General features: G+C 38.4%; 1 protein-coding gene across 1 annotated transcript; it reads left to right on the forward strand.

Annotated features, from left to right (window-relative positions):
- The first annotated feature begins 60227 nt into the window (after positions 1-60227).
- Positions 60228-118988, forward strand: OPRM1 (opioid receptor mu 1). Its single transcript, XM_061428384.1, has 4 exons — positions 60228-61310; positions 98954-99306; positions 100172-100692; positions 117082-118988. The coding sequence occupies exons 1-4, from the start codon at positions 61018-61020 to the stop codon at positions 117118-117120; spliced, it is 1206 nt and encodes a 401-aa protein (XP_061284368.1). The 5' UTR covers positions 60228-61017; the 3' UTR covers positions 117121-118988.
- Positions 118989-121896: the final 2908 nt, after the last annotated feature.

Genomic DNA, 121896 nt, shown 5'->3' on the forward strand with positions numbered 1-121896 from the left:
CATCAAGGCTGTATATTGTCACCCTGCTTATTTAACCTATATGCAGACTACATCATGGGAATCGCTGGGCTGAAAGAAGCACAAGCTGGAATCAAGATTGCCAGGAGAAATATCAACAACCTCAGATATGCAGATGACACCTCCCTTATGGCAGAAAGTGAAGAAGAACTAAAGAGGCTCTTGATGAAAGTGAAAGAGGAGAGTGAAAAGCTCAACATTCAGAAAACTAAGATCATGGCATCCAGTCCCTTCACTTCATGGGAAATAGATGGGGAAACAGTGGAAACAGTGGCAGACTTTATATTTGGGGGCTCCAAAATCACTGCAGATGGTGATTGCAGCCATGAAATTAAAAGACGCTTACTCCTTGGAAAGAAAGTTATGACCAACCTAGACAGCATGTTAAAAAGCAGAGACATTACTTTGCCAACAAAGGTCCATTTAGTCAAGGCTATGGTTTTTCCAGTAGTCATGTATGGATATGAGCTTTGGACTATAAAGAAAGCTGAGTACTGAAGAACTGATGCTTTTGAACTGTGGTGTTGGAGAAGATTCTTGAGAGTCACTTAGACTGCAAAGAGATCCAACCAGTCCATCCTAAAGGGGATCAGACCTGGGTGTTCATTGGAAGGACTGATTCTGAGTCTGAAATTCCAATCCTTTCACCACCTGAAGTAAAGAGCTGACTCATTGAAAAAGACCCTGATGCTGGGAAAGATTGAGGGCACTGGAGAAGGGGACGACAGAGGATGAGATGGCTGGATGGCATCACCAACTCGATGGACATGAGTTTGGGTAAACTCTGGGAGTTGGTGATGGACAGGTAAGCCTGGCATGCTGTGGTTCTTGGAGTCCCAAAGAGTCAGTCACACACGACTGAGTGACTGAAGTGAAATGAAGCGACTGAGCACTCACTTTCCTTTACACTGTTGTCAAGATTACAAAGTGTTCCACCACTTGTAATGTTGTTAGTTGCCAAGGCAAGAAAAAAGAAACAATCCTGAAAATCTCACACCAGAAGTGATAGGTATTATTTCTGCTCACATGACATTATTCAGTACTAGTCACCTGTTCCTACCTAAGCATGATGAGATGGGAGACACAGTCTCCCAAATTTCCAGGAATTCAAGAAGCATGCAATATTGGTGAGAACTAATAATTTATCTTGCCTGGACATTTTTCTTCTTAATAATATAAATCTACTCTCATGTTTCTAGTATTTGCTGTATATTCCAGCTTGCATTTACACTTTAATTAATTACTTCCCTAAATTATTTGCACAATGGCAGAAGAAAAATAATATTTCTATAGCAAAATGGGGTAAATACTGGGGTATTGGGTCATGTCAGTCACATTTATATGGTGTTTGGTGAAACAAATGTTTTACATTTTCTTCATATTATTTATTAGAAAAACAAAGTGTTCACTTATACTAAGAAAGATCAGTTTCTATAAAACTTTCAAATTATAGGTTTTCAAAAACGTAAATGAAAAATTTGAACTTGTTTCTAAAACATGCATTTTTAATATCAGATTTTGCTATAAGAGGCAGTTCCTGATGAAAGCTTTTACATGATAGTTCCAAGTTCTTGATGCAATCATCAATAAAACTTTGTCCACAATAAGTTTATGTGAAAAAATTATATTACACCACAGTAGAAATTATATTTTAAGATTTCAACTGCAATTCTATTTCTTTCTTGACAAATTAATGCTGAAATTGCTTATGGAAATATGAATGGAGTTTGAAAACCAATTCAACATTTTCAACTCGACTATTCCAAATATCTGATGAAGGTATTTGAAGTATTTGAAGTATTTGAAAAATACTCATGCATTGTTAGAGCAATACGCTACAGCTAGCATAAACATTGTAAAAGAGACACATCAGCCACAAAGGGATAAAATTAGCCAATATATGTAAAAACATAAATTCAGACATTAGGCCAGTGAGAGTCAATCCATAAAGAAGGCTGAGCACTGAAGGATTGATGTTTTTGAATTGTGGTGCTGGAGAAGACTCTTGAGAGTCACTTGGACTGTAAGGAGATCAAACCAGTCAAACCTAAAGGAAATCGATCCTGAATATTCATTGGAAGGACGGATGCTGAAATGGAAGCTCCAATCCTTTGGCCACCTGATGCGTAGAGCCAACACATTAGAAAAGACCCTGATGTTGGGAAAGATTGAAGACGGGAGAAGAAGGGGATGACAGAGGATGGTTGGATGGCATCACTGACTCAATTGACTTGAGTCTGAGCAAGCTCCAGGAGATGGTGAAGGACAGGGAAGCCTGTCTCAAAGAGCTGGACACAGCTTAATGACTACAAAACAACCAGAGCCCACAACCCACCAAGAGCCCCTGGCTAGCTCGATACAGCACACCAACAGCATGCATTAACACTTGGCTCCCAAGGCAACACTCTTGCTAGCAGTTCACAGACCCCTGGATCCTGATAGGCAGCAACATACTCTGCAGCTGGCCACTAATGAACCTGTCAAGGTGGTGGATGCTGGCAGTATGTGGTGGTGAAGTCATTAGTGCCAGATGTTGCTCATCAACTGCAGAGAACTTGAGTGTCTCACCTGCTTGCTGCAAGGAGCTCTGTGGGAGCTTCATGCAAAGGCAGAGGCCACTGGCAATAAGATATGTTTGGCTAAGCTCCATATGGTTGGACTCTATGACTCTTTTCAGCATGTCTTGGGCACCAATTAACTAGACTGAAACAGGAGGTCACAGTGACATTCACTCAGTTTAACAGACAAGAAATCTGAGGCACAGAAAGATCAAATGACTTATGCACAGTGACACAGATTGCTAAGTGAGGAGTTAGGATTTGAAACCAGGGCATCTGGCTCCATAATTGGCACTCCACATTCTAGAGATGTTCATTGATTTTTCTCAAGGCGAAACAAAAATGGCACAAATGAAAAGAATGAATATGTTCTGTTGATAATAATGATCCTGTAGTTGATCTGCAGATGGTAAACATCTGCAGGTTTGCATTAAAAAATTTTTAAATCTCCTTTTGTAACACATCATTATTCTGGATCTTCCTTGATGAACAAAATGAACTGAGGAGACTAGATGCCTACTAGTTTAATATCTCAGAATGACACAATGAAAATGGTGATGGTTAAAGTTGTAGTTTGGAGAAAACTTTTAAATTTTCAGTGTTTGAATATGGCATTAATTATAACAATAAAATTGTGTTGGATAGCTTTTTTTTTTCAGGGTGAGGCAAGTAGAATTTTAGTTGCCAGAATTGGTCATTCATTAAATTGGAACTTGACTAGATATGTTATTTTAGCAATGCTATTTCCCTATTCTCTTGTAACAATAAAAAAGCCACATCTATACTAAGGAAATCACAGATCACGTAAAGCAATGCCTTTCTGAGAACTATTATTCAAGCACATTCTCAAATGTCTTATCAAGCTGTGGCTGCTGCTGCTGCTGCTGCTAAGTCACTTCAGTCGTGTCCGACTCTGTTCGACCCCATAGACAGCAGTCCACCAGCCTTCCTCATCCCTGGGATTCTCCAGGCAAGAACACTGAAGTGGGTTGCCATTTCCTTCTCCAGTGCATGAAAGTGAAAAGTGAAAGTGAAGTCACTCGGTTGTGTCTGACTCTTAGCGACCTCCTGGACTGCAGCCTACCACGCTCCTCCATCCATGGGATTCTCCAGGCAAAAGTACTGGAGTGGGGTGCCATTGCCATCTCCCAAGATGTGGCTAGTTAATATGATTACTTAAACTCTATTGAAAGGAGTATTACTGTTGTTGTTGCTGTTCAGTCACAAAGTCATGTCCAACTCTTTGAACCCATGGATTGCATCATATCAGGCCCCTCTGTTCCTCACCATCACCCGAAGTTTGCCCAAGTTCATGTCCATTGTATCCGTGATGTCATCCAGCCATCTCATCTTCTGACGCCCTCTTCTACTTCTGCCCTCAATCTTTCGCAGCATCAGGGACTTTTCCAATGAGTCACCTATTTGCATCAAATGACCAAAATAATGGAACTTCAGCTTCAGCATCAGTACTTCCAATGAGTATTTGGGGTTGATTTCCATTAAGACTGACTGATTTGATCTCCTTGCTGTCCAAGGGACTCTCAGAAGTCTTCCCCAGCACAGTTCGAAGGCATTAATTCTTCAGTGCTATGCCTTCTTCGTGGTTCAGCTCTCACAACTGTATGTGACCACTGGGAAGACCATAGCCTTGACTATACGACCTTTGTCAGCAGAGTAATGTCTCTGCTTTCCAGCACACTGTCTAGGTTTGTCATGGCTTTCCTGCCAAAAAGCAAGCATCTGATTTCATGGGTAACTTTCAGATCAGATCAGTCACTTAGTCATGTCTGACTCTTTGCGACCCCATGAATCGCAGCACGCCAGGCCTCCCTGTCCATCACCAACTCCCAGAGTCCACTGAGACTCACATCCATCGAGTCAGTGATGCCATCCAGCCATCTCATCCTCTGTCATCCCTTTCTCTTCCTGCCCCCAATCCCTCCCAGCATCAGAGTCTTTTCCAATGAGTCAACTCTTCGTATCAGGTGGCCAAAGTACTGGAGTTTCAGCTTTAGCACCATTCCTTCCAAAGAAATCCCAGGGCTGATCTCCTTCAGGATGGACTGGTTGGATCTCCTTGCAGTCCAAGGGACTCTCAAAAGTCTTCTCCAACACCACAGTTCAAAAGCATCAATTCTTCGGCGCTCAGCCTTCTTCACAGTTCAACTCTCACGTCCATACATGACCACAGGAAAAACCATAGCCTTGACTAGACAAACCTATGTTGGCAAAGTAATGTCTCTGCTTTTGAATATGCTATCTAGGCTGGTCATAACTTTCCTTCCAAGGAGTAAGTGTCTTTTAATTTCATGGCTGCAGTCACCATCTGTAGTGATTTTGGAGCCCAGAAAAATAAAGTCTGACACTGTTTCCACTGTTTCCCCATATATTTCCCATGAAGTGGTGGGACCGGATGCCATGATCTTCGTTTTCTGAATGTTGAGCTTTAAGCCAACTTTTTCTCTCCTCTTTCACTTTCATCAAGAGGCTTTTTAGTTCCTCTTCACTTTATGCCATAAGGGTGGTATCATCTGCATAACTGATGACATAACTGGGTAACTGTAGATTTCCTTAAAATCCATAATTACTTTATTGGAACTATATACTAGCAAACTTAGATTAGTAAAAATATATCTAGTAAACTTTTCTGACACCTACTGTTGTTGTTCAGTCACTAAGTAATGTTTGACTCTTTGTGACCCCATGAACTGCAGCATGCCAGGCTTCCCTGTCCTCCACCATCTCCTGTAGTTTGCTCAAACTCATGTCCATCAAGTCAGTGATGCCTTCAAACCATCTCATCCTCTGTTGCCCCCTTCTCCTCCTGTCCTCAATCTTGCCCAACATCAGGATCTTTCCTAGTGAGTTGCCTCTTCTCAGGTGCCCATCAGCTTCAGCATCAGTCCTTCCAATGAATATTCATTTCCTTTAGGTACTTTAGAAATCAGAGAATCCGCATGGCATTATCTTTCTAACTGAAGCAGATGTAACATTTCAATTTCAGTCCAATACTCCAAAACTAAGAAAATATTACATAAGTTAAGCATAGATAGAGCTTCAACAAGATCCTGCAAGAAAATATGTTACAAGCAATATTATCCTGATATAATTCTTGCCTTGTCCAGTTTGTTCATTTTTGATATGATTTAGCTGCATAAATTGCAACTTAAAGGAAAGAGGAAATGGCTAGTTATTTTGTTGTGTTTTCTGGGAGGTTATTTTATTCTTTTGGACTTCAAGTGCATAGAATGTGGACAATCAGCTGTGGTTTATGGCACACTATCATACTTGCTTTTTTATTATTTTTATATTTATTTGCATCTGCCTTAATTTTCTTCACCATTATCCCCTAATATCATCTCTAGTAGCACCTCATCTTCATCCTAACCCACCTTATCACCATAAATTATGTAAATACAATTTACCAAATGGCTTGGGTTTATTCAACTATTTTTTTTTTAACTTTTTATTTTTTGGCTGTGTGACATGGCATGTGGGATCTTAGTTCCCTGACCAGGGATTGAACCCCTGCCCCCTTCAGTGAGAGGGTAGACTCTTAACCACTGGACCACCAGGGAAGTACCTATTCAACTCTTCATGTTACTTCAAAATTTTCATTCAAAACACTCTAGTGAGTCTCCATCCTGTGCTGCAGACACAGCAGTTCCCTTTTCACAGCAGCTTAGTATTCCACCATTGGCAATACCACAGTTTACCTATCCAATCCCTGAGAGTGGACATTCAGATTGTTTCCCACCCTTTGATTTTACCAGCAATGATGCAAATTCCTTTGTGTATGTGTAGAATAATTTTTCTCAAGATCACTTCTCAAGAAATAGAGTTGACGAGTTATGACATATGTCCATACACAAATGCACTGAATGCAAACTGCCCTGGTGAATAGTTGACCTAGAAGTGGGGAGAGATTCAGTTCTCCAAGCTGACACCCCATCATAATTTTGATGGTAACGATTGGCATTTCATTGTTTTGTTTTGTTTTTTAACTTTAAAAATTTTCCTCACTAGTGAGATCGTACAATCTTCACAATCTTTTAGCTTTTCATGTTTCTTTCTCCAAATGTAATTTATCTAGTACCTCCTTGTTTGGTTAATTAGCAGTTTTCCTGTTTTATTTTTTCTAAATTGAAGTAATTTCTTGTATACTTAAGATTTTAATCCTTTTTAGTGGTATATTGTGCCAAGATCATCTCCAAGTCTATGCATATCTGTTAAGTTTGTTCCCGATGCTATGTATGACAGAAATCTTTGTGTTGTATTCAAAAACTGCGAATTTTCCCTTTATATTTATTCTTTTTGCACATTTTATTTTTAAAGGTTTTATTGAGATCAACTTCCCTGGTGGCTCAGAAAGTAAAGAATCTGCCTTCAATGCAGGAGACTCAGGATAGATCCCTAGGTTGGGAAGATCCGCTGGAGAAGGAAATGGCAACCCCCTCCAGTATTCTTGCCTGGAGAATTTCATGGACAGACAATATACAACCCATGGGGTTGCAGAGTCTGATATGACTGAGTAACACAAACAAGCATTCAAATACCCTGAACTTTGCCTTTATATTTATTCATTTTGCACATTTTATTTTTTAAGGTTTTATTGAGATCAAATATACATAAAGAACACAAATTCTGAGTGTACAGTTTGATGATGTTTATGAATGCTTCAGTTCAGTTCAGTTCAGTTGCTCAGTCGTGTCTGACTCTTTGCAACCCATGAATCACAGCATGCCAAGGCCTACCAGTCCATCACCAACTCCCAGAGTTCACTCAGACTCATGTCCATCGAGTCAGTGATGCCATCCAGCCATCTCATCCTCTGTCATCCCCTTCTCCTGCCCCCAATCCCTCCCAGCATCAGAGTCTTTTCCAATGAGTCAACTCTTCGCATGAGGTGGCCAAAGTACTGGAGTTTCAGCTTTAGCATCATTCCTCCAATGAACACCCAGGACTGATCTCCTTCAGAATGGACTGGTTGGAACTCCTTGCAGTCCAAGGGACTCTCAAGAGTCCTCTCCAACACCACAGCTCAAAAGTGTCTTCAGCACTCAGCTTTCTTCACGGTCTCACATCCATACATGACCACTGGAAAAACCATAGCCTTGACTAGACGGACCTTTGTTGGCAAAGTAATGTCTCTACTTTTCAATATGATATCTAGATTGGTCATAACTTTTCTTCCAAGGAGTAAGTGTCTTTTAATTTCATGGCTGCAGTCACCATCTGCAGTGATTTTGGAGCCCAAAAAAATAAAGTCTAACACTGTTTCCACTGTTTCCCCATCTATTTGCCATGAAGTGATGCAACCAGATGCCGTGATCTTCGTTTTCTGAATGTTTAGCTTTAAACCAACTTTTTCACTCTCCTCTTTCACTTTCATCAAGAGACTTTTTAGTTCCTCTTCACTGTCTGCCATAAGGGTGGTGTCACCTGCATATCTGAGGTTACTGATATTTCTCTTGGCAATCTTGATTCCAGCTTGTGCTTCTTCCATCCCAGCATTTCTCATGATGTACTCTGCATATAAGTTAAATAAGCAGGGTGACAATATACAGCCTTGACGTACTCCTTTTCCTATTTGGAACCAGTCTGTTGTTCCATGTCCAGTCTGTTGCTTCCTGACCTGCATATAGGTTTCTCAAGAGGCAGGTCAGGTGGTCTGGTAATCCCATCTCTTTTAGAATTTTCCACAGTTTATTGTGGTCCACACAGTCAAAGGCTTTGACATAGTCAATAAAGCAGAAATAGATGTTTTTCTGGAACTCTCTTCCTTTTTTGATGATCCAGGGGATGTTGGCAATTTGATCTCTGGTTCCTCTGCCTTTTCTAAAACCAGCTTGAACAACTGGAAGTTCACAGTTCATGTATTGCTGAAGCCTGGCTTGGAGAATTTTGAGCATTACTTTACTAGCATGTGAGATGAATGCAATTGTGCAGTAGTTTGAGCATTCTTTGGCATTGTCTTTCTTTGGGATTGGAATGAAAACTGACTTTTACCAGTCTTGTGGCCACTGCTGAGTTTTCCAAATTTGCTGGCATACTGAGTGCAGCACTTTCACAGCATCGTCTTTCAGGATTTGAAATAGCTCAAGTGGAATTCCATCACTCCACTAGCTTTGTTTGTAGTGATGCTTTCCAAGGCTCACTTGACTTCACGTTCCAGGATCTCTGGCTCCAGGTCAGTGATCACACCATCGTGATTATCTGGGTCATGAAGATCTTTTTTGTATAGTTCTTCTGTGTATTCTTGGCACCTCTTCTTAATATTTTCTGCTTCTGTTAGGTCTATACCATTTCTGTCCTTTATTGAGCCCATCTTTGCATGAAATATTCCCTTGGTATCTCTAATTTTCTTGAAGAGATCTCTAGTCTTTTCCATTCTGTTGTTTTCCTCTATTTCTTTGCATTGATCACTGAGGAAGGCTTTCTTATCTCTTCTTGCTATTCTTTGGAACTCTGCATTCAGATGCCTACACCTTTCCTTTTCTGCTTTGCTTTTCTCTTCTCTTCTTTTCACAGCTATTTGTAAGACCTCCCCAGACAGCCATTTTGATTTTTTTGCATTTCTTTTCCATGGGGATGGTCTTGATCCCTGTCTCCTGTACAATGTCACAAACCTCCATCCATAGTTCATCAGGCACTCTGTCTATCAGATCTAGGCCCTTAAATCTATTTCTCACTTCCACTGTATAATCATAAGGGATATTATTTAGGTCATACCTGAATGGTCTAGTGGTTTTCCCTACTTTCTTCAATTTAAGTCTGAATTTGGCAATAAGGAGTTCATGGTCTGAGCCACAGTCAGCCCCTGGTCTTGTTTTGGTTGACTGTAAAGAGCTTCTCCATCTTTGGCTGCAAAGAATATAATCAATCTGATTTCAGTGTTGACCATCTGGTGACGTCCATGTGTAGAGTCTTCCCTTGTGTTGTTGGAAGAGGGTGTGTGCTATGACCAGTGCATTTTCTTGGAAAAACTCTATTAGTCTTTGCCCTGCTTCATTCTGTATTCCAAGGCCAAATTTTCCTGTTACTCCAGGTGTTTCTTGACTTCCTACTTTTGCATTCCAGTCCCCTATAATGAAAAGGACATCTTTTTTGGGTGTTAGTTCTAAAAGGTCTTGTAGGTCTTCATAGAACTGTTCAACTTTAGCTTCTTCAGTGTTACTGGTTGGGGCATAGACTTGGATTACTATGATATTGAATGGTTTGCCTTGGAAACGAACAGAGATCATTCTGTCGTTTTTGAGATTGCATCCAAGTACTGCATTTTGAACTCTTTTGTTGACCATGATGGCTACTCCATTTCTTCTGAGGGATTCCTGCCCACAGTAGTAGATATAATGGTCATCTGAGTTAAGGTCACCCATTCCAGTCCATTTCAGTTCGCTGATTCCTAGAATGTCGACATTCACTCTTGCCGTCTCTTGTTTGACCACTTCCAATTTGCCTTGATTCATGGACCTGATATTCCAGGTTCCTATGTAATATTGCTCTTTACAGCATCGGACCTTGCTTCTATCACCAGTCACATCCACAACTGGGTATTGTTTTTGCTTTGGCTCCATCCCTTCATTCTTTCTGGAGTTATTTCTCCACTGATCTCCAGTAGCATATTGGGCACCTACTGACCTGGGGAGTTCCTCTTTCAGTATCCTATCATTTTGTCTTTTCATACTGTTCATGAATGCTTATACATGTGTAAAACCATTGTTTCTTTCCCCAGACCAAACCTACTCCTCTACCTCATATACCATAAGAACCGTTCCATAACCAGATATTAGTTTTGTTTGCTCAACTTCATACAAATAGAATCATACATTTCATACTCGTTTTGTCTAGTTTTGTTCACTCATAATTATGACAGTGAGATTCATCCATGTTGTTGTGGGTAGCAGGAGTTATATTTAGTATCTATGTGGTTATACATAAATATATCTTAATGTGTTTATCCATTCTACTGCTAATAAGCATTTAGGTTGTGTCCAGTTCGGGACAATTTTCGATAAGCTATTGGTGGCTCAGAGATTAAAGCGTCTGCCTGGAATGAAGGAGACCCGGGTTCGATCCCTGGATCGGGAAGATCCCCTGGAGAAGGAAATGGCAACCCACTCCAGTACTCTTGCTTGGAGAATCCCATGGAGGGAGGAGCCTGGTGGGCTACAGTCCATGGCGTCGCAAAGAGTCGGACACAACTGAGCGACTTCACTATCACTATTACATATTATGCAAAGAATTTTGTACACATCTTCAAGTGGATATATAAACTTATTTTTCTTGAGTATCTTTATGCAACCTATATGTGTGTGTGCTTAGTTGCCTATATTACGTACATCCATAAGTATATGTAAAATTTGTGTCTCAAGGGTTGTGTATATATTTAGTATTAGCAGATATTGCAAGACCAATTTCCAAAGTGGTTGTCCCAGCTTACACTCCAAAGAGCAATATTCTTGTTGTTTAGTCATTAAGTCATGTCCAATTCTTTTGTGACCCATGGACTGTAGCCCACCATGCTCCTCTGTCCATGGGATTTCCCAGGCAAGAATACTGGAGTAGGTTACCATTTCTTTCTCCAAGGAATCTTCCCAAACTGGGGGTTAAATCTATGTCTCCTACATTGCAAGTGAATTGTTTTACCACTGAGCCACCAGGAAAGCTCACAGAGCAATATACGAGAGTTCTAATTCCACCACGTATCTACCCAGATTTTATATTGTTGGTTTGTTTAATTATAGCCAGTTTTATAAGTGAGGTACAATCACACTGTATTCATTTTTTTTTTTTTGCAATATTTGACTTAATTTATCTGACTTCTATATCAGTTCTTTTGAGGAGAACATTGCCTTGAGTATCACAACTAAGGTTATAACATATGGACTATTATTGCATACAGTATGGATAAATCAATTTCCTCATTGTTTAACAAGTAAAATGTCCAAAGATAATAATAATTACTTATATTACTTTCAGCATTTCTGGATATGTAAAATTACTAATTGATGTATTCATTGGTGAATTATATCACTAGATTTCCTAGGGCTGAACCTTTGTTATGTAACTAGAAAGCAAGGCAGTTTATTGCACCGTTAATGTGTTGTTCAATTCTGTTTGCTTAGAATCTGTTAACTTAAGACTATTTCTATCAGTCTACATATGTGAGCTTGAGTTACTTTTTTGTGCTATATTTTGTGGGGATTAAGACCAAGGTTGGGCTTCCCAGGTGGTTAAGTGGTAAAGAAACTGCCTACCAATGGAGAAAACACAGGAGACCTGGGTTCGATCCCTTGGCTCAGAAGATCCCCGGGAGAAGGAAATGACAACCCTCTTCTGTATTCTTGCCTGGGAAATCCCATACACAGAGGAACCTGAGAGGCTACAGTCCAAGAAGTCTCAAACAGTCAGACACAACTGAGCACACACACACAACACACAAGATCAAGATTATGTTTGTTTCATATAATAAATTGGAAATACTTTCTTGTTCTTCTTTAGAGCTGGTCAAATAATACTCATTAGATCATTCAAAGCAAAATAGAATTCTCTTTGCCTCTCTTTAGCCTGATGCTCTTTTCTGTAAGCAATATTTTGAAAGCAATTTCTATTTCCTCTGTGGCATTTGGATTGCTCATGTTTTCTTAGAAGAGATGTAGTGAACGCTGAAATCATGAACTCTGATGCCAGAAGCCCACAGTTAGAATACTGGTTTCATTACTTCCTACCTGTGTGTCCTTAGGCAAAGCATTTATCCTAATGTGCCTCTATTTCTTCATTGAAGAATAGGAATGATAAAAAAAAATAATGATAATTATTACCTCATATGGTTGTTGTGAAAATTAAAAGAATTAAGGTATGTAAAGCTCTCAGAACAGTGCTTGGCACAGGATAAACAACACTTAGTGCTATTATTTCCTCTCTTTGGGGGGCATTTGGTCAGTACACATTCTTGTAGAAAATGTATTTCATCAAATTAAACTGCATCATATTGGCATCTCTTTTGCATCTGTAAATTCCCTTTGTAATTTTCGTTATCTCCTCATCATTTTTTTTTATTCTTTACTGTCAAATTCTCCTCTCTTTTCCTTTATTGGTTTTGCTAACAATTATAGCAATCTTATGGTCTTGTTTCATTCCCTAAAAGCCAACAACAAAATCTACTCATTATTTTCAATGATTTTCATTTTCAATTCATTATATTTTACTTTCACTCATATTTGAGTCTTACTTGTTTTCTTTAGATTTATTTTATTTTTTCTACATTTTTATGTTCCATTCTTAATTTTTTTTCTTTTCACCTTTCTTGATTATCTACTTAAAGCTATTTTCTTCCATCTATATAACAGATATGTAGTCTTTTCATTTTTTTTTTTTTTTAGGTATGTAGGTTCAGGTATGTATTCTTTTCACTATATATATTTTTCAAATATAGACTTTCTCTTTTACCAAAACATTCTTTGAGAGATTTTATTTGTTGATTCTGTTTATCTATTGTTTCAATTTTCCTTTAATGAATATTGTCATATTCTTTAATTCTCTATGAGTAAATTAATTTTTATTGAATTTTAATCAGAAAATGTTCAAATGTCTTCTTTGTCTCTATAACTTGTTTTTTACTAGAAAGTGTCTTTTAATGAACAGAGTGCTTAAACTTAATTTGGGGAAATTTTTAAATTGTTTTGTTTATTAATATCATTTTTTTTAATTTTTGCTCAAAAGTCATACAGGTTCAGCCTTCATTTTCTCTATTTTTATTTTGCTTTTTACACTTAATGCTTTAATATACCTAAAATCAATTATTGTATGTGATATGAAGTCCAATTTGAATTTTTCCAATTTCTAATCTATTTTCACAACATAGTCAATTAAATTTTTCCTATTTTACAATTCCATTTCTCATATATCAGTTTATATGTTTATCAATTTGTCTTTCCTAACTCCGATGCTATACAAATCTAACTATCATATCCATATAAAGGTTGGTAGGGCAATTTTCTAACTATCATCTTAAATACCTTGCTAAATTTCACACACACAGACAAACACACACATACACATTTAATCCCTACTGAAATTTTTATTTCAATTATATTCAACTGGCTGATCAATTTGGGGAGAATCAACATGTTATAGATTAATAGTATAATACTTTCCTCCATTTATTTTCTTGACAGTGTGCCAGGAAATGTTTACTTTTTTAATATAAGGTTTGTATATCCTTGTTAGACTTAAATGTAGGTAAATTTTATGTTAGTTTTAAATGGCATACTAATTTACTTTCAAATGTATTTGCTGATGCCTAGAAATGCAGTGATGTTTGTTTTATATATTAGCAATACATTCAGCTATGTTAATGAACTCCTATTTCTTCTAATGGTTTCTAAGTATAACCTTTAAGTTTTACATGGAAATAATAGAATATCTACAAAGAAGTACATTTTTATTTCTTCCTTTTAAATCTTCATACCTTAATTTTGTAATATTCTCTTGCCTTACAGTAGTAACAGTAATTTTGTCTTATTCCTGAAATGAAACAAGTTTTAAAAATGTTACATCATTAAGAATGCTTGCTTTTGGTTCATGTTAGAGATCATTTATCAAGTAAAGGAAGTCTTATTTTCTATTTTGATAATTATAAGTAGGTGTTGAATATCATCAATTCCTTTTCTTCTGTGTATCAGTATGACCATACATCTTTTCCTTTTTAATATGTTAATATAAGTTCAGTTCAGTCATTCAATCATGTCCAACTCTTTGTGACCCCATGGACTGCACCATGCCAAGCTTCCCTGTCCATCACCAACTCCCAGAGTTTACTCAAACTCATCTCCATTGAGTCAGTGATGCCATCCAACCATCTCATCCTCTGTCGTCCCCTTCTCCTCCTCCCTTCAATCTTTCCCAGCATCAGGGTCTTTTCCATTGAGTCAGTTCTTCATATCAGGTGGCCAAAGTATTAGAGCTTCAGCATAGTCCTTCCAATGAATATTCAGGACTGATTTCCTTTAGGATGGACTGGTTGGATCTCCTTGCTGTCCAAGGGACTCTCAAGAGTCTTCTCCAATGCCACAGTTCAAAAGCATCAATTCTTTGGCGCTCAGCTTTCTCTATAGTCCAACTCTCACAACCATACATGACTACTGGAAAAACCATAGCCTTGACTAGATGGACGTTTGTTGGCAAAGTAATGTCTCTGTTTTTTAATATGCTGTCTAGGTTGGTCATAACTTTTCTTCCAAGGAGTAAGTGTCTTAATTTCAAGGCTGCAGTCACCATGTGCAGTGATTATGGAGCCACCAAAAATAAAGTCTGACACTGTTTCCACTGTTTCCCCATCTATTTACTATGGTATGGCTTAAGCCCTCTTGGAGGAGGTCACCATTAACCCCACCATAGAGCTGCCAGAACTTACACAGGCCTGGGAAAGAGACTCTTGGAGGGCACAAAAGAACCTTGTGAGCACCAGGACCCAGGAGAAAGGAGCAATGACTCCACAAAAGACTGACCCAGACTTGCCCAGGAGTGTCCAGGAATCTCCAGTGGAAGCATGGGTTGGTGGTAGCCTGCTGCAGGATTGGGGGCACTGAAGGTAGCACTGTTTGCATGGGATCTTTTGAAAGACGTTGCCATTATCTTCATTATCTCCACCATAGTTTGGTCCCAGGTAAATATGCAGATGACACCACCCTTATGGCAGAAAGTGAAGAAGAACTAAAGAGCCTCTCGATGAAAGTGAAAGAGGAGAGTGAAAAAGTTGGCTTAAAGCTCAACATTCAGAAAACCAAGATCGTGGCATCCAGTCCCATCACTTCATGGCAAGTAGATGAAGAAACAGTGGCAGACTTTAATTCTTTGGGATCCAAAATTATTGCACATGGTGACTACAGCCATGAAATAAAAAGACGTTTACTCCCTTGAAGAAAAGTTATGACCAACCTAGACAGCATATTAAAAAGCAGAGATATTACTTTGCCAACAAACGTCCACCTGGTTAAAGCTATGGTTTTTCCAATAGTCATGTATGGTTGTGAGAGTTGGACTATAGAGAAAGCTGAGCGCCAAAGAATTGATGCTTTTGAACTGTGGCATTGGAGAAGACTCTTGAGAGTCCCTTGGACAGCAAGGAGATCCAACCAGTCCATCCTAAAGGAAATCAGTCCTGAATATTCATTGGAAGGACTATGCTGAAGCTGAAACTCTAATACTTTGGCCACCTGATATGAAGAACTGACTCAATGGAAAAGACCCTGATGCTGGGAAAGATTGAAGGGAGGAGGAGAAGGGGACGACAGAGGATGAGATGGTTGGATGGCATCACCGACTCAATGGAGATGAGTTTGAGTAAACTCTGGGAGTTGGTGATGGACAGGGAAGCCTGGCTTGCTGCAGTCCATAGGACTGCAAAGAGTTGGACACAACTGAGCAACTGAACTGAACTGAACTGAACTGACTGAAATAGCAGGGAGGGACACAGCTCCACCTATTAACATAAAATTGGATTAAAGATTTACTGAGCATGGCCCCGCCCATCAGAACAAGACTCAGTTCCCACCCCCACCCACCCACCCCCCCACCCCACCCCCGGTCAGTCTCTCCCATCAGGAAGCTTCCATAAGCCTCTTATCCTTCTCCATCAGAGGGCAAACAGACTGAAAACCACAGTCACAGAAAACTAAACTACCTGATCACATGGACCACAGTCTTCTCTAACTCAATAAAAGTATGAGCCACGCTGTGTAGGGCCATCCAAGACAGAAGGGTCATGGTGGAGAGTTCTGACAAAACGTGGTCCACTGGAGAAGGGAATGGCAAACCATTTCAGTATTCTTGCTTTGAGAACCCCATGAATAGTATGAAAAGGTAAAAAGTTAAGACACTGAAAGATGAACTCCCCAAGTCGGTAGTTGCCCAAGCTACTGGAGATCAGTGGAGAAATAACTCCAGAAAGAATGAAGAGACAGAGGCAAAGCAAAAACAACACCCAGTTGTGTATGTGACTGGTGATGGAAGCAAGGTCTGATGCTGGAAAGAGCAATATTCCATAGGAACCTGGAATGTTAGGTCCATGAATCAAGGCCAACTGGAAGTGGTCAAATGAGATGGTAAGAGTGAATGTCGACATTTTAGGAATCAAAGAACTAAAATGGTCTGGAATGGGTGAATGTAATTCAGATGACCATTATATCTATTACTGTGGGCAAGAATCCCTTAGAAGAAATGGAGTAGCCATCACAGTCAACAGAAGATTCCAAAATGCAGTGCTTGGATGCAATCTCAAAAATGACAGAATGATCTCTGTTCGTTTCCAAGGCAAACCATTCAATATTCAAGTCTATGCCCCTACCAGTAATGCTGAAGAAGCTGAAGTTGAATGGTTCTATGAAGACCTACAAGACTTTTTAGAACTAACACCCAACAAAAGATGTCCTTTTCATTAGAGGGGTCTGGAATGCAAAAGTAGGAAGTCAAGAAACACCTGGAGTAACAGGCAAATTTGGCCTTGAGGTACAGAATGAAGCAGGGCAAAGGCTAATAGAGTTTTGCCAAGAGAATGCACTGGTCATAGCAAACACCCTCTTCCAACAGCACAAGAGAAGATTCTACATGTGGACATCACCAGATGGTCAATATTGAAATCAGATTGGTTATATTCTGTGTAGCCAAATATGGAGAAGCTCTATACAGTCAGCAAAAACAAGACTGGGAGCTGACTGTGGCTCAGATCATGTATTCCTTATTGCCAAATTCAGACTTAAATTGAAGAAAGTGGGGAAAACGACTAGACCATTCAGGTATGACCTAAATCAAAAGAAAGTGAAGTTGCTAAGTCATGTCCAATTCTTTGCAATCCCATGGACTGCAGCCTACCAGGCTCCTCCGTCCATGAATTTTCCAGGCAAGAGTACTGGAGTGGGTTGCCATTTCCTTCTCCAGGGGATCTTCATGACTCAGGGATTGAACCCAGGTCTCCCGCATTGCAGGTAGACACTTTACCATCTGAGCCACCAGGGAAACCCATCAATTAAATCCCTTACAATTATGTTAATATAATAAAAGATATTTCCAGAGACTTATGTCTTCCTAGGGTAAATTCAATTTATTTGTGGTTTTATTTGCTAACATCTTGCTGAGGAATTTGTATCTTGTTGAGTTAGATAGGTCTGTAATTTTGTCTGATGTGAAAATCAAGTTTCTATTGGATTCAAATAATGAGTTAGGAGATCATTTCTCTTATTCTGCTCTTTAGAATAGTTTTTATAAGATTATAATACTCTGTTCCTCAAGAATTTATTAGAGTCAGTAAGGCCATCTGGTGCAAGTGTTTACCTTGGGAGAAAATTTTTAACTATAACATCAATTTTATGAAGGTTGTAGAAGTATTCATGCTATTTCTTTTTAATAAATTGCAGTAAATTACATTTATGCCCGTTTTATCTCCAATATTTTACTCTATTTTGCCTAGCAGTTTTCTTGCTAAAACTCTACAAAGATGTTCTTTTTTTTCCAAAAGAGCCAACTTTAGGTATTGTTGAGACTGTATCATCTTTGGTTTCTAGTTTTATTAAGTTCCTACCATTACATTTTTATCCTACTTTCACTTTTTAAAATTTTCCTTCTGTTGTGTGTGTGTGTGTGTGTGTGTGTGTTTGTATGAAGTTCTACTCTGTTAACACATTTCATTTGTATAATACAGTGTCATCAACTATAGTCACTGTGTTATACATTAAATCTTCAGCCTTATTCATCACACAACTGAGAGTAGTTCTGTTCTTTTTCTAATTTCTTAGGTTGACTGCTTAGTTTGTTCATTTTCAATCTTTCTTTGCTTATACAAAGAATACAAAATTTTTTAAAACTGTCAGTTTCCCTTTAAATAGTGCTTTTCTTACATTTAACTATTTTGCTAGGTAGAATTTTGATTCTTTTTAAATTTCAGCTTTATTTTCCTTTTGTTCTTTCACTCCAGTTTATAAATATGTATATAGAGAGAACATACCTTGATAGCTGTTCTGTTGTTGTTTTGTCGCTAAGTCTTGTCAATTCTTCGCAATGCCATGGACTGTAGCCCACCAGGCTCCTCTGTCTGTGGGATTTCCCAGGCAGGACTACTGGAGTGGGTTGCTATTTCCTCCAGACGATTTTCCCAAACCAGGGATTAAATCCATGTTTAATGCAGGTGTCTCCTTCATAGGCAGGCAGATTCTTTACCACTAAGCTATGGAGAAAGACCCATAACATAACGTGTGTGTGTGTGTGTGTGTGTGTGTGTACATTTGATTGTGTTTTGTTGTTATTGTTCTTATTCTGTTTTAATATAATTACACTATAGTCAAGGAACATTGTGTGTTTCAAAGTCATTTACTGAGACAGACTTTAAGGTCTGTATAGGATCAATTTATGTAAAGGTCCTGTGTATATTTAGAAGACTGTGCATTCTCTAATAGCCAGGTCTAGTTTTATAACTGTACTTTTCAAATCTTAGACCTGTTTTCTAAATATTTCATTTTCTTAGCTTCTCAATAATTAAGAAAACTGCCAAAATCCAGTAGGATAGTAAATTTGTCAGTATCTCCCAATAGGTCTTCAAATTCTTGCTTTCAAGACTATTTTATGTGACACATTCTGTATTAGAATTATTCTGTCATTTTAGTGCACTGAGCTTCTTATCTTTAATTACTATCCCTTTTGTCTTTAATAATACGTTTTTTTCTTAATGTCTGTTTTTCTTTGATAGCAGCATAGCTATCTTAGCTTTCTTTTGGATAGTACTTGTACAAATTTTCTGTATCTTTAAACTCCACCCATGTCCTTCCTGGAGACAAAGTGGCAACCCACTCCAGTATTCTTGCCTGGAGAATCCCATGGACAGAGGAGCCTGGCAGGCTATAGTCCACAGCGTCGCAAAGAGTCAGACATGACTGAAGCGGCTTAGCACACACATGTCCTTAAGTTTTAGAGTGTCTCTTGATAAACCACATATAGCTAATTTTTTTAACTTATTGTGTTTCATTTTATTCAAATTCACATTATTTTTAATCAACAAGCTAATTCATGGATTATTAATATAATTACTAACTTACTTTAACTCACTACTGCCATAATATATTTAGCTATTTTTGTTATTTCTTCCTCTTCTTTTTCCTCTGTTTTATTGCATTTTCTTCTTTGTTTCTCATATACAATTTTACTCTCTCTTATATAGTGAGGACATATATTCTCTCTTATATATTGATTATTGTACCTACTAAGCTTAACAGAGTCCCTTGGACTGCAAGGAGTTCCAATCAGTCCATTCTAAAGATCAGTCCTGGTTGTTCTTTGGAAGGAATGATGCTAAAGCTGAAACTCCAGTACTTTGGCCACCTCATGCAAAGAGTTGACTCATTGCAAAAGACCCTGATGCTGGGAGGGATTGGGGGCAGAAGGAAAAGGGGATGACAGAGGATGAGATGTCTGGATGGCATCACTGACTCGATGGACCTGAGTTTGAGTGAACTCCGGGAGTTGGTGATGGACAGGGAGGCCTGGTGTGCTGCAATTCATGGGGTTGCAAAGAGTCGGACACGACTGAGCGACTGAACTGAACTGAACTGAACAGAAGCTTAACATTGTCTAAATTGTATTTTTTTTAACCCTCGAAAACACTACAGGAACTTGGACTTCTTAAGTGTAGATCAATCTCCCCCACCTTACATGTGACTGTTGTTCCACATTCTAGGGCTCTCATATTGGTCCTAATAAGTTAGATATCATCATTGTACTTTTTTTTTTAATGTATTTCTTTGCACACCATTCTTTCTTACATCAGAAGTTCCTTCTGAAATCATTTCTCTACTTCTGCATATACAGCCTTTCTAATTTAATTTAGTCTCTCTTGCTGGTAGATATTACTAATATTCAGCAATGTCATTCCTTTCTCTGATACCACAGGGTCCCTTTGCAATGTGGAGAGTCCTTTAACACTTCTTTGCTAAGGAAATGAAAAGCTCTTTCTATGCCCTCACACGTGCAAGTTCTGTGCCAACATGGAGTCAGAAGATGTAGTATATAAATTCCTAAGTAAAACATTTGGAAAGAACTACCCTGGAAAACCCATGAAACACAGCAAAATTTGTGTGATTAAGAAATAAATTTTTAATGCTTTCAGCCACAAAGATTTAAGATGAATTCGAACTGGATCCTAACCTAGAGTTACTCTAATCTAATGAAACGTATTTTGTGGTAAACCAAATTTTTGTTTATTTGAAAAAGCCTTTATTTCTTCTTTGCTATTTAAAATCAATTTTGTTCGATTCATAAAGCGAAGTTGTCAAATATTGTTTCTCTGAACTTCAATATACTACTGATCTCTAGCTTAATTTTGTTTTCTTGTTGAGAAATCTACTAACTGTCCAAACTTTATTATTTGTGGGTGATTTGCTTTTTCTCTGATGGCTTTTAAGATTTTTCTCTTTATCTTTTATCTTCTGCAGTTTCATCAAAAATTTATAAAAGTGTACATTTCATTGTGTTTTTCCATACTGATGGGAGTTTTGCTTTCTTGGAAATCTGTGGGTTTGTTTCTTTAATCTATCAAATCCTCAGATTATTTCATCAAGCAATTCTTTTCACACACTTTTTTCTATGCTCTTTTTCTGAAAGTCCACTTAAATAGGTTAAATTTTCCCATTTCTTTTAAATCCTTATGTCTTAAACTTTCTCACATTTTCCATCTACTTATCTCCCTGGGATGCATTCTAGTTAATTACCTCAGTAATACCTTTGAGTCAATGGGCATTAATTTGAGCAAACTCCAGGAGATGGTGAAGGACAGGGAAGCTTGGTGATCTGCAGTCCACGGGGTGGCCAAGTCAAACGTGACTGAGCGACTGAACAGCAACAACAAAAGCAATACCTTTGAGCACATTTATTCTGTGCTAATGTCTTTGAATTATTTAAGCATTTTCTATTTCTAGAAATTTTATTTGGTTCTTTTTTCATCTTTTTATTTTTCTGATGTTTTTTGCTTGTTCATTTGTATGTTGCTATTTATTTCTTTGACGATTCCCACCGCAATTGTATTTTCTCTTCCAAGGATTTTTACTCTAAGAGAGCTTATCTGAATTCTTCAATACTGACAGTTCTATAATTTCTGGAGTCACAATTCTTTTCTCTCAGAAGATGGTTTAAAACTGACTTAGTCCTTAGTGTTACAAATGAATAGTCAACTGTCAAACTATTTTTTTCCTTTGCAGAAAACTTTTTCTCTTTTGGCTTTTATAAGATTTTTCCGTATCCTTAGAGTTAATAAATATCAGAATATGTTTGGAACAGTTCATTTTTCATCTTCCAACCAGGAATTTGATAAACTCTTTTCAGTCTACAAATGCAACTTGATCTTCAGCTAAAGTTGCTTTTTTTTTTTTAAAGTAACGCGTATTTTCATCTATCTTTGTCTTTCCTTTCACAATTATTCCCATAATAGTTTCCTGGATCTATCAAGCAAATAGTTCATCTTTTCCCTCATAATTATTATCTCCTTTTCTTTATTTTGGCTTTGAGATAATTTATGCTCTCTGACCTCAAAGACTTTTAATTCTGGTCTCAACAGTGACAATATATTCTGTTAGTTCATCTACTGAATGGGTTTATTTAGATAAATGTTTCTAACTCCAGAAAAATCTTTTTAAATGCTAGGGCGGAGTGGGTGGGGGTGGTGGCTCCTAAAAATTTTTGTTGTTCAGTCACTAAGTCACGTTGGACTCTTTGCGATCCATGGACTGCAGCACACCAGGCTTCCCTGCCCTTCACTATCTCCCAGAGCTTGCTCAAACTCATGTCCATTGAGTCAGTGATGCCATCCAATCATCCCAACCTCCATAGCCCCTTTCTCCACCTGCACTCAATCTTCCCTAGCATCAGGGTCTTTTCTAATATACTCTCATATGCCAAATGTCCCATTTGTTTTCACTGATAGCCATTTTTCCAGTTGTTGGGTCCCCTTAGATGAGATGTATTATCTTTGCCCAATCATCACAGAAGCTGAACCGCATTGTGCCTGTAATACAGAATGAAGCATGCTTCCTGCCAATGCAGCTGGAAGAGGCCTTCCTTCTCCATAGGATCTTGAACTCTATGGCCAAGGACAGGAATGACTGAGTCCTCTTGCTGTTCCTCTGACCCTGATAGTCACGGAGAGACCAAGCTCTACAGTGGGAAGTTATGTCCATTCTGCTGCCTTCCAGGACTCATCCCAGAACTCCAGGCAAAGCATCAAAAGCTATGTACAATTCTCTCTACAGATAACCCCAAGAGAGCCCTATTGTTTGTACCTAATTGCCCATAGGCCCACTGTTTTTGTATTTTTGTTTGTTTTCTACTATTTGTCCTTCATTTAGCTATTTTTGGGGGAGAGAGGAATATTTTAATTGCCAGACTTATTCAACTATCTAAAAATGGTATTTTTTTCCCCTAGAAGCAGGTTTGCTGTTATTGCTGTTTTGTTTTCCCTTTAAAGATTTTTTTTTCCCCACGGCCCCCCAGATTGAAATTCTTTTAGTGTCCGAGTCCTCAGATATAGCTTCTCTAAGCACCTCAAGTGAGAGTTCTTACAATTGCCAGCATCACCATTTAGTACTTGTGGCCCTTATAAAGTGTTAGTCACTCAGTCATATCAGACTCTTTGCAACCCCATGAACTGTAGCCCACAGGGCTCCTCTGTCCATGGAATTCTCCAGGCAAGAACACTAAAGTGGGTTGCTGCCGGGAGCAGGAGCTCCGCCCCTGGCAGACATACGCAAAGGCAGGATCGAGCCTCAGGAGTCCCCCTGGAAATTCTCGAGCATCTACCCCCCAAAACCATAGTCTGCCTACTTTCTGCTTTGTGCTCTCACCTACACCTCTGACTTTACGGGGGGCTGTCCCCACTACCTCTCTCTGAAAAAAGAATTAACTTACAGCTCCAGTTAATAATTCCTGGGTGTGACAGTGTTTCAACCTACAAACTCCTTTGGAAGTCCTCTAGCCTGCCTGAATAGGTTTTTCCGGCCACATGTGATTGTTCAGAGCCTCCCAACTGTGAGAGGCATGAGATGTTCTAAACTGTCTGAATACAGATTCCTTTGAGCTGTTAAAAGATTGATTAGAAATTGTATTGGTGAAGGGTTTTTCACTTGTTGGGCCACTGTTTGCTGCTAAGTTTCCATATCCTTTACCTGCTGTGTCCCTGGCAGTGTATTGATTAATATAATTGGTGTAAGTAGTAGCTTTAATGTTTGTAATCTTGGACCCTTGAGTTAATTCTTTTTCTTGTTATAGCCCACCACACCTTTGCCCTATAGGAGTGCAACTTTATCTAATGCTTTTGGAAGGTGGCGCCTGACTTTAGAATAATCACCTTTAGAGAAAAATAAGTTTCTTAAAGTGTTAACAGGCCTCCAGGCCAGAAGATGATGCAAATCACCTAAACTTTTGCATATGATAAGTTTGCAGGAAGAAAGCTTGGCTTACTGCATGACTCCACCCCTTCCCCCATTATCCTCTATGCATAACTTAAGGTATAAAAACTACTTTGGAAAATAAAGTGCGGGCCTTGTTCACTGAAGCTTGGTTTCCCCATGTGCTTTCTCTCACCTTCTGGCTGAATTATTCAGCCTCTTTTCTCTACTGAATTTCCTCACTGAGCTATCCTTATTTAACCACTCTTTATATCCTTAATGTTTAATTAAGCGGTTGTTTCCTGATCCTCGCCGATGCCGTCCCCGCTTCGAATTCCCTGGATCCACCAGGGCTGGACCCCAGCAGGTTGCCATTTTCTACTGCAGGGGATCTTCCCCCAGGGATCAAACCTGGGTCTCCTGCATTCCAGACAGTTTCTTTACCATCTGAACCACCAGGGAAGCCCCTTATGGTTTTATGTATATTAGACTGCTTTACTTTTCCAAATCTTAGGAAATCTTTGTTTATGTCCTGTGGCAGACAAAATGGAATTACAGCCAGATGCCTCATGTCTTCTGAAGAGAAAGAAAAGAAATACTTTCTCCTTCATTACAAATCTCCTTTAACTCTGTATGAGGTTGTTCATTCTAAGTATCTTCTTCCTCTGTCTCCTGATCTCTAAACATCCTGGAAGAACTCTCCTCACAGTGAGAAGTCTATTGTTACTGTTATATGGTACCCGAGGTCCTCATCCATGTGAAACATCAATAGATCAGAAAAATACCCCAAAGTCCACCAATTCTATATTTCAGGAGAAAGGTAAAACATTCTAAGAAAATGGAAGGGCAAGTTAATATCATGTGGTTTTGTTTCACAGACAAGGAAATGCAAAGTAGGAGTCTTTACCATTGCTTAGTTCAGCTATAATTATAATTCCAATCCCCAGTATTTATATTGAGAACACAGGATATTCTTCTCCTATTCTATTTCATCTTAAAAAAGACAGGCATCCTCAGACACCCACTCAGGGCTTCCCTCTAGGGTAAGAATTTCTTTCAGCTATCCTCCCAATAACTGGCACCTGTCCAGGACCAGCCACACTGACTTATTCAGATCAGATCAGTCACTCAGTCATGTCCGACTCTTTGCGACCCCATGAATCGCAGCACGCCAGGCCTCCCTGTCCATCACCAACTCCCGGAGTTCACTCAGACTCACGTCCATCGAGTCAGTGATGCCATCCAGCCATCTCATCCTCTGTCGTCCCCTTCTCCTCCTGCCCCCAATCCCTCCCAGCATCAGAGTCTTTTCCAATGAGTCAACTCTTCGCATGAGGTGGCCAAATACCTGAATAACTTCTGGTCTGAGTTTAACCCCAGCCTGTGAACATCCACCAGTCCCATTTCCAAAAGTTCAATTAGTTGGACTAAGAAGTTTCTCTAGAAACACAGGGCTGAGAATATTCTGGGTGTTCTCACTGTTATGTCAAACGCTTCATCCACAGAATGAAATATTTATCCCCCAGGGGAACCCGAGAAGGAAAGAACATGTCAAAATCAATCTGCCCATTATCACTTCTGAATGCTTTGGCTGCTCATTCCATTAGACGAACCAGTAACTCAAAGCTAGATGTTTTTTTTTATCCCCAGGTGAAAAGTCCTACATTTGATCTAAAATTACAAATACATGGCAATGCAGAAAACAACAATTGGAAATAGGACAGAGGATTTATTTAACATCAGAGCACTTAGAGCATTTCTGAAGTAGCCCCAGAAATCTATCTTCTATAAATATATTCTTTGTATCAGTATGTGTTTCATGATGTATCAATACTTAACTATTCTGACTAATAGGACCATTTTCATACAGCTCTGGCATGACATAAAGGAAGTTATGGCTCAAAAATAAATTGTGACCTTTTTTTTTTTTTTTTTGGCTCTGGGGAGACAAATCACATTACCCTGCTACTTCTCCATGGCTTTCATCACCAGGTCTTTTTCTCCATTGGGTCTCAGGGTCCAAACTCTGTTTAGATTCTTCACTAATTGGGCACCTAAAAACTAAGTTTTGTTGTCTTCTCAATTCTTCAGAAAAAATCTTCCTTCTTTGCCTAAAGAGTATAAAAACTACCTTCTTTGGCCACTTCCTAGGTTTCATTTCTATGGAGCATCCATGTGCATGAATTAAAATCTGTTTCTCTCTTATTCACCTGGCTTGTGTCAGTGTTATTATTAGTCTAGCCACAAAAACTCAAGAAGGGTGGAGAAGGAGATCTCTCCCTGCCCAACATCTTCTCCATATGATCTCTTCAGTCTGGTAACCAAGCTAATTACATGGTAAGGAAAGCTCCCAAAGTAAGTGACAGGCCTCTTAAAACTATACCGGAAACTGAACAGCATGATTTCTGTACATTTTATTCAACACAAGTCAAAGACGGGGCCATATTCATTATGGTGGGAGAGGACTACACAAGAGTGAAAATTCTGAGAAATGTGGCCCATTTTGAGCCATCTTTGGAGACTACCGTCCACATTCTCCAAAGTGATCCTTTTAAAAGATAAATCATATCCTGTATCTCTGCTTTCAATGCTGCAAAAATTTTCCATGACTCTCATAATAGATTTCAAAGTCCTTCACATGGTCTACCTGATTCTCCATAACCTTGCTCCTGAGTACCTCTCTAATGTTGCTTACTACCACTTTCTGGAAATGCCAAACACAAGTGTACCGGTGTTTTAAATTATCTGCACAATTGCTTCCATGTTTTAATTCATCGTATATTTTTAGTCTCTGAAATACACATCCAGACAAAGTCACAGGTGAAAGACAAAGTGCAGAAGAATTTAGCATTTTTCCTACAGAACCAAGATTTTCAAAAAACATCATTTCTCTTACCTTCTAGGGTTTTGTTGCTTCTAAAGGCCATCACATTTAGCACATTTCCTGCACACTGCACTACCAGGCAAAGTGAGAATTCTTTTCCTCGTTTTCAATTTAAGAACCTGTAGTGACTTGTCTAATGTTAAAGACATAGTAAGTGGTAGGGCCAGAACACAAACTCAACTACTCTAATTACTTGCTCAGTATTCTGGTGACTTTCTCATAATAAAATTCAGTTAGGAGAAACTCTGAGATATCAGACTATCAGAAAAGAACCGGTAAACTGCATTAATTTATACTTACAGTGCTATCTTATCTCCTCAATTCAGTTAGTGGATAAAAATTGTACTGCAATGTTCTCCTTTGCATTTTATGTTCTTTATTACAGACATAACCAGAGACACATCGGCACAATTATAGTCTTCACTGAGCTACTCTTTTTACCATGTGCTAGAGTGAGTTGAGGGCTTCCTTGGTGGCTCAGATGGTAAAGAATCTGTCTGCAATGCGGGAGACCCAGGTTCGATCCCTGGGTGAGTTGGAGTTCTCCTGATTTGGGTGTTCATTAATTTATCCATACATTCACACCAGCTCTCTTTCTTTTGCACATTCAGCAATATCCTTAAGTGCTAGGCAACCCCTGTTTATACAATGCTTTTGTAACTGGTGCCAGCACAGTCAAATAAGCAAAAGATGAAAAGTGAAGGGAAAGTGTTAGTCGTTCAGTCCTGTCTGACTCTTTGCAACCCTATGGGACTGTAGCCCACCAGGTTCCTCTGTCCATGAGCTTCTCCAGGCAAGTATACTTGAGTGGGTTACCATTTCCTACTCCAGGGAATCATTCCCCAGGATCAGACCCAGGATCGAACCTGGGTCTCCTGCATTGCAAGCAGATTTTTTACCATCTGAGCTGCCAGAGAAGCCCCAAATTAAAGATGGACTCTCCAAAAAGAATTTGAAGTCCAGCTTAAAGAATGAGAAAAAATATATAGTAATGTAAGAACAAAGCAAGAAATGTAGCCATAATGCAAAATATCAAAAACAAAAGTGGGCGTGTGAAAGACTTTAAAAGTTCATTACCTCCTATAGGAATGTGTCAAATTATTACCAGTCCCAGGCATAGGCTGCTTCTCACACCACATCCAGGAACTGATGCTTCTCAGTTGTTATTGGGAAAGCTGTTCCCTATGAAGATTATAGGGACTTTGAATAAATGTGCCTTGAAGTATGTTTCAGAATATATACCTTTTGGATAATTTCTCAACAACTTACTTTATCTAAATATTTGTAATATGTTATCAATCTGGCTCACACTGGTGAAGTCTAGTTACAGGATAAACTTCAAACCTTGCCTCATTCTGCAAGATGACATCATGCTCATGGTGTTTAACATTGAAGGTGAGTGAGAACAGTCCGTGTATTTTTATCATTAGCTTCAGAAATCTAACAAGCCATGATGATTCACAGACAACCAGAGCAACTTCTCCCTAGAATTTCAACCTCAAAGCAGGTGGGGATAGGGATGTATCTAAATATAAATGGAAGTTACAAGAAGAGAGTGGAGCATATTTCCAAAGCAGTACACTCATAGATGTCTCAGTCCATGAAGAGTCATGTGAATTGTCTATCCATTTTATGAGAAACAGCAGGGAAAAGTAGCCCTGGTCTCAGTAGCAGGAAGAATTGTGCTTCTACAGAAGAACTAGTTATTGAACTTTGTGAAACTTATAGCAGCTTATGGTCCTTTTTTGCAAGTATATAACATTTCATGATTGTAATGATTAATTTTGTGTCATCTGGGTTGGGATACCATGCACAGTTTTGTGGTCAAACCCTATTCTGATTCTGATTATTCTGTGACGGTTATGATTCAGAGGACTCTGAGTAAAGCAGATTGTCCTCTATAATGTGGACGGGCCTCATTCAATCAGTTGAGGGACTAAATAGAAGGAAAATTAGACCTCCCCTGAGCAAGAACGAATTCTGCCTGCACATGGTCTTCAGACTTGAGCAAAAGCATTGCTTCTTCCTTGGTCTCCAGCTTGCTGAGACCCTACAACAGATTTTGGATTCACCAGCCTCCATAAGTATATTGGCCAATCTTTAAACTAAATGTTAATTGCTTATTATAAATATTTATTATATTTATTTACTGAGTACATACTACATGTCAGGCTCTGTACAAAGCAGTGAGCAAAATAGACAAGGTCCCATCATTCACAAAATGATAGTTCAGACCTGTTTTTGTATTTTGTAGCTAACTAATAATACAGTACTGCTATACACATATGGCTAGGGGCCACTTAAAATGAATCAATTCCAAACTGAAATGTGCTGTAACTACAAAATACTTCAGTTCAGTTCAGTTCAGTCGCTCAGTCATGTCTGACTCTTCGCAACCCCATGAACCACAGCACACCAGGCGTCTGTGTCCAACTCCCGGAGTCCATCCAAACCCATATCCATCAAGTCGATAATGCCATCCAACAATCTCATCTTCTGTCATCCCCTTCTCTTCCCACCTTCAATCTTTCCCAGCATCAGGGGCTTTCCATTGAGTAAATTCTTCACATCAGGTGGCCAAAGTATTGGAGTTTCAGCTTCAATATCAGTCCTTCACATCCATACATGACCACTGGAAAAACCACAGCCTTGACTAGACGGACCTTTGTTGACAAAGTAATGTCTCTGCTTTTTAATATGCTGTCTAGGTTGGTCATAACTTTTCTCCCAAAGAGCAAGTGTCTTTTAATTTCATGGCTGCACTGATTTAATTTCATCTGCACTGATTTTGGAGCCCAGAAAAATAAAAGTCTGCCACTATTTTCATTGTTTCCCCATTTATTTGCCATAGAGTGATGGGACCAGATGCCATAATCTTAGTTTTCTGAATGTTGAGCTTTACCAATTTTTTCACTTTCCTCTTTCACTTTCATCAAGAGACTCTTTAGTTCTTCACTTTCTGCCATAAGGGTGGTATCATCTGCATATCTGAGGTGATTGATATTTCTCCCGGAAATCTTGATTCCAGCTTGTGCTTCATCCAGCCCAGCGTTTCTCATGATGTACTCTGCATATAAGTTAAATAAGCAGGATGACAAAATACAGCCTTGATGTACTCCTTTTCCTATTTGGAAGCAGTCTTTTGTTCCATGTCCAGTCCTAACTGTTGCTTCCTGACCTGTATACAGGTTTCTCAAGAGGCAGGTCACGTGGTCTGGTATTCTTATCTCTTTCAGAATTTTCCACAGATTATTGTGATCTACACAGTCAAAGGCTTTGGCATAGTCAATAAAGCAGAAATAGATGTTTTTCTGGAACTCTTTTGCTTTTTTGATGATCCAGCGGATGTTGGCAATTTGATCTCTGGTTCCTCTGCCTTTTCTGAAACTAGCTTGAACATCTGGAAGTTCATAGTTCACATATTGTTGAAGCCTGGCTTGGAGAATTTTGAGCATTACTTTGCTAGCATGTGAGATGAGTGCAACTGTGTGGTAGTTTGAGCATTCTTTGGCATTGCCTTTCTTTGGGATTGGAAGGAAAGCTGACCTTTTCCAGTCCTGTGGCCACTGCTGAGTTTTCCAAATTCGCTGGCATATTGAATGCAGCATTTTCACAGCATCACCTTTTAGGATTTGAAATAGCTCAACTGGAGTTCCATCCCGTCCACTAGCTTTGTTTGTAGTGATGCTTCCTAAAGCCTACTTGCCTTCACATTCCAGGATGTCTGGCTCTAGGTGAGTGATCACACTGTCATGATTATTTGGGTCATGAAGCTCTTTTTTGCACAATTTTTCTGTGTATTCTTGCCACCTCTTCTCAATATCTTCTGGTTCTGTTAGGTCCCTACCATTTCTGTCCTTTATTGAGCCCATCTTTGCATGAAATGTTCCCTTGGTATCTCTAATTTTCTTGAAGACATCTCTAGTCTTTGCCATTCTATTGTTTTCTCTATTTCTTTGCAGTGATCGCTGAGGAAGGCTTTCTTATCTCTCCTTGCTATTCTTTGGAACTCTGCATTCAAATGGGTATATCTTACCCTTTCTCTTTTGCTTTTCACTTCTCTTCTTTTCTCAGCTATTTTGCTTTTTTGCATTTCTTTTTCTTGGAGATGGTTTTGATTCCTGTCTCCTGTATAATGTCACAAACCTCCAATCATAGTTCATCAGGCACTTTCTATCAAATCTAGTTTCTTAAATCTATTTCTTACTTCCACCCTATAATCATAAGGGATTTGATTTAGGTCATACATGAATGGTCTAGTGGTTTTCCCTACTTTCTTCAATTTAAGTCTGAATTTGGCAATAAGGAGTTCTTGATCTGAGCCACAGTCAGCTCCTGGTCTTGTTTTTGCTGATTGCATAGAGCTTCTCCATCTTTGGCTGCAAAGAATATAATCAATCTGATTTCAGTGTTGACCATCTGGTGATGTCCACGTGTAGTGTCTTCTCTTGTTTTGTTGGAAGAGGGTGTTTGCTATGACCAGTGTATTCTCTTGGCAAAACTCTATTAGCCTTTGCCCTGCTTCATTCTGTACTCCAAGGCCAAATTTGCCTGTTACTCTAGATGTTTCTTGACTTCCTACTTTTGCATTCCAGTCCTCTTCTTCTAAGGGATTCTTGACCACAGTATTAGAAATAATGATCATCCTTCCAGTCCATTTTAGTTCACTGATTCCTAAAATGTCGCCATTCATTCTTGCCATACTTGTTTGACCACTTCCAATTTGCCTTGATTCATGGACCTAACATTCCAGGTTCCTATGCAATATTGCTCTTTACAGCATCGAACCTTGCTTCCATCACCAGTCACATACACAACTGGATATTGTTTTTGCTTTGGCTCCATCTCTTCATTCTTTCTGGAATTATTTCTTCACTGATCTCCAGTAGCATTTTGGGCACTTACTGACCTGGGGAGTTCATCTTTCAGTGTCCTAACTTTTTGCCTTTTCATACTGTTCACGGGGTTCTCCAGAGACGGCAATGGTACCCCACTCCAGTACTCTTGCCTGGAAAACCCCATGGATGGAGGAGCCTGGTAGGCTGCAGTCCATGGGGTCGCTAAGAGTCGGGCACAACTGAGCGACTTCACTTTCACTTTTCACTTTCATGCATTGGAGAAGGAAATGGCAACCCACTCCAGTGTTCTTGCCTGGAGAATCCCAGGAACAGGGGAGCCTGGTGGGCTGCCGTCTCTGGGGTCACACAGAGTCGGACACAACTGAAGCGACTTAGCAGCAGCATGGGGTTCTCAAGGTAAGAATATAGAAGTGGTTTGCCATTCCCTTCTCCAGTGGACCCCATTTTGTCAGAACTCTCCACCAAGACCTAACTCAATAAAACTATGAGCCATGCCGTGTAGGGCCACTCAAGATGGACAGGTCATGGTGGAGGGTTCTGACAAAATACTTACTGAATTTCAAATACTTAGTATGAAAACAAAGTTAAATATCTCAAAATGTTACATTGATTGTATGTTGAAATGATAATAGTTTGGAGATATTGGAGGAAACAAAACATAGTTAGAATTTTAAATAAACCATCTGGTATAATCATTTATACACAGCTACACAGAGAAGGGCAACTCTGGCAGAAAGAGAGCAAGCAAAGGAAGAGACAAACTATCCTGAGATGTGGTCTCCACAAGTGAGACAGTAGATAAAAAAGAATCCTGGTACCAGTGCATGCTGGGAATTGTAGCTTTATATTCTATAATAATTGATAGCATTAAAAAAATTAGGAACCCAAGCACAAGAAAATTATGATGAGCATTAAACCAGCTAAAACAGAAGAACTTCTAAACAAAAGGAAATGCAAATATTAACTTCCCTATCCCTTGCACTCCTATACACTAACAATGAGAAAACAGAAAGAGAAATTAAGGAAACAATTCCATTCACCATTGCAACGGAAAGAATAAAATACTTAGGAATATATCTACCTAAAGAAACTAAAGACCTATATATAGAAAACTATAAAACACTGGTGAAAGAAATCAAAGAGGACACTAATAGATGGAGAAATATACCATGGTCATGGATTGGAAGAATCAATATAGTGAAAATGAGTATACTACCCAAAGCAATTTATAGATTCAACGCAATCCCTATCAAGCACCAACAGTATTCTTCACTGAGCTAGAACAAATAATTTCACAATTTGTATGGAAATACAAAAAACCTCGAATAGCCAAAGTGATCTTGAGAAAGAAGAATGGAACTGGAGGAATCAACCTACCTGACTTCAGGCTCTACTACAAACCCACAGTTATCAAGACAGTATGGTACTGGCACAAAGACAGAAATATTGATCAATGGAATAAAATAGAAAGCCCAGAGATAAATCCACGCACATATGGACACCTTATCTTTGACAAAGGAGGCAAGAATATACAATGGATTAAAGATAATCTCTTTAACAAGTGGTGCTGGGAAATCTGGTCAACCACTTGTAAAAGAATGAAACTAGACCACTTTCTAACACCATACACAAAAATAAACTCAAAATGGATTAAAGATCTAAACATAAGACCAGAAACTATAAAACTCCTAGAGGAGAACATAGGCAAAACACTCTCTGACATACATCACAGCAGGATCCTCTATGACCCGCCTCCCAGAATATTGGAAATAAAAGCAAAAATAAACAAATGGGACCTAATTAACCTTAAAAGCTTCTGCACATCAAAGGAAACTATTAGCAAGGTGAAAAGACAGCCTCCAGAATGGGAGAAAATAATAGCAAATGAAGCAACCGACAAACAACTAATCTCAAAAATATACAAGCAACTCCTACAGCTCAACTCCAGAAAAATAAACGACCCAATCAAAAAATGGGCCAAAGAACTAAAGAGACATTTCTCCAAAGAAGACATACAGATGGCTAACAAACACATGAAAAGATGCTCAACATCACTCATTATCAGAGAAATGCAAATCAAAACCACTATGAGGTACCATTTCACACCAGTCAGAATGGCTGCGATCCAAAAGTCTACAAATAATAAATGCTGGAGAGGGTGTGGAGAAAAGGGAACCCTCTTACACTGTTGGTGGGAATGCAAACTAGTACAGCCACTATGGAGAACAGTGTGGAGATTCCTTTAAAAACTGGAAATAGAACTGCCTTATGATCCAGCAATCCCACTGCTGGGCATACACACTGAGGAAACCAGAAGGGAAAGAGACACGTGTACCCCAATGTTCGTCGCAGCACTGTTTATAATAGCCAGGACATGGAAGCAACCTAGATGTCCATCAGCAGATGAATGGATAAGAAAGCTGTGGTACATATACACAATGGAGTATTACTCAGCCATTCAAAAGAATACATTTGAATCAGTTCTAATGAGGTGAATGAAACTGGAGCCTATTATACAGAGTGAAGTAAGCCAGAAGGAAAAACATAAATACAGTATACTAATGCATATATATGGAGTTTAGAAAGATGGTAACAATAACCTGGTGTACGAGACAGCAAAAGAGACACTGATGTATAGAACAGTCTTATGGACTCTGTCGGAGAGGGAGAGGGTGGGAAGATTTGGGAGAATGACATTGAAACATGTAAAATATCATGTAAGAAACGAGTTGCCAGTCCAGGTTCGATGCACGATACTGGATGCTTGGGGCTAGTGCACTGGGACGACCCAGAGGGATGGTATGGGGAGGGAGGAGGGAGGAGGGTTTAGGATGGGGAACACATGTATACCTGTGGTGGATTCATTTTGGTATTTGGCAAAACTAATACAATTATATAAAGTTTAAAAATAAAATAAAATTTAAAAAAATTTAAAAAAAAATTCAAATGGGATAAAAGGTTGGGTAATAAAAGATCTATTTTCTCCAAAAAAAAAAAAAATATATATATATATATACATTAACTTCCCTAAAGAGAATCTGTATTTGGGAAATATATAAATATATATATATATATATACACATACACCCTTCTATACACATCTTATTTGTTCTGTTTCTCTGGAGACCCCTAATACATACAACAGTGCACATTTTGCATACTGTGCATTCTTTTAGCTTTCTCAGACTTTCCTATCATTTTATGTTTCTTTGACTAATCAGTCTCATACCAAGTCTCAGTTTATCTAGAGACAGAGACACACAGTCCCTGCCAGCCAGAAGCCCATCTGGCATTCATAGCTAGGCCTTGGTGCTCTCTTTTTTGTTGTTGTTCAGTCACTAAGTCCTGTCCAACTCTATGACCCCATGGCCTGCAGCACACCAGACTTCCCTGTCCTTAACCCACCTGGAGTTTGCTCAAACTCATATCCATTGAGTCCGTGATGTTATCCAACCATGTCATCCTCTGTCGCCCCCTTTTCCTCTTGCCTTTAATCTTTCCCAGCATCAGAGTGTTTTCTAATGACACAGTCTTTGCATCAGGTGGCCAAACTATTGGAGCCTCAGCTTCAACATCAGTCCCTTTAAAGAATATTCAGGGTTGATTTCCTTTAGGATTGGCTGGTTTGATCTCCTTGCAGTCCAGGGACTCTCAAGAGTCTTCTCAAGCACCATAATTCAAAAAGATCAGTTCTTCAGAGTTCAGCCTTCTTTATGGTCAGACTGTTACATCTATACATGACTATTGGAAAAACCATAGCTTTGACTATATGGACCTTTGTCAGCAAAGTGATGCCTCCACTTTTCAATACACTGTCTAGGTTTGTTTGGTGCTCTTTTATGAGATGTCATTTTCAGAGAACGTCAGTGTCACACAAGGCCAACTGTGACTCTAATGGATCAAAACAAGGACAAGACCATAATCACGTCTGAATACAAACAAAGATATTAACATTATCCAAACCACAAAAATCTAAATATCCCCCTATCTTGGCTGATAAAAATGACTACAATTTAGTCTCAGTGTAGTCTTTCCTCTTTTTAGATAAGATTTATTAGGATAGAATTACTCCCACACTCTAACAGCATCCAGTTCAGAACAAAGTCTGCTTCCTCAGTCCTACTAAAACTGATAGACCTAAGCCCTTTAAAAAACTATTTCTAAAACTCTTCTCCTAAGATGACTCAGAGTTCTCAATGGTATGCATTTTCTTTTGCAGAAACAAACAATAAATCTAACTTTTTCAACCATATGTCCAGCCGTCTTTGAATAAAGAGCACTGACAACTTATTATAGATCATTCGTTGCCTTAAATGATTTCTGTATCAAATTTAGTTGGCTGCAATCTTTCAGTTCAGTTCAGTTCAGTCACTCAGTCGTGTCTGACTCTTTGCGACCCCATGAATCGCAGCATGCCAGGCCTCCCTGTCCATCACCAACTCCCGGAGTTCACTCAGACTCACATCCATCGAGCCAGTGATGTCATCCAGTCATCTCATCCTCTGTCGCCCCTTCTCCTCCTGCCCCCAATCCCTCCCAGCATCAGAGTCTTTCCAATGAGTCAACTCTTCGCATGAGGTGGCCAAAGTACTGGAGTTTCAGCTTTAGCATCATTCCTTCCAAAGAAATCCCAGGGCTGATCTCCTTCAGAATGGACTGGTTGGATCTCCTTGCAGTCCAAGGGACTCTCAAGAGTCTTCTCCAACACCACAGTTCAAAAGCATCAATTCTTCAGCACTCAGCTTTCTTCACAGTCCAACTCTCACATCCATATATGACCACTGGAAAAACCATAGCCTTGACAAGATGGACCTTTGTTGGCAAAGTAATGTCTCTGCTTTTGAATATGCTATCTAGGTTGGTCATAACTTTTCTTCCAAGAAGTAAGCGTCTTTTAATTTCATGGCTGCAGTCACCATCTGCAGTGATTTTGGAGCCCCAAAAATAAAGTCTGATACTGTTTCCCCATCTATTTCCCATGAAGTGATGGGACCAGATGCCATGATCTTCGTTTTCTGAACGTTGAGTTTTAAGCCAACTTCTTCACTCTCCTCTTTCACCTTCATCAAGGGGCTTTTTAGTTCCTCTTCACTTTCTGCCATAAGAAAGAATGAAGAGATGGAGCCAAAGAAAAAACAATATCCAGTTGTGGATGTGACTGGTGATAGAAGCAAGGTCCGATGCTGTAAAGAGCAATACTGCATAGGAACCTGGAATGTCAGGTCCATGAATCAAGGCAAATTGGAAGTGGTCAAACACGAGATGGCAAGAGTGAACGTCGACATTCTAGGAATCAGTGAACTAAAATGGACTGGAATGGGTGAATTTAACTCAGATGACCATTATATCTACTACTGCGGGCAGGAATCCCTCAGAAGAAATGGAGTAGCCATCATGGTCAACAAAAGAGTCCGAAATGCAGTACTTGGATACAATCTCAAAAACGACAGAGTGATCTCTGTTCGTTTCCAAGGCAAACCATTCAATATCATAGTAATCCAAGTCTATGCCCCAATCAGTAATGCTGAAGAAGCTGAAGTTGAATGGTTCTATGAAGACCTACATGACCTTTTAGAACTAACACCCAAAAAAGATGTCCTTTTCATTATAGGGATACAATCTTTAATCAACAGCAAATACAAATTGTGAGAATTTAAAAGACCAATAATATTCTTCTATTCTGAACACTCTCCCAATGCCACATTGGTTGATTTCAATGTTTTTTTTTTTTAGTATCTTCTAGTTATAATCTAATACTGAATATCTAAAGCACTCTATAAATTGTTGTCTCAGGGTATAAAATTAATTCCAAGTAACTATATTGTTTCCTCTTTCTGAAGAAAACTATGGATTTATAATGATTGTAATTCTAAGTCTTATGATTGTTCTGTTGCAAATACTTTTTTAACTGCCATTGTTAATGCAGTCACCAAAATTAAAAATGTAGGATTAAAAATTGCAACCCAATTTAGGAGATAGCGGAATGACAGTTAAAAATTCAAATGATAAAAAAAGACGAAACAAATTAGGGCACAGAAAAGAAGTACAAAGAGAAAGCAGTAAATAACATGACAAAAAAATCCGTGTGTGTGTGTGTGTATAAAGGTTCTTCTACTACCCAAAATGGAGTTATGTGCGTGCTCAGTCATGTCCGACTCTGGGACCCCAGGGATTGTAGTCACCAGGCTCCTCTGTCCATGGAATTTTTCAGGCAAGAATACTGGAATGGGTTGTCATTTCCTTCTCCAGAGGATCTTCCCAAGCCAGAAATCGAACCTGCAGCTTTTGCATCTTCTACATTGGCAAGTGGGTTCTTTACCAGCTGAGCCACAGGGGAAGCCGATAGAGACTTAACGCTACTACTGAAGCAATCAAAAACAGAATGAAATATGTTAAACAAAAGTCTTCAAGTCATTGAACAATGGCAAGAAAGGACAGTGATCTCTGAGAAATGCAAATGAGGTGAGCCCTAAAATTGCCCCAAAAAACTGCCCTAACAAGTTTCTAGGCCACTGACACAGGAAGGGGAACCTAGGCAGAGCATTTGAATCAAAAGAGATGGCGCTAAGAGGCCAGGTAAAGCAAGGCAACTAGAGTTTACTAAACAGAATCCTGAAGAACAGAGGGACACACAAAGAAAGAACTCTTAAATCTGCTAAAGACCCCTCTTGAGTATGCAATATAGCGCTGAACATCGCATATACGTGAGGAAAATATCAGACGTCAGGGAATAAAACTACCCAGAAGGATTACCTGACACACAGGGCTGAAAACAATGCCCATTCCTGCCAACCAAATGAGAAAGCATTGCATTTTATGGAGCATTGGGCAGAGTATCAAGAAGGTCCTTTATTCTAATATTCAAAAAACACACACAAAAGTACATGGATTAGAAAGGGAAACGATGTTCCTGCAATTTTATTTATTTTCTTAAAAATCGGTCTTTATTTTTATTAATTTTCTCTATTGATTTTCTGTTTTTCATTTCATTGATTTCTTCCCTGACCTGTATCAATTCCTTTCTTTTGCTTACTTTGGGATTACTCTTCTGTCTCTAATGTCTTAAAGTTAGGAAATGAGGTCATCAGTTTGAGACTTTTTTTTCTAATGCAGAACTGTAGTGTTATAAATTTCCCTCCAAGGACTGTTTTAGCTGCATCAGTCAAATTTTAATATGTTGTATTCTCATTTTCATTCACTTCAAAATACTTCCCAACTTCCTTTTTGAATTCTCTGTCCTATGGGTTATTTAGAAGACCTTTAAAATTCCAGTGGTTCTTTTTTCATTATTAAGGCTTCTAGTTTAATTCATTTTGCTCAGAGAACATGCATTCTATGAATTGAATCTTTGAAACTTTATTGAGATTCATTTTGTGTTCCAGAATATGATTCATCTTGTTTAATTTCAGTGTGCATTTTATTTTTTAATATAAATTTATTTATTTTAATTGGAGGTTGAGTACTTTACAATATTGTATTGGTTTTGCCACACATCAACATGAATCTGCCACAGGTATACACATGTTCCCCATCCCGAACCCGCCTCCCTCCACCCTCCCCGTACCATCCCTCTGGGTCGTCCCAGTGCACCAGCCCCAAGCATCTTGTATCATGCATTGAACCTGGACTGGTGATTCGTTTCTTATATGATAGTATACATGTTTCAATGCCATTCTCCCAAATCATCCCCCCCTCTCCACCTCCCACAGAGTCCATAAGACTGTTCTATACATCTGTGTCTCTTTTGTTGTCTCACATACAAGGTTATCATTACCATCTTTCTAAATTCCATATATATGCATTAGTATACTGTATTGGTGTTTTTCTTTCTGGCTTACTTCACTCTGTATAATAGGCTCCAGTTTCATCCATCTCCTTAGAACTGATTCAAATGTATTCTTTTTAATGGCTGAGTAATACTCCATTGTGTATATGTACCACAGCTTTCTTATCCATTCATCTGCTGATGGACATCTAGGTTGCTTCCATGTCCTGGCTATTATAAACAGTGCTGCGATGAACATTGGGGTACACGTGTCTCTCAATTCTGGTTTCCTCGGTGTGTATGCCCAGCAGTGGGATTGCTGGGTCGTATGGCAGTTCTATTTCCAGTTTTTTAAGGAATCTCCACACTGTTCTCCATAGTGGCTGTACTAGTTTGTATTCCCACCAACAGTGTAAGAGGGTTCCCTTTTCTCCACACCCTCTCCAGCACTTATTGCTTGTAGACTTTTGGATCGCAGTCATTCTGACTGGCGTGAAATGGTTTTGTTTTGCATTGTGGTTTTGATTTGCATTTCTCTGATAATGAGTGATGTTGAGCATCTTTTCATGTGTTTGTTAGCCATCTGTATGTCTTCTTTGGAGAAATATCTATTTAGTTCTTTGGCCCATTTTTTGATTGGATCGTTTATTTTTCTGGAATTGAGCTGCAGGAGTTGTTTGTATATTTTTGAGATTAGTTGTTTGTCAGTTGCTTCATTTGCTATTATTTTCTCCCAGTCGGAAGGCTGTCTTTTCACCTTGCTTATAGTTTCCTTTGTTGTGCAGAAGCTTTTAATTTTAATTAGATCCCATTTGTTTATTTTTGCTTTTATTTCCAATATTCTTGAAGGTGGGTCATAGAGGATCCTGCTATGATGTGTGTCAGAGAGTGTTTTGCCTATGTTCTCCTCTAAGAGTTTTATAGTTTCTGGTCTTATGTTTAGATCTTTAGTCCATTTTGAGTTTATTTTTGTGTATGGTGTTAGAAAGTGTTCCAGTTTCATTCTTTTACAAGTGGTTGACCAGTTTTCCCAGCACCACTTATTAAAGAGATTGTCTTTAGTCCATTGTATATTCTTGCCTCTTTTGTCAAAGATAAGGTGTCCATAGGTGCATGGATTTATCTCTGGGCTTTCTATTTTGTCCCATTGATCTATATTTCTGTCTTTGTGCCAGTACCGTACTGTCTTGATGACTGTGGCTTTGTAGTAGATTCTGAAGTCAGGCAGGTTGATTCCTCCAGTTCCATTCTTCTTTCTCAAGATTGCTTTGGCTATTTGAGGTTTTTTGTATTTCCATACAAATTGTGAAATTATTTGTTCTAGCTCTGTGAAAAATACTGTTGGTAGCTTTATAGGGATTGCATTGAATCTATAAATTGCTTTGGGTAGTATACTCATTTTCACTATATTGAGTCTTCCGATCCATGAACACGGTATATTTCTCCATCTATTAGGGTCCTCTTTGATTTCTTTCCCCAGTGTTTTATAGTTTTATATATATAGGTCTTTAGTTTCTTTAGGTAGATATATTCCTAAGTATTTTATTCTTTTCGTTGCAGTGGTGAATGGAATTGTTTCCTTAATTTCTCTTTCTATTTTCTCATTATTAGTGTATAGGAATGCAAGGGATTTCTGTGTGTTGATTTTATATCCTGCAACTTTACTATATTCATTGATTACCTCTAGTAATTCTCTGGTGTAGTCTTTAGTGTTTTCTATGTAGAGGATCATGTCATCTGCAAACAGTGAGAGTTTTACTTCTTTTCCAATTTGGATTCCTTTTATTTCTTTTTCTGCTCTGATTGCTGTGGCCAAAACTTCCAAAACTATGTTGAATAGTAATGGTGAAAGTGGGCACCCTTGTCTTGTTCCTGACTGACTTCAGTGTGCATTTTAAAAATTGTGCACTTTAGTCTTATTTGAGGAAATATTATATAAATGTAATCTAGTTCAAATTGATTGAGAGTGTTAAAATTCTCTATGACCTACTGGTTTTCCATCTACTTGTGCTATTAATATTGAGAGCAGATGTTGAAATATTCAAATGAAACTGTGGATTTATGGATTTCTTTATTTTTTCCTCTGCAGTTCTTTCAGATTTTACTTGATGTATGTTGAGGTCCTATTATTAAATGCATAAATAAGACTTCTAAGTCCTCTTAATAAATTTCTCCCCCTTATCATTATGATTCTATTGCTGATACTCTGAATACTGAATACAGATAGTTGAAATCTACTGTGATATCAATATAGCCACAGATTTATTTTGATTACTATTACCATGGCATATATTCCTTTTACTTTTAATCTATTTCTGTAATTTTAGAAATACTTCCTTATGCTATTTGTTTACTTCCTGCTCCTCTGGGGACTCCATTTTACATGCATTCAGCTGAAGTTTTCTCACAGCTCTCTGGTGTTTTTCATTTTATCATTCTTTTCATCTATTTCATTTGGAAAATTCTCATTACTCTATCTGTAATTCTCTGCTGTCTAATTTACTGTTAATCTCATCCAGTGTATTTATCATCTGGAAATCATAATAATTTTCACCTTAAGAAGTTTGATATGAAGATATATATTTGCTTCATGTCGCTACTTAATATGCTCAATCTTTCTCCAGCTTCTTGAACACATAGATTACAATCACAATAACTGTTTCAACATTCTCATTTACTAATTTTGCCATGTGTGTCATTTTAGGGTTGTTTTAGTTGATTTTTAAGTTTTCCTCAATATTGATCATATTTTCTGCTTCTGTGGCATGCCTGGTAATTTTTTACTGTATGCCAATATTATGAATTTTACTTCATAATATTGTTGGATATTTTTGCTTTCCACAAATACTTTTTACCTTTACTCTAGAACAGAGATAAGTTTCATTAAAACAATATGATTATTTTGGCTCTTCCTTTTAAACTTTGTCAGGAAGGACTAGAGCAGTATTCAATCCATGATGAATTTTCTCTACTACTGCTATGAAGGGGCTTCCCTCGTGGCTCAGATGGTAAAGAATCTGCCTTAAATGCAGGAGACCCACATTCAATCCCTGGGTCAGAGAGATTCTCTGGAGAAGGAAATGGCTACCCACTCCAGTATTCTTGCCTGGAGAATCCCATGGAGAGAGGAGCCTGGAGGGTACAGTCCATGGGGTCGCAGAGATGGACACGACTGAAGTGACTTAGCGTGATTAAGAATATGCATATGAAGGAACTACCTGAAACCAGAGGAAGAATAATCTTAAAGCATTAGAGAAAGCAATACTTTAACTAGGACTGAGAATCATTTCTATTTACATCAGCCAGAGTGGTAAACCTCTTAATTCATAGGACATCAAGAAAAGTACTCACAAGGCTTTCATCTCAGTGAAAGTGAAAGTGTTATTTGCTCAGTCAGACAGAGTCCTGTGTGACTCTTTGCGACCCCATGAATACTAGAGTAAGTTGCCATGCCCTCCTCCAGGGGATCTTCCTGACCCAGAGACTGAACCAACTTCTCTTCATTCTCCTGCGTAGGCAGGTGAATTCTTCACCACTAGCACCAGCTGGGAAGCCCATGTACTTAATGTATACCTAAAGGAAGATTTAGGAAGTTCTGCAGCTCTCTCTATGGGCAGCTCTCTCTCTTTTCTGCTGCTTTTCTGTGTCAACTCAAGCCCCACTGGCCTCCATGAACTCACAACCCTTTCTTCTCAGTTAAAAGAGACCACTGGATTCTGTCTGGGTTTTCTCTCTCTCAGTCTTAGAGCTTTCTCCAGGCAAAACACTGGGGCAATGCTCAAGCTCATTTTGTTTACAATCTCCCAGATTTCATTGTCCTTTATTGCCTGATGTCCAGTATCTTTAAAACTACTTTTGTGTATTTTTTAGTTATTTCAGAGGCTATTTCAAACCCCTGGTATTCATCCCCACTGGAAGTAGAACCCAGAATTGAGGCTTTAAATTTACAAAATACTGATATCAAATAGGAAAAGAATCCAAGTTTGACATAGTATACCATGATTCTGCTCAAGTATGTAAGTATTGGTCCAATATATGAATGATTACTAAGAATGATAGGGATTGATATTTCCTTAATATGTTTTATTTCACACACAATTAAGAGAATAAGGAAGATGTCTCCCATTAAAGGCATCTGAGTCTACCCTCTACTTTTATTTTCTCAAGTGTTATGGTTTATTAATCTTCCCATCAACTACATCAAAGGAGTGACTGGATAGCTCTCATTTGTTGTGGACATCTTTTTCTGCATTTAAAATAATACTGAGAATCATACTGGGAATCATTTGGGAAAGCAGAGACTATGAACAGTACTCATGGTGTTTCCTTTTTTACTGCTGCTTTATGGACTTCATATTGTACTTGGGCTGAAGTTCATAGAGGTTTCAATAAATGTAAACCCAGGGAGCTCATAAGCCATGTGCCAAACTCTACAACTGTAGTTATTCTTTATTTTGCTCTGCTATAAGAAATGCTTATTCATATCCATATCTCAAAGCAATTTTCCATTCCATTTAGCTTATATATTTATTTAGAAAATAGTTATCAAGTGCCTATCATGTCAAGGCACTCTTTGAGACCCCGAGTTTATAATATATGAAACAACGAATAATCTCTATACTAATGAAGTATATAATCTAGTGATGACATGGAGAATACAAGTAATCAAACAAATAGATATTTAAATATAAATTATATTCATTGCTATGGAATAAATTGATAAGTGGCTATGCTAGAGAATTTTAAAAAGTCAATTCTGATAATACAGGGAGGTCCTATCTAATACAGTAACATAAAAAGTGGCCCACTAAAGGAAAAGAACCAATCATAGCAATAGCACAAAAGAAAGCTGACAGAGAGACATGTTTGTACTGAGATATTTGGAAAAGAAAGACAATGCTGGTGTATTCAGAGATATGAAATAAAGCTACAGTGACTGAAGTACAGCAGGGAGAGAGCAGAACCAGACGAGGCTGGAAGATAAACAGATACCACACCACAGAGGATCCTAAGTGCAAGAGTCACTGAAGTGTTCAAACCATGGGATGTCAGAATCATCTTTATCTTCTTGAAATATTACTCAACCATAAAAAAGAACAAAATAATGCCATTTGCAGCAAATGGATGGACCTAGAGATTATCATAATAAGTAAAGTAAGTCAAACAAAGACAAATATCATATCAGTCAAATGTGAAATCTAATTTTTTTTTTTTGTAGATTCTTTACCACTGAGCTACCAGAGAAGCCTCGTTATTGTATTTTTGATATCTATTACATGTGTATTTTTATCCTCTTTTTTTTTAAAAAGTTACTCATATTGATTATTTGATTATGACCTTATTCTTCTGTCAGAGGTTTTCAGTTTTATTATTCTTTTCAAAGAATCAACTTTTTTTTTTTTTTTTAGCATGCAGGGAGAAGGAGACTTAATAAGTAACCAGTCTTACAGCTAGAACTCCAAAGACCTCACCCTGGGAATAAGAATGAGCCAGGGGTACTTGTTCTAATCAACTCAGTCTCCGTATGGAGCAAGGTGGTCTGTAAATGTTGTGCGCATGGTCTACACAGTCTAGGAAAAAAAAAAAAACTTTCTCTTTGGAGGAAGGCAATTTCATCTGTTGTGGATTGAACAGTTAACATTGTTTTGAGAACTGTAGACAATTTGAGGTTCTAGATGAAATCTAATTTGTAAAAATGATACAAATAAACTTATTTACAAAACAGAAGCAAATTTACAGATACAGAAAACAAACATGGATACCAAAGGGGAAATGTGGTGGGGGGAGGGATAAATCAGGAGCTTGGGATTAACAAATGCACACTATTTTATATAAGTTGATAACTCATATTATTATATTATATTTTATTATATATTATATATAACTATTATATATAAGGTTGATAACCAACAAGGGCCTACTGTACAACACAAGGAACTCTACTCAATATTCTGTGATAACCTATTTGAGAAAAGAATCTGAAACACAATGAATATATGTACATGTATAAGTGAATCACTTTGCTGTACACCTGAAAAAAACACAGCATTGTAGATCAGCTATACTCCAATAAAATTGTTTTAAAATTTTTAAAAAAATAATAATCTTTATATTCTTGAAAGATCACTCTAACTTGTATATGTATAATAGATTGGAGGAAGGCAAAATTAGAAGCAAAGATTCCAAGTAGGGAACTAATGCAAGAGTCCGGATGAGAAAGGGCAATATCTTGAGGATGAGAAAGGGCAATATCCACCACCACCACCTCCTCACTGAACTGAACTTAACTAATGTTTAGAATGTCCAGGTTTATCAAAATAGAGACATTAAGTAGCCAGTTGAAAAACTAATTCTGGGGAGGAGATTGAAATGAAGATATAAACTTGGTAGTTGTTAGAATTAGGTCATATGTAAAGGCATGAGATTGGATAAATTAGTTGAGGAGAAAATCAGATCAGATCAGATCAGTCACTCAGTCATGTCCGACTCTTTGCGACCCCATGAATAGCAGCACGCCAGGCCTCCCTGTCCATCACCAACTCCCGGAGTTCACTCAGACTCATGTCGATCAAGTCAGTGATGCCATCAAGCCATCTCATCCTCTGTCGTCCCCTTCTCCTCCTGCCCCCAATCCCTCCCGGCATCAGAGTCCTTTCCAATGAGTCAACTCTTCGCATGAGGTGGCCAAAGTACTGGAGTTTCAGCTTTAGCATCACTCCTTCCAAAGAAATCCCAGGGCTGATCTCCTTCAGAATGGACTGGTTGGATCTCCTTGCAGTCCAAGGGACTCTCAAGAGTCTTCTCCAACACCACAGTTCAAAAGCATCAATTCTTCGGTGCTCAGCCTTCTTCACAGTCCAACTCTCACATCCCTACATGACCACAGGAAAAACCATAGCCTTGACTAGACAACACTTTGTTGGCAAAGTAATGTCTCTGCTTTTGATTATGCTATCTAGGTTGGTCATAACTTTCCTTCCAAGGAGTAAGCGTCTTAATTTCATGGCTGCAGTCACCATCTGTAGTGATTTTGGAGCCCAGAAAAATAAAGTCTGACACTGTTTCCACTGTTTCCCCATCTATTTCCCATGAAGCAGTGGGACCAGATGCCATGATCTTCATTTTCTGAATGTTGAGCTTTAAGGCAACTTTTTCACTCTCCTTTTTCACTTTCATCAAGAGGCTTTTGAGTTCCTCTTCACTTTCTTCCATAAGGGTGGTGTCATCTGCATGTCTGAGGTGATTGATATTTCTCCCAGCAATCTTGATTCCAGCTTGTGTTTCTTCCAGTCCAGCGTTTCTCATGATTTACTCTGCATATAAGTTAAATAAACAGGGTGACAATATACAGCCTTGACGTACTCCTTTTCCTATTTGGAACCAGTCTGTTGTTCCATGTCCAGTTCTAACTGTTGCTTCCTGACCTGCATACAAATTTCTCAAGAGGCAGATCAGGTGTTCTGGTATTCCCGTCTCTTTCATAATTTTCCACAGTTTATTGTGATCCACACAGTCAAAGGCTTTGGCATAGTCAATAAAGCAGAAATAGATGTTTTTCTGGAACTCTCTTGCTTTTTCCATGATCCAGCGGATGTTGGCAATTTGATCTCTGGTTCCTCTGCCTTTTCTAAAACCAGCTTGAACATCAGGAAGTTCACGGTTCACATATTGCTGAAGCCTGGCTTGGAGAATTTTGAGCATTACTAATGTAATCAAGCAAATTAAGATTTATCTTCAAGTGTGATAGCTCATATTATAGATCAACATGGTGACTGAATCATGGGATGCTCAGATATCTGGTTAAACATTATTTCTGGGTGTGATTGTGAAGCAGTTTCCAGAAGAGATTAGCATTTGAATTGGTAGACTAAGTACATTGTCCTTCCCCATCCACTGAGGGCCTGAACAGAACAAAAAAAGAAGAAGAAGGGTGTATTTGCCTTCTCCCTCTGTCTGACTATTGAGCTGGAGCATCTCCTGCCATTAACTCTTCTGAGGCCTTCTGGCTCAGACTGGAATCTACACCACTGACTCTCTGGTTCTCAAGCCTTCAAACTATACCACTGGTCTTCTTGGGTCTCCAGATTGTAGATGATGAACCATGGGACTTTTCAATTTCTCCATAATCACTTGAACCAATAACCTTGTCTGTTTGTTTATTTTTTTAATGTGAAAAATGTTTTATCTCACTAGTAATGAAAGATAATTTTACAAAATTTTGCTAGATTTGTAAAGAATTTTAAAAATTGCAATAAAAAAATAATTACAAAAGATCTCAACAAAGGTTCAGAGATTGCACACTATAATGACCACACCTGGTCTGATGTGACTGTTACAACTTCCAATAACTTTTTGATAAATATATGATAGATGATAGATAGATACAGAGATAGATTCAGAAATATGTTCTGTTTCTCTGAAGAAGGGTAATTCACCAATGGACTCTAACATCTCTATTTCAGACAGAGGAAGAGAGTCATAGATGGGGAAGAAAAGAGAATGGAATGATATCATAAAAGCCAAGAGAGGAAAATGTTTTAAGGATGATAATGGGAGTAGATTGAGGAAAGGCATGTGTCAATTAGATGTAACTGTCAATAGCAATCTTGTGAAGAACACTTCTTTATGAAACACTAGAAATGACAGTGAGATGAAGTAGGTTAAAAAGAGAAAGTGTCAGAAATAACTTGAAAAATGTATTTCTGAAGGAAATCAATGAACTGGGAGGTAAATTAAGGTATGGTGTCAAGGAAGCAGTTTATAAACATCTAGATGATAGATAGATATCCTTTCTCACTTTTCTTACTGAAGTAGATCCTGAATATTTGACCTGATACAAATTTGAAGCACACAAATAATTTAGGGAAAGAAATCAAAGTTACCTACCATTATCAAGGGTGGTAGGGTTCATGGCAGTTCAGGTATGTGGAAAGTCACTCTATCAATATTTGTTCAAGCCAATGTATTTCAAAAACTTATTAGTATCAACACAGTTTTACAAAACAACTATCCAACCAAAAATATCTTTTCCGTCTAACAAGAAGAAACGGTTTTGACACAGATTCTTGTAAAATTGAAGCAATTTATATGATACATGTAGCTATGGAAAGCTTTCCTTCTCTGACTGTATAAACTAAGTACTACCAGACCAAAAACAGAGCATTTGTCCTTCAATGTAACTTCCAGATTTGCTGTTCCTGCAATTCTACTGCTAAATAGAACCAAACTCACAGAATATTTCCAGCAAATATGAGAATGCTTTAGGTCTTTCCCCACAAATGGATGAGTTATGGATAGGTGAAGAGTAGGTAAATAAGCATAGATATGAAATGAACAAAGCCCTGAGTTCCAAGAGAAATTTAGAGACAAGTCTATTTAATATAAAAAGATGTACAGTTTAAGGGAAGAGACTGTTTTTTAATTTATCAGTTTTTATCCAGCAATGTCAGGCATATTATATTCATTCTTACTGAACACAGTGAATTTGACCTTATAATTTAAATTTACAGATGAATAAATTCTATTTTATGGAAGTTAAACATCTTCCAAGCACATACAACCAGTAAGTATCAGAGCTAGGGTTTAAGTCCAGCTTTTCCAAGGCCAAAGCCAATGTTTCCAAAGATACAGCGTAATGATCAGCAGTAGAAGGACGTGGTTAGGAACGTAGGATAGGAATCAGACGGCCTGAGTCCAACACCTTGTTCCACTCCATATTAACCTGTGAATTTGGGCAAGTTATTTCTCCTGCTCTATCTCAGTTTTCTCATAGGATTGTTATGAGAATTAAATGAGTTTAAACAGTGTTTGGACCATATACCTCAGTAAGCAGCAAGCATTAGTACACTAATCTTAACAAGACCAGTTCTTCTCTATTTGGTAAGGTTACACTTTCATTGGGCTTCCCTTGTAGCTCAGACAGTAAAGAAGCTGCTTGCAGTGCAGGATTTCTGGGTTCGACCCCTGGGTTGGGAAGATCCCTTGGAGAAGGGAATGGCAACCCACTCCAGTATTCTTGCCTAGAGAATTCCATGGACATGAACAAAGGAGACCGATGGGATCATAAGGAATCGAACACAACTGAGCAAATAACACACTAACCCTTTTGTTCAAAGTATTCTTAGTAACTAGTGAGCAAAGATGCTACACAACCAAATCACCCTAAACTACTTTTAATCTTTTATCTGAACTCAGATAACCAGAATTTTTATTTCAAAATTCTGACAAAACCATCTTTGGTCCATCATTTCTTTACTTATTTGCTCTTTGTTCAAGCTTTCCCTATGCCATCCTCCAATAAGTCTTTGTTTACCTTTCTGTATGTAAAAAGAAAAACAGTGGCTAAATCCAGCAGCACCAAAGCTGGGAAAGCTTCCAGATTCATTTGGAGAGCACTCCACAGAGCGTGGAGAAGTGTAATCTTTCATGGTATTGTTAAGTCTGCACCAAGGCTGCATTCTAAAAACTCACTGGGAGAAGAGAACGCCAACAAGAGGAAGCAGCTGGGTCAGCACGCTTCTCCATTCATTGCACAGTAATAACTTTGCCCACACTAATTGCCCATTTCTCCTACAAATAAGAGAATTCAGATGAGTAGATGCGGCAGAACTGGTTGCTCTAAGATGATAGAAAAGGACTCCTTTCTTTTATATAATCATAACCCTTTGTCCTTGGGATTGTTACCTGCAATAAATGTCATTCTAGAAGGACTAGCGCTTACCTTCCATCAAAACCTTTCCCGGAAAGTTGGAGCACAGAACTCTCGTATTCTTTCATATTGTGGCAGAACAGCAGCAGAACAAGGCGCATTACTGAAAAAGCGTGGTCTTATGGAGGTAAAGCTGGTCTGTTTTGTTGTGAAAAGCTTTTCCATTGAATTTGCTGGAAAGGCAGGAGGAAGGGCTACTTAACACTCATCTTTTGACTATTATGCATTCTGCCTTGTTCCTATAATGGAAGAGTGAGGACTGCAAACACAAAAAAGTAATCAACAACATCAGGATAAAATGATGCTGGCATGCATGTGTGCATGTCCATGTTTTCCTGGAGTGACTAGGGAAAATAAATGAGATCTATGCCAAAGTTATCACTTTATAGAAATTATTTCAGAGTTCTTACAATTATTGTGGTTGTGGTTAAATTTTACACTATATTTGGAAGTTTGATAAATGGAGGAAAATCCAAATCTCCTAGCTATGGGAATTAAATATTTAGAAAAACGAAATTAAGGCAAAAGAGAAGAGAGAAAAACTTCAACAGATGAAAAGTTTCACAAAGTGCTGTTTCCAATATAATTACAAATTACCTCATAATGACCTGTGTGTGTGTGTGCATTCACACGTGGTCACACACACACAAAAATTAAGGCAAAGCAATTTGAATTAAAATAATATCCATGTTTCAATTATCTGCATGCTACAAGAAAAAGTAAAAATCATTGTGACCACAATAACTTTTACAATTGTTTTAGTTTCCATTTCAATCACGTGTAGACTATTTTAGAACAGTTTTTCTTTTTAAGAAAAATCGTTGACAACCATTGGAATGGAGAACAAAATAAGCCCATTTATTTATTTTTTCCACAGATGGGCTACTATTACAGATGGTGCTATTAAAATTATGTCAAAACAATATTCACGTAGAAATAGGATTTAATTTCAAATATTTTTAAGTTCATCAAGAAAGAAAAATAGTGATACTTTGAGAATGAAGATAAGACAAACTTCCAAATAATTTATGCAATACTTCAACTACTGACAAAACAATTTAACTTATTGAACTTGCTCTTCAAAATGGAAAAACTTAAATATCTCCTTCAATTCTTTTCATTAGGCCATGGAGTCTTCATCTCAAGAACACAGGTAAATGAGAGGAAAATTCTGTCTTTAGCACCTATGGGATGGGAGCTACTCAAAAATACCAATGGAACTGACTATTTATGATTATTGCTTCAGTAAATTGTTTAATATGGGATAAATCATAAAAATATAAGAAGTTAAGTTTTTAAAGATGAGCTTGAATATTTGACAAACTTCTGAAATAATCTCAAGCAAATAAAAGTCAACAGAAATAAACATTTGTCTTCTAATTGCTGTCATGATAAGAATTTTCCATAACTTATAAATTACCAAATTATACTACTCAAACGGAAGCAGTAGATAGATAACCAACCTTTGGTATAGTTCAGCAGTCCCAAAACTTTTTGGCATGCATTTTATTTCTATTACTAGCATTATTACATCAACTCCACCTCAGATCATCAGGTATTAAATCCTGGAGGTTGAGGACCCTTGGTTTAGGTACCACAGGCTACATTGCTTTCCTTGCTCTCAGTTTCTGGGTAGATTAAGACTGAAATAAAATTTACAGAATTTCCACTGTTGGCAGGATGGTATATATGATGACATCTGTTTTCAGAGCCCTTCTTGGATATCGTACTTCCAAACAGTTAAAGTGGCAAATAATGGCACATTCTAGTACCTACGAGCCAAGCTGGAAACTTATTAATACATTCAAAATCAGATTTTTAGTCAAAGTGGGTCTATGTTTTTAATTTCATTTCAATCAACTAATTTTTTTCCCCTTAAACTTACTCATCCTCAGCAATGTTTAAAAATAAAAATAGGCTCTTTGAAATATTTTCCAGAAATACCTGAAATCTGAGTAAATTTGTTTAGTAATATTTATTGCTCAATATCTTCAATCATTTAGACCTTCAAAAGAGGGGAGGAGAGTTTTCAAGTGGGCATTATCCTTGGACTCCTGAACATTTTGATTCCTGCTATTTAAAGGCAGTCAAAAGTCCAGAGAAAATAAGAATAATGAAGAAAGTTATGTAATGAGTAACAACCAGTCGCAGTCAGAATACTTTCAAAGAATAGTGTATGAAATTCTAGGGAGAACTGAGAGACAGCTATGTACATTTAATTTAAATCCCCAGTACAAGTATATGAGAGAAAATAACTAGTTTGAAAAATTCTATTAGCAATGCCATTCAAGTGCCTAAAACAATCAATGCATGTTGGTAAAACGTGAAAATAAGTTTTGTGAATTTATCCATATAACAAATGTTTATGGAGAACTTACTTTATGCCAGAAAAATTCATTTATGCCTTCTGGAAATTAATATTAAATAGTGAAGGACAGGGAAGCCTGGCGTGCTACAGTCCATGGGATTGCAAAGGGTCAGACGTGACTTAGTGACTGAACAACAACAAAGTCAAAAACACTACCTGCCCAAGTAAAATACATATATTAGTGTGGACGGTGAGAGGTGCTAAATAAAGCTCAATGCTGTGTAGTAAAAATGAAGTTGCAATGCTGTGTCTGTTAGTTAACTGCTGCTGCTGCTAAGTCGCTTCAGTCGTGTCCGACTCTGTGCGACCCCATAGATGGCAGCCCACCAGGCTCCCCCGTCCCTGGGATTCTCCAGGCAAGAACACTGGAGTGGGTTGCCATTTCCTTCTCCAAGGCATGAAAGTGAAAAGTGAAAGTGAAGTCACCCAGTCATGTCCTACTCTTCGCGACCTCATGGACTGCACCCCACCAGGCTCCTTCCTCCGTGGGATTTTCCAGGCGAGAGTACTGAAGTGGGGTGCCATCGCCTTCTCTGGTTGGTTAGTTAACTATTACCATAATATTGCCACATTCAACAATAGGTGTTAGTTGCACATGTGTCAACTATGCCGACCTCTGCTGGGGTTGGCTGGCTGCAGGATGATCAAGGTTGACCTCAGCTGAGATGATTGAGCCAACTCAGCTCTAACCCATGTGTTTCTCAAGCTACGCAGACCAGTCCTAGCAGGTTCTCAAGGTGTTGGAAGGCATGTGAGGAACAAGTGCAGACAGCCAAGGCTTCCTGAGACCTAGACTCAAAACTGGCACATTGTCACTTCTAATTCATTCTACTGGCTAAAGAGAGTCATATTACAGCGCCTGGACTCAAAGAACAGTGTAGGTGACCTCACCCACTGAGAGAGAGAGCTGGAGAGTCAAGAGTAATAGAAGCAGGGAGGGGTAAAAATGGGGCCAATGACGCATCAACAGGATGGAGGCTGCTTGAAAAGAGCGGTCAAGAATGGGGTTATTGATCACTCTGATCTAATTGATCAGATACCTTAAGGAGGTGAAGGGACGAGCCATTTATTAATAGAAGAAATATTTCAAGTGAAATGTCCATGAGGCAAGATGGAGAAAATGAGAGAAAGTGGTAGAATATGGGGTTACAGAGGTGGTGGAGGGAGATGATTGGGACACAGATCCTTTAGGGCTTTGTAGGCCCTTGAAAGAACTTTGATTTTGCTCTAAGTAAGATGAGAAGCCATTTAAAGATTATGAGAAAAGGCAAAACATAATTTAATATTTAAGGAGTTTATTACAACTAACAAAATGCTGGGCAGGCTAGTGAATGTCATGAAAATTGAAAGATTAATTGAGAGCCATATAAAAATATGTACTTACAGAAAATAAGATTTGATATATGCTACATGTGGGATCCTATATACAAAACTATGTGCATAATACTTTAAAGGAAATTTAATGGTTATTCAAGGTAAAGTGATTTACAACCTGCTTACGCTGAATTTAGAAAATAGCTCAGCTAAGCAGAGACTTCACTGTAAGGTATGACCTTGGATGTATTACTGCTAGGCTCATTGAGCATAAAGGTCCTTTATGTACTGTGCATTTCTGAAAAGTTTTCCGGAGTTTTGAATTTTGAATTGAAGTAATTTTCCTATTACTATAATTTAAAATATGTAACCACATGCAAAAATGAGTTGAAATTACCCCCCCCCAAAAAATTGCCATGAACAAGAAGGGAGTTTAACAAAGTAGCAGGTGAAAAACTTAACATATAAATAGCAATATCATTGTATATATAAATATAATCAAATAGAAGATTTAATGAAAAAAGATCACATTTATAGCACCCAAAATAATAATAACAATAATATCTAGCCTATTCCTTTCTCTGAGGAAATCTATAAAACACCCTTAAATGTTGCAAAAGTAAATGCAAACAAATGAAAAGATATAACCTGTAATTAAATAGGAAAAATCAACATCATAAGTAGATCAGTTTCCCCTGAGGTAATTTAAAAACTTAATACAATACCACCAATAAAAACCATCATGTTTTTCTTTTCTAGAACTTGACAAGTTAAGCTGTAAAGTTCATTTGAAAAGACAAACAAACATAGATACTGGGAAAAAATGGGGGACTGACTAGTTTTATCATTTATTAAAATACACTGTGAATTTCCATAACAGTGTTGCATAAAAAGACAGACAAATGGAATAGAATAAAACATTCAGGAAAAAATCCAATTATGTATATATACACATGTAAAATATAGAAAACAATAAAGGTGACATCTCAAGTCTGAGAAGAAAAATAAACTTTTTAGTAAGTGGAATTATAATAACTGGATAGCCATATGGAAAAAAAAGATTAAAATTATATCCTTTCCTTATACTATAAATGAGAATAAATTTAAGAAGTATATTATATAAATAAAACACATTATACTAGAATAAATATGGTTAAATTCCTCTGTACTCTGGGAATCAGAAAATTTGACTACCTGCTTGTCAAAGTCCAGAAGTAATCTAGGAAAATATGAATAAACTTGAATATGGAAGATAAAAGATACTTTTTGCATAGCAAAAGATACCATGAGCAAATAAAAAAGACAAATGACGAACAAGGTAAAATATTAATTAACGTGTTAATATTCTTAATATGTAAAGAGCTCCTAAAACAAACAAGGAAAAAGACTAATGGTCCCATTTTTTTCGTGAATAGAAACTGAACAGAGAACCCAAAGAAAACTAAAGGCAAATGTTCCAACTGTAAGGAAAGATGTTCAATCTCATTGAGAAGAGATATAAAAATTCAAACTACACTGGGATACTGCTTCTCCTCTACTATACTGACAAAAATCACACAAGTTAAAACCGTGTTCTGTTGTTAAATCAATGAAGAATCAGGCACCCTTATATATTTCTATTAGAGCTAAAAAATGTAAAATTCCCAAGGAGAGAAGTTTAATAATATCTAGCAAAATACCATACATTTACCTTTTGATCCAGCAATAACTCTAGGAATCTATCTAAGACACACTGGCAAAAAATGTGAAAACCTCAGGAATATTTATTGCATCACTATTTGTGATAGCATAAGTCTTAAAACTCAATGGACTTAATGGACTCAAATGTTCAGTCAGTCAGTTCAGTCGCTCAGTCATGTCCGACTCTTTGTGACCCTATGAATCACAGCACGCCAGGCCTCCCTGTCCATCACCAACTCCTGGAGTTTACTCAAATTCATGTCCATCAAGTCGGTGATGCCATCCAGCCATCTCATCCTCTGTCATCCCCAATCCCTCCCAGCATCAGGGTCTTTTCCAATAAGTCATCTCTTTGCATGAGGTGGCCAAAGTATTGGAGTTTCAGCTTCAACATCAGTCCTTCCAATGAACACCCAGGACTGATCTCCTTTAGGATGGACTGGTTGGATCTCCTTGCAGTCCAAGGGACTCAAGAGTCTTCTCCAATACCACAGTTCAAAAGCATGAATTCTTCAGCACTCAGCTTTCTTCACAGTCCAACTCTCACATCCATACATGACAGCTTTATATATATAACTGTTTATAATTTTTAAAATGTAAGGAAAAGAAAATTTTTAAAAATTTATGGAGAAAACATTTTTTAAATGATTGTCTCTAAGTCAGGGAGGAAGAGAAAGTGGTGGTGGGTAGAAAGTAGTTAAATTTCTGTAGAAAGCACATGATTTTGTATACTTCACTTTAAAATTTTAAATTGCTGATAATACATAGTTTAATGTTTTAGAACTGAACTGAAAGAATTTATACAGAAATTCATTCTCAAGTCTGTAGATTTGAACTCAACTTTTGTAACAGAACATTAAATTCTATTCTGCAGTCAATCATACCTAACAGATAATCAGGCATGTGTGAAAGCCAACTACATGTGGACTGTGCTGTCACTGTGAGAGGTACTCCATTGTAAGCAGAGAAAACTGAGTCTGGTGGGGAGTCTCTCAGTTGGAAATCAGGTTACCAGATAAAATTTTAAAAATACCTTAGAAATAAAAGCCTCAATAGTTAATAACTGCATGAGAAAATAAAATTATTGCTGGAGTCTTTTCTCTTAGTGGCCATGATCTCAAGATTCAAATAGAATTGAAATTCCTTCATATTTTAAGAAAGATATTTAGGCTTATGAATCACTTAAACTAGATGCTTGGATGAATTGAAAGAGTCCATTGAGTTGGACTCACAGACACTCATCTTCAGTCTCTTAAAAGAATCAGATTTTTTATGGTTAACTCTATGATATTAAATATTACATAATAATTTCAATAACTCTTCTTGCTAATCTCCAAGCCACATATAACAAAGTCTAAAAAGCCAAAAGGCAAAGGACAAATTCATATACAAGCAGTTCTGCATAAAACCCTTTGGAGTTTATTCTTATATAAATATATATATATATGATTCCCTGCTGGCTCAGACTGTAAAGAATCTGCCTGCAATGCAGGAGACCTGAGTTCAATCCCTGGGTCAGGAAGGTCCCTTGGAGAAGGGAATGGTTATCCACTACAGTATTCTTGCCTGGAGAATTCCGTGCAGAGAAGAGACTGACAGACTACAGTCCATGGGGTCGCGAAGAGTCGGACACAACTGAGCAACTTATATGTGTGTGTGTGTGTGTGTGTGTGTATATATATATATATATATATATATATATATATAAAATTTACCAGAGGAGGAAATCCAGTATCAGGAAGCATGAATAACTTTACTAAGTTTCTAAATAAGTAACAAAGTCACTTTCTTGACTAAGAAAGTAAATAGCAGACCCTAGATTTTGAGCTGTTTTCTGATTTATCCCAGATGTCCCTATCTCAGAGGTCTCTCTCAGGTTATCAAGGTAGCTGTGAAATTTTTATTTGTTTTATTTTTGCCATGCAAGTAAGGATATCTGTTCCATTTCTCTGGATGTTTATGCATCAATACAGAGATCAAGAATAATATTATAATAAAATGCTTTTAGAATATCATTAGTTTCAATACCAAATAACAAAAAAATCTGTAAGCAAATACATAAAATGTTCTTCTAATGTAACCTAGAATGTCCTTTTTCACTTGAACTTCAAACCACTGTAATAGCTTCATGTGTAGTATTTACACCTGTATTTCTCATTAATAGTTCTTAATCATATGTTTCATTAACAACCATGCTCCAAAAAAAATCAGGATCAAGATACTCAAATAAGTGTGGGATGATGGTAATTATATTAATAACTAAAGTGAAAGTCACTCAGTCATGTCCAACTCTTTGTGATCCCATGGATTATACAACCCATGGAATTCTCCAGGCCAGAATACTGGAGAGGGAGTATCCTTTCCCTTCTCCAAGCCATCTTCCCAATGCAGGGATTGAACCCAGTTCTCCCGCATTGCAAATGGATTCTTTACCAGATGAGCTACAAGAGAAGCCTTAGACTGCTGGAGTAGGTAACATATCCCTTCTCTAGGGGATCTTCCAGACCCAGGAATAGAACAAGAGTCTGCTGCATTGCAGGCAGATTCTTTACCAATGGAGCTATCAGGGAAGTCAATAAATAACTAAAACTAATATATATTTGAAATTCTAGGAATAGGGGAAATATTTAATATTTGCCTATGATCTAACCTAGCTATTACTGATATGTTGCTTTGAAGCAAATATTTTTATGAAAAAAATGTATGATATGAATTTTATAGCAATGGTAAATCTTGACTGATATGATAAATTTTTCTTTCTTTAAATAGAAAATGTAGGCTAAGGAGAAATATCAACAAAATGATAAATATTCCTCATATACAAAAAACATGTGTGTGTACATATATATATGTATATATGTATGTCTTCTGCACACAGACAAAGCAAAAGGGAGACATTCTACTATGCAGGATTGAGTTTGTCTTAAGGAATCTATATAAAGCTGGGAGAGTAAATAAGGTATACAAAATAGGAAGCATGCATAAAAAAGATCATAGACTCATCACTTTAAAAGATCTTGCTGGATTTGAATTATGAACTAGCTCTAATTAAATGTAATTTTAAAATAAAACAATTTACAGTGTTGTACTTTGATCTTTCTAAAACATATTAATTTATACAACAGGAAAAATATGATTTACCAAGAATAAGAGGTAAGCTTCTGTGGTCAAAAATAATCATATCTATCTTTTTCAATTCCAACACCTGGTCCAAAGTAGATCATTAAATATTTGTTGAACTAACTTGGATTATGTTTAAGAAATTTTGCCTATACTAGACCTAGAAGGAGATATAAGAGTAATGTAACTTCAAAAATAAAAAGCGAATGGAGCTCCAAAACCTGTGATAGTAGAAAAAGGAAGTTTATAATATTGTTCAGTGTTTATTGGTGAGGTTATCCTTAGAACACTGTTTTAAGAGCAGATCTACAAACTATAATGTGACTAGAAAAGGGGCCAATTTCCTGAAAGAACTCAAAGCTGCGTCTTTTAAGACCCAGTCTAAGGAAGCTAAAGTTTAATTTGCAGAAGAGACTACTCAGTTATTTTCAAATATATGAAGTATAATCACAATGATTTATTTATTAAATCACTCAATTGCATTATGTATTTTTCATTTAATCCTGGTAAAAGTCATATAAAGGTATTATACATTTTTTTCCACTGATGAGAATGCTGTCACTCAGTCAGGTAAAGTAACGTATCCAAATTCCTACAGCTAAAAAGTTTAAGTTACAAATCTAAGGTTCACAAAATGATCTGGGTTTAAGGCAAGGACTTATTATACTGTGCTAATTTGTCTTTCACATAAATAAGTTTAGACTGGTTCTATGTGTCCTCAAGAGACTGAAGAATGGCAGATTTCAGCTGAATATGGGTGAATTAATATATTAGTTCATAGGAGAATATGTGGTGAAACATTTTTATTATTCTGTATGAGATCTCTATAACATTTTATTGCTGACACTATATCCTTCAACATAAAAAAAGATAAAAGTACTGAAATTGGCAAAATCATCTATGATTAGTGGAGTTCACCAGTGTTATGTTTTCCAGACAAGTGATAAAAATAATATTGGAATTAAATGTTCTTTCCAAGCTCCCTACCTCACCCTGATCCCTGTTTAACAAGGATATAGCTTTCTACAACCAACTGGGGATCTTTAATGATAGTGTTAGTAGTTAAAAGATACATATGCAGACAAATATACCCATGAATAGAAATGAGAATTATTTCAGAATTTGTGTTAACATTACCAAAAAACAAAGACAAGCAAAACAAAATTTATTAATAAAGTAGAAGCATCTGTGGATTTAAAAGTGAATTATCAAATTTTAAAGCATATCAATAATCCTCAACCTTGTATGAGCCATTCCAGTTCCAGATGTCTATGTAGTTTTTCCTGGAATGTCTACACTAGAATACAATGAAATAATGTAGACACTTGGTTTTCACAGTCTTCTACTGAGAAGCACATGTATGAAGGCTGGAGATAAAACCAATAACTCCAAACCTATGAGATTTATATATGGAATGTCACCCTTGTCTTTCTTTGACTTTTCTGGATGCCACAACTCCCTGTGCCTCTTTGTCAGCAAGCTAGACATTAGACGCAAATAAAGCTTCTGCTCCAGGAGAAGTAAGGGAATATGAAGTAAAGGGAATAGATATCCTCTCTAAAAGTTTGTTTCTCATCTCTTTTCAGAGAAGGAATCACTCTTGTTTCAGGCAGGGTTGAAGGGTTGGAAATTCTCCTTTAGTCATGAGACACATGGTGACTTTTTCTGCAAACAGAAAAAGTCTGAGGCAAGGAGGGCTACAGAAGAGGATTCTGTGTACCCTGCACCAAATGATTGTTTAGGCAGCAGGGATAGAAGAGCGCTGGGGTCTGGGATGTCAGGGTGGCGTCAGACCAGCGTCTTTCTGTCATGGTACACTAAGAAAACGGTGCTGGAAAATGTAAGGTCAGCCCCCTTCCTTAACGCTTTGCATCCGCCAAAAACTCTCCGTTTGTCTCACTCTCAACCCCTTCCCTCCAACTCCCTTCCTGGTTCTGTCTGTCCTTAGAGGTGTTTGCACAGAGGAGTGCCGAGTGGGGAAACCAAGTCGTTGGATTGCTTTGCGCAAAATCCACTTCTCTCTCCTCCCTCGGCTCCAGCCTCCGGATCCCGCACAGCCCTCCCCTCCTTCCCCCAAGGCGGTGTGGGGCTGGAGCCCTGTCTGTGTACTTCTAAGGTGGGAGGGGGCTACAAGCAGAGGATAATGTCAGATGCTTAGCTCTCTCCTGCCTGACGTTCCTCTCTGGCTCCGCCGGGGTTGGTCGCTGTAAGAAATAACAGGAGCTGTGGCAGCGGCGAGACGAAGCGGCTCGCGCGTGGAACCCGAAAAGTCAGGGTGCTCGCGGTTATTCCCAACGTGGTCCCAGCCGGCGGTCAGCACCATGGACAGCGGCGCAGTCCCCACGAACGCCAGCAACTGCACTGATCCCTTCACACACCCTTCAAGTTGCTCCCCAGCACCTAGTCCCAGCTCCTGGGTCAACTTCTCCCACTTAGAAGGCAACCTGTCCGACCCATGCGGTCCGAACCGCACCGAGCTGGGAGGGAGCGACAGACTGTGCCCTTCGGCCGGCAGCCCTTCCATGATCACGGCCATCATCATCATGGCCCTCTACTCCATCGTGTGCGTGGTGGGGCTCTTCGGAAACTTCCTGGTCATGTATGTGATTGTCAGGTAAGGAAGGCCACAGGGCTCCGGATTTCGGTGGCTAATAGAGGCATAAAGGGTGTTGGGGGGAAGGATGAGAAAAAAGGAGGTAAAACAGGGGAGAATGTAGAGGTGAAAGTAGAGTGGTTGCTGCTTGAGTACAAAAGCCTACTTTTCTATTCTTCCCTCCGTTAATAAAGAAAGAATCCAAAATTTCAGAAACAGAGAAGTTGCTTTGATAAAAGCTGTAAAGCTCTGGCAAAAAAGAAAAAAAAAAAAAAAAAAAAGCCTCTATCTTACAGCTTGTTTATACTGAGCCAAAAGGGCTCTGGGCTCTTAACCTCAGTGTCCCATAGTCCCTTCCAAAGGAGCTGTGGAAATAATAATTTATGGAAAATAGAAGAGAAACTCTAGTTATTTTATCCTTAATTGGGGGCAGAAGGGGCAGATTTCCTTCTCTGTTCTTTTCATAGATGAACCTTGGCAACTTTCCTGCTCCTGCTGATTTCAGTGTATTTGCTGCACCATTGCTGCACCCTCCTCTTCCTCACTCATAGAGGAAGTTTTTCTGGTGTCTTTCCAGAGTAAATGGTGCTGTTTTGCTGTAACATGACAGCTGTGTTGCCTAGACCAGTTTGCAGTTGGCAGCTACAGATCTTCTAGGGGAGTCACAAACTGAATCAGGAATAGGTCAGGTGGTTCAGAACTGCAGGACTGTTTTTCAATGCCCCCAAAAGTTGAAACAAGTTAGAAGTGACCAAAAGCAGCATAATTCCGGATGATAAACTATTACATAGGGGGTTGTAATGGTTGCCCTAGAGAAATTTAAAAGTGTCTTCATCCAATGAAATTATTTCAGAAGAGTTTGTGGCCCAATTTCTATTTGTCCAGATGTTCCAGGTTTATTTGGCAAAAAGCATACAAGTTCAATATTAGCTGAGATTGATGTAGATTGTGTTAGTGTTGATGTGCCTATTCAAATCCTACATGTTAATATGGAATACTATATTTTAACTTTTGAGAAGTATATAATCATTTTAACACTTTAAAATGGCTCCTGATTTGGGATTTTCTTCCTACTAGGGGTTCTGTGGTACTTCCATGTTTAGCTGCAATATTGGCTTCATCTATTCAGCAAGTATTACAGGTTTCACTGGAGCTCTTAAATCATTTAACAATCATTTTCTTCATTATGCTTTCTTTATCAAGGTGGTACAAGTTATTTGTAATTGATTTTTTCTGCTTTTTATGTCTGATTTCTTTAATTAATGATTGTTAAAGAGTAAAACTAATTTTCTTGATCTTTTGATGAAGAATCATAAGTAGTTTCTCTGAGTAAAGAGCACCATCTATTGCAAAGAAAGCTAACAACAGAAGGAAAAATGCAAGAAGGGAATCAATGGAAGAATTTATTTTTAAAACATTTACTTTATGTAATTCAATACAAAGCTTCCTCTCAAATATGAAAACTGTCTTCTTTTGCATTTATGATAATAAAAATAACAACTGAATCCCTGCCCATGAAGGGAAAATTTATCCTTTCTCCTCAGAAAATTCATGGACTCATAAGCTTATAGGGCCAGAAGGAAACCTAGAGATTTTCTAGGCTAGGTAGGTAAAATGTGGCACAGAAAATATAAATTATTTCTCCAAGGACAGATAAGTTCACTAGTTCAATACCATGGAATTGCTCTTAGCCAATGTAATTTTCTGTTTATTAGAGTGGCTCATGATTTGAGTTAATTCAACTACAACATTGACAGAGTAGGTTAGATAATAATGTGGAAATAATAAATTAATCCAAATTTATGTCTGTAATTCTGAAGAATGAAGGATGAAAAGAAATTATAAAACCATCTTGAAATTCTGTCATCTAAAGCATAATCATTTAGCTTTTATTGCTTCTCTTGGTATTTTCCTTCCTCATTTTTCTCCTCTCTGGTTTATGCTTTTCTATAAAGCAGAAAGCCAATAGAGCAACAACTGGCTATGGAATAAACAGATTAGCTTTATTCTAGTGCTAAAGATATTACTAGTTGGGTGATTTTGTTTTAAAGGTATTACCTCTGAACTTTTGATGACTTGGAAAAGGATGGTGACCTTGTCTCTTACTGAGAACATGATATTATGCTTATTTTCTGTGCTTAAAGTTCCAACCAGAATACAGTACTGTTTGAAAAGTCACCTCAAACACCCACCTGTGCAAGTCAGGTGTTTAATTCCAAGGTCAGGTAATCCTCTGGGAATATGACTATAAACAGAAAAATAGTTCAGTGACCAATGAAGTAATGAGAAAAGCCTCTGAGGAGTGAAGGAACTATATCTATTTAGCTGAGAATATTTAACTAGACTATCTCCATGCTATGGTTATTTCACTACAAAGTGATCAGTTCACAGATATTATTGCCTCTGTGAAAAAGATGAATATAATGCTGTATCTATTAAAGTACTGAGATAAAATGCTTACTTCCTGCTACTATTCAAAATTCAACAAATACTTTAGAATTATTAAGTAGTTAGGGTTTTCTAACCAGATCAACATAACATTTATTAGAATGTCTTAACACATTGACTAGACCATGGGCCTCCAATGACAATGGGAGAAAAATAACAACAAAGATACTATGGATGCCTTGTTAGTTATTTTCTATCCTGTGTCTTCACTTTATCATCATCACACCTTCACCAGCAACATTATTAAAGAATACAAAAAAAAGCTATTATTAATATCTTTGAGATTAAAAAATGATATGTAGTATGCATAAGGGTACAATAAAAAATAAGTGTTAGGAGAAAAATAGCTCATGGAAATTTAAAATATAAAAAAATAAATAAATAAAGAATACAACTTAAGTATCATTCTTACAGTGTTGTTCTAAGAAACATGAGGGAGAAAAAGAGATACTGTCATATATCTAAAGTTTTAAAATCCAGATATTAGATGATAGAATGTTATAACTGTTCATTATCTGAAAGGCTTTATGGTCTTAAAGAAAAAAATTACTTGTGGGATAACTATATTATGAAAATTACCACAAATAGTCTGGAGAAGTTTGGTGATAAAATATTACAAAATACGGCAATCACTTTTTCTTTTTGAAGTAGAAAAGCATAGTTTTATTGTTTTGCCAGGCAAAGGGGGACAGAGTGGGCTTCTGCCTCAGAAACTATATGGCCCCACATAGGAGGATTTGATGAGAGTTTATAGCAACAGTTCAAAGGTCGGATTGTTGATAAGATTAGGGCAGGTATAGGGCCTATACTCCTCGAATCTGGTCTCAGGTGGTCTCCTGGTGTGCATCTCTGGTTCTTTGAATCTGGGATCACTTGGTCTTCTCTGGTGTGAAGAATGCTGACATTTTCCACTTTTTGGGGTTTTTTCAATTTCTAATTTAATTTAAACTTTTTATTTTCTATTGGGATATAGCTGATTAATAATGTTGTGATAGGTGAACATTGAAGGCATTCAGCCCATATATATATATGTATCCTTTCTTCCCTAAATTCCTCTCCCATCCAGGCTGAATGTGGCCATCCTTTAAAATGGGATCAGATCAGATCAGATCAGTCACTCAGTCATGTCCGACTCTTTGAGACCCCATGAATCGCAGCACGCCAGGCCTCCCTGTCCATCACCAACTCCTGGAGTTCACTCAGACTCACATCCATCGAGTCAGTGATGCCATCCAGCCATCTCATCCTCTGTCGTCCCCTTCTCCTCCTGCCCGCAATCCCTCCCAGCATCAGAGTCTTTTCCAATGAGTCAACTCTTCGCATGAGGTGGCCAAAGTACTGGAGTTTCAGCTTCAGCATCATTCCTTCCAAAGAAATCCCAGGGCTGATCTCCTTCAGAATGGACTGGTTGGATCTCCTTGCAGTCCAAGGGGCTCTCTTGTCAAGAATGTTTTAAAGAAAAAAATCAATCAAAATAATGCACAGTTCTGTACAGATCACAAAGCACATTGGAAGGTCTGGCCCACATTGTGACCATTTCAAGCCATATACTGGCTTTCCCTCCTTTTCTGTTTCATTTTTCTTCTTTCCCACCTTTGTTGTTCTTTGTTCAGTTGCTAAAGTGAAAGTGAAAGTGAAAGTGAAGTTGCTCAGTCGTGTCTGACTCTTTGCGGCCCCGTGGACTCTTTGTAGCCCACATGTAGACTCCTCCATCCATGGAATTTTCCAGCCAAGAGTACTGGAGTGGGTTGCCATTTCCTTCTCCAGGGGATCTTCCTGACCCAGGGATCGAACCCAGGTCTCCCGCCATGCAGGCAGATGCTTTACCGTCTGAGCCACCAGGGAAGCCTAAGTCGTGTCTAATTTTTTGCAATCTCATGGACTGCATCACGCCAGGCTTTCCTGTCTTTCACTATCTCCTGGAGTTTATTCAAAGTCATGTCCATTGAATAGATGATGCCATCCAACAATCTTCTGTCACCCTCTTCCTCTCCTGCCCTCAATCTTTCCCAGCATCAGGGTCTTTTCCAATGAGTTGGCTCTCCTCATCAGGTGACCAAAGTATTGGAGCTCCAGCATCAATCATTTCAATGAATATTCAGAGTTGATTTCCTTTAGGATTGACTGCTTTGATCTCCTTGCAGTCCAAGGGGCTCTCAAGAGTCTTCTCCAGCACCACAGTTTGAAAGCATCAGTTCTTCAGTGCTCAGCCTTCCTCCCACCTTGGTTCCCTGAAATCCCTTTCCAAAATGGTTTACCTTCACCCAAGCTGTTGTCTCAGGCACTGCAAAGCTCATCATTTCTATTATTTTATAACTGGCTACTATGTAATTTCTGATTAATAAATAGAGCTTTACAGACTCATTGAGTGTAGGTTGTTGTTAACAATTAGAAATTCTTAAGAAAAATTCTACATAGCCCCAGTCAGAACTACCATGACCGTTTATAAACCAAGCTTTTCCTTTCACCTTTTTTCTGCCTTGGGATTCAGGAAAGGTTTTAGTACATTTTGCTTAATGGAGAGGGAGTAGGCAACAGCCATGGATAGTATGCGGTATCTTCTTGAGGTCAGGGTGTTGGTAGCAGTAGGATCTCTGATATGTAAAGAAAGTGAAGGCTCTCTGAAGAGGCAAACTACCATCTCTTTCTGCACTGATCCCTTGTTGTGTAATAACTGTAAGACTACTCATAACAGGTAAGCTCAAGCAAATGTCAGGGTCCTTGAAAGTGAACTGAGACAACAGACACAAGAAGCATCATATACAAGAAACATCATTTAATGAGCTTGTCACAGCAACTCCTTTCGTTACCCATCTGTTCTTGCTTCAGGCCACCTATTTCCTCCCCTACCAGTACCTCAGTATAAGAGTCCTTGAACCAAGAAATAAATTCAGAGTGGAAGAGTAGCATAGAAGAAAAGAGCCAATAATGGTTCAACTTCAAACTCTTCAGTGCATAATAGTCCCCTTATGTAAAATGGGTCACTTAGGCTAACATCTAGTCTAGTTGGTAACTTGTAGTACCAACATTTTCTATGGTAACTTCAAGGACTGTTTCTCCATAGTTTTTCCACCTTTACTATCTGGAGATAAAAAAGCTAGTCATCTACAACATTAAATGATTTTACATTCCATCTAACTTCCTTGGATTCTAAATGAGCTCAAACAGATTCTGTCAGAGAGAGAAAATGCTGAGCTGCCAGATGTTGTAGTGGTCGATTAAGACAATCAACGACCCTGAAAGTCAAGCCTTTCTTCACTTCCTGGGAGGGAATAAGCAAAAGGTTAAATAGGAAAGGTGCCATCCTCAGTGTTCCATTCTCCCCACAGAAAGGCACAAGGTCACATGTATGAGCACAGATGTGGAGAAGGGGAAAAGAGGCCATCATCTCACCGCACAAGGAGCCCCAAACCATAGGATACTCCCGTTTTATGGACTGAGGGGCCAGGACTAACAAGAAAGGATGGGGTAAAAGTGGGAAAGCACAGAGTCAGAGTAAGAAGAATTTCTTAGAGGACCCCTGATACAAAGGTCTTCAGAGAGACCCCTGGGAAGAGTCTCACCAAAAGCACCAAGGGCTCCCTGAACTCAAGAATTATGCTGAATACTATCCATTCAGCAAAGTGTCTTAAAGCCTTTCCTGAAGGTGTCCAAATGGAGGTTGTCGGGCTAAGGATACATATACACCCAGGAGCATGGTTGGTAAAGGTGGGGGACAGGCACACGTCCTTGCCCACAACTCCCTGGAGACTGTGTACTAAGTAGCGGTGGGAAGGATGCTTCCCCTCGTGAAGGTGCCAGGTAGAGCCTTTGTGATTGCCTGTGGTTGAGTCTCAAAGATCACACAGAAGATTCTGATCTGGACCCAGACGTCTCAGATTCAGCTTAAGTTCTGATCTCTTTCTCTCTTTTTCATTTTCTCTTTAATTTGTTCAGAAGTTGTTTTAATATTGCCTTCAGGAATTAATCACCTTCTGGATGTTGCATTGTAAAACTTATCAGAAAGATTCTACCAAGTCTAACCAAGCAAATCTTTGTAAGCCAATGGGGAGGGTAGGTAGGGCTTTTACACAGGATGAAACATGCAATGGAGTATATGAAATGAGAAAGAGATCACTCTATTCTGGACATCAGTTTCTGTCCAGGCAAGGATATTTTCAAGTGCACTTTGCTTTTTCAATTCAATCAGGTATTAGTTTATCGGTTAGATATAAGTAGGTGTCCTGAAGTGGTTCAAATAGTAATCATTAAGATGTACTAACAAGTATTAGTATAATTTAATGTTGAATAAATTAAACCAAGCTGATCCACTCACTGTTTTCAAAAATGCTATATATTAATTTCCTTTATACCTTTTCTTTACTTTTTCTATTTTGCCTTGTGACCTCAATACTTCTTTCTTCTATCAAAATTCTTCTTCTTCTTCAAGTCCCAACTTAAATCCATTCCACTTTGAAGCCTCCTCAAAGTATTCTTACCACCAATTTCCCTGAAGTGTAGTCCATAATAAATGCTACTATTGTGAAAAATCTGTGCATTTTCTTATAAGTTTATCAAAATAACTGATGCTAATCCTTGAAAACTTGATCTATAGTCGTAGATCTCTCTGCATTAGCCAAAAAGTTCAACATTTCAGACTTAAATAACAGGACTGCATATATTTAAAATACTCTGTAATCCAAAGTTTTCAGCACAGCCAATATTCCTCAGATTATTCAAATGTAAAGCTTAATTCAGACAATTCCCTCAATTCATTGCCTTGTTCATGCATATTTAGCCTTTATGACTTGAGCTATGAAAATGGATCTGCCAAAAGTCTACAAATAATAAATGCTGGAGAGGGTGTGGAGAAAAGGGAACCCTCTTACACTGTTGGTGGGAATGCAAACTAGTACAGCCACTATGGAGAACAGTGTGGAGATTCCTTAAAAAACTGGAAATAGAACTGCCTTATGACCCAGCAATCCCACTGCTGGGCATACACACTGAGGAAACCAGAAGGGAAGGAGACACGTGTACCCCAATGTTCATCGCAGCACTGTTTATAATAGCCAAGACATGGAAGCAACCTAGATGTCCATCAGCAGATGAATGGATAAAGAAAGCTGTGGTACATATACACAATGGAGTATTACTCAGCCATTAAAAAGAATACATTTGAATCAGTTCTAATGAGGTGGATGAAACTGGAGCCTATTATACAGAGTGAAGTAAGCCAGAAGGAAAAACATAAATACAGTATACTAATGCATATATATGGTATTTAGAAAGATGGTAACAATAACCCGGTGTACGAGACAGCAAAAGAGACACTGATGTATAGAACAGTATTATGGACTCTGTGGGAGAGGGAGAGGGTGGGAAGATTTGGGAGAATGGCAATGAAACATGTAAAATATCATGTAGGAAACGAGTTGCCAGTCCAGGTTCGATGCACGATGCTGGATGCTTGGGGCTGGTGCACTGGACGGCCCAGAGGGATGGTATGGGGAGGGAGGAGGGAGGAGGGTTCAGGATGGGGAACACATGTATACCTGTGGTGGATTCATTTTGATATTTGGCAAAACTAATACAATTATGTAAAGTTTAAAAATAAAATAAAATTAGAAAAAAAAAAAGAAAGAAAATGGATCTGTACCAATAGATTGATATCAGCAAATAATAAATTCAAATAAGATGCATATATATCTACACACGAGCCCACAAACTTTGAATAGGAAATAGATTGTTAGTCTTATAATTTACCTAGAGAAAGTCAAATTTTAAAGAGTTAAAAAATTAAAATTATATTTTATATTAAAAAGTATATAAATTAAAATTTTATATTAAAAATATAATCAATTCTCATTTTTCATGGTCGTTTCCCACCCCCCCCCATGAATTCACTTTACCTACTGAATTAGAGAAGACTGAAGCTTTGCTTCTAGGGGAAGTATAGGGGGAGGATCTTGTGAGTGTACAGTTACATTTTTATCAACTAATCAATACATAATGTTCTGTTATGTGTGTTCCTGTTAAAAGGCATCTTATTTAATATGTATTGTTGACTCATGGGCTTTTAACTCATGACCAAACCCTCTATAACATCTGCATGAAACTTATCTAAGATGTCTACTCTCTCTGTTAGGCACCTCACAGTCCTCTTGTGTTTAAGATTCTAATAGCACTTCAGCACTACTTCTGGGGACATTTTTTAAAATTTTTATTTTATGTTGGAGTATAGTTGATTAACAATGATATGCTACTTTCATGTGTACAGCCAAGTGATTTAGTTATACGTATACTTATATCTGGACTTCCCTGGTGCCTCAGATGGTAAAGAATCCACCTGCGACACGGGAGACCTGGATTAAATCCCTGGGTTGGGAAGATCCCCTGGAGGAAGGCATGGCAACCCACTCCAGTATTCTTGCCTGGAGAAACCCCATGGACAGAGGAGCCTGGCAGACTACAGTCCATAGGGATACAAAGAGTTGGACACGACTGAGCAACCAAGTACAGCAAACACATACCTATGTCTGGGGCTTTCCAGGTGGTGCTAGCAGCTAAGAACTAGCCTACCAATGCAGGAGACTTAAGAGATGTGAGTTCGATCCCTGGGTTGGGAAGATCCCCTGGAGGAGGGCATGATGATCCACTCCAGTATTCTTGCCTGGAAAATCCCATAGACAGAGCAGTCTGGTGGGCTACAGTCCACGGGGGTTGCAAAGAGCCAGACACAACTGAAGCAACTTAGCACACAGAACACTTACCTATATCTATTATTTTTTCAGTTTTTTTTTGCATATAGGTAATTCAGAATATTGAGTTGAGTTCCCTATGTTATACAGTAGGTCCTTGTCCATTGTTTCTATATAGTGTACTTGATATTTATAGTCAACAAAGTTTGGAGTAATTTTTAAGCCACAAAATTCTTACCCTAGTTTTCAATAGAAAGCTAAACTGCCTATAATTTAATGGCTCCAGATGTGTGAATTAGCCTGGTCCCTCCACTCTGAGAAGGGTGAGAATGCACCAGTGAAGTAGGGAGATAATTCTGGAACCTAAAAAAATCTGTTTTATACCAAGGTGTTTTCATAAGCCAGTGTAAAGTTTGGATTTAAATGATTCCAAGGTAAGAATTCCCCTTATTTTACTACATTCAGATGTACACACAACTGACAGCCATCAGATGAAGAGGGATGACCTCGGGGTCTAGACCAGGTGTTAAAAATGTTTCCTGTAAAGGGCCAGAAAGTAAATTTATTAGGCTTTGTTGCCACATGGTATCTGATACAATTATTCCACTCTGCCACAGTAGCCCAAAAGTATCCATAGACAAAATGAAAATAGATGGTCATGACTGTGTTCCAATAAAACTGTATGTAGACACAGAAATGTGAATTTCTATATAATTTTTGCATGCCCCAAAATATTATTTTCTCAACCACTTAAAAATATAAAACTACCTATAAACTTATTTTTGGTTTTTGTTATTCTAACTAAAACAGATGTAGAAGGCAGACATGGAAAAATTTAGCTTCTAAAATGTTTCTCATTAACAACAAAAAAAGAATTGATTTTCTAATAGCATATTTAATAATTTTACCTAATGTTTTATGAATATAATATTTTAAATTTTATGAAAATCCATACATTTGATTATCAGAAAATAATCATGCCATATGTTCTTTTGTTGACTCATTTTGCAAGAATGAAATGATTCTTCTTTCAGTACAAAATAATACAAACCTTTCTTTTGGTTTACTTGATTCTATAATGCAAATTATTCCATAATAAGTGTTACCAAACTACTTCTTTATAGCATCCTCAGATTAAAAGCAACCAAGTTAATTATTATACATATAAAAAATTAAAATACAAGTTACAAATGTAAAACCATTCTGACAGAATCCCATTCTTAGCTGGCAAATTTGGCCCACAAGCTGTCATTTGCCAAACTCTGGTACAGATGTACTGAGTAGAATTCATAGTCTTGCAGTGGTCATAAAAAAGAGCATATTTTCTTCTTCGGCAAATTTGATTGCATTTTGTTATTTACTATATGGAAGCAAAGCATTTGTTAAAATATCTAGTACCGACTTGCAGTGTTTTTCAAGAAGAAGAAATATCAGCACAAAATGAGGTTTCATACAAATCAGCTGAGCCACAAGGGAAGCCCAAGAATACTGGAGTGGGTAGCCTATCCCTTCTCTAGTGGGTCTTCCCAACCCAGGGTCTCCTGCATCGCAGGCAGATTCTTTACCAACTAAGCTATCAGGGAAGCCCCATACAAAACATAAAAGCTCTCACTGATTTTTTGGAAAGAGAATACCCCTTTTTTATGACAGAGGATACCGTTTTTCTGAAACGGATATTGAAGTTGGGTCAAAAAAGTAATCACACAGGACCATCTCCATGTCACTCCAGTGGCCATCTTCAACTCCTCGTCTTCATCTAACCCAGACAATCTACAATATTCATTACCACTCTTGGCCAGGGATTAGGGAGTAAGTGCTTAGAAAATAGTGGTTCTGAAAAATTACCGTCTATTGGATATGCTTTGTGGTTATCTTAAATTGGTGCAATTTTCTAGGCCTTCTCACAGTATTTTCATCTTCAATCATTTGAAGCTTTCAGGAAAAACTGGAACTGTCACCCATAAATTCATATTAGCTTCTTAGCAAATATGAAATCTGTTCTCAAAGACACCTGTGCCTGCACGCACACCCACCCCCATGCACCCAGGTGGTGACTGGCAGCTTCATCTCCCTCCACTTCTATTTAGGCATCTGAAGCACAGAAGCTCATCACTTGGAATTTTTTCCTCTTCTTTCTGACTTACATAACTTGATCATTTTTTAAAAATTTGTTTTTAGCGGTTTTCAAAAGTCGCTTTGAAAAGGTTTATTGACTGTGTTTTAAAATTTAGACTGCCCAGCCAACTAAAGAGGACTAGGGGCAGCCTAGGTATTCTGCGGTATTTGTAATCTTCTGGCTTCCTGCCTTTGGTTTTGCTCAATCATTTCCTAAAATTCCCTGGAATCTCTTCTTTGTCTGATTTCGCATCTTTAATTCAGTCCCCATTTGTATTCAAATGACTGCTTCTTTGATTACTTGTGCTCAGAGAAAACTTTCTGGAATGTCCAGGAATTCTTTAGATCAGCCAGGTGGCCACTAGGTACAAGTCCACAAGGAGAGCCAAGTTAGGGAATGTTCCAAATGGATGAGTAAGATAGTCTAGCTGAAGAATGCTACAGTTCCCAGAATTTCTTACGTGAGATTTTTGGAGCTAAATTCTAGCAAGAAACCCAGGCAGGATAAAATGAATAATCAAATTTGATTCTCCTTCGAGTTAACTCATGGAGTATCCGAGGTATTACAGAAACCCTTGCAACACACTTAGACACCAAGAAGATCTCTCAGATCTTCTATTCCAGTGGTTCTCAATATTGATCACATGTTAGAATCACTATGAAGGATTTTTTTTAAGTGATCTTATTTATTTATTTATGGATTTATTTTGGCTGCACGCAGGCTCTCTCTAGTTATGGAAAGCTGGGGTTACTCTTCCTTGCTGTGCACAGGCTTCTCACTGTGGTGGCTTCTCTCATCGCAGAGCACTGGTTTGAGGGTACACAGGCTTCAGTAGTTGTGGGTCACAGGCTTATTGCCCCATGGCATGTGGGATCTTCATTTCCTAACTGAAAATTGAACCATGTTCTCTGCTTTGGCAGGTGGATTCTCAACTACTGGGCCAGCAGGGAAATCTAGAATCACCTGGGAAGAAGGCTTTAAAAAAAGAAAGAATACCTGTTTCCACCTAGGACTAATTAAATTAGACACTCCGTGCATAGCTCCTGGGCATAGATAGATCTAAAATCTTCCCTGGTGAGTCTGGTGAGTCTAATGATTCTAGTGTACAGTCAAGATTGAGGTGCATAGATCTGGACCTCTATTTCATGGAGGAGAAAACAGTCCTGCTGGGCAAGGAGGTTTAAGAGATCTATCCACATGTTTGACTTCTCTGAATGTTAAGAAGCTGTTTATAGAATAAATAGTAAATTAAACTACCTCCCTGAAAAGCAAAAGCCCAGGATGTCTTAAAAAGCTCCCTGAAATTGACCAATCAGCTCCATTAATAATAGGCGTTCTAGCGTGGACACAGTGCTAACCTTAGGACGAGGAGACTCATGTTTGAATCTCTGCCTCTCACTAGTTATCAGAGCCACAGAGCTTCCCTGAGTCTCACTAGTTAACTTTACCAAAGGAATGGTAATCACATTCAACCTCACTTGGAGTTTAGGTCCAAATTAGATAAGATATACAGAAATGTGCAGTAAATTCTATAAGTGCTATATAAGAGTAAGGAGTTTAGTTATTTGCTTCCCTGGTGGCACAGTTGGTAAAAGAATCTGCCTGCAATGTGGGAGGCCTGGGTTTGATCTCTAGGTTGGGAAGATCCCCTGGAGGAGTGCATGGCAACCCACTCCAGTATTCTGGCCAGGAGAATTTCATGGACTGTATAGTCCATGGGATAGCAAAGTGTCAGACAGGACTGAGTGACTTTCACTTTCACTTTCCCTCCCTCTGGGAATTTCTTCTCTTCCCTCCCACTGGGTTCACTCATCAGCATGCAAGATCTCAACATTCACTCAGTATTCTTGCCTTCTCATAAATCAATCATATTATTACACTTTGAAACACAGCTTAGCCTTTTGGAATCATGATTTCTGCAGAGGTAAGGCAAGGCATTGCATGGAGTCCCTGTTGTCGTTCTTGGATTTATTCCAATGCCCTGGATTACTCTAATTTCATTTTGTTGGCACTAAGATGATGTGAACAGAATTCTAAGGACATTTAACCACAATTTACTCAGCTCCCTATTGATTAGCTTCTCTATATCATATAAAAAGTTTGATAGAAAAAAAAGACAAAAACCAATTATTTTTTGGAAAAAAAAATCTATTTTTAAGTTAAATGTTTCACATTTAAACTGGTATTATAGTCAAAGTGTCTAAGGCAGAATCTAAGTCTAAACACAGACTTCATATGATGAAACTCCTTTTTACTCAGCAGAAGAGTTTACTTGAATTAGAAAAAATAACTCGTAAGAGTGGTGTCCTCTGAATACAAGCTTTGAAAATTTAGAAATTTTAATAACATCTTTGCAAAAAGTCCTGGCTTCTGTTAGAGTCTGACTCACTAATCACAGTAAGATAGGTGAAAAACATGGAGCTCTTCATGGAGGATGCATTAATGATGGTACAGTGAGTCTGTGTGAATGTCTATTCCTAACACCTTCATAATGGATTTTTCCAGGACTTGCAAGGCAATGCCTGTCAACTTTTAAAATCAGAGCAGTAAGCACTACAAATAAAGCAAGCACAAACTAGAAAATAACTAGAAAATCTTTGAGATCTACAGTGTCCCTGAAAGCTGAGAGTATTCCAAGTACAGAAACTGTAGGGGAACAAGGAGATCAATGAAAGAAAAGGCCTTTGCTTCTGAGCAATTTTTCACTGAAACACTGGGTTCAGTGCCAGCGAAAGGTTGAGCATTTTGTCGGGGAGTATTAAATGCTAATTGAAAAATGCTGCTGGCAGTATAACCTGAATATCAGACCCTGATTGTGCCTGCCAAAAAGAACAAGGGAAATTATTGTCAACATTATAATTTCATACTTACTCAGTCCCCATCAGTACTAAAGAGGAAACCACATGGGTTGAATGGAATTGAATATGAGCACGCTTCTGGTGATGTTGGTGACCCAAGGCCACTAAGAGGTGTTATTAAAAGCAGGCAATAATGAGATCCTTCAAACAGTCTTTCCTTCTAATGACAAAAGAAAGCTTATTTAACTACATGGCAAAATAAACAAAACATATAAAGGATATGCATTTAGACAAGGAAAAATATTGTAAACCAAACTAATACTAAAGAAGATGAATTTGAAGCTCATGTTTGTTGAAAATTACTTCCAAAGCACCCTCTTAGAGGCTCCAAAATATACCATTAAGAAAAATAGACTGAGTTCTCATGCTCAGTTGCTCAGTCATGTCTGACTCTTTATAACCCCTTGGACTGTAGCCTGCCAGGCTTCTCTGTCCATGGGATTTTTCAGGCAAAAATACTAGAATGGTTGCCTCCTCCTGAGTATGGTCCCAACCCAGGGATTGAACCTATGCCTCCTGAATTGGCAGATGAATACTTTACTACTGAGCCACCTGGGAAGCCCAGATCAGGTTCTACCTATCTCTAAAAGTACAGTCTAGTGGAGAAGAAAATTAAACCATTTCACCAGCTGATAAATGTCAAAGGTAGGACTATGGTAACTAACCCGGGGTTCTTCAATCATACTATCTGGCAAACACTTTTCCCTGGGTTTACTGCAATGGGATACTTTTTGATTTGTCTTTATTTAATTTTCCAAATTTCATTAAACATATTATTCATGTTTCAGAGACAAGATAAAGAAAAGTGAGTGGAGTGGGCCTTGGTTAATTTTCATAGAACAGTGAAAGAGAACCCCATTGACTAGGATTTATAAGTATTTCTCAAAGCAGATGTTACAAATATCCCACAAGTATGAAGGATAACGCAGTGACAGAGTGGAGTCTGGAATGAATGGGATTCACAGAAGAAAATCTCAAGAACCATTGCTGTAAGACACTCCTCAGTGTCCCTGCCTTGAAACAATGTCTGTCTTATTTCTGAACACCCTGTCATTCAGAAACACAGGCAGCAGAGAGCTCAAGTTAAAAGTCAAGCTCAAATCTTCTGTTCTTTAAAATTGCTCCATTTTGTGGAATTTAAGGTACAAGTATCAAAGGAGAAATTGATGTCATCTTTTGAAAAAGGATCATTACTCTGAAAGTAAACAGAAGTTTTCAGTCTTTAAATAAATGTGTCACATTTCCATGAAAGACACTGGTACATGAGTCAATGCCTCAAAGCATATATTAAGACATGTAAACCAAACCAATGATAATTTCCTCCAGAGCACTATTTTTTCAACACTTTAGAAACTCAAAAATAAAAGCATATGAATGAATGAATGAGCATGCCCTTTCACACACCCTTACTTTAATTGCTTTAGAAAACATGTTTTACAAAAAGATATATGTCCTTTATCAGAAATTTTAATCTCCTGGAACAATAATAGAATTCATGCTTTGATGTAGCTGAGATATTCTGCCCACACAGTTGTTTGAAGTTAAGTTGATATTTAAAAATAATATATTCTAGTCAACATTCTAGTCAAGATAGATGAAGATGTGAAGTTAAACATATCAAATCATTGAGGGGGGGGAGGGGTCAAGGAAAATAGCTGTGATTTTAGAAAAATCTGGGTTTTGATGCATCAGTTGCCTTTAGCACACACGAGAAAACATTCTAAAAAATCAATACAAGCAGAGCAAAATTAACACTTTTATAAGTATCAACATTTAACCTCTGTCTTATCAGAGCACATGGTATCTGCTTCATTAAATTTGAAATCCATAAGAGGCATCGTCATCATCATCACTTTAGCTAACGTTTGTTAAAAGTTACAGTATACATTAGCCTCCATATCAATAATCTTTAAACATACTATTGAAATGTTTTTCATCTTTACATCAACCACTTAAGGAAGATACTGATATCTTTCAAGTTTTACAAATGAAGAGAGCATATCTCAGAAAAGTTAAGTCAGATCAGATCAGATCAGTCGCTCAGTGATGTCTGACTTTTTGCGACCCCATGAATCGCAGCACGCCAGACCTCCCTGTCCATCACCAACTCCCGGAGTTCACTCAGACTCATGTCCATCGAGTCAGCGATGCCATCCAGCCATCTCATCCTCTGTCGTCCCCTTCTCCTCCTGCCCCCAATCCCTCCCAGCATCAGAAAAGTTAAGTAATTAGCCCAAATTTGCCAGTTAATAAATGATAATACTAAGATCTGAAACAAGACCTATATGGCCATGAATTTAAGGTCTTTCAAAACTGTTATGCTTAGTTTCATCGTGCTAGTTTTTGAGGTCTCTCTAGGATGACTGACTAGCCTATTATCTTACTTTACCTATCATAATTCCCAGAATGCTCCATAATTGATAACCTCTTCATGACTTTTTCTTTATTGATAGGCTGTGCCCCCACTGAAATAAGAATAAAGAAAATAGGAAAGTTGGCTTTTGATAGGCCAAAATCTGGAGTTTTCCCTTCGTATTAAGCTGTGACATTTTGGATTGAACTTCTGTCTCTGGGATAACTGGATTCAGGTCTCTGATTGAGTCTGCCCTTCAACCTCAAAAAAAATAAAAAAAATAAAATCCATTAATTATTTGTGGAACTTCTAACTACAAAAACTCAATTGTGATATAAAGGTACTCTTTTTCTTGATCCCCAGAAGCATCGTTTTATGCTGTGAGCACCATATGCTAACAATTCACATCAATAAACTGATCAGGAGACAGCCAGGATGCCAATCTCAATACTGCAAGCGACAGATCAAACTAGGCTTTTTGAATCTATTATATAGCCAAACGCCAGGCCATTCTCAAGTTTCCCTTTATTTCAGTGATCCCTTTTTACATTTCTAAAAAAAAAAAACCAAAATTTACAAAATTGTAAGCTCCCCGAGGATGAGACTATCTTTAAAAAAAAAAAAATTATCCTATCCCTGAATTTAACAGAGTAACAAAGGGTAATAGGACATAATGGAGCTGAAATGTTTCAGTACATTGAATTATACTGATTATACTGTTATGTTAATGCCATGCTTATTTCAGCCCTCCGTGTTTCCGTGTCCCATTTCTGGTTTGCCAAAATAAGAACTTTCAGAACATTGTTTCTCTGAGTGTTAATAGCTGAAAGAAACTTGGAATTTTCCAAAGTGAAATTCTTATAACATGGGTAGTTTTTGTTTAATTGGGGGGGCAAAAATATTTTCCATATTCAAGTTGAGATGAGAACCTAGGTCTGTGGAGTCCTTACTTTTTCCTTCTCCAACTTCATTGTCCCCAGGAATCCAAATGGGAGAGGGGTTATTGAGAGATAAGAAAGACTGAAAAAAATTAGATCTGGAAGAATTAATTCTGGAAGAATTTGAGAAGAATCAATCAGTGAGAAAAGATACACTTTGACTGAAAGATTCTGCTAAATCATCTACCTAATTAAATTCAAAGAAAAGCATCTTAGTCCATTCCTCTGTCTCTCTACTGAGCAAAAACACCAGACGGACAAGCTAGGGGCAAGTCGACTGGAATTACTGCCAAGTGAAAGTAACCAGGCATGTCAGTATTAACTCCAGGGAGCCTAAATAAGGTAAACAGATGTCTGAAGTACTGACAAGCCTCCCTTCTCACACATGGCTCTCGCCTTTAGTTCTTTCTTTGCTTCTCATGTCCTTATGAAAAGATGTGGAAACCCATTTTATTCCACTTCTACAACCAAAGTCTTCCCAAAGACTCCACTCTACTTCATTTCACCTTCCATGCTTTAGAAGCAGATTGAAGAACATGAACTATCCAGGGAGAGGACTGCTGCTGCTAAGTCACTTCAGTCATATCTGACTCTGTGCGACCCCATAGATGGCAGCCCACAAGGCTCCCCCATCCCTGGGATTCTCCAGGCAAGAACACTGGAGTGGGTTGCCATTTCCTTCTCCAATGCATGAAAGTGAAAAGTGAAAGTGAAGTCGCTCAGTCATGTCCGACTCTTAGCGATCCCATGGACTGTAGCCCACCAGGCCCTCCATCCATGGGATTTTCCAGGCAAGAGTACTGGAGTGGGGTGCCATTGCCTTCTCCGAGGGAGAGGACTAGGGCATGGAATTTTGCTTCTTGTATCAATAGGATAGACTGAATACTGACAAACATTGTGAGAGGGATACTCAATGGACAGATTTTTTTCCTCCTGAAAAACCAATGGATGTATGACTCCCCAGGAGAAGAAAGGAGATGACCGTAGCTACGATATTAGAACAACAGTAGTGAGGCTCCTCCCAGGACATGGAAGAAGAGAAATCTCAAGATAATGTGAGACTAAGAAATTCAGACTTATCTTAGGGTTGTGTCGTGTGAGAGGTCACACTAGGTGACTAAAGGGACTTTTCTGGCCTCTGCTATGGACTTACCATTTCACAGATGTTTAAAAGCACAAAGTTTGGCCAAGAAACGGAAGTCCACTTCATAGAGCAGAAAATAAACTGGTAAAAAGGATAATTATCCATTATCAGTAAAATGAAATATGCCAGCAAATTTGGAAAACTCAGCAGTGGCCACAGGACTGGAATCCTATCCTTCTAATCCCAAAGAAGGGCACTGCCAAAGAATGTTCAAACTACTGCACAATTGTGCTCATCTCTCAGACTAGCAAAGTAATGCTCAAAATTCTCCAAGCCAGGCTTCAACAGTACATGACCCATGAACTTCCAGATGTTCAAGCCGGATTTGGAAAAGGAAGAGGAAGCAGCAATCAAATTGGCAACATTCTTTGGATGATAGAGAAGGCAAGAGAATTCAAGGACATCTAGTTCTGCTTCCATGGCTATGCTAAAGCCTTTGACTGTGTTGATCATAACAAACCTTGGAAAATTCTTAAAGAGATGGGAATACCAGACCACCATACCCACCTCCTGAGAAATCTATATGCAGGACAAGAAGCAACAGTTAGAACTGGACATGGAAAAACATTCTGGTTCCAAATTGGGAAAGGAGTACGTCAAGGCTGTATAGTGTCACCCTGTTTATTTAACTTATATGCAGAGTACATCATGTGGAGTGCCAGGCTGGATGAAGCACAAGCTGGAATCAAGATTGCTGGGAGAAATATCAATAACCTCAGATATGCAGATGATACCACTCTTATGGCAGAAAGTTAAGAGGAACTAAAGAGCATCTTGATAAAGGTGAAGAGGAGAGTGAAAAAACTGGCTTAAAACTCAACATTCAAAAAACGAACATCATGACGTCCGGTCCCATTACTTCATAGCCAATAGATGGGGAAACAATGAACACAATGACAGACTATTTTCTTGAACTTCAAACTCACTGTAGATGGTGACTATAGCCATGAAATTAAACGATGCTTGCTCCTTGGAAGAAAAACTATGACAAACCTACTCAGCACATTAAAAAGCAGAGACATTACTTTTCCTACAAGGTCCATCTATTCAAAGTTATGGTTTTTCCAGTAGTCATGTATGGATGTGAGAGTCTGATCACCAAAGAATTGATGCTTTTGAACTGTGGTGTTGGAGAAGACTCTTGAGAGTCCCTTGGACTGCAAGGAGATCAAACCAGTCAATTCTAAAGGAAATCAACCTTGATTATTCATTGGAAGGGCTGATGCTGAAGCTGAAGCTCCAATATTTTGGCCACCTGATGCAAAGAGCCAACTCATTAGAAGAAATCATAATGCTGGGAAATATTGGAAGCAGGAGGAGAAGGGGATGACAGAGGATGAGATGGTTAGATAGCATCACTGACTCAATGGACATGAGTTTGAGCAAGCTCTGGGAGATGGTGATGGACAGGAAAGCCTGGCACGCTGTAGTCCATGGGGTCGCAAAGAGTTGGACATGACTGAGTAGCTGAACAACTAAAATGATAATGCGTATGTGCTAAGTCTCTTCAGTCATGTCAGATTCTGGACTCTATGGACCGTAGCCCACCAGACTCCTCTGTCCATGGGATTCTCCAGGCAAGAATACTGGAGTGAGTTACCATGCCCTTCTCCAGGGGATCTTCCCAACCCAGAGATTAGACCTGTGTCTCTTATATCTGCTGCATTGGCAAGGAGGTTTTTAACCACTATCGCCACCTGGGAAGCCCAAAATGGTAGTAAAATTTCTAAATTAAATGCATTTAACATAGGTTTGTAATTGTTTCTGGGAAACAGATTAACTGGAAAACAACTAGATTTACATTTATTTCTGAAAAACAAACAATAGACTGACTTATTTACAGTCCGTCTTCTACTAAACCCTTCCTGCCACAATCAGAGACAAAATCCTTGACAGACTGAGCCAGACAGGCGACTCGAGAAGCAAATTTAATACTTCCCTGGGCACTCTACATGTGATGAAACAAATGTTGAATAATTGTAACTTTTCTAAAGCCTGAATACAGGTGAGATACTTCTTTCAACATTGCCACATCACCAGCTACTGTGCCATAAAAACTCACATACTGTTTGGAAAACACTTGTTTCTGGTCTCTCACCATACTGAATGCCCCTCCAACACACGTTTCAGTCAAGAACCACTGCCCAGCACAGTACTTGGCAAAAATAAAAAGGTGTTAAATAAATGCATGTTTGACTCAGTGTTGACAGAGGGTTTTATGATGAAAGAAGTTAATTTGAAAATATAAATGTAGCTATGAAAATTAAAAACATGCTATAATGCTTGATATTCTAGTTCATACGTAAAGTCCAATATAAGTATTTAAGCTAGAAGAAATGTGAAATATATGACTTTGATCATAGAGTGTTAAACATGAAATGTTATCAAAGTTTGTCTCTACCTGTTAAACTTATGGTGATTTGTATTTTACTTTTTATATTCCTCAGATTCTAAAAAAAACTGAATGTACAATGGTATAAGGAAAAATACAAAAAACAAAAATAAAAGAGGAGAAATTTTCAAAAGTAATAGATAATCCTGAAAAGTGATAAAATACTGCATTAAAGAGCTTTTTCACCAAAAGATAATTCAAGATCATGTTTGCAGTTTCCCTATTTAAAATGCTGTTACATACATTAATCTGTGACTAAAAAGGTTGTTAGCCCCAAGTGATTTTAGTCCCAGTTGAAAGATAATTCTATATTGATTTAATAGCTCTTGGTGCACTACAAGCCTAAAATTTCAAATTTTAAAAATTAATGGGACTTATCTGCTTTGCCAAATAACTAGTCTATTCATGATTTATATTTTCTCCTAACAAGTGCTGTTGAATTCTCTACAGGGGAAGGAAAAATACCAAAAATCTCTCTGCCTGAAAATACTTTTTAAAAGATGTCAACACATTGTTTTTTGTTTCCAATAAAAATCCCAGGTCAACATGATAGTTAAATTATAAAGGATTATATACTTCTTGGGTGGAAAACAGTTATTATAAATACACAGTTTTACATAAGCCAAGATCTCCAGGCACTAATTGCATTACCTTCATATTTCCTTCAATTGGTCCTAAAAGATTTTGGACAGCTACTGTTGCAGAAATTAATTGAATGCCAAAATATTTAGATATCAGCAGGTGCTATGACACATTAAAGGGGATAAACAGGGAATGCTCATCAACAGTTCTGACAAATGGAATTTTAAATTGAGTCTTCACAGATCTTAATTAAATCTCTGGTGCAAAACTCAGGAGCAATGAGAACGTTCTTATTTCAACTTCCTACACAGTATCCTAATGTATAATTCTCTCCAACATGTTGTGCTAATATTAAACACAGTAAATGGTTCTATCTACAGGACACATACACACACTGCCAGTAAAAAAATTCAAACTATCCAGGCATTTTACTTGCATAGCAACAAGCACCCAAATATTTCAAGTATACGACATTAAGCTTTTTTTATCCTTGACAACTGTTCTAAAGCTCAATTCCCTTTAAAATAAGGATAAGGGCTTCCCTGGTGGTCCAATGGTTAGGACTCCACATTTCCAATGCAGAGGCCCTGGGTTTGATCCCTGGTCAGGGAACTAGGATTCCACATGCCACATAGTGTGGCCAAAAATTTTTTAAAAGATACAATATTAAAATTTAACATTTTTTTAAAAGAAATTTCATTTAAAAAAGTAAAGATAATGGTCATAGTTGTTTTAGATACTAGTAAGATTTTTGTGAGCATCAGTTTACACAAAGATATATATAAGTTGTACTTTGGCCACCTCATGCGAAGAGTTGACTCATTGGAAAAGACTGATGCTGGCAGAGATTGGGGCCAGGAGGAGAAGGGGACAACAGAGGATCAGATGGCTGGATGGCATCACCAACTCGATGGACATGAGTTTGGGTAAACTCTGGGAGTTGGTGTTGGACAGGGAGGCCTGACATGCTGCAATTCATGGGGTTGCAAAGAGTCGGACATGACTGAGCAACTGAACTGAACTGAAGCCTTACTGTAGTTTATAAAAGTTATTATTTCTCACATAAAAAACTTATATCACATGGTACATTCTGTGCAGTGTAATGTAACAAAGAGCATAAACTATAACAGATATAGATTTAAATTCTGCCTCTGCCACAGCTATTCTTGAGAGTTATTTAAGCTTCATAAAAGTTGGCTTATTCATCGACAAAAGAAGTGATAATGTGCAACTTATAAGTCTGTTACAAAGATTAAGAAAACTCAAGTTAACTGCTTACAGCCATACCTAACCCAGAGTAACCATTCAGTAAATACTGGCTATAATTATAATACTCAAAAAATAACACGTCACCATCATAATTTAATTTGTTTTAATGGTTATTGTTAGTGATAATATAATCACCTCTTTACAGCTGTGAGAACTGAAGTTCAGCCACTTTCCCCAGGTCACAAGACGTGGTGCTCAGATCTGTTTGCTATGCTTTGCTTAGTCGCTCAGTCGTGTCTGACTCTGTGATCCCATGGACTGCAGCCCTTCAGGCTCCTCTATCCATGGGATTCTCCAGGTAAGAACACTGGAGTAGGTTGCCAAGCCCTCCTCCAGGAGATCTTCCCAACCCAGGGATCAAACCCAGGTCTCCTGCACTTCAGGCAGATTCTTTACCATCTGAGCCACAAGGGAAGCCCTAGAATACTGGAGTGAGTAGCCTATCCTTTCTCCAGAGGACTTCCCGATCCAGCAGTTGAACCAGGATCTCCTGCATTGTAGGTGGATTTTTCACCAGCTGAGCTACCAGAGAAGACCCTCAGACCTGTGTATCCTATTTCAAAATCCAATATTCTTTCTACTATGCTATGCTGAAGTATCTTACTCCTAACGTGATTAAGAAGTCAAATTTGGAGAAAGTGAACAAAATCAAGGTAGTTTTAGTTACTCACTCTTGGCACAGCATTTAAATAGGGTTGGTCTTGCTCTTAACATTAAGTAAACAATTGGTATGACTGGAAAATTGCCACAAATGTATAGTCTTACCATGGAAGGTAAGATTTTTGTTTCTTAAGCTCCTAACACTTAAGATTTTAATTAAAAGAACATCAGATAGTCATTTTACATTTTTTTCCCCTAAGTGGACCATTTTTAAAGTCTTCATTGAATTTTTTGTGTATTGCTTCTGTTTTATGTTTTGATTTTTTGGCCTCAAGGAATGTGGGATCTTAGGTCTCCAGTCAGGGATCATGCATTGCAAGGCAAAGTCTTAACCACTTGTCCTCCAGGGAAGCCCCAGATAATCATTTTTAAGTTCAAAATATCTCTGAAAGATATTGAAAATAAACCTGATAAATATAAACCAGATGACTACAATTGGGCAAGTAGGTCTTTGCTTTGGGGACATCTAGACCTAAAGATGCACATTGAACAGTCCCTGTAGGGATGGAACGCATCACAGATGAGAGGAGTTAACCTCGGGAGCACTGAGGATGCAGCTAAGGAAGCAGTGCATGATCGTAGGCTCTGAGAGAAGCGAGGAGCCCTGAAAAAAGCTGAGATAGTATCCAATGTGAGCTCTCAAAGCCCCCAGGTCCACCAAGAATGGATTCTGCCTGCTGCAGACACTGGGTAAATGTATTTGCCAAGATTGCAAGGGCGCAGACAGCTGTTGTAGCTACCATGCCCTCCAAGTAGCCTGTAGCCGATCCATGGACATCACTGAAAGATTCCTAAGGCTTCCCACAATTGCTGATTGCTGTTGGCCTGCTGCTGATCCCTCCTGATTGGAGCACACTCTACTATCAACGCCTACCAGCCAAAAGCCACTGGGAGTATACCTAGAGGCAAATGAAATTAGACATTAATTTTGCTGCAGCAAAATCACAGGGATTTTAATTTTTGTTTGGTGATTTGGAAGAGGATTCAAGAAAGCAGAGTTCTGTCTGGATAGGATGCTGTCTCAGAACAAGAGGAGTTTGACACATGGGCATCAAAGATTTTTTTAATATAGGAGGCAGAATTAACAGAGTAGAGCTAGAGTTATCACTGACTAATAAGAAATTGTCACTTAATGTTAACCAGGAAAGGGAGATGTCTGCCTTTTTTATGGTTTTTTTGAATGATTTTGGTTTAATCTCTAACCAGGCATGATTATAGAATCCACCTGTTTTTGTCTTATTGTATCACAATCAATCATGAAGCCTCCTCTGAGGCTGATATTCTATAGAATTGTGTTCCACAAAGAAATATCACAACCCAGCTGTCAATCACTAGACTTGCTTCCTGAAATCTGTCAGGGGCTTCTTTTCTTTCTATCATTCAGCCTCACTACTTTAACATGTCATCTGATCTTTTCCTTTGGCAATAAGGGAGGGGGGAAAATGGTGATCAATGAGGGAATGATAAGATGACATGGGATGGGGAGGTATCATTTATTTTTGATTTGTTCTTAAGGAGTAGGGAATACTTTAAAAACATGAGATGAATGGGAATTTCAAATTTAAAGAAATTATACAGATCTGGGCTTTGGGGTCAGGAGAATTGATCCTGTCATTCAGACAGACACATCGCAGAGTACAGATTGAGTCTGTTCGCTATACTCCACAAACTTACAGAAAAACAACAAAACAGGTAATCCTAATACAATCCACACACATATTACATAGCATGAAGATTTCATGTGCAAGCTTTACAAAAGGTTGAAATTTATTCTCAAGTTCATAAATAGCACAAGATTTGCCTTTATTACATACTCAAAGTGAATACAAAATAATCTTTCATTTTTAAGATGACTGAAAACAGGCACAAGATTTTACTTTGGCCCCTTTATTCCACCTTTCAGAAATCTCTTTTTTTTTTTTTTAAGAACACAAGTTCATTTCACTTCAGTTCAGTTGCTCAGTCGTGTCCTGCTCTTTGCGACCCCGTGAATTGCAGCACGGCAGGGATCCCTGTCCATCACCATCTCCCAGAGTTCACTCAAACTCATGTCCATCGAGTTGGTGATGCCACCCAGCCATCTCATCCTCTGTGGTCCCCTTTTCCTCCTGCCCCCAATCCCTCCCAGCATCAGAGTCTTTTCCAATGAGTCAACTCTTCGCATGAGGTGGCCAAAGTACTGGAGTTTCAGCTTTAGCATCATTCCTTCCAAAGAACATCCAGGACTGATCTCCTTCAGAATGGACTGGTTGGATCTCCTTGCAGTCCAAGGGACTCTCAAGAGTCTTCTCCAACACCACAGTTCAAAAGCATCAATTCTTTGGCACTCAGCTTTCTTCACAGTCCAACTCTCAAATCCATACACGACCACTGGAAAAATCATAGCCTTGACTAAATGGACCTTTGTTGGCAAAGTAATGTCTCTGCTTTTGAATATGCTATCTAGGTTGGTCATAACTTTCCTTCCAAGGAGTAAGCATCTTTAAATTTCATGGCTGCAATCACCATCTGCAGTGATTTTGGAGCACAAGTTAAAAATCAATAAATCAGTGAAATAAATTTTTGAAAATTATAGATAAGTTCCCAGTAGGCAATATGAATGTTTAAACAGTCCTACTAAACGTCACTCCTACTTTCTCTGCTGTTTGAACCAACTGAGAGATAGCTCACAATTAATCAGCAAAAAAAGTCAACTTTATTACTGAAAAATACTTAGCTGCTGTGACATAGTTATGCAATAATAATGGCTTCTTAATTATAAACCCAGAATGAAATATAGTATCCCACAGGCCTGGCCCACTGGCAACCTCCCCGTGTGGGGACCAGCCCCTTTACAATTTGGAACCTGTATCAGTGGAATATAACGTGTTCCCTTTTAGCAGTTGAATTTCAGAGAGAGAGAGGAAAAGTGGCAGAGCTGTACATGAGCAACTCTTTATTCTAAACACATAAACTGGATAAGTTACTCCTTTTGAAAAGAGTAAATGATGAAACAGCAAGATCAGTAGTGTTAAGGGTTACTGATAACTTTACTCTCAAATTATAAATTCAGAGGGAAGTGACAAATGCTGAAAATGACCCCATGAACAATAGAAATGTGACAGGAGGAGAGGAATTGTCATTTTTCATCCCAAGGATAAAGTTATGTTCAGCTGTTTTTTTGGTACAGATCAAATACATTTTTTAGATAACCAAATAAAATAAGCATTTTTTTAGTGTCTCCTATGTGCTGGGCTTAGAAGAGCTGCAAGACTCAAATTCTACCTGAGGAATTCTCTGTGTGTTACAGGGAGGCAGCATGGGTGAGTGAACAGACCTGGTGAACAGTAACTCCAGTTCTGTCACTTATGGGCTTTATAGCTTTGAGTAAAGTATCGGATCTCTGAGGCTTAGTTTGCTCATCTGTAAAATGGGGATGATAAAGTGCCTCTCCCCTCAATGTTATAAATTTGCTTAGTGCAACGCCAGGCCAGTAGCCACTACAAATGAATGTTACTCTTCTCATGTATAAGAAGTTTAGAAGGATGTTAGCCAAAACACTATCTCCAGATTATAGCATCCATTTTGTTTCCTTTGTGCTTTTCTATATTATTTATTTTTACAATAAGCAAGCACTGCATTTTTTAAAAAATCAAAAATACATTCTGAAGAAAATCTATATTTTTAAATTATTAAAAGGAAATTTCAAAAATGTTTCAACAACCACATAATAAGAAAAGTCTTTATGAAAAATAGATGCAAAACACATACATACGCACACCATACAGGAATTAAATTTGACAGTTTTAAGAAACAGAAAACCATGATGAATAAAATTAAACACTAGCAGCCTGAAAAAAATATTTACAGTATCCATTTTAATCTCTAACAAGTCAATAAGAAAAACATGATTTAAAAAATGGGCAAAGAGTAAAAACAAATTAATACAGAGGCAATATGACTCATCAAGGAATACATTAAATTATTTCAACCTATAATCATTAAAATTTTAATTAAAATGATGACACATTATATATCATTCATAGGTTGGTAGATATTTTAAAGTTTTTGACAATTTTGCCTTATCATTTTCTATAGGAAAGTAGAAAAATAATTTAATTTTTCTCTAGCTTTGTTGATCAAAATTTATTTTTATTAAGACTATAGAAAAATGTCTTCCCATTCTACAAGTTTATATAGAAATTGTAATGTAAATTTTTAATATTGTTAAATTTGGGGAAATTTCTATCAAATTTCTTTCTTATATGAGCTATAAGATTTATAAGGAAATTAGGTATAAATGTGATTTAGTATATTCGACTATATAAAATATATGAGTTCACATATAGACATACTCATAGCGGTGGTATTGCTACAAACTTGTTCTTTCAGAAGGAAGAATTCTGATAAATTCTATTTCAAACAATTGACATCAATATTATAGTCTATGAATAAATGCATTTTATGTTGTATAATCAAATATAATAATAATGGAAAAGAGCCATTTTCTTGGATATTGATAAAAATCAAATCCCTGATTTACAAAATTGTGTCCTCTGATTAGAAGACTTTTCCACAGACTAGCTTCTGGCTCTGACATTTTAAAAATTCATTTCTTTCTCATTCACATCCTGAAGTATTGTATCATTATATAACATCTTCATATCCTCTCTCCTTCTCTCCCTTCCTCTCTCCCTCTCTTCTTTTCTGTCCCTTTATGAAACTTTGTTCTTCTCTGCCTTCAACATTCTTCACATTTTTCATCATACAGAAAGGCAATTTCATCCACTTCCATGATTGGAAATACCATCTAGAGCTTGATGACTTATAAATAAATTGCCCAGCTGAACTGCAAACATATATTCAGGTATAATAGTCATGTTTCTTTTGTTACATGACATAATACACTCAAAATTGAACTCTTTATCAAAACCAAATCTCCTTTTCTTCTTCTCCTTCTCTGCTAAATAATGATATTACTATCTATCCATTCTTACATGCTGAAATTTGTGAGTTCTATTTTACCCTTCCTCCTTTACTCCCTATTTCTAAAAATATAATTAGCTTTTGCCTTTCTAATTATCTCAGCTCTCCATTCGTTACATCTTCTTCAGTGATGTTATTGGTTATTTTGCTATTACTGATTGTTATGATGGCGATGGTCATGGTGTTTGTAGTACATAAGAAAGAATAAGCACCCTTTGAGACATTGCTTCAGCAATACTTGAACCATGAAGTTCCAGATATTCAAGCTGGTTTTAGAAAAGGCAGAGGAACCAGAGATCAAATTGCCAACATCCACTGGATCATGGAAAAAGCAAGCGAGTTCCAGAAAAACATCTACTTCTGCTTTATTGACTATGCCAAAGCCTTTAACTGTGTGGATCCCAATAAACTGTGGAAAATTCTTCAAGAGATGGAAATACCAGACCACCTGACCTTGAGAAACCTATATGCAGGTCAGGAAGCAACAGTTAGAACTGGACATGGAACAACACACTGGTTCCAAATAGGAAAAGGAGTACATCAAGGTTGTATATTGTCACCCTGTTTATTTAACTTATATGCAGAGTACATCATGAGAAACTCTGGGCTGGAAGAAACACAAGCTGGAATCAAGATTTCCAGGAGAAATATCAATAACCTCAGACATGCAGATGACACCACCCTTATGGCAGAAAGTGAAGAGGAACTCAAAAGCCTCTTGATGAAAGTGAAAGAGGAGACTGAAAAAGTTGGCTTAAAACTCAACATTCAGAAAACTAAGATCATGGCATCTGGTCCCATCACTTCATGGCAAATAGATGGGGAAACAGTGGAAACAGTGTCAGACTTTATTTTTCTGGGCTCCAAAATCACTGCAGATGGTGATTGCAGCCATGAAATTAAAAGACGCTTACTCCTTGGAAGGAAAGTTATGACCAACCTAGATAGCATATTCAAAAGCAGAGACATTACTTTGCCAACAAAGGTCCATCTAGTCAAGGCTATGGTTTTTCCTGTGGTCATGTATGGATGTGAGAGTTGAACTGTGAAGAAAGCTGAGCGCCGAAGAATTGATGCTTTTGAACTGTGGTGTTGGAGAAGACTCTTGAGAGTCCCTTGGACTGCAAGGAGATCCAACCAGTCCATTCTGAAGGAGATCAGTCCTGGATGTTCTTTGGAAGGAATAATGCTAAAGCTGAAACTCCAGTACTTTGGCCACTTCACGCGAAGAGTTGACTCATTGGAAAAGACCCTGATGCTGGGAGGGGTTGGGGGCAGGAGGAGAAGTGGAGGACAGAGGATGAGATGGCTGGATGGCATCACTGCCTCGATGGACTTGAGTCTGAGTGAACTCCCGGAGTTGGTGATGGACAGGGAGGTCTGGTGTGCTGTGATTCATGGAGTTGCAAAGAGTCGGACATGACTGAGCCACTGAAGTGAACTGAACTGAGACACTGCACTTGAGAAAACTACAGATGTCCCCCAAAAAACCTGGAAACATAGTGATGGAACTTGAGAGAGAGGTTGTAAGTCAACTACATGGAATTGATAGGCTTAAATCATGGATTGTAGGAGAGTAAAACAAAGGAAAAGGAGCAAACTTGGTTCTCCTTAAAATATATGGTTCTGTTACCACATTCAGTATAATGAGAAAATATCTCAAAATTCCCAGTACACTCCCAGCATGGGCATCTTTGAAAAGAAGATTAAAAACCTTTGCATGCCTACCTCACTTTAGCTACATAGTGGCTGAGTATATCAGCAATGCACATCCAGAAATACACATGGCACACAATGCAGTTACTGCACAGAAGGTCATTTCAGTTTTAAATGGAGCCTAGGGAAGGGCAGAGAAAAGGTCTCAAACATTTGTACATCTCTCTATGAGTTTCTTCCACCATAAAAGAAGGTGATCAAATGATGTAGCCCTCAAAGCCCCTCTCAGATCTCACTTCTCATCACTCCATGACTTTCTATGACCAAAGTTCTTCTCAATTTGACAACCGAATGACAAGGAAAAAGGAATATTCCATGTTCACCTTTACTTCAAAAGCCATTGGTTCCTGTAAAAAATTTGTATCATCTTACCATAAAAAAATAAAATAACCCAAGCCCTTTTTCCTGTATTCAGTTTCATTTACTGGTGCCCAGTAATTCTATGCTGGATTCTATGCTGAATGGATAATCTATTATGGTTTTAAATTTTTCTTTTCATGCTGTCTTTCATATTATACTTGCATTGAGTGGTTATATCACAATATCATCACCAAAATTTTTATGTCTGCTGCACTCAGTGCAGTAGACAATAATTCTACTGATAGTCTATACTCTAAAAATGTATATTCTACAGCATATGCTTGAGCTTCTTCAAAAAGCAATTTTCTAATATTGACATTGATAGAACTGTTTTATTATATTTTGAAGTTTTCCTTGTTGTTCCTTCAATATTAAAGAAATGCCTAGGGATATATCATAATTTGATATTAGTGGTAACACATTTGATTATTTTTTATGTCCAAAACTTTCAGATTCTAAAATAAGAGAATTTCCTTTTCTCTTAGCACTCTCAAACTTGAAAGCTAAAGTGTTTCTAAATTTTAAAAACCAGTCCTTTAGAATAAAAATAAAACATTGTTATCTATGAAAGCAAAGGCTGAGGTAGATGTTCTAATACTGTTTTTCAAGTAATTCGGTCTAAAGAGATGAAAATCAATATTTCAGGAAATAAAAATCTAAAGTCACAGATAAGAATATTTCATTCAATGACAATGGTTTACATACATCAGAGGATTTAGCATCATATTTTTCTATAGTACATTAGTGTTATCTATCACAGAATATGGGAATCAAGAAAAAACATGTTTTTTCATACAAACTTCTGAGGAGACAAATGTGCTGAAGTAAAATTTTCAGAAATCAGAAACAAACAAAAAAAAAAGCAGGAAATAAGCAGTTTCAAAAGGCATAATGCAAAAAATTATTAAACAGAGTCTCTTGGCCATAATGGAAGTCTCTGCTTTCATTTTCTTTCCTCTGCACTGACGTGCCTCCCTGTTCTCTCCTAGTCCTCCACCTCAGTTTCCAATTCCAACAAGAGGATTTGAAGAGGCTTTTAAAATGCATGCAGTAAAATAAGAGAAATGAAAAAGAAAACAAGCAAATCGGAAGCCAAAAGAGAATGAAATGATGAGATTAACCAGAGACTCAGTACAATAGAAATATATTCGATTCTAGTGCCTTTAGAATTCTATGCAATTATTAAAAGGAGCCACACATTTCACTCTGATTTTTTCTAGCACCAAATGCAAAACTAAAAACACGATCAGTTATTCATTTCACATTTTCTATTTATAAAGTACATCCATTGCCTGAAGAAAGCAGATTTTTGTCCTTTTTCCATTCGAAGGCTATTTTTCCCTTGAATTGTCATTAATGTATCATGGAGTAAGAAGAAAGTAGGAATACAGAGAACAACAGCAAAAAAAGTAGGTGTAGATGAAGAGAGAGCACCATTCAATCAAAAAGACCCATGGTTGTTAGACTCTGGTGATACAGGAGCAGAAAGAGGCAGTGTGTCTTTGTTTAATTTCCTGTAAACCTAGCTTGGTCTTCTCTTCTGAGGCAAATTAGCAAACAATAGTCATTTTTCTGCCTGCAGGGCTCAGAGATCTAAGAATACTCCTGTCTCATTTTGCTAACATAAACTCATTGGAAATTTGGTCACTGACCACATAAGACCACTTGCTGCTGCTGCTGCTATGTTGCTTCAGTGGTGTCCGACCCTGTGTGACCCCAGAGATGGCAGCCCACCAGGCTCCCCAGTCCCTGTGATTCTCCAAGCAAGAACATTGGAGTGGGTTGCCATTTCCTTCTCCAAGGCATGAAAGTGAAAAGTGAAAGTGAAGTCGCTCAGTCGTGTCCAACTCCTAGCGACCCCATGGACTGCAGCCTACCAGGCTCCTCCGTCCATGGGAAATAAATGTAAATAAAATGTTTTAGAATATTTTATAGTACAGTCCGAAATCTCTTGTTTGCTCCACTAAGCTAGTGGAGAACTTAACAGAAAATAATAAACTAATATACACTCTCTTTCTGTGTTAATGCCTGATGAGAGTGTATCATAGGTTTTGGTTGTTTTCAATTCCTCTCTCTCTCTCTCACACACACACACACACACACACAAACACACATACACACATTTGCCTGAGACAACAGAATGGTCTAGATAATAGAAGAGAGATTCAGGTGGGTACTCATATGTCTACTTTCTTCTTCTAAATAATAACCTGAAATGTAGGACAAGTGACTTTATTTCATTTGATTTATCCAATTAATCATGAGTATCAAAAGATGACACTCTGAGGTTTTTTTCTCTATTAAAACTGTGAATTTTTCTACATGAGGGTAAGTGGATATGAAAGTCATGACAGATATGAAAAAGTATCCAAGCACAGTGCTGAACATAGAAAAGGGGCTCATTGAATCTTCACAGAGTTAGATAGCTTTCTTCTTCACAGATAAAGAGTAAAAGAGAAAAAAGAAAAACTCCATTTGTCAAAAACATCAAAGGGCAAAAAATAAGCCCCCCAAAAGATAAAAACATCCTGTACATCCCAATTGGTTCTATTGTGAACTCCTTAAAAATTTAAGAATACACAGAAGAACTGTACAAAGAAGATCTTCATGACCAAGATAATCATGATGGTGTGATCACTCACACTCACCTAGAGCCAGACATTCTGGAATGTGAAGTCAAGTAGGACTTAGGAGGCATCACTATGAACAAAGCTAGTTGAGATGATGGAATTCCAGTTGAGCTATTTCAAATCCTGAAAGATGATGCTGTGAAAGTGCTGCACTCAGTATGCCAGCAAAAATTTGGAAAACTCAGCAGTGGCCACAGGACTGGAAAAGGTCAGTTTTCATTCCAATCCCAAAGAAAGGCAATGCCAAAGAACGCTCAAACTACTGTACAATTGCACTCATCTCACATGCTAGAACAATAATGCTCAAAATTCTCCAAGCCAGGCTTCACCAATACGTGAACCATGAAATTCCAGATGTTCAAGCTGGTTTTAGAAAAGGCAGAGGAACCAGAGATCAAATAGCCAACATCCATTGGATCATCAAAAAAGCAAGAGAGTTCCAGAAACACATCTACTTCTGCTTTATTGACTAGGCCAAAGCCTTTGACTATGTGGATCACAATAAACTGTGGAAAATTCTTGAAAGAGATGGGAATACCAGACCACCTGACCTGCCTCTCAAGAAACCTGTATGCAGGTCAGGAAGCAATAGCTAGAACTGGGCATGGAACAACAAACTGGTTCCAAATAGGGAAAGGAGTATGTCAAGGCTGTATATTGTCACCTTGCTTATTTAACTTATATGCAGAGTACATCATGAGAAACGCTGGGCTGGAAGAAGCACAAGCTGGAATCAAGATTGCTGGGAGAAATATCAATCACCTCAGATGTGCAGATGACACCACTCTTAAGGCAGAAAGTGAAGAGGAACTAAAGAGCCTCTTGATGAAGGTGAAAGAGGAGAGTGAAAAAGTTGGCTTAAAGCTCAACATTCAGAAAACAAAGATCATGGCATCCAGTCCCATCACTTCATGGCAAATAGATGGGGAAACAGTGGAAACAGTATCAGACTTTATTTTTGGGGGCTCCAAAATCACTGAAGATGGTGATTGCAGCCATGAAATTAAAAGATGCTTACTCCTTGCAAGGAAAGTTATGACCAACCTAGACAGCATATTAAAAAGCAGAGACATTACTTTGTCAACAAAGGTCCATCTAGTCAAGGCTATGGTTTTTCCAGTAGTCATGTATGGATGTGAGAGTTGGACTGTTAAGAAAGCTGAGTGCTGAAGAATTGATGCTCTTGAACTGTGGTGTTGGAGAAGACTCTTGAGAGTCCCTTGGACTGCAAGGAGATCTGACCAGTCCATCCTAAAGGATATCAGTCGTGGGTGTTCATTGGAAGGACTGATGCTGAGGCTGAAACTCCAATACTTTGGCCACTTGATGCAAAGAGCTGACTCATTTGAAAAGACCCTGGTGCTGGGAAAGATTGAGGGCAGAAGGAGAAGGGGACAACAGAGGATGAGATGGTTGGATCGCAGCACCAACTCAATGGACATGAGTTTGAGTGGACTCCAGGAGTTGGTGATGGACAGGGAGGCCTGGTGTGCTGTGGTTCATGGGGTCGCAAAGAATTGGACACGACTGAGCGACTGAATTGAATTGAACTGAAAATAGGTAGAGAGCTATGTGAAGTTCATGATGGTGTACGAAACTGGCAAGATGGATTCTGGATTGTGGGTGGGGTAGGTGTATGCTAAGTAGTGTCTGATTCTTTGCAACCCCTTATGACCCCATGGGCTGTAGCCCACAAAGATCTTCTGTCCATGAGATTATACAGGCAAGTATACTGAAATGGGTTGCCATTTCCTCCTTCAGGGGATTTTCCGAACCCAGAGATTGAACCTGCATCTCTTCTGTCTCCTGCACTGGCAGATGGATTCTTGACCACTGAGCCACCAGAGAAGTCCATCCTCTTTTCATGCATCCTTGATCTTTTTTGTTTTTGGACAAAGACAGGGTCATCACAACTCAAGAATTAACTCAAAAACACAATAGAATAACAAAAGGTTTACAAAGCCTATCTCTGCAAAAGTAGTTAATTCAGGGTGGCTTCATTTAGTACATGTGGGTCAAAATTCAATGAGGTTTTGGTAACTGGGGAAATAGCTTGAAGAACGGGTTTGAAAATAAATAGGAATTATAGCCACAAACAAGGAAGGACATTTACAAACAAAAGATATATATGGAGCACAGAAGAATAGATGAGCTGCCCATGAAATGAGCTTCCTGACGCCCTTTCCCTAAAATATCACCTGAAAGCTCCATAAAAATCACTCTGTTGGATCAATCATTGAAGGTTCTGAGAATATATTTTTTAAATAGTTTTATGGCAATTCATTTGGATTCATATTGCAAATAAGTTACTATATCACTTAGAACAAAATTTCAGAAATACATACTAGGAAAATTTCCATAGGATAACTAGGAAGCAGAAAAATAGCTTGGCCCACTACCTAGAGGAAAAGACCCAATTCAGTGACTACAGCAGGAATGATCAACGTCAGGAAGGCCCTATAGTCCAGGGGAGACACTCTGGGAATATGTCACCTATCCCTCCCAGTTTGTTTTGTCCACTTCGCCACCAAATTCATCTATGACTTGGTAAGAAGTAAAAGGCCTGAAGGATGGGTGAAGGATTGTGTATTGACATCCAGGAGTTCAACTCAGACCCACCCAGGTAAACTGAACAAGAAAGGTGGCCCTTCCTTCGGTTCCCTTCTTTGGCACGCTTGCTAACTCTGGTGTACACACTCCGATAGCTTGTAGTGTGAGTCTAATCATTCATGTCACTTTCCGGGGGCAATGTTCATACCACCACATAGAACAGAACAAAATGAAAAGCTCATGTTTGCTGGACAGCATGACCCCCTTTCTGATCAGACTATTGTTTTAGATTGAAGCCTTTGAGGCTATACTGGAGGCAACTGGAATTCTCAGACCTTTAGTCTTGTATTATTCATTCACATATTTTGGAAACTGCTGAACCCCTTTTTATATGTTGCTGTGATTCAAAGTGTGAGTAACTGAGATAAGAATACTGCCTGTCTGTAGAGGAAGGATCTTTGAATAAATGGAGAAAATGAAACATCATTGTTCCCATAAGATGCCAAGTGAAATAACTTTTATAGACAAATATTTACTTTTTCTTTTATGATGTGAGACTCTAACCTAATTTTGTTTCACAAAACATCTCATTCTAAAGGAGGAAAGGCTTTTTTAACTGAAATAATCATACATTAATAAACACGTAGGGCTAAGATGAGCCTGAAGAAAAGGTTAGAAGTATGATGAGTCATAAACTGACAGTAAAGAAACTGATTATTTAACATAAAGCATTGTACTAAAGATAAGCTGTGGAATGTATGTCTATTGCCTGAGACGGGGACTAATGCAGTCGAGTGTGCTATGGTTTAGCTAGCAAGGTTTGGGGAGGTTGGTTTATTTTTGTTTTCTTTCTGCTTTGAGGGAGAAATTTCTGCTAATAAACAACATCAAAAAGTTTAAAACTTCTTGAGCATCAAGGTCAATTACTCAAAGGTCTTAAAAGTCGTATCTTTTATTTCATTTTTGATTTTTTACTACAGAAGATTTGGGTTGGGAAGATCCCCTGGAGAAGGAAATAGCAACCCCCTCCATTAATCTTGCCTGGAGAATCCCATAGACAGAAGAGCCTGGCGGGCTACAGGCCATGGGTCACAAAGAGTCAGACATGACTGAGTGACTTAGCTCACAAGCACGCTACAATCAAATTGGTTTGCCTCTTCAGAGATCAAACCCACGTCTCCAGCATTGGCAGGCAGATTCTTTACCACTGAGCCGCCTGGCAAGCACACACACACACACACACACACACATATATACTCTTGTACAATTACATTGTTCCGTAGTTTTAGTTGTATATCTGAAATTTTTCTCCTACTTACTTAGAATTAAATGTATTATTACCCACTGTATAGATACTTGACTGAGTGCTCCCTGAGTCTATTACACTTATCACAGTGCCTGGTACATTTTTTTAAAAAAGCAAATAAACCAATAAATCAGTATGGCAGCTATTCTTATAACCATCTTACAGATAGCAAAACCGATAAGTAGAGAAATAGGCACATGATTATAAATGGGCAACCTAGTACTCTGAAAGCGGATAAGGCAATGGCACCCCACTCCAGTACTCTTGCCTGGAAAATCCCATGGATGGAGGACCCTGGTAGGCTGCAGCCCATGGGGTCGCGAAGAGTCGGACACGACTGAGCGGCTTCACTTTCACTTTTCACTTTCATGCACTGGAGAAGGAAATGGCAACCCACTCCAGTGTTCTTGCTTGGAGAATCCCAGGGATGGGGGAGCCTGGCGGGCTGCCGTCTATGGGGTCGCGCAGAGTCAGACATGACTGAAGCGACTTAGCAGCAACAGCAGTACTCTGAAAGAGTTTATATCTAATCAGATGCTTTCCACTAATCCTTGCAATTGTTTTTGCTTTGGATTTGGAAGGGTTGTTTGCTTTTTGCCTTTCAGTTTTCAATTTTTTTTTTACTAAAAACTTCATTGCATTTCACACTGATGGGGTTTTTTTCTGACTCTGCAACTGCTTTTCCCTCATCTACTAGGTACACCAAAATGAAGACTGCCACCAACATCTATATTTTCAACCTCGCCCTGGCAGATGCCCTGGCAACCAGTACCCTGCCTTTCCAGAGTGTCAATTACCTGATGGGAACATGGCCGTTTGGAACCATCCTGTGCAAGATTGTGATCTCCATAGATTACTACAATATGTTCACCAGCATATTCACCCTCTGCACCATGAGTGTGGATCGCTACATTGCAGTCTGCCATCCTGTCAAGGCCCTGGATTTCCGCACTCCCCGTAATGCCAAGATCATCAACATCTGCAACTGGATCCTCTCTTCAGCCATTGGTCTGCCTGTGATGTTCATGGCAACGACAAAGTACCGGCAAGGTTAGTGATGCTGCGGGCCTTGGGAATGGAGAGTATACAGATAGATATGTTGGTGACGCCATGAGCCAAGTAGATTACAGAGTGGTCCAGGCTATGCAAACTGTAGTTTTCATGATTCTTCTCATAAAATACTTTTGAATATTTTGAAATAGGAATTTTCCCCTAAAATTTTAAGTCCAGTGAACAATTTAGAAAGAATATAAACCAAAATCTATCCATTCCTGATTCTTCTGCACTTACTTCATCCAAACGATGGCAGCATAAGAACACAGACCTTTAAAGAGTAATTAGAGCTTAGACCCAAAGAACATTAAGTGGAGGCTTGTTTGAAAATGTCAAGTGACTGCCTACATGACAAGTGTATCTTTTTAGACCTTATTTCAGAATGATAAACCACGCATCAAAAAGAGGAGTTAAGGGAATTTGCTGCTGGTCCATTGCTTAGGGCTTGGCACTTTCACTGTGGTGCCCTGGGTAGGAAAACTGAGATCCCACAAGCTCTTCAGGAAGCCAGAACAAGAGAAAAAAAAGTGGAGTGAAGGCACCCAGTAGCTGGAAACCCCTGTAGAGTCTGGACAGTGATTATATTTTTATGTCAACTTAGACTCCATAGAGAATCTAGCTTGTGGCGAGAGATACATAACATCATCAAAGTGGACAACCAAATGACATATTTGGAAAAATCAAGAGAGATCTGAGTTTTTTTCCATGAATTCTTTAAATCTTCCTTCCAGGATTTGTGTAGCAAGAGCCATAAGTTAACTCGGGTCAAGGCTATAAATTAGAAAGCAAAATGGCAATATTAACACCTGATGATAGCATTAAATGTTCCTGCTAATTCCTCCTTATAATTCTTTTTCTCTAGGTTCCATAGATTGTACACTAACATTCTCTCACCCAACGTGGTACTGGGAAAACCTGCTGAAAATCTGTGTTTTCATCTTTGCCTTCATCATGCCTATCCTCATCATTACAGTGTGTTATGGGCTGATGATCTTACGCCTCAAGAGTGTCCGCATGCTCTCTGGCTCCAAAGAAAAGGACAGGAACCTGCGAAGAATCACCAGGATGGTGCTGGTGGTTGTGGCTGTGTTCATTGTCTGCTGGACGCCCATTCACATCTACGTCATCATTAAAGCCTTGATCACAATCCCGGAAACTACTTTCCAGACCGTTTCCTGGCACTTCTGCATCGCTCTAGGTTATACCAACAGTTGCCTGAACCCCGTCCTTTATGCATTTCTGGATGAAAACTTCAAACGATGCTTCAGAGAGTTCTGTATCCCAACTTCCTCCACCATTGAGCAGCAAAACTCCACTCGAATTCGTCAGAACACCAGAGACCACCCCTCCACAGCCAATACGGTGGATAGGACTAACCATCAGGTATGCAGCTTTTAGGACTGGGTGTACCTACCGGGGATGACATAAAAATTACAGAGCTTTTTAAAGTCCAGCATTAGAATCTATTAGAAGTGGACCAGTAACTCAGGGGTTGAGGTCAGTACAAGGAGGGAGGGAGGAAAGGAGGAAATTATGATCACTGTGACCGAGGGACACTTCATTATATAAACCAAGCTCTATGTATTTTGCACATAATCATATAGATATAGAGACATTCCAATTAGAAATCCATAAATCTTCTAGAAGTCTGTGTTGCCACAGCCTTTTCGTCTACACAAGATTAATGACTTCAGCACATTGAAGAAGAGATCCTAATCTAGAATTCTGTTTCCCCTAATATTAGGTGTTTCATGCATATCATTCCAACATCCCTGTCACTTCTTTTTTAGCTTAATATAATGGTTTTATTGCTTGTTCACTAGAATACAAAGCCCAGCGGAGGACACACTGCCTTCCTTCAGCTCATGGATATTCCACCAGGAATAGATGGCCTTTATAATTGGTGGGCTTCCCTGGTGGCTCAGATAGTAACGAGTCTGTCTGCAATGCAGGAGACCCGGGTTTGATCCCTGGGTTGGAAAGATCCCCTGGAGAAAGAAATGGCAACCACTCCAGTATGCTTGCCTATAAAATCCAGAAAGGAGAGTCTGGCGGGCTATAGTCCATGGGGTCACAGAGAGTCAGACATGCCTGAAGTAACTAACATGACGACGACAAAGATCAGCGTGGGGATGAATAGAGAGAGAGAGACAGGGAAAGGCGCACAGACTCTTAACTGCCTTAACTTTGACATAACACATTTGACTTTCAACTACAGTCCTTTGGACCAAACTGGTCATAAAGCCCTAACCAAGGGCAAAGGAGGCTGGGAAATTTAGCAGGGGGTATAGAATTAAGTGACCACTAGCTCTGCCACAGTGCTTCCGTGGCATCTACCTCTATCCCCAAGTGAAGTCCCTGTCACTTCTCTAAAGCCAGTCCTGCTCTGGTTCTGTGGTTGCAAAGAAAGCATCAGCATTTTGCCCACTGTGGTTATGGGGGACCATGTTCCCAGGGTCACAGAAAAGGAGAAAGAAAGTCAAATGGACACCTTTACTTTGTGAAGTCATTAACTTGTAAATTTTCATACCTGAACTCAAACCTATTACTTCATAGAACTAAGTTAGTTTTATAACAGTATTAGTTATATTAGTATAAAAATTAGTTATAAACTAATATAAAACAGTAGTTATAAACTAAATTAGTTTTATAACTGACTGTAGCCCACCAAGTTCCTCTGTCCCTGGGATTTCCCAGGCAAGAATTTGGAGTGGGTTTTCCATTTCCTCTTCCAGGGGATCCCTCTGACCTAGGGATCAAACCCGCATCTCCTGCATTGGCAGGTGGATTCTTTACCGCCAACCCACCTGGGAAGCCCAGTCAACATGCCCCTTGAGGTTAATATCATAAAGAGAGACTATTTCCTGGAAGATGTATCCCTACACATAAAAGAGTACAGACGGGAGCCTGCATGGAAGAGGCCAGATTTACACACAGCAGTATAATCACTCAAGAAATCAAAAAAAAAGAAAAGAGAAAAACATCTGTCCCTAGGCTACTGTTGCCTGTTCAGCCTCTGATTTCGAAAATTTGGCCTCCAACCTGTTAAGTAAATCAGTCACTTACTTATCAATGTAAGCAAGTAAATTTCCAAATAATGGTGCTGGCATCCCCCAAATCATGGCTTATGTAATTTTATAAAACAGAGCTCAAATGCAAACTCCCTGTGAAAGTAAATCCTCATGTTAGAAGCTTAGATAAAGTTTCTAGGATCAGGGAGCAACCATGGGAACAGATGGCTCCATGACAATCACCTGGAAGCCAAATCAAGGGGCCAGAAGGAGAGCCTGACTTCCTTAAGATGCAGCTGCTTCATCTCTGCTTTCTCTTCTCCCACTACCGCCACCGAACCGACCCCACCCCAGGCTCACCCTTCTAATTGACTGCAGGACTAATGCAATATGGCCCAGATGGATCTGTCACAGGGGCATTAATCCTCATACCCTCAATATTAAATCACGCTCACATGAACCCAGGAACTGGCAAGCCCTAGGGAGCATGAGGTAATGATGGCAGACCTACTTCCAACCAAAGGGAAGTGATTAACTTATTATGTCTCATTTCTAATTCCATTTCCGAAAGGAAAGCCAGAAAGAAATGTTTTCCTACTCTGCTCCTTTCTTTTTTTTTTTTTCCTTCATCATCAAGACCTCTAAGCCTGTTCCTTTTGCTAAGCATAGCCCCTTCTCAGTGGCTATGGAAATCTTGTGAATAACTTAAAGTGGGTAGGCATTTAAATAGATTTTTCTCTAAGGCGAGGATAATACATTAAAGAATGCAACTTCAAACTCTCAGTCCTAAACTATGGTTCAAATATTTTCAAATATCTCAGTCCTAAACTATGGTTCAAATATATTGGAGAAATATAGTTCCATTGGAACAAGACGATGGCCATTACAAAGGATTAGTTCTTTCTCCTTAAGCACCAGCTCATACCTTCTCTCTCCTTTGGAGTGTGGATATTGGTCTCATACCCTGGATATTGCCGGAGCTTCGTGTCACATTTGATCCTCTCAGCGTCCTTCACTTGCCTTGCTCTCCTGGCAAGACAGCTCCCAGCCTGTCTGCTGGAGTGTGTTTCCTGAGTTCACCATGAATGCCCTCCAGCTGTCCTGCCACTGCCCTTGAGTCCCCTCCAAATCCTGCCTTTCCACATCCGTGTGGTCCTTGCACAGCCAGACAGAGGAGAAAGGAAGCTAATTAGGGGAGCTCTGTTCTGAGTAACTAAAAGGTTTGTCTTAAAAATACATCCAATTAGGGCTTATCTTCATTGCTGCCTCTATGAAGCAGCATCAGTGTCAGATAACAGCAGAAACACATTAGCCCTAGAGCTGGCTGCTTTCCCAAAATGCCCAGCTGGGAGAGTTTGACAGAGAAGAGCTGCTGCTGGGGAAAGAGGAAAAGACATACTGACATATCTGAAAATTAAGATAAATCAAAGATCTCTCCATTGGTGTGTCATCATTAGAATCAAGGCAGTTACACACATACACCTAGAACAATATACAAGCCTTTGATGATCACATCAATAATATATCAAAATGGTAAAATTATTTCAGGAAAAAATTGGAGACTTTATGGTTGTCTGTGTGGGGTTAGTGGTACAGAATCTGCCTGCCAATGAAGGAGACACACGAAACATGGGTTTGATCCCTTGGTCGGGAAGATCCCCTGGAGGAGGAAATGGCAATCCACTCCACTATTGCCTGGAAAATCCCATGGACAGAGGAGCCTGAGAGTCTACAGTCCATGAGGCCACAAAGAATCAGCCACAACTAAGCAATTGAGCACACAGAATATATAGGACATAGTTGATTAGTTTATAAATTCAGTATCTGACAGGCAGGTTTTGTTCTTTCTTTTTTCTTTTAACTCATGAGCCATCATGTTATGAGACAGAGCTAATTGGATTCATATTAACTTTTTAACTGCTTGTTTTAAATGTATACCATTGTAGATATTTATGTCCTGACTTTGTCTTTGTATTTTCTCCACGAAATGTGTTATTCTATCTATGTCACATCTCAAGCACATTAGTCAACTTCATATTCTGCAGATCAGAGATCCAATATCAAACCTTCCCAGGGTGTCTGTACTCTGACAACTGTATACTGAGACCATGTCCATACAACGCAAAGTCAAGTGGAGAGGTGGCAGTTATCAAGGTAATTCAATAAACCTTATAAGAAAGTTTTGTGCCCAGAATAAACTTTGAGTCATATAGATAGGTAAGGGCTACTTGGTCAGTTCTAGCTGCATAACAAATCATTCCAAAATTTATTGGCTGACAGAAGCCATTTACTTAGTTTACAATTCTATTGATCAGTGATTTGGGCTGAGCTAAGATAGGCAGTTCTCCCCAGTCTCAGCTGGGCTGTCAGCCAGCTGATCTAGTGGCCATAGTAAGAATGGCTGGCTCTTCATGGATCCGCATCTTCTGTCATTCATGTTAGCCCAGGAGTGTTCCCATGGTGATCAGGTGATCACAGGTTCCAGACTCAAAGGATGGGAAAACAGACTCCACCTATAGATGTCTGGAGCTGCAGTTGCATTGCAAAAGGATGTGGATTTAGGGAGGGAAGTCACTGTGGCCACATGTGATCACCATCTACAGTAGCACATTCTGCCTGGGGCAGGCAAGTCACAGCTTCCTGGAGGACAAACCACATCTGCCTCAGTCTTCCATGTACCTCCAAGTATCTGAATACCTGAATGACCTCGGAGGGCTCTTGGTATTTCAGGAGATATGGAAGGGGCCAGAATGATCCTTTTCTTGGAACTGATTGACAAGCTAAAGGATCGTGTGACACCCTGACTTATTTCATACTTACCCTTCAATAAGAGGAAAATATTCACAGGAGGGATTCTTCATTTTTTCCCTCCAGTCTCTAGTCCTCTAATCCAGTTACACCTTTCAAAAATTTTCTTACCTTTGTGCTTGTCTTCTAATTTTAAATAAATGCTAGTGATGAGGAAATCAAGAACGAGACTCAGTGCCCTAAAGAGGTCATGTCCTGGCTCATTGTGGGGAAAAAAAAAAAAAGATAGGTTCATATTCTTTTGTGCATTCCAGGGTCCAGCCTACTGCTCCAGGATAATGCGTGATTTGTGTTCAACTTGTTGTCTTTAAGTCTTCTAGATCTTTGTTAGGTAGACTTAGGTAAAGGTATTCATTTTCCATTTGCTGTCAGTGCAGTTTAATTTCTTTGTATGTGTACCACCCTTTTGTTGTCCTCATTGGATTCTACTTGGCTTCAAAACACTTCCATCGTTTGCTCAAATCAGTCCAGGTCCAGCTCAGACCTGAGATGTCGGCCACTACTGACCTGCCTTCCTGTGTGGTTTCCACCCTAATCATATTCTCAAATGCATTTTTGTTTTGACAAAAGATTGATTTTTAATGCGTAACATTATATTGGAAAAGAGAATTCTATTATATCTACTGGATTGTTATTAGTATTCAGAGTCTGTATTAGCTATAGCTATAATATTAATAATAATGGTATCTTATATAATAGCATGCTGATTAAAAAGGACTTTTATCATATCAGCTTCTAATAATAACCCTAATGGGTAAACATGAAAAAAATAAATGTTCAGGGAGGTTAATAATTATACAATATCAAATCATCAGTAAGAGGTAAAACTCAGACAGACATGTAGAATTCTAATATTTTCTTAACTTTTTATTTTGTACTGGAGTATTAACAATGCTGTAATAGTTTCAGATGGATACCAAAGGGATTCAGCCATACATATACATTTACCATTATCCCCCAAACTCCCCTCCCATCCAGCCTGCTGCACAACAATGAGAAGAGTTCCCTGTTTTATACAGTAGGTCCTTGTTGGTTATCTATTTTAAATAGAGCAGTGTGTATATGTCTATCCCAAACTCCCTAACCATCCCTTCCCTTCAACCTTCCCCTCAGCAACCATAAATTCATTCTCTGAAAGGCTTTTCCTGTTTTGTAAATAAGTCTGTTTGTATCACTTCTTTTTAGATAGAATTCTAATACAAATCCAAAACTTTCCTCTGTTATCCCACAAAACACCATTGTGCATTCAAATATTAGGGTGTGGCCTCAAGCAGAAGATTTCAAGCTTTACTATGAGCTCCAGAATAATTCTGGAGTAACTCTAAGAAAGACTGGTTCACTGAGTCAGGGTAGGGTCCAAAAATCTGAATGTTGAATAAAGCACTAAACTGAAAACTCCAAATTAAAATATGACTTCATCCAAATATTATCACAGTTACTGGTGTGTCTAACTTGAGTAGCCCATTCAGTCAAGATGACTGGCCCAATGTTCTTCACCAAATGAATCTTGTGTTTAGTAAAATGATATAGATAACCTTTGATAAAGCCTTATCAATCAGTGAGTCTTATAGGAGAAAGTAAGACAACAGTGATAAAGCTAATGTTATGCTGCTGCTGCTGCTGCTAAGTCGCTTCAGTCATGTCCAACTCTGTGTGACCCCATAGACGGCAGCCCAACAGGCTCCCCCATCCCTGGGATTCTCCAGGCAAGAACACTGGAGTGGGTTGCCATTTCCTTCTCCGATGCATGAAAGTGAAAAGTGAAAGTGAAGTCTCTCAGTCGTGTCTGACTCTTAGCGACCCCGTGGACTGCAGCCTACCAGGCTCCTCCATCCATGGAATTTTGCAGGCAAGAGTACTGGAGTGGGGTGCCATTACCTCCTGCCAACTCCTCATCGATATGGCAAGCCCATTCCTAAACCCTTTGGTTACTATTTTTAAAGCAGTTTCTTGACATTTTAATCAAAGTAGTAAGTCAAGAAATGACATACTTTGCATTTGTATTAATTATATAATTAATAATTATATATTAATTATATAATTATAATTAATCATATATTAATTATAATAATATAATATATATTAATTATATATACTATATTAATACAAACTATATTATCCCTAGCTAAACTAAAAGCGGAAGCCTAGTTTGTCAAATCAACTACATCATTCTTAAAAGTCGGCTCTCAATGTTTTTTACAAGACATCTCTGGAGAGCCAATTTAAGATGGAAAAGTATTTTAATTCCATGACAAAAGACCCAAAATGAGAATAGCTCACAAAATTACCATGCTTGACTACATTAATACATATTTTATGAATGGGGTCCAAGTGGCTATGCTTGCAATTCTTTGACTTAAAAGGAAAACAGTCCCAGTTATGAGTGTGTGAGTGAGAGAGAGAGCGAGCATGCATGTGCATGATGTAGGTGTGCCTCTATACATGTGTAGTACTAAAGGATATCTAAGTTGAAAATGAATCCCACCATTCATAAGTAGCAGAAAAAATAATTATGTTTCTTTAAATTGACTACAGTCTGGGAAAAGAAAATATTGTTTACTTGGAAATACGTTTATTCCCACAAAATATTTGGCTACTAGTAATAACTGACCTGAATAGACATTTCTCCAAAGAAGATATATGGATGGCCAACAGGCACATGGAAAGATGCTCAACATCACTAATTATTAGAAAACTGCAAAGTAAAACTACAATGAGGTATCATTTCACATAAATCAGAATGATCATCAAAGTCTGCAAACAATAAATGCTGGGGAAGGCATGGAGAAAAAGGAACCCTCCTCCTACACTGTTGGTGAGAATGTAAATTGGTACAGCCACTATGGAGAATAGTACGAGTTTCCTTTAAAAAACTAAAAGTAGAGTTATCATACAAGCCTGCAATCCCACTCCTGGGCACATATTCAGACAAAACTCTAATTCAAAATATACACGGCACTCCAATGTTTATTGCAGCACTATTTATAGTAACATAAAACATGCAAGTAATCTAAATGTACATTAAGAGATGAATGGATAAAGATGTGGTGTGTGTGTGTGTGTGTGTATATATATATATATATATATATATATACATACATACAGTGGAATATCACTCAGCCACAAAAAAAATTAAATTAACACCATTTGCAACAACATGGATGGACCCAGAGATGATCATACTAAGTGAAATAAGTCAGTAAGAGAAAGACAAATAGCATATATATCACTTACATAAAAATGATACAAATGAAAGTGAAAGTCGCTCAGTTGTGTCCAGCTCTTTGTGACCCCATGGACTATACAGTCCATAGAATTCTTCAGGCCAGAAAATTGAGTAGGTAGCCTTTCCCTTCTCTAGGGGATCTTCCCAACCCAGGGATCGAACCCAGGTTTCCGGCATTGCAGGCAGATTCTTTACCAGCTGAGCCACAAGGGAGTATATTTACAAAACTGGAACAGACTCACAGACAGAGAAAACAAATGTATGGTTATCAAAGGGGATAACAGGAGGCAGGAGACAAATTAGGAGTTTGGGAGTAACATATACCCACTACTATATATAAAGTAGATAAATAACAAGATCTATTGTACAGCACAGGGAACCATATTCAATATCCTGTAATAAGCTATAATGGAAAAGAATCTGGAAAAGAAATATGTGTATGTACATGTATAACTGAAACACTTTGCTGTACACTTGAAACTAACACAAAATTGTAAATTAACTATACTTCAGTTAAAAATGGCTAAAAAAAGAAAAGAAGAAAACAGAGTTACAATATTTGCATTTGGATAAATTTAGGCTTATCTAAAATAAGACTGTTAGAAATAACATTTATTAACCAGTTTGTATCCAGAGTATCTTATTTAATCATATAAGGTATGGATTATCTCTACAGTTGAGGAAATCAATGTTTAAGGAATTAACATGCCCAAGGTCATAGGTAAAAAGTAGTGGCTGAGGAATGAATCCAGTTAAATTTGACATTATAGACCTATCCTACTCTCCTCCCAGTCTGTTTTCCCCGTCACTCAGTGGTGGCTTTGAGAACTAGATTATAGCATTTATATACTGACAGTTTGAATGCCATAAGACCTTTATACAGGTTTGTTTAGATGTACTCATAGAGTATTTTTGTATCTGTGTGTAAGAGTAAGCAGTCAAATGATGTTTAATGACTAGCATAGGGAATTAGAAACTCAGTAATGGGGATCTCATTTGATTCATTTGAAAAGACCCTGATGGAAGATTGAAGGCAGGAGGAGAAGGGAACGACAGAGGATGAGATGGTTGGATGGCATCACGGATTCAATAGACATGATTTTGAGTAAACTCCAGAAGTTGGTGATGGACAGGGAGGCCTGGCGTGCTGCAGTGCATGGGGTTGCAGAGTCAGACACAGCTGAACGACTGAACTGAACTGAATGGGAATCTCTAATTTTCTAAACCTAGAGACACAGGGATTCCCTTGCCACTGGCAGTCTTAAAAGTCCAAACATCACATTTTGAATCCATAAAATGGGATGCTACAAAAATTCAAGTGTTAAGATTTGATATTTAGGGAATCAGAACAAATGATTCTTTCGTAAGTTTTTTAGTTTTTACAAGTTCCACTGAGTTCTTACAGAACACTACTACAGTGAAATGCTAATATGTGGTCCATGAAAAAATAGGTTTTAGGTGAATATTCAGAAATGTTGCATATCTTATTTAGGTCATGGGGACTGATACTGTGGATTAGCACTTTAAAGGCTCTGAAAAGCCCTATTGTGTATTTATGTGTGTGTATGTATATGTGTTGCATTTAGTTCTGTATATGTACTCACGTCTTGTTTTTAAGCTAAACTGTTCAAACTTATCTGAACACAGTCTGTTTTTTTTGTTTTTGTTTTTGATTGAGCTTCTCTGGTAGCTCAGCTGGTACAGAATCCTCCTGCAATGCAGGAGACCCTGGTTCAATTCCTGAGTCAGGAAGATCTGCTGGAGAAGGGATAGGCTACCCACTCCAGTATTCTTGGGCTTCCCTAGTACCTCAGCTGGTAAAGAATATGCCTACAATGTGGGAGACCTGGGTTCAATCCCTGGATTGGGAAGATCCCCTGGAGAAGGGAAAGGCTACCCACTCCAGTATTCTGGCCTGGAGAATTCATGGACTGTGAAGTCCATGGGGTACTTAATTTCTGGGACTTCCCTGTAGTTCAAATGGTAAAGAATCTGCATGCAATGCAGGAGACCAGGGTTCAACCCCTGGGTCAGGAAGATCCTCTGGAGAAGGGAATGACAATCCACTCCAGTATTCTTGCCTGGAGAATCCCATGGACAGAGAAGCCTGGTGGACTACAGTCCATGGAGTCTCAAAGAGTTGGACATGACAGAGAGACTAACACAGACATAATTGCATTACAATATTATGTTAATTTCTGCTGTACAACAAAATGAATTAGTTAGACATATACACAGATCCCTTCCCTGTTGGACCTCCCTGCCACCCACTCCTCATCCCACCCATCTAGGTTGTCACAGATCACTGAGCTGAGTGCCCTGTGCTACACAGCAGATTCCCACTCAGGTCAGTTCAGTTCAGTTGCTCAGTCGTATCCGACTCTTTGCGACCCCATGGACTGCAGCACACCAGGCTTCCCTGTCCATCACCAACTCCCAGAGTTTACTCAAATTCACATCCATTGAGTTGGTAATGCCATCCAACCATCTCATCCTCTGTCATCCCCTTCTCCTCCTGCCTTCAATATTTCCCAGCATCAGGTGACCAAAGTACTGGAGTTTCAGCTTCAGCATCAGTCCTTCCAATGAATATTCAGGACTAGTTTCCTTTAGGATGGACTAGTTGGATCTCCTTGCAGTCCAAGAGACTCTCAAGAGTCTTCTCCAACACCACAGTTCAAAAGCACCAATTCTTCAGTGCTCAGCTTTCTTTATAGTCCAGTCCTCACATCCATATGTGACTACTGAAAAACCATAGTTTTGACTAGACAGACCTTTGCTGGCCAAGTAATGTCTCTGCTTTTTAATATGCTATCTGGGTTGGTCATAACTTTCCTCCCAAGTGTCTTTTAATTTCTTGGCTGCAGTCGCCATCTACAATGATTTTGGAGCCCAAAAAAGTAAAGTCTGTCACTGTTTCCATTGTTTCCCCATCTATTTGCCATGAAATGATGGGACCAGATGCCATGATCTTAGTTTTCCAAATATTGAGTTTTAAGCCAGCTTTTTCACTCTTTTCTTTCACTTTCATCAAGAGGCTCTTCAGTTCTTCTTCACTTTATCCCATAAGGGTGGTTTCATCTGCACATCTGCAATTATTGATATTTCTCCTGACAATCTTGATTCCAGCTTGTGCTTCTTCCAGCTCAGCATTTCTCGTGAGGTACTCTGCATATAAGATAAATAAGCAGGGTGACAATCTATAGCCTTGACGTACTCCTTTCCCAATTTGGAACCAATCTGTAGTTCCATGTCCAGTTCTAACTGTTGCTTCTTGACCTGCATACAGATTTCTCAAGAGGCAGATCAGGTGGTCTGGTATTCCCATCTCTTTGAGAATTTTCCACAGTTTGTTGTGATCCACACAATCAAAGGCTTTGGCATAGTCAATAAAGCAGAAATAGATGTTTTTCTGGAACTCTCTTGCTTTTTCAATGATCCAGTGGATGTTGGCCATTTGATCTCTGGTTCCTCTGCGTTTTCTAAACCCAGCTTGAACATCTGGAAGTTCATGGTTCACGCACTGTTGAAGGCTGGCTTGGTGAATTTTGAGCATGACTTTGCTAGCGTGTAGCTCTCTATTTTACACACAGTAGTGTATATATCTCAATCCTAAACTCCCAATTCATCCCACCCTCCCCTTTCTTCCCTGTGTCCACATCTCTATTTTCTATGTCTGCATCTCTATTGTTGCCCAGCAAATAGGTTCATCTGTACCATGATTCTAGATTCCACATATATTCATTAATATATGATACTTGTTTTTCTCTTTAACAAATCACAGAATGGTTTGTCTAAGCACTTCAAAAAGCCCACCATAGAGCATTAGTTCCAGTTAGGCACAAATCTGTTTCAAATTCAATGTTTTACTAGAACGAATGACAAGGTCTCATAATTCTAGGCATTAACCAGGATTCTAAAATTGATTATCGATCTCTTATTCTCTCTCATTCAATATGTATGGTCTAAATACAAACAATGAAAAATAAAAATAATGAAACTTTATACCTCTGAAAATAGAACAGATTGTATTTTGTTTGGGTTTTCGCTTTTGTTTTGTTTCATTTTGAAGTTTGTCACTTTCTGGTTACCATCCTAAAGCGGGAAAAAATCTACATAGCTTTGGGATATGTTTTCAGTGTTTTAAACTACACGTTGCTAGTAAGAAGCCTTATAACTGACAGCTTCTTTTGTTTTGAATGAAACATCTTAGAGGAAAATGCGTTTCTTTTTATTGAAGTATAATTGTTTTTCAATGTTGTATTAGTTCCTGCTGACATTGAACAGAATCAGCTATACCTACGCATATATCCCCTCCTTGGACCTCCCTCCCACCCCGATCCCACTCCACCCATCTAGGTCTTCACAGAGAATTTAGCAGAGCTCCCCGTGCTATGCAACAAGGTCCCTCTAGAAAATAGGTTTCTTTTAAGAGTGATCTATATTTAACTGTGAAAACCATACCAAAGGTTGAATAATTACAGTCCTTCTTGTGAAACAATACAAGATCAGAAATAAAAAACTTGGGTTCTGGTGCCAGCTGTGTGGGTTTGGCAGCTCGTGGTACTGGCTGCCTAGGGAACCTCTTCTCAAACAGGACTTTCCTACCTTCTTTTGCTAGCCAATGAATCAGGCTCATTCCTAGTCTTGATTAATTACCCCCATTCAGGCTCCTGGGACTAGCTACTCCTAGTGAACAACAAAAAAGGTAACCACCAAAGCTTCCTTTTGTAAAAGAATTTATTATATTGAACAAAAATTCATATTAAAAGCAGAAAGAAGCATATGGCATATTTGAATCCAGATTACTGGCTCAGTGGTAAAGAATCAGCCTGCCAATGCAAGAGATATGGGTTTGATCCTGGGTCAGGAAGATCCCCTGGAGAAGGAAATGGCAACGCATTCCACTGTACTTGCCTAGGAAAACCCATGGACAGAAGAACCTGTTGGGTTACAGTCCAAGGGGTCTTGAAGAGTCAGACATGACTTAGCAGTTAAACAGCAACCTTTGAAATATCAGATTATTCCACCTCTCCTTGAATTCCCCCTTACTAAAGTATGACCCCTTGTTACACTCTACATTCCAAAGTGTCTGATTCTAGCAATGAAACATGGAAGAGAGGGTGAGTTCTCTACTGCTTACATAAATGGAAATCTTTGCCGACGAGTCATCTACTCCCAAAGTTTTCTTGTGGGTGGGTGGCTCTGTTTTTATGGATTCTGTAATGAATGGGATTTTGAAGTCTATGACTGACTAAAACATTGATCAGCTTCAGAAATACCCCAAGCCTTGTACTGGCTTCAACTGCAACTTTGGGTGGCATCAAGGGTGGGAAGGAGAAAATAAAAGTGGAAGAGAGCGCTACAAAGAGTAAAGATAAAAACATTAAAGGGGCTTTCCTCCACCAATACTCTTGGGCCCGTCACTTCACCCAGGACCTCTATTTCCTCCCAGAGATTAATAAAATGGGAAAAGGCAGGCTCTTAAATTGCTTCCAGGGATAGGAAGCACGTACCAATCTTTGTATCACTAGAGATTAAAAGTGCCTCAAATAAGCTTCAGTTTGAACCTAAAAGCTTTTGGAAACTTTATTTTTCAAAGTAGGCTAAAAAATAGCTCAAGGGTATTTGCTGGTTGACTTTCTGGAGAACTTAACAGTTTAAGAAGTTCTTTTTAAAAATGGAAAGCTGGTGGTAGATTAAAATATTATATCTATATCAAATGTTAAATTTACTGAATTTATAACAGCAACTGTGATTACAGTTAGGAAAAAAGCCTGGTCTTAGAAAATGTCAGGGAGATGCAAGCTTTCAAGAGAAATATCTTAGCAACTAAGCAGGTCAGCTAGTTATGAGTCTATGGCTGCATCTGTCTGTGTGTGTTTGTACATGTACAAGATTTTCACATTTAAGAGCTGCCTTTAATAACATTAGGTATCGTAGAGTAACTCAAGACCAGCCAAACCCACACGAGTTCCTCTGATCTCATAGCACACAGACTGGGGTGATAAACCCTGCAGGAGGTCAGTTTTGCTCTCAGAGCTGCTCCCCGACCAGTGGACCACGTGATTGCTCTGCCAGGCTGCAGCCTGGAATTCGGAAACAAAGAGAGCATTAATCATTTTCACCTCCCAGTAGCTCCAAAGCCTGAGCTGTTCCTTCCCCAGCTGAAGTGGATAATGATGGTCCCAGGAAGGTTCCAAGGGACACTCCTCACGGAGGCTGCCTCCTCTTACAGAAATCTGTAGTTCAGAAAAGCCCCAGGGTGTCACCTGCTGCCTAGGTCTTCAGCAAAATTTGACAGGTTATCGGATTAACTTGCAGACAACAATATGCATGCATAGATAAGGTACATATTGTCTCCAATAGCTGGACAGTGCAATTAAGTGCTGGGCTACATTTATGATAATAGGGAATCATAGTGCAAAGAATATTTTCTTTACTGCCTCCAGAATCCACTTTTGAGTCATAGTCCATTCAAGGTTTTGACAGCCTAGGTGCTTCATTCACCCTCTAAGAGCATAACTTTCCTCACTCCTTTGTCATCCACGGGTGTACAAGTTGCTCAGTCTGTTGATCAAAATGCTCCTGAGCTTGCTTCCTTTCCCTCTCATTAAGAGTCTATATGTTAGTGCTCAATATTAGGGACTTACTGTCCTCTAGATGTTTCTATTTGTGACTTTAGACTGGATGTAGCTGGACTTTCCTCCCTCGTGGGGCTCAGAGTGCTCTCCTAGCCCCCTAGCCCACGGGAGACCAAGCGGCAACCATGGCACCACTTGGGCATCTGGTTAGAGTTCACCCTTCACGGCTCAGCCTACATCCATCCACCCACTCAACTCCTGTTTATCAACAGATGGGGAAGAGTGCTCTGGTGGTTCAGTGGTACAGAATCTGCCTGCCCTTACAGGAGACTCGAGTTCGATCTCTGCATCGGGAAAACCTTCTGCAGAAAGGAATAGCAACCCACTCCAGTATTCTTGCCTGGGAAATCCCATAGACAGAGGAGCCTGGAGGGCTGCAGTCCATGGGGTCACAAAAGAGTCAGACACAACTCAGTGGCTAAACAGCAACAACAACAAAGAACAGGGTGGAGGGTTCACACCCTCTCTCTTCACCACGTGGGCCAGAACATTTGCCACCAGCTCCCGAGGAGTTTCTTCACATCCTCACATCTCTTCCATGAGCCCTTGTCTTTTCTCTTTCAAAAACTCATCATTCATCTTGACATACTGCTTGTTGTACCAGTTGGGGAAGAACCTCAGCCTCTTAGAAGAGGACAGGAAGTAACAAGACCCCAAAGGGGGAAATGACAGAGCAAGCAAGCAAGCAAACAAGATACTTTTATCTGCCAAAAGTAGATAAAAATACTTAGGTCGTCATAGCACAATGAACAGTAGAAACTTTAGCTGTTGCAAAGGATGATGCAATGGGACCAGATGTGGCTGTACACACAATGATTGTGTCACAGTTGGAGAACCAGAGCTAATGTCTCAGTCCCTTTGGTAATAAGCAATAAACCAGCCTCTTAGGAGCAAGCAGTCACACAGTGATCAACGCTGTGGTCGGCTTGACCTACTTAATCACCTATGCTACCACTGCAGAAATGGTTCTGGGTCAGAGATTGGTCAAGCCCTACCATCAGCAAGCACGAACAGGAGCATCCAGGGGTCATGGCAGACTCTGCCTCTCCCACAGAGATCCCATAGTGAGCTCTCTGTTCCTTACTCCTAAGAGATGCAATGTGAAATATTTAGGGATCAAATTTTAGCATCAAATGGTTCAATAAGACAAAGTGTGTGTGTCTATGTATGTGTGTGTCTGTATGTCTGTGTGTCTGTTGAAGGAGGAAAAAAAGAAGAGGAAGCAAGTGGTAAAGCAAATGGGGTACAATGTTAACAGTAGGTGAATCTGGGTAAAAGGTGCACAAGTGTTCTTTGTATTAATACCAGTCTAATTCTTGTACTTTTCCTGAAGTGTGGAAGTTACCAAAATAAAGTTAAAGGAAAAAAAAAAATCTCATCTCTTTCCACTTACTATACAAACAACTCCTTTTTTTCTCAATGAAAGTAACAAGTATGACAGCAATAACTATTTGTTCATCGTAAAACTCACTTCATGTCTGTGATCCTCCTCCCTTACTAGAAAATATCAAGCCACATTTTTGTGTGTGAACAAATGTCCAGTTAATGCTCAGCAGATATGCTAGGTTTATGGTGGGGGTAGCGAGGGGAAAATATCTCTGAACTGCATATCAGTGGCTTCAGGAAAAAAAAAAATCCACTGATTTAGTGAGTTTGGTGAAAAATAAAAGTTCTTCATCTAGAAAGAAAGAACGTAAAAGGTACTACAAAAAGAGGTGTTGCTTTTCTTTTGAAATTTTGATCAAATCATGAATAATTTGAAGACAAGGAGGGAAGAGGATCAAGGACAGAGGGAAACAGTTTGGGTTAAACTTTTTTTTTTTTTTCAAGAAGCCATCATATCATATCTCTTTTATGATTAGTGTATAATTCTTATTCATCAATGTATACAGGTGCAATAGCATATTCACAAAGACCCAAGAGATTAAATAATGTCTTGATATTTAGGAAAAACTCTGAGAGTTGCAGATGAAAGTATACATGAAGATTCTCAATGTATTTTCTGACGCAGAAGATGTCCAATAACTGTGTACTGCAACCCAACCTGAAATATTCACTGTCTTTGCACTTTCTCTTCTTTCAGATAGAAAATCTGGAAGCAGAAACCACTCCGTTACCCTAACTGGGTCTCATACCATTCAGACCCTCACTGAGCTTAGACGCCACCATCTATGTGGAAGCAGGTCACTGTGAGAATGCGTGGAAAGCTCTGGTTTCCTGGGAAAGTGCCTGTTCCTGCCCAAAGTCATCAAAATTCTTTCCTCTCTGGCCCCTCCACTCTGCACATGAGAGGGACATCCAAGCTAAATCAAGCATTAGGGAGGAAAGAACTAAACCATCCTGAGTTTGTGTGTGCATAATCTCGAGGAAGACGCCCCACGGGATCGAAACCTGCTGTGGTATGTTCATTAAGGCCATCGTGGAAGATGGCCCTACTGTATGTAACATTCTGTTTTCAAGCAAATATTTACAGCCTCATCGAAGGAAAACCATCACTTGTTTAATTCATCATATAATGTAATTTAAATGCTACCTCTGATCAAAGCACCTTATGTGAACATCCAAGACTTTCCATGTCTGTAAGAGAATTAATTGTTCCATTTTTACCCTCTAATGTTAACCTCAAAATTATCTTTGGAGTTAAAATATAGTTTCCACCTTCATTTCATTGCTTTATCGCCACAGGAAGTCAAGCCCTAAAATGGACTCTTTATTTCTCATAATTTCTTCTTACTAAATGCTCTTTACATCATACTTTCTCTCTCTGTTTTTTTTAACTCTTCTCATAATACTTACACCTTTTGAATCAACACAACAAAATGACAGCTGTTTTTTGTTAATTTTCAGAAGTTTAAACTCTTTAAGAAAATATGGAGCCAGTAAGCTTAATCTCAAACTTAAAAGACTCAAAAGACCGTGGAGAAAAATGGGTGATCTACTTTTCACTTCTGTGTAGTTCCTTGGACATGATATATTAACAATGACCCGAGAATATTTTCCTGAAGATTATGTTTCTATAATGTCATCACCAATATGTTGGTCTTTTTGATCTTTGCTAAATGTCAAGATTTCCTTTGTAAAATGTCAGTCTTCTAAGTAGCTTCTCTAAGACAATTCTTCTTTTTGACAGGTTCTCTTTGGCATGAAATACAGTTAGAGATTTGGCAGTCCACACATTTTATTTAATCTATACAGACAATCGAGTTAGATGGTCCATGCCAAAAAGCTCTCCACTTTGAACTGTTGACTGCACTGATTAAATGGATCAAATACATCATAGTTTTCTGTGAAGACACAGTAGAAAACAGGGTTCCAGCTTCCCTTGTAAGAATATTCCTGAGTCCATGGCTGCCAATAGTCTCAATCTTACAATCTGTCTTCATTCTGGAATCTAACAAGGCACAAATATGCACCAGCTATCTAAGGGCAATGTTTCAGAAAGACAGCTGTCACAGATTGGACTAAATGAATTTACTGTCTCAGATCCTATTGGCTGTAGTTATATGGCCATATGTGGATATCGCCCGTGAATCTGTTGGATGAGAAAAAAAAAAAAAAAAGGATGCAAGATGAGTGTTTTAGTGTTTCCTTCTATGAAGTCTTCTGTTTGCCTCCAATAATCTCCATTTCTCAAATATAATGTCCCAGTATGGATATGCATTATTTTTTATTTTTTAGATTTTCAGATCAAAATAACTAAAATCGGGGCCTTGAAAAGGTTTAGAGTGGTGAATAAATGCATTTGTTGTATATACATTATATACATATACACACTACTAGAGCTTCCATAAGTAAAAGTGATAATTCATATGAAACACAACCAATAAGGGAGAATGAAATATTGGTGTATTGGGGAGGAAAGTTCTTGTTAATGGGCCATAATAACAAGGGTTTCTCAAGAGATGACAGGACACTACTTTCTGCTCATGACTGTTTCTCAGTATTCATTATTTCTGTCTAATGACCAGCTCTTAGTTAAGACACTCTAAAGTAAACAGTACATTAGTGGGTTTTTATATGTTTCATTCAAAACCATTTTTTTTATTTTAAAAGAAATACTTCTTCTGTTCCTTTTTTTAAAAAAAATTTATTGGAGTTATAGTTGGTTTACAATGTTAGTTTCAGATATACAGCAAAGTGAATCACTTGCACACGTGCATGTATCTGCTCTTTTTTATCATAAATTTGGTAGAATTACCTGTGCAAATAGAGAAATAACAGCCCAGACCCAGATGGATGAGCTACAGCTTCTTATAAAATTTGAAGATAAAGAAAATGTAATGTTCTGCTTTGTTCCTTCTTTTATTCTTGTATTTCACTCTGTCCTATGGACGGAATGTCTTCCTATTTGGCATTCTAGTAATGCAGACTGTGGATGTGAAGCAGAAGTTTGGCGTCTTTGTCTGATTTCTTGCTGTGGAATTTCTCATCACCAGTAGGTAGTGGTCTTTCCTCTTTGGTCTCTGCCTTCACTGTTATTTTGCTCCTGCATTCTCTCCCTGCCTATCACTGGAGAGGAAAGAAGAGTCAGATGAGACTCGGCTGGAGCAAAAATGAGTCATCAGGACTTTACTGCCAATCTCTCTGCTGGACGGATGGGGTCCTCGGAAGGGGATTTGATCACACTTTTGTTTTAAACTTTTCCTGTAATATTCTAGGTCCACCCTAACAATCTGATGATGTCAAAATTTTACTGAGTCTAGTAGAGAGGCTAAAAGTTTGGGCTTCTAGTTCATCTACAGCCATGTCTGAAAACACTGATATTTTTTGGCTTTAAGTAATATATTTCAGCTTTTTGACTTTAGCTTTCTCTTTAAAAGTAGGGCCTATAATAGTACCCTTATTGAGTTGTGTTCAGGATCAAGTCAGATAATGTTTATAAAAAACTTGACCTGCCACATAGCAAATGCTTCCTATGCATAGTGAACATTATACATGAAAACTATCAATGTAAAAAAAAAAAAAAAAAAAGAGCTAGAGTAACTTGCTGAATTTGTTGGAAATTACCTCTAATCACCCTTGGCACAAAACCCATGAGAGGAACCTCTTTTAAGAAGGCAGGAAGTATCTAAGGAAAATTTACTATGATGGGATGGCATCCCAACTGCCATCAGAAGAATGGGACTCTTAACTTGGCCACTTGAAATACTTCTCTACATTGAAATAGACAGTTGGCAGTTTTAAAATAAATTCATCTAAAAAAAAACAGCTTTGAGTTAGTAAGAAGATATTCATTTCCTTAAATAATAAGATGGGTCTCTTAAATAATAAAACTGATATCCATTCACTTGCAAATTTCATTATTGAAAAAGCATGCTTAGTTTATTTAATATTATCCACCCCCCCCCCAAATGATGCTAACAGTTTCAATTTCCAGCATTATCATAGCCAACACTTTATGTCTCAGGATCCAGGCAAAGGCTGAAATTCAGAAGCACAGATTCAAAATCTATTAGGGAAATGTAACTAAGATACAAAGAAAGTACCTCTGAAAAGATTCTCTCTGATCATAGTTATCACAAAGATCCCCCAAAGCATTCCAAGTCCTTAAGTCAAGTATATTTATATGTTCAAAAGTTAAAAGAAAACTTTCTTGATAAACATTGGACTGTTTAATTCAAGATGCATGGAAATGATAAGATATGTGCCGCATCTCTCATGTACTGGAGGTGATCCATTTATACAGACTTATGCTCTGCCTACTGGTAATTACCAAGATGAGATAGTTCACAAGTGACTCTTCTGGCTTCAGACATGAATACTGCAGAAGCTGATGCTATCCCTTGGGGTTTTCCAAACTTTAGAGCATTCCAACCAGAGCAAACTGAGAATGGGACATGGCAGCCTCAGCATCTTGACCTCTTTACATGTCACACATGCCCCTGTTCTGTGCAATTCCAGAGGCTGGTCATAATTAAAAACACTATCCTCTTCATAGAATATTCAACAGCAAGAAAGGAGTGTCTTGGAGAATCCTTATTGCCATTATGGAAGCAACAAAATTCTTGTCTAGGTTCTCAACATAATTCTTTTCTCATGAACCGTGTTGCTTGGGTTAGGGAAAGGGTGAGAACATGAACCTTCCTCAATGCAGAATAACTGTTTTTTCCCTGGTGTGAGATGTTTTAGGATTCATAGTCATGAAACACAGCATCCAGATTATATTTAAGACCATAGTCATTAGGACCTTGGGCCTAAAGTGACAAGTTAATTAAAAGGCTTAACTTTGGGACATTCAGCCAGGAGCTGATAGAATTTAATTAAAAATAATTTCAACCTGCAGTCATTGTTTTCCAGTGAGATCAAAATGTTAAAAGTTTTAGGAAGTATATACATTACTTACTGTTCAAAATTAAGCAAAACCAAATGCCCAAAGTTTAGTGTGCTGCAGAGTGGGACAGACATCCAAGCTCTTATTATATAACACCATGGTGATTCTGAAAGGAGTCAAGTTCAGCTTACTTCAACCAATATTATTGTGTCATGGGTGCTTGGGTTATAAACATAAGAACCATCAACACTAAAATTTTAAGATTACAAAAAGTGGCTTGCAGGTGTATTGAAAATGAGTTTTGTGACAACAAGGTACTTTGCAAGTAACAATGGATAGCTACATATGCATTTTAAAGGAATTTTAAGAGTTCAGAAATCATTGAATTAAATCTATCGATCTTCAAAAGCATCTCTTGACTTATGTTAAGATGATTCTAGACCCTGGGCACATACTCAGAGAAAAGAAAAATTTTATGGGGTTTTCCCCATCACAAATTTAATAGAAATCTGATAAGGTACTTTTCAACTCACTTTGCATTATCTATCAGCTTGCAGCAAATGAGAACTCCATTAAAGTCAGCACTTGGGATTTCACTTAAACTTTACAAAGTTCAAGAGAAATTGG

The sequence above is a fragment of the Bos javanicus genome, chromosome 9 (assembly GCF_032452875.1).
Source record: "Bos javanicus breed banteng chromosome 9, ARS-OSU_banteng_1.0, whole genome shotgun sequence".
Taxonomy (NCBI): domain Eukaryota; kingdom Metazoa; phylum Chordata; class Mammalia; order Artiodactyla; family Bovidae; genus Bos; species Bos javanicus.

What these genes read in the sequence shown, in the direction of transcription:
- OPRM1 (XM_061428384.1), top strand. Translation starts at nt 61,018, where the DNA reads ATGGACAGCGGCGCAGTCCCCACGAACGCCAGCAACTGCACTGATCCC. An exon ending in GTCATGTATGTGATTGTCAG is followed by an intron (nt 61,311 to 98,953) that starts GTAAGGAAGGCC and finishes CTCATCTACTAG; the next exon opens with GTACACCAAAATGAAGACTG. An exon ending in TGGATAGGACTAACCATCAG is followed by an intron (nt 100,693 to 117,081) that starts GTATGCAGCTTT and finishes CTCTTCTTTCAG; the next exon opens with ATAGAAAATCTGGAAGCAGA.